The sequence below is a fragment of the Silurus meridionalis genome, chromosome 1 (genome assembly GCF_014805685.1).
Source record: "Silurus meridionalis isolate SWU-2019-XX chromosome 1, ASM1480568v1, whole genome shotgun sequence".
NCBI classification, from domain to species: domain Eukaryota; kingdom Metazoa; phylum Chordata; class Actinopteri; order Siluriformes; family Siluridae; genus Silurus; species Silurus meridionalis.
In genome coordinates, this window is record NC_060884.1 from 17,678,934 (window position 1) to 17,784,647 (window position 105,714).

Here is a 105,714-nt window from a genome sequence, read left to right on the forward strand (position 1 = left end):
GGCAAATCATACAACACACACACACACACACACACACACACACACACACACACACACACACACACACACACACACACACACACACATATATATATATATATATATATATATATATATATATATATATATATATATATATATACACACACACACACACACACACACACACACACACACACACAGTGGTACCTTGACCTACGAGTGCAATTAATGTACGAGTTTTCCGAGGTACGATCGGTCACTCAGACGATTTTTTTGCTTAGTTACACGAGCAACAAATTGAGGTAAAATTGAGACGCCTCTGCTAGATGGCGAAATGAAGCCAGAAAGCGAAGATTGTGACAAAAATTAAGATAAGCAAAGAAGAAAAAGTACAAAATGTTAAAGTTTAGGGATACGTAGTGTACAGGAGTGATAGTAAAAAACTATCCGCCTCCGCTTTTCGCCTTTACCCCCTCTCCACACACACACACACACACACACACCACGTTTTCGTTAGCTCAAGTCGTCTCATCTCCAAGGAAGATACACTGAATAAAACCTTATTATATATTTACATACTCTTTTTATTGTTTTTTATACAAGATTTGTAATTTAGAAATGTATTTTCCAATTTAATAACATGAAACATAAAAACGGGGTGTCATTTTGAGGGTTGGAACGGATTAATGCCATTTTAAGTATTTTCAATATGGAAAACTGATTTGATGTGCGAGCAAATTGAGATACGAGCTCGTCCACGGAACGAAATTAACTCGTAGGTCAAGGTACCACTGTATATATTGGAGGAAATCCAACTAAAATGAAGTTCAAATCAAATAACACCAAACATAGTAAATAATTTAAAGTTTATTTATTTAATTTTAACAATAACAAAGTTTGCTTAATGATAATAAACAATTGCTATTAGGCAAATAAACTATTTCTTGTAGGTTTCATGTTTCCATTACTTCTGATGAACAGTGAACAGCAGTTTTGTTTCTAAATATAATTGGTGGCATTTTGCTTAGTAATTTGTACAGTATTATATTTTACATGAAATTATAAATGAAGATACAGGAATGTCAGTGAGTGTGTGAGCTTAATAAAAAGAGAGACTGCAACTTTAAAATGACGTTCAGTGGCACTCTAAATGGCTGCTGCTGTCGCCCCCTGTGGAAAAAGAATGCAGTCAAGATGGTGCTAGAATGTACCGCAGACAAGTAAGGACAAGAAAATAATAATGGGGTTTAGACTTTAGTTTGCCCAGACATGAACGCTATCAGGTCTGAGCAAAGAGGAGCTTCGCCTCGACTTCTCCGGAATGACATAAACGCGGAATGCTGCGAGAAACTCCTATGATTCAGTTGCAGGTCACGGGCTTCAAGGCACGTGCTAAATAGAGTTGGGAAACGAAATTCCATCATTGTCTGTCACTGATTGGTGGACTGGTCTCCATAACAACAAAACCCCGCCCTCTTAATTTTGTGACAGAACTCTGTTACTTTGTGACAGAACTCTGTTACTCTAAGAATGACAAGTGACAGAAAATGTATTATATCTATGTATTTATTCATACAGGGATGTATGGGGATAAGCAGTATTTATGATATATGTATTTCAAATGCATATTTAAAATATAAAATAGGAGTTTGTCATTTATATTTGACAGGTCAATGAAAATGGCTTTATATTTTGTATCAAAATAATTTAGTGTTTAGTATTTTTGTAGTTTTAAAATACTGTGTAAGAAGGCTATATGATGACATCATAAAAATTATGCCATGATGATTGGTGTTTGGCCAGACTGGAAAAAATTGAAAAATTGAAAATTGATCCATATGAAAAAATGTGGTCAAGGTAATAAATGTGCAGGCTGTCAGCTTTCATATTGATTATTTAATAATTGTTCAAATGCTAAATTGTTTGTTTTCAACTTCCAAATAGGTATCCAGTGATTATAATTTTTTTTTTTCTGTCAAATTTTTTTCCTTGAACATTACACTTATGGTAACTTACACCTATGGTAATTGTCCGTTTGTTAATTGAATTACATCTGTTAATCAGATAAATTCACATTGTGTGACCTTATAATATAGTGCTGACAAATTTTCTAAAAAAATTCATGGTAGCACATATGAGGAAAAAATTAGACTGACTGTCATTCAAGATTTTTATGTTTGCTATAAAATTTACTGTTACATAACCAACACTGTCTCCCTTCTAGAAATATTGTTCATAATATGCATTTAATATTTTACTCATCGTTTTGGCATCTCCAAGAATATGACTGGAGTCACTGTAGGCCCTGTGTCTAATGGTCATTGGCATTTCTGCCACATTCCTGATGGCCAGGCGTAACACAATACTGGATTGTCAGCTGACATAGATTTACATATGATGGCTGAAGACTAAAAGACTGACAAATTCATTCATTTAGTGTAAAAATAATTTATTGATTTTTAAATTGGATTATAAAGTAGTATTACACAAAGCACTTTAGGCAGGAACTGCTTGGTAATTTACTTTATAGGCTTGCATCTAGGATAATAAGAGGTGCCAATAGCAAGTAAAAGTGCAAAAAAGGCATACAATTTCACATTAACTGTAATTTAAACACATACTAAATGTCTGTCTTACAGTGGTATAAAAAATGAACTACTATAAGACTGTTATAAGACCTTTTTATATAAGACTTTTATTAGAGCTGCTAGAATGTTCTAGCTGTGTACATAACATTGTGACTATGATGAAGGTGCTATTTCTGGATGTCTGGTGCTGCAGATCATTACTTGACTAGAACTATGACTCTTTTACAGTTAGAGATTTGGTTAATAAGGGTATTTTGTGTGTGTGTGTGTGTGTGTGTGTGTGTGTGTGTGTGTGTGTGTGTAAAGCATGTTTTATTTTGAGTTGTGTATAAAAGGTAAATCAAGCTTGTAATATTTTCTCCCTTTTCCAGACATAGGACCGCGCCCAACTTTGACAATATAGGTAGATTTTCCAGAATACTATAATACAAGACTTCTACAAAAAACATGATACGGTGCTACTATAAATTTTTGCGGTTTTAAATGCCAATCATTAATACATCACCGATATTAAAATAAACATCCTTTTTAAAAGAATAAATTAATTAAATGTGTAATTTGACACCACACATGAGCTCAGGCGGTCAGCCCTGTGACGCAGAGTGAAGGAGATGATTCTGATTGGTTAGGAAATGATCACGAGGCACGTTGACACCGCCTACTATAAAAGCCAGTGGAATTTTCCAGCAACTCATTCATTCAAATTCCGTTTTGAGGACCGGTACAGAAGCGCGCCTTTTAGTATTTCCCAATCATTTTTGGTGTTTTCGAATCGATTAAAGTGGTAAGTGTTGCTCGTAAAGGTGGCAAATTTTAGTAGACGATTTTCCTGATCACTTTTTGTTAAAATTGTGTTTGGTTTAAAATCGGATAACTTAGTTACCACGTTAAACGAGAGTCGTTTATATTGATCATTTCATGCATATTAAAAAATATTTTGCAACGTTAATTTAATTCAATGTTCATTTGGCCAATTTTAAGTGATTTTTAGTATCTTTTAGTCATAAATGACTTGACCTAGACAGCTAGTAGTAGCATTCCGGCAATGTGTCCTGCTAGCATGCTAACGCCCATGGGACTGTGAGGTTAGTCGGTCGGCCAGGCCAGTCTTCCGGGGTCATGGGCTCTTGTGTAGTACAGATATTTTGTTAAACAAATAGACTGCGCCTTTTTTCCCCCCGAGTTTTTTCGTACAGCTTTCAGGACCGTGATTGTATTCAGGCCCATATCTTAATGTCGCGTTCTTTTATTTCTAGCTTACTGCCACAATGTATTACACAATAAATGTTATAGAAATAGAACCGAAGCTCGCGGACCGGCACGTTAGATATATATATATATATATATATATATATATATATAGATATATATATATATATATATATATATATATATATATAAATAAAAATAAATGGTGTTAATAGCTTAACCTTTTTCTTGAATTCGATTGTAGTTTGAAAAATTGGTTGACTTGTAACTCTTATGCTTAAAATACTTATGGTCAGTTGATGAATATGAAGATGGCGGTGTACATTTGCACGGGGAGTGTGTGTGTGTGTGTGTGTGTGTGTGTGTGTGTATTTATAATACTGCTTTAATGCTCAATTGTCCTATTTCTGTCGACTTTCAGATCCGCAACGTATCTATCGTCCATCATATTACATTTCAATAACACTTCCATTAATTATCCACATTTCCGAAGCTTCAACATGTCTGAGCAGCAAATCAAGTATGTATAAAACATATATTTTAATTTGGCTTGAAATTTAATCATTTATTTTTAGCTTTTCATGTCTTTTGACATGACTTTCAAGCACCACTATGTCTGGTGTTACTGTTATGAATTCATTTGCTTTTATTTTTCTTGATCAGCCTCCCAGCCAAGCTCATCAATGGTGGTATTGCTGGTCTTGTTGGTGTCACTTGTGTGTTCCCCATTGACCTGGCTAAAACAAGACTCCAGAACCAGAGACAAGGTCAACAGGTCTACAGGAACATGTAAGCAACCCTGTTTCTTTGTCATTCCTGTTATTCCAGTATCTGTGCTATTCAGGGAGCCCTTCATCTGAGTTGACTTTGACTCTAGTTTAGCTTGAGGTGGCCTTTCTCACCAGTATCAGTGGTTAATTTCATTTTGGTATGTGTAACATATAGGTATACTCCATGCTTTTTTGTCTATAGCTTCTAAGGTGTGGAAGGTTTTTGAATAGGGTTTAAAACCCTAGGGCCATGTTACCATTTGCGTATAAGTAAGCATGACCATATTTTGACATGGTCTTGGAATGCTGACTACATTTGTCTAACTTGGTTTTCTGTTTTAGGATGGATTGTCTAGCAAAAACTGTACGATCAGAGGGGTACTTTGGCATGTACAGAGGTAAGGTTCATTTTATATTAAGTGTTTCAAGTGGTTCATGCTAACAACAAATCATTGGACTTTGAGCAATAGTAGCTTATAACGTCTTCTAATTTGACATTGTCTATGCTTATATGCTATGCGAGTGGATACTTGTCTCTGGTCCCTGATGACAGAACCAGTTAACTGGTTTTATGTTATTCAATAGCAAGGAAACTCTTACACATAGTTGGTAATTTCTATATAGAAAAGTATACCTGTGTCTATGTGATGTATGAAGCACAATTGAGTACCAAGATCATTTTGCTGCACTTAATTGCCATCTGCTAGACACACAAAGCCTATTGGAAGAGTTTACTTGGTAGTTCTGGAATGAGGTAGCAGAACTTTGAGCATAACAGCCCATCTTTGTATTGGGTTGCCGCTTGATGTGAGGAATGCTGTTTGTTTGCATCTGTGTTTTTTCATGTTACAGACATGGGTCCCCGCTGGGATAGTGAAGGCTAGCCGATTAAGGCGCAGCCACGCTGGAGGCAAATCATTTATCATGGTTCTGTCCACTCTGCTCTATTACAATTAGGCACAATGTGTTTTTGTTGAATATTTTTTTCCTCTGTGTTTTCTCCATAGATTACATTTCTGTTGAATTTTATTTTGCTACTATTACTAACTCCCTTGACCATGTATTGTAGAACTACATTCCTTACCATTTGCTTTCCTAACTGTTCCATATGTATTACTATACGTTAACTGCCAGCCACTGTCTCTCTTAAGGCTCTTTAAGTCAGAGGGACTTTTACTTAACTCTTCTTTCTCCTTCATTTACATGCCTGCTTTTTTTGTTTTCTAATTTCACCATTATTATAGTTTCCCCCACCTTGTAAAATAATCAGTTTTTGTTCTAAGTTATATTATCTGAAATCCCTCTTTATGATCATTCCATAGTCTTTTGAACTTTGCTCATGTCCTATTGGCCATTTACTAATATTTATATATATATATTTTTTTTTTAATACATGTTTTTGTTTGTGGTTTGATGGTGGTGGGGAATAGGTGCTTTTGAAAAATTGTTGCTGTTCTATAGACTTAAATTGCTGTTTTTGTCTTCTAGGTGCTGCAGTAAATCTTGCTCTTGTCACACCTGAAAAGGCCATCAAGCTGGCAGCCAATGACTTCTTTCGTCACCATCTTTCCAAGAATGGGTATGCAGTGCTTTATGAAATTTGTGGGAACAGTGAATACATACTGCATATCTTGAACATTGTATTGACAAACATTTGCTGTGTTGCAGGAAGGGGCTGTCAGTGTTTAAAGAGATGCTAGCAGGTTGTGCTGCAGGCATGTCCCAAGTAATCATTACTACTCCTATGGAGATGCTTAAAATTCAGCTACAAGACGCTGGAAGATTAGGCAAGTTTATTCCCTTTGCTTATGCCATTTAAGACTGCAAGCTGATTTGTCAGCTCTGTGGAACCTTTTAATTGCTGTATTTTTAGTGTATAGAAAATATTTGCGTATCAAAATGTAACTGTATATTTGACGTTCTTGTAATCCTTGCAGCTGCTCAGCAGAGAATGCCGTATATCCTGAATTCCAATAAGCTTATTCAAACAAACACTTTGCTGAGCCGCTCTTATAACGTAGTGCCAAGCTCTGCTGCCCAAACCATCTCTGCAACACAGATTGCCAAAGAGCTTCTACATAAAGAGGGCATTCAAGGTCTATACAAAGGCTTAGGGGCAACACTGATGAGGTAAGCGTAGCATATGTGTGTACCAGATGTGGAATTTACCTGGTTTCCAGAATCTGTCTAATTCTCAGCACTTCATGGAACATTGGTGTGAATTAGATGTTCTCTTTGCTTCCAGAGATGTGCCCTTCTCCATCGTCTACTTCCCTCTTTTTGCTAACCTTAATCGTTTGGGTAAGCGTTCTGAAGATGGTGTGGTGCCATTCTACTGGTCGTTCATGGCTGGCTGTGCAGCTGGTTCAACTGCTGCAGTGGCTGTTAACCCATGTGATGGTGAGTGAGGTTTATTTTTGTGTTCCTCCCCCATTGTTTCCTGTTTCTACACACACTCATTTCCTGCTCATGTTTCAGTGATAAAAACAAGGCTTCAGTCTTTGAACAAAGGTGCTAATGAGGAGACGTACAACGGAATTCTCGACTGTGTGAGGTAATTATTTAAACCACCGATAGTTAAATGTTTGCCAAGAAATTCTTATTTAATTAAGATGTTACTGGTTTGGTATTGGGTCAAAATCAGCAGACAATTCTCAGATTAATTCAGAAAGTAGAACTTTTCACATCCATTATACTGAGACTTAAATTAAATTAATTGCAGTACAATAGTTTTCATTTCAGATATAATAGAAAATTGAGACTTTATTTGAAAAAGGTTTTAGCATGGGGTTGTTTTAACCAGTTTGCCCAATATGTACAAGCTGTCCAGTTAAAATGTAAAGCTAAGTAGTCTCAAAGTTTTTGATAACAGAAAAGGAATGGTGTTTGTCATATCTAATTAGTGCTTGTTTTTGCATCTGCTTTTTTTTCCCCCCTCTCTAATTTTCTTAGCAAAATCATGAAAAAAGAAGGACCATCTGCTTTCCTAAAGGGGGCGAGCTGCAGGGCGCTCGTCATTGCACCTCTTTTTGGCATTGCTCAAGTTATGTATTTCGTTGGAGCTGGTGAATTTATTCTTGGCCAAAGGCCATTTAACCTCCTGTCTCCCTAAATCTCCAGAACAGCCTCCATTGAATCTATGCTGGGGACCTGATACACACACAAGCATAAATATACTCAGATCTGGAGTCAGATCAGCAGTTTTTGTCATAGTTTGTTTCCTGATCTGGTTTCCGGCCTTACTGCACTTCCTGTCTGGTTTGCACACAGTTTGTGTTTCTGTGACAAACGTCTTTGCACTTTTTGGAAAGAGCTTTTGCAAGAGGTGTGAATGCATGATGGTGCTCTACATCCTTCTAGAAGGATCTATAGGTGTTTCCCCTCAATGAGGGAGGACTGTGTCACTATGGAGGCACGTATCAAAATGACTACTTCCTTTTTGTGCCGTGTCTCTAGTCAGTCATCTATTTGTGTTTTCCTGGATTACTTACTGTGTCATTGTATTAATGTAGTCCACTATTTAACATATTGTTTTAAATAGTAGTTACAGCAGTTTGGGTTTTTTTCCATTCCTAAGTTTTCACTCTTAGATTGTGGGCAAAAGGATTTTGTGGCACTAACCATTGACACCCCTAAGTGGATGTCTAGTTGTGTGGACCAGTTAAATCTAAACGTGCCGTTGAAAACCCATTGTCTATAAACAAGGCACATACCATTATTGAGATTTTTAACTGTTTCTGATACAGTGAATAACTGTACCTAAAGCAAAACATTCTCTTTCCATTATTCCTTTAGTGTGATTTTTTTTTTCCCTCTACAAGACTGGTGGTTTCCTTATTAATATGCACCAGACAATTTCAAATGGTAATAATCTACCATAATGTGGTGTAAAAGAAACCACTTCCATTTGGTTCCTAGAGGAGAATATCCATAGTTTGGTTTCATTCCAGTAATGTGGAAGTGCTGCTTCTGAGTAAAACAATTACTGAATGAATGGAATATGTAACTGCATTATTAAGTAAACATTTTATTTGTTTATCATGTCAGAACTGTGAAGGTCCTAGATAAAGTTTTATGCATAATACTTCAATGGCCCTTATGGCTAGGTATGTTGATGTAAACTGCAGTCAGCTTAAACAAGGCTATGAATCATCATGAGTCAGTGTTTAACTGTTTTTGAAGACTATCATAAGGTGTTACAATATCATTTTGTACTGTTATTTGCAAAAAACGAAATAAACCTGAACATGTAGCTACAAAATTGCCTTTTAGATCATTTCTACAAAATGCATGCTATGGAAATCATTGACTATTTGTTGGGATTGGCATCAGGCTAAAGCCCTACCATCATGGTAGAAGTATGAAGCGGTACCTAAGCAGATAATAGAAATAAATGTATGATATAAAGAAAGTATATAGTTTATCATCACAAAAATGTGCCATGCTAAATGTAAGTATAATTAAAAGCACAGGTGATGTGCAAATGATGTGCACATTACTGTATGTGTGTGTGTGTGTGTGTGTGTGTGTGTGTGTGTATATATATATATAATTTTATTATTATTTTTTATATATATTACTACAATGCTGAATCAGTGGATACTTGATGCATAGAAAAAAAAAAAACACAATTGCTGTAAATTGGCATAGGTGGAAATTGTCATATTAAAAAAATATTAGTCAAATAAATTGATTTTTTTTTTCTTCTGCTTGGCCTGGTACCAACTGATGGGTGTTTGGGGACCCTGTTTATAAGAGACATTTAAAGGACACAAATAAGTTGGGTGTTTAATGTCAGTGTAAATGGTACATGTTCATGCCACACCACACAATACTGTGCTGCTGTTGAAATCTTCATATCAGGATTTAGCAATTTATCTTCATTTGGAAATAATTGCTTTCAAAACCACTAAAACATTTCCAGAGCATTACTTATATTCTTAAACTAAACAATACAGTACTACAGTAAAGATGGACATTTGCACACTTAAAAAAAATCCATGGCATCAACAGAAAGCAAGTAGTATCTGTTCTTTACATACACTATTTACACTTAGTCCTCTTCTGTAATGCACAGTAGGAGGAAGAGTAGAGAATGCTGTCCAGGCATTCTTTCTTTGCATGATAATATTTAAACTGGTCGTAAAATTCAGGTTGCGATCGTGACTGGTCCCCAAAATAATACAATTGTTAATTCAGTTACACTCAGAATCAATGCAGTGGCAATGCAGCACAAACACAAGAAACAAAAAAAATGAGAAAACTGCAACAATATCTTTACACTACTCTATGCAAAGCCTGTAAATGTGTTGGCTCAGTGAGGTCAGGACAGGAAATTATGGCAGTGGCCTGTGAGCAGCTATATGACTTCTCTGTTTTTCCGAATACCGCAGCATAGAATCATACTGAAGATCATTCCAATGATCTGTACACAAAACAAAAATACATTAGAATGAGAACACGCATAATATACCAGACTATACATGCAGACAGTCCATATACTGAACATACCATGATCCCTGCAATGCCAACACCCACATATCCAATGATGCTGAGTTTCTCATTGAAAAAATCCTCTATTGCTTTGATGCAATCCTGGGGAACAAAAAAAAATATTTTATAAAATTTTGGATTACATTTGTTCTACTTTGTAAGGCCCTAAATATGGTGCAACAACACTATTATGAACATAAGACTTAAAAAGAGCAGCCAAGTGACAGGTCTTTCCAGCTAATACACATAAAACTGAGGCTTTTGTGCCCTCCCCTGGCTTTAAAGGATCAAGTGACACATGAAACATCTCACCATCTGTTCCTGCTCCTTTTAACCTCCCTACGTGTTTCTCCTGTCCTCAGTGCTTTTCAGCGCTCATCACCTGTCTAAACATAGCAACTACTGCCATCTGCTGGACGTATCAAGAGTTAAGGACAGCTAATATAATTAAAGCAACACTTTATCTAAATGTCTTTTCGTGTTCATAAACACTCCTGTAAGTGGTAATAGGATCCTAACTAACGTTGTTTTAGGTACTGTGTGTTACAGCACATGTGAATGTATAAGAGGAAGACAAGAATGGAAGCAAAAGAAAAAAAGGAAATGAACACATTAAACCACTAAACACAAGAACAATACAATAGTAAAAATGAATTCTATGGGTGGAGCAGGGCCGTTTCTATGTAGAAGTACAGCTCAGCTCAGATGCAGTTTTTTCACGTTATCATCACTGTGCCTGTTATTTTCTACAGTTATTTGGTCAGTGTTGACAGAGTCTGTACTTCGTTAGTGTAGTTCTGTGTTCTATCACTTACTGTGCTCAGGCAATTGGTCATGATGTATTGTCTGTTTAAACCTATTTGACATTTAGCTTTTAGAATTTTCCGTTTCGCAATAGGTGATGATGTTGCAACTGTGCTATAATTGGGTTGATTCTGTTGCTTTAGTCTAGTATTGAGTCCTTGGGAATTTTGCATTATATGCTATTTATTTCTATGAGGAATGGATATCTGCATAATTTTAGTCTTGTATGCTGAGTTTGTTGAGTTTGTATGTACCTTTAGGAAATTATTACATAAATCTGTTTACAGGATCTCAATGAAATGTTGGTCCCATTTTCCTAAAGCATTCCACTCGGTCATAAAAGGCAATCAGTCCTAACACTCGCTCACAAATGTTCAGTAACTGAGTCATCCTGATAAGATTCACGGTGGACCTGGAGCCTGTCCCAAAGCCCTGGGTGTGAGGTGGAGACCATGAACAAGCTGCTAGTTTAAATGGGCCAATTTGTCTTTTGTCAGGTCACGTTCTTACGTGGTTTAGAAAGGTAGAAGGAAACCAAATAACCTACAGAAAACACTTTGTACCTTAGTATTACCATCAGAACACAAGGTCTTTTCAGAACTTTCCTCTGAGCCTCCACAGCATAGCTAAAAAAGATAAAAACAGTGACTGTGAGTCATCCTGAAGTAAAGCAGCTATGATAGAAGTTTAGGAATAAAATGGGAGACATACAATTTGACGGTACAAGCTGGTGACTGTGTCATTGCCTTTTTCATTGTAAAAGTTTTTAACCTCCTCAACGATCTGAAAAATATTTAAGACAGAGCATCCATGTTTGTTGTTAGATACCATCAGCATTTATATTCAACTGCCCTGCAGAATGGAACGGAGATTGAATTACCTTATCTTTGTTCAAGAGGCCAAAAACTCCTGCAGCCAATTGTGCACCAAAAATGATCAGTAAACAGGAAAAAAACTAGAAAACAGACAAGAGAATCACATTTAGCTTTGGTTTAGTTACCCAATTTGACCAGTTACCAGTTCTCACCCACTAGCTAACTCTTTTTAATTACACAACAGCAACCAACTACTAAGTAGTATGAAAGACACATAAAGCCAGCCATCACATATATTTAAAAAAGTTGTTCATTCTATACCACAGGTCCACGTAACACATTAAGAGAAAACTACCAACTGCCTAAGGACACATAATTGTACTTCTTGGCCTCTATTTACATAAATAAATAAAAAAAACACATTTATAAAGCAACTCTAGACTGCGTGAGGCTTGTGGAGCGATGTATGGCTCTACCCACCAATCCCAGAAGACACTGTGACTCCCTCACTGCTCCACAGCACCCGAAGAAACCCACAAGCATAATGATTCCTCCTGCTCCAACTAAAATATATACAGCTGGAAACAAAAAAGCAAAACAAGGGAGGCTTAGAAATGTGCAAATTATCCAAATTCACTTCCATGCATGCATCTGTGCAATTCAAAATCTCACCACAAGTTGGCAGCAAAGGGACAGCTAATAGGACATCTTAATACTAGAAAAAGTGTCTATTTTATCTGGGGGTGGGTGGAATGGCAAAAAATATTATTTAGTGATTCGTCTCACGGCACACAGTATTGTATGATACTTAGGTCTGTCCACAGACTGCTTAAAAGCAAAACAAACACATTTGAAAAACATAAGTACATTTATCAATGGGAAACACAAGATGTACTTTATTGTGTGAAGGTCATATCACCTAGCTCTAATTTTAGTAACAGTGTATCGATATTTTGTGATTTGGAACCATTCCTCCATAAAATACACTCTACATTTTTTCCATGGTTAGTCCTTATTGTAAAAAACCCAGTCTGATTTAGAACAACTCAAAAAGAGGAACAAATGCCACCTGTCTACCTTTTCCGATAACACGTTACATCATATAAAGCTGTAATTCTACTAGTGTTTGCGGTGCGGTCAGTAAAAATGGAAAGAAGCTTTTTTAAACCATTTGCGTGGCAGACCAAAATGCAGATTAAGTTTCAGTTTGAATATCAGGTACTTTCCCTCTGAACAAATAAAAGTGTTGCACCAAGGACCATAAAGTGCAGAAGTATAGCAGCAGCAGTGAGTCTGCTGGTTTAAACTGAGTTATAAGCTTCTGGTGTATGTAAAACAGGGCTGTTCTCAGTAAAGCATCCACAAAACAAAAGAAAAAAATTAAAGGCAATCAGTGATAGAGCAGCTTAAACCAGCCTTTATGTACAAAACACATTCACCTAAGTCAACACAAGCTTCCCTGTAGTGTGCTTAAACACAAACCCCTATGACTTAGCTTCCTAACCAATTCATCAGGTGCTGTTTTCTCCTCTAACAGCTCCCAACATACCTAAAGCAACTTTTTATAACACAATTAGATTGGTCAAAACGTATCACTTTCTAATTGAAATTGATCATTTCAGACAAACTTAATTGATGAAAAATTACATTTAGCATTTTAATCAATTTGCCTTTCAGTTCCATGTATCTGATGAGCTTTCTTGGTGTCTTTATTTTGCTACTGGATTTTAAACTACGAATCAAATTTTGTCTTGTTCCAAACCATATGCAGTATGACACAGTGAAACCTTTTTTTTTATGAATGCGCCATTGCAAAAAAAACCAAAACAAAAATAGCAAACACACTCATACACAGTATTTATATCAGCATTTGAGATGTAGGAAGATAATGTTAAAAAACGGAATGCCAAATAAAGTGCAGCTGTACAAAATTTGAAGTGTTTGTGCGTGCAAAGAGGCAGTATGAGGTAGTGATGATGTGCGTGTTTAACTCTAGTCTCTAGTCATTGGTGTTCTCCTGGGTGAAGGCCTAAACCGCCTGCAGAAAGAAGAGTCTCCTCACCCTCTCTCATTGTTGGCCTTAAGAAAGTAAAAAAAAGAAATTCTGTCAAGAACAGAGCGAACAGTGCACTGTTGGAATGGCTGAGGTCATCTCGGCTGATGGCACCACCATCTACAGGGCTCGTTTGTCATGCCCTGAGCTGTTTCCATACCAGGCCGTGATGTTTCCCATCTGTATGCTCTCAGTGGTGCAGGTGTAAAAGTTCCTGATCACCTTGGAAGGTCTCTTAAGTGTAAGGTTAAACAGATGCTGACTAGCCTTTACACAGGACTAGTCAAATCCTGTGTGATGGTTACACCAAGGTTTCCACCATTGGTAAATTAGTTAATTGATGTTCCACCACTTGCTAATTAACCCCACATACTGCACCATATCCCATTTGCCTTTAGTGATCATATCCTGCTTCATAACAACAATGTTCCCTTACTAGCACAGGTTATAAGAAGGTGTGTGGTGTTGGTGGAAGTTCCTTTGAGGACACTTAAAGACATTGTTGCTAGGATGGCATTGATTCTATAATTACAGCCCCTTGCTACAATGTTCATTTCAAAGAAATAAGCATAATTATAAGCACGATCTAAAAGTAAAAGTGATCACTTTAAAGCAGTATGAAAACACACAGTAGTAGTAGACAGTAACTGCCTTAATAAAAACAAGCTTTTTTAATGGTGCTCTCACAGTAAGTCAGATAAATCTGGACAATCGTAAAGCATCACTGCTTTAGGTTTTCCAGCAAATCAAGACAGAAAAACCCCAGCTAGAAGTATATAAAAAAGACAGTTTTTTCCGCACTTTACTTCATTGTTAAAGTAAAATTTAGGGAGGCACAGAGCTGTTGTTTCCTTTTTAACACAATGAAGGGAGTACAATTAGTCCACTGTGAATGTAGGAGTTGAAAACATCAGGCCTCAGTTCCTCCCTTTACTTCCTGACTGAAACAGGGACAGAAGCAGGCACCATTTTAGTCTATAAGAAAACGTCTGTGGATTTCAAATGAACAGATTTGCACTGCACACAGCGAGAGCTCTTTCATAATGATGTTTAAAAATTTAATATTGTAGGAATTACCTTTTGAGACTTCTTAAGAAACGATTTAAATCAGTGGGTCTCAGTAATGTAGGAATTACACCTCTGTATGTTTCGATAACATGATGAGTTGCATAGAAAACAAAGGTGATATAATGGAAATACAACCACCTGGGAGGAATGTTGCATCATCAAGAGCTTGCTACAGGTCTCAGCAGAATACAACTACTGACTTGTACACCTTCTAATAATATTTATAAAGTTTCCACAGTCGGTATGCCAAAGCGCAGCTACTATTATCCGATTTAAAAGGAATTAAATTGCAGGAATTTGCACAGTAAACCTAAAAAACTCTTATTAATCATATAACACTTAGCAAACATGTCTTAGCTATGCACTAGCACAGCTATATATGAAATATATATAGCATTTAATGATATTTTAGTTTGCGTCATGGAAAATTTGTTTTTTGACAAAATCATTATTTTTAAGAAATAAACTTGAACAACAGAAATAATGATCGAAAAGATGTTTCTGTGGTCGGCATTTCCAAAATATTTAAATATAAAGTGTTCTGTTTGCTTTTAAATAAATAATAATGTTTCAAAAATGACACCAAGTTGTAGCACTTTTCATTTATTATTTTCAGTAGCTTGTTATACTGCATCTGGGGCTGTTCCTGTGAAGACTTGGCTTTGAAGAGGGAATAAACCCAGCACGGGATACAGCACACATTTATAAAGCCAAAGCAATAAATCGGCAAAATTAAAAATAGCAAATCCATTCACTAGCATGTTTTGGGAGGAGGACGAAATAATACCACCAATCTCTATATTACCTACTGTGCCACTGTCACACTTTTAGCACACAGGAAACAGGGTGTTTTTATAGTTACTGAAACAAATATCTCTCACTCTCTCACTCACACACTCACACACACACACACACACACACACACACACACACACACACACACACACTACTGACTATTCCTCTTCTTTTTCTGTATAATATAACAGCAACTATTAAAACTACAATAATAATAATAATAATAATAATAATAATAACGAATATAATGAGTGTTAACACAAAAATCCCATAGGCCAAACCAAAACGAACCTAAAAACCTCTAAACATGTAAACCTCTACCTACAGATACACATCTGTGCCTTTCCATTTTGATATTTCAGCCTTATTTCTACAGAATTCAAAAGGGCATTTGCCTCTCTCAGCCAGTACACACAAGCCCCTCTCCGTTTTTAAGGTCATAAAGTGCCAGAGGTCTAGTTGGAGAACTAGTTCTAGTTCAAATGCACTTATACAACCTGAACAGTTATTTAAACTAAAACCTTAACCATTTTCTTGAGAAATACCAGATATCTTAAGTGTCTCATTCATCATGACTAAGCCCAATATTGCCCCCCCCCACCACCACCACCACCACCCTTTAAAGCACTGTAGCAGTTCTGCAATAACGTAACGGTTTATTAGTCGTTTCGAGGTATACTGTATCTAATCTTTCGTTTGATAGCAGGAAAAAAAAACAGTGGAAAAACACAAATATATCAATAGATATTATTATACCCGAGTCCTGTTGACAATACATTTTCTTTGAAAGGTATCTTATTTCAGGGTGTTGACCTTACTGGGGCTTGTGATCTTCTCTATGGGAGTTTCCCTGTGTCAGCTTGGGTTTCCAAAACATACCAGTAGGCAGACTCTCTACACTATAACTTTCAGCCTTGTGTGAAATTGTTTAAACAAGTGAACTATGTTTAGTGAACATAGTTTAGTGATTATTAAACAGGGAAAACACCCTGGATGGAAGTTTTCCCTGTTTGATAATTAATGAACTATCAGACAACATCCTCATACTCATTTAGCTTTTCAGAAACTTGTGTCCAAAGAAGTGGAAACCAATGGAAGTTAAACTACATGACCATGATTTTGTATTTATTAAACAGTTTCATGCATATCTTTTTATAATTTTTTCCTTACAGATGAAAACGCCTTTAACTTTGGCTGAAAGGGCAGATATGGTGTTTCTTTGTACTCTCATTGGCTTCTGACTTTTTCTGAACACTCTGTGGATTGTATAGACAATCTATAGATAGTATACATAGCTTGTCAATTGTAATGGAAAAACCCCAAACCGAACTGTAATTATCATATAGCTAGACCACAACCATTCATAAATGTATAAAAATTGCACACAACATTGGCATCAATGACATCTTCAGGTGATACACACAGTAGTTCTGTCCCAGTTAATAACAGTCTGCAATGAAACATATTTTAATGCTCTGTCATTTAGATGTTCCTCAGAGGATAAAAGTGGCTGAAAAGGAGAGGAGAAGAGCTTCTTGTTCTTCCATAACAATGCTGGCACCCACATGATGGCTCTTATAGCCATTTGAGACAAACAAGGTTATTAACTGACAACTCGAAAGTGAAATCTGACTGCTTTTGGCTTGTCTCAGAGATATATATATTTATATTAAAGAATGTTTTAATGTAAAAGTTTTATGCTACTCACCAAAAAAGAACGTTTCGGGAGCTCCATTTTCCAGTAAAGAAGTTGTACTAGGATCAAACCTAAGCCACAGTCCCACAGCTAACACCACTGAACCGGAGAGCTAGACACAAAATGAGAAAATAATTATGACTATCGGTTTGTAGACTGTATCATCATATTCCTTTTGACAGATTTATCTATGGGACATATGCATAATTAAAATAAAGTAAGTAAAAATCTAAACTTAAAACTTAAAGTAAACTTCCAACATGATGCCTCTATTAGTGACAAACTAAAGATCCTAAAATATCTTGCTCTGAATCCAAATATCAGGATCAGTTTTCCAACAAACTAACTCTACATTAATTTCACGTGAGAACCATGTACCATTGATGGCAGCGTCACGGCAGACATTTGTTAACACAATGAGCCATATCTAAATCTATTTAGCAAACATAAACTCACTTACACAATGTTGTCTTGTATCAGCAAATTACAGTAATAATAACCAGGAGATGTCTTATCGTCACATAAATGACATTACACGTTGTACCTAGACATTTTCTTGACTATCTTGTGGTTCCAAGCTGATGGGATCTTTTAAAGCAAGCAATGTTTTTTTTTTTTCCCCTTTATTCATTTCACTGTTCATTTGACTTGTTTCACAATTTTGCTAAACATTTAGGCTCTAAATGATGGCTGTTCTATCAAGTTTTCAGACATGCTACATCCAGGGTAAATGTGAATGGCTTTTTAAAGTTATTTTCATTTATCCCTGAACTCTGTAATAGAGAAGGTTAGCCATATTTTATGTAAACAAAATCAATGCCATTTCTTCTGTATTAATACTGCATAACAAGCAGTTATTTTTATTTCATTTTCTTATTTTATTTCAAACAAAGCACAATATAAAACAAAATATACAAAACACAACAAATGTGTTACAACACCAAAGAAAATAACACCATAAAACGTTATATATAAGAAAATGTCAGAAAAGGAGCCGGATGAAGCAAAAGCTTGTCAGGTAAAATTCAGATTCAAACCTTTTACTTCTCTCACAGTTGTTTTTGTCCTAAGTACTACTACGTAGGAACTGCAAAGGATGGCATTGTTTTATAATGTTGGCTGGCTCCAGTATCATATTTGTTTTTCTGGATTTTGTGAAATGGATCAGGCTTTAGACTTTGGTTCGACACAAAATTATTCTGGTTTATTAAAAGCCTGAAACTTTTAGGAGCACAGGATATACCAAAAATACCTTTTCGACCCTTCCTTACTAAATACAAAGGGAATCAATGTTTCTTCAACTGAGGATTAGCATTCTGAGTGAATGGGAAACCTCTCATTTAAGGTCACCCTGCCACTGTAATCATCAACAGGCAGCCCGTGCCAGTCTCACAGGCCTCTGTCGTCACTCCTGTTCGAACTCTCCAGCCCTGGCACTAATCCCACCATGCCATTATGCCAAGGGGCCAAGACAACAGTTCACTTCTCTAGCGTACAAATTTCGAGACAAAGCTAATTCTGTCTATTGTTTGAACATCAATAAAGAGATAAGCAACCACTCTTACAAAACCCCTCATTCCAGCATTTGTACACTGACCACTTGAGCAAATATAATGTGACTACTTTATTGGTTTGATGATAAAATCATCATGCCAGAGACAGCAGGAGAAAACTTTACAAGGTTTGTTTAGATCAGAATCAGAATCAGAATTCACATATAATGTATTGCACACAACAGCAAAGATAACCTTTAATCTAGTCGACATTCAAACCCTGGCAATAAAGGCAATAACTTTACAAAGAACAGATGTAGATAAACATGTTGGCCATTTATCTTAAATGATAAAAGTTCCAAAAGACCGCTATGATACATTTAAATGGAAATGCATTAATGCAAAGTTTCCAGTAAAACCGCTCTGAAGCCAAGCATGAAGTTTCCATCAGCCATAGGCAAAATAAAAGCTATTTTTTACTTGACTACATGTGACTTGCTGCATCATGATGTTATTGGGTAAATCACCTACTCTTATACAATGCGTCATACAGATACTAGATTTGTTTGTTAGCTAATAATTAAAAAGTTTTCATTTACACCACAAGATGGTTTACAATTGTTTTTGAATCCAAAACCAGAAGAAATATTAAGAACACTGGCCTGAATGGTTTTATCTTTTTACTTCAAAAAGGCAGACCTGAAGGTTTCTAATCTTGAGATATTTATAACAAATAAGAAAGAACACAGAAAATGTTGCCAATATCAAATTAGTGCAAATGTATCTGTTTATGAAGAATAACAAAGCATGATTATTATCGAATTCATTAATTTTATTTAATATCTAATTTATGTCCAATGATGCACAGTTATGGTTGAACTCTTTTTGGTGACATGTTAAGCTACAATCACTATTGCAAAAGCGTTGTTATTCACAATAGAACATATCAAATGTTTAAACTGAGGAAAATACCATTTTAAGGAAAATTTTTGTTGTTACGTTTCAATTTGATGGTTGCAACATGTCTCAAATAAAAAAGTTGGAGGAACATTTTTGCAACTAATTGGGTTAAGTTTGATAACAAGTAGGTAACATGACTAGATATAACAAAATATTTCTTATAGAGACAGAATCTCTCAAATGTAACTATGGGCAGGGCTTCACCAGTGAAAAACTACATCTACAAATTAATAATTTTCCTCAATGCAAAATCGCAACAGGAAATAATATCAAACACTTCTAGGAACTTGGAGAAATCTTTCTGTGAGAGGGACAAGGGCAAGAATCAGTACTGGATGGCCCTAAACTTCAGGCCTTCAGCACTGCATTTAAAACAGGCATGATTCTAAATGGACTCGGAAACAAATCCAGAAATCATTGTGAACCGTGCCATTTACAAATGCAGGTGAAAAGTTCATCATGCAAAGGAGAAGCCATATGTGAACATGATCCAAAAATGTCTTCTTTTGGGCCAAAGTTCATATAAAATAAACTGAAACAAAGTGGAAAGCTGTTCTTTGGTCAGATGAATCAAAATGTTAAATTCCTTTTGAAAACTATGGACATTTGGTGCTTCAAGAAACAAAAAATACAACAAAGAATCCTGTATCAGACACAAATGGGACAACGTTCCTCTCCCAAAACTCCAGCATCCGGTCTCCTCGGCTCCCAGACTACTATACTGTTGTTAAAAGATGATGTGAGGCGACACGGTGGTAAACATGGCCCTCTCCCATTTACAATTTTTGGACCTGGTGTTGTAGTTATAATTTCCCGTGTGAATGTTCTCCGTGTCACAGCCATGTACAGTCATCTTTTTAAAAAGATGGGAAATGGTTAACTGTGATGGACTACACTTTAGTTAAAGAGGAAATGTCACAATAAATTGAAAGTCACATTAAATTCAGGAAATGGTTGTGCAAATACATAGAAACATGGTTTGTTCATCATTATTGTTCAGTTGTTTCTGTGAAATGGTGAAACAGTAATGTGAGGAAGCTGTGATGACTGCAGCAGGACTTCAGCAGCTATACAGTGCTGGACTATAGTCAGAAACACATCGAACACCCCAGTAGTGAAATAACACCATAAGGTGTGTGTTTGTGCTTTTACTTTTTATTTTTCCAGTAAAAGGAAGAGAAATTAGTCAAATGCTGAAAATAATTTACTGCCAGTGTAATTCACACAGCTACTGAAGTAATAAAACAGTCCTGTCTGAAACTGCTATACATATAAACAAAAAATAGACTGTATAATGGCCTACCTGTCACAAAACAACGGTTTGTATGTAATAAATAAACAACGCTAGACATGAATACTGTCCCTGATATTTATATTAATACTGAGAGTGGAAAATAAACAGAAATGTATTTAATATCTAATATGAGCTACACTGTGAAGCGCACACAGAGTCCCGGGGCAGGTGATGGCACATGCACCTGTCATGCCTAAGCTTTCATTTCCCCTTAATACCGATCCAAGGGCTTAAGGACCGAAATGCTTACCCAGAAAATAAAGTTGAAGAAGAAAAGCAGGTATTTCACGCATTTCGTGGCTCCTTGCACTCTGCCCATGCTGACGGCGCCTCGTGTGTGTCCTCCGTTCGGGTAAAAATCGCAGGGATTAAAGTCCAACTCGAGCAGGAATCTCACTCACCCACACCGAGCACTTCTCTCCTCCTCGACCAGCTTTCCTTAAGCCCCGCCCCTTTCTTTCAAACACACACACACACACACACACACACACACAAACTCTCTCTCTCTCTCTCAGTCTCTCTCTCTCTCTCTCTCTCTCTCTCTCTCACTCACACACACACACACACACACACACACACCCATTAGCTTTAGAGTTATACATTTTATATACATATACATTCATCGTTGATTTCCGCTTTTTGACACATTACACACTTTTGGGTCATTTTATTAATGCAGTCTAGACCCCACCAAAGCACCTTGCTGGGTAAAAATGATCGCGTCATTCCTACAATGGTGATTTGTTACTCTTTATAGATGAGCACAAACTGTGCATACTGGCATGTGAACTCCAGTTGGAAACTGGGGGGATTTCCCATCCATCTACCCTCTATACCACATGTCCTACACGGGGAAAACTGGGAATCCCAAGAAAGACAGGGCACAAGGCAGGGCACACCCATGACAGGGTGCCAATCGCGCGCACGCGCACGAACGCATCCACACACACAATTTTGATATGCTCTTTAGCCAAGTGTGTTTTGACTAGAAAAAATTACCCAGAGGACAGAGGAAACTCCCTAATCTTCACACACAGGGAAGAGGGAGATTCATATACACAGCCCCAGAGGTAAGAAACAAACATACAAACCGCTAAGCCCGCTTGCTCACCCTGCAGGTTACATATATAAGTAAAATATATTATTTGGAGTAAATCTGACCTCCTGGCAAACCATTTTTTTACATTTTTGAATTTCTTTATTTTGTTTGTTTATTAGCCATTGAGCATTGTTTGAATGCTACCAATTAAAGTATCGTTGCTGGTCACATGGAAATATGTATTATATTTTCACACTGAACATTGCTCTTTCGCAGCATGACAAAGTTGGTCAGGCAAAAATGTATTTTGTTTTATTTTAAATGGTTTCATAGTGTTATTTAATGTTCTTTTTGTTTTTTCAGGGTAATGAACTTAAGTCGCCCCCTAGTGGATTATCATAATACATATTCTTTACACATCTCAAAATCCCTGATTTCTTTTTATAGAGAGTAAATTTGGCTTTAAATACCTACAAATACATGCCAATATTAGCTACTTATATTTCGACTTTAAAAACTATTTTTCGAAAACTTTTTCAATGCATCTAATAAAATGTCAGACAGATTTTAATGTTTCTAATCAAATATTCATTACATTCAGTCTGGGATGTTTATTAAAAATGTACAGTTAGAACAGCTTTTGTGAATGGCTTCAGGCGTACTATACTGATATTGGCTTTTAATACGTTCAGAATGCATAAACAAATAAAATACAATGAACATTTAAAGCTTTATTTTAACCCACAGTATATCAGGTTTTTGTGTAACAGGCAAATGTGCTGCATTAGGGGGCGGTGCTGTGCCTTTCATAAACTTACCCTGGCTTTCCATTTCTAGAGTTTCATTCGGGGAACCTTGCTCTGCTGGTGTGTTCTTATATACTGTGTGAACTTTTTTTACTCTTACTCCATACTCACTTGATTGCAATTGATTACTCAAATCATATCAATCTTATTACTGTTTCATGGAGACTGACTTCATCTTTTCCGTTGGGAGCAGTTCTATAAACAATTACATCTGAGATGTTTATTCCGTTTATCTTATTTAAAAATATAAGATAGTTATACACACACACACACACACACACACACACACGCACACATATATATATATATATATATACACATACAGTACAGACCAAAAGTTTGGACACACCTTCTCATTCAAAGAGTTTTCTTTATTTTCATGACTATGAAAATTGTAGATTCACACTGAAGGCATCAAAACTATGAATTAACACATGTGGAATTATATATGGAATTATATACATAAGTATATAAGTATATACATATAAGTGTGAAACAACTGAAAAATGTCATATTCTAGGTTCTTCAAAGTAGCCACCTTTTGCTTTGATTACTGCTTTGCACACTCTTGGCATTCTCTTGATGAGCTTTAAGAGGTAGTCACCTGAAATGGTCTTCCAACAGTCTTGAAGGAGTTCCCCGAGAGATGCTTGGCACTTGTTGGCCCTTTTGCCTTCACTCTGTGGTCCAGCTCACCCCTAAACCATCTCGATTGGGTTCGGGTCTGGTGACTGTGGAGGCCAGGTCATCTGGCGCAGCACCCCATCACTCTCCTTCTTGGTCAAATAGCCCTTGATGCCTTCAGTGTGACTCTACAATTTTCATAGTCATGAAAATAAAGTAAACTCTTTGAATGAGAAGGTGTGTCCAAACATTTGGTCTGTACTGTATATATATATATATATATATATATATATATATATATATATATATATATATATATATATATATATATAATTTGTGTGTATAATTAGTATTTTTTAAAGAAAGCACTTTTCTAATCAAGTCACTGTAGGCTCTTGTGTAGTTTCACAACCTTCTCATCCCCCAGCGAGTCTGTGATTAGATACGTTTTGATCTACAATGCATGGGGACAAAAGAACAGGAAATCCAGTGCCTACTGCTCATTCATCAAAGAATATTATTCATGGTGCCATCAAAGAGAATGAGATATAGGGTTGAAACTGCATGCGTACCCGATCTCTTTAGGCTGATTATTGGCTGATTTAACATGTTCTATGTGTGTGTGTTTATGTGAATGTGGAGGTCTGGGTGTGCATGGTGGAAGACTTTGTTTAAAATGTCATGGTAACCCTGGCCCATAGCATGACCCTGCCAATCACACAAGACCAACAAGAGTTAAAAAAAATACATCATTAGTAATCTGTAAACCTAACACTTGTCTCTCTGAGTAAAAATGATCTGTGATCTTTGACATCAGATATCTAAGTAGTAGGTTTCCAGGTCCTCAGGCATGACCTCATTATTAGGCCATGACTTTTTACACCCTGTCTTCTCGAGTTCTTCCTCATGGCAGAGGACATTACAAACTAAAAAAAATACCTGATTGGAACAATTCTGTTTGTGATGTCTGTAATTGTATTAGATTTGAAAAAATAATTTCCCAAACAGTTTGATCTGGAAGGTCAACTCATTCCTGAGTGTCTTTGTTACTGTAGCTCTACTGAGCCATGGAACATTTTTTACATTTCAGTAAATCCCCTTGTGTTTATTTCTCGTGCATGAAAGAAACATACCATCTGGAGCGGGTTGTGAGGCAGAGCTGACCATATTGATTCCCTCAAACCTAGTTTCATTTTGTCTCCTGGAGAGTCGCTCAACATGTGTTGGTCATATTTTGAGGCAGCATAAACCACACACCAGACTTTTTTTGGAATGTGCCCCACATATGGTACCATGGACTGTTCCTCAGGTCAGAGGCTTTCCCTTAACCTTATCCAATAAATCAGGAAAATAGTTGAAAATAATCCTTAAGTGTTCCTGTGCTGTAGTACAGGGTGGGCCTTAGAAAAGTAGCCCGCCTCCATTGCCAGACAGACGGATAGTCTGCAGACAGGGAGCAAGAGACTCCTCAAAAGAGTTATAACATCCTCATGTTTTTTCACCTAATAAACATAGAGAATTAACATAATCTCACATTTTATAAATCACACCACTAAGCCCACAGAACACAGAAAAATAATAATGCTTCAGATTTAATAAATAACAATAGCAATAACAATAACAAAATAATGCATAACACATGCAGTCATCATAAACAAGCATTTTTGATCTGTTATCTCTGTAGTCCGCATAGTAAACTACGCATGTCCATCTTGAAATATAATAGGATACTATGTTCTGCTACAGATTTTTCCACATGGCTCTCGAATAGACTCTCATAAAGCCAAAGAAATAATAATAGTATTAAGGCATATCAAATGATCGCCTTGTTCATAATCTTTTTATTGATGGTACCGATAACATCAATATACGACATCAATAAGTCAACCTTTATATGACATACTGTCATTGTCTCCATGACTTGCGGCTGAGCACACACACACAGGCTACGTTGATCCTAATAAGTCTCCAAGCCACCAGGTTTTTAAAAGAAGTCAGTGCTCTCACAAATGTATGAGAGTTGGTGCAGTATGAGTTCCAGTGGCGCACATCAATCCCAAGACATCCAGAGCCCCCGGTTCTGGACTCGCTGCACACCGTTTCAAAGAAGTACTGCTTTTTCTTAACATCATTGATGTTGACGTCAGGCAGCACAGTTACCTCATTGCCTGAGATGTCCGTTGCTTTTGTCTTATTACCCACCCAGAAGCTGACGCTCTCACACACTGAGTACACGCCACGGTTCTGCGGCTGTCCTGCCCGCCTCTTTGTCCTGTCCTTTGAGCCCTGGTGTTCTGAAGGCTCTGAATCGGGGGGGTGTTCACTGAAAAGCACGCGAGGTGACCGGTACCGCCTCTTGTTGAAGAGTTTGGGGTCCACGGTGGGAGTGGTATCAGATGTCTGCTCATGCTTGCTGTCCTGTGGGCAGATATCGCCCGCTCGCAATGCCAAATTGTGGCCGCAGAACAGGAGCAGCAGAGCTAACATGGACCACCGCATGGGCAAAGCAGGACCTAGAGGAAAATATGACCGAATGAAAAATAAAAGTGTGATAGAAACATTGTAATATTATCACAGAATATTGGTTAATTTACCAGTATAAAGATTTGTCAATGACTAATTACAAATTATTTTATCAGGTTTTATGTAATACAGAAATAGTTAGAGAATGTGCAGCACAGTATTATACCTGTACTTATGACAAATGTTAGTGCCAGATTTGTGGTTATCATGTATTTAATGAAAATACCTTAAATTGGACTACATGTATCAGTTTATTCAAACAAGTGAAAATAACACAGTAATTATCTAAGAATTACAAATAAAATGTAAAATGATTTATCATCTATAAAAATCACAAAAGCACAATGTATTTTGTTTGTTTGATTACTTTAATTGGCAGAGTATTTAATTATTGGTATTAGTGATTGATTAAAAAAAAGATACTACAGAAGGTAACAGATAATCCTTTATAACTGAAAGGATTTCAATTATATTTTATAGATTTTTTGATATCCTAGATTTTATTTATATTGTAGGCTTGTTTACAGCCTAAGCAGTGGTAAGTTCTCATGTCTTTACACACATACTGTGGAAAATATGAGCGATTTAGTGTGTATGGTTTTGATTTTGCTAGCAGAAAGATAAAAGAAACAATATGTAGAAAGAATCATATGGCTTGCATTTACAGCACACCCTTTAGTCAGTCTACCCTGCTGTTCAAGAAAATGTCACAAAAGGTTATAACCAGGTGTGATGCAGCCTTAAAATTCTAAGCAAAATAAGGCTATCCACGCAATGTATTTTTAACTTAATTATTTTACGTTATTAAAAAATATTCTGAATATTTCTATACACAGGTTTTGACATTATGTTGGATGGTAAATATTCTGTATTTACTTATAGGTTTTGTGAAAAAAATTACAGTTTGAATCCTTATTCTTCTTTATATCTATGACTAAAAGAGGGGTACATTTCAAAAATGCTATCTATAAAAATCACTCTTTACTTCCCCTTAGTGAACACTTAACTTTCTGTACAAATACACCAGAAATAAAAGCTACATCAGAGACTGTAAAGGCGAGTAAATGCATTTTAAAACAATTGCTATATTTGACCAATACTGTGGACTGTGCATACCTGTGAGACGTGTCCAAATGAACTCGTCTTTCCTGTCTGGCCTCAGGGGGAGTACTGGGGTTTCATAATGGTATGAGCAGCCAGTGTCAAGTCATTAGCTTCTACAAGCTCTCTGATTCTGAAAGACAATGAACCCAATTAGTAAAATATCTGAGGAATTTTACAAAACAAAATTCTATCTTCAGTGACAATATTATCAAGGTTGTTGTGCCTTCAGAGTCAGTCCCAGGCATGCTGGGCACATTTTATAAATAGACACATGAATATTTCTGAAATATGTATTATTTTACACACAAGTGAATGAAGTTAGGAAATTCTATACATTTTCAAATGAAAAGTTATTTACCTGGTGATAAGTCACAATAAAAGAATTATTACTTATATAACATAAAAATTGCTGTAGTAATTTGAAACACACCTCATACCTCTCACACTCATGAAACACTCGAGTGACACACAAGCAAACGTAAACTAGTACAAATATACTCCATCACCACACACAGCCTTATCGGTCTAATGCCACGTATGCCAGCTATGAACTGTGTTTTTTTTCATTGCATTGTTATTATAAGGTAGCTTATTTGTGTGTCTGTCTGCGTTTGTGGTTTCGCTGAGCGGATCTAGAAAAACCTTAGGTGCTGACCGAGCACTCATTAGTTGGAATGGAATGTAGTTAAATACAGTAAAAGCATTATTTCTTGCAGGGCCACCAATGGTCCTGGCGACATGAAGAACCTAGAGGATTCACTAATCTCTCACTAAAACCACAGCCCATATTCATATGGTAACAGTTCCATAGTTTCCCACTGGCCCACCTTTCTAAAGGGAAATGTGAACCCTTCAGTCGCAACCACACACACACACACACACACACACACACACACACACACACACATTCTTATCTGCAATCATAGGCCTGTGAAAGCCACCGCCTGAAGGAAAACCCTCCATGAACATTCTTGTGTGAAAAACACATGGATAAATTGTGGCTTTGTGTTGGCTCCAACCCGGCAGCCTACAGCACACAGCACCAGATTTCACAAAACGCATTAAGTAATATTAACTAAAACATTTATTCAAACTTTCACACACTATATGTCACCACTTCTTGAAGTCTTGCAATATGCTAGCTTCTTTTTATGCAGGTGGCAATTCAATGTCCCACTGAATAATGAACATTATGCCTAAAAGGAAGCATCTCATAAAGTTAACATAATGGTTTCTAAAATTATTTGTGTGAGACACAATTATATCACTACAAAGTGCTAGTTTGAATTCCTTTTATAAATCAAACGTGTACACCAGGTGCATCACAAATAATCACAAGGCTTCGCTAGCTTTGGGCAAATCACTTCAGCACTTGAGGACTTTTGTGAAGCTGACAAATGAATGAGCTTCCTCCTTATAGCATCCATTAATTATTTCTGTTGTAAATCAATTACACATACATGTACATTCACATATGTGAGGTGCTTCTACAATTATTCATGTGGAAAGCATTTAATAAGAAGAGGTGACCTAGAGTTGAATGTCAGTCTGCCCTTTCCTGTCTATTCAAGTTCTTAGGAAGAGATAAGAATAATCGTATAAATAAACTCAGAGCACTTTAGGGCACAGAATCAACTAAAAGACTGAATAGCAAATACTTAGTTTCAGTTCAATAGTAATAAAACCCTAACATGTAGTTCTCCTCCCTGATGATGTAGCTTCTTGCTGCTCCTTGCTGTGATATATGAAGAATGTCTGAATCACATTAACACAGTGACACATGAAAACAAGTCTACGCATTATACCAAGTATGATACTGTTTCAACTGGAGCCAGTAGTCTTTTTTCAAAGCAGTATGCGATTTTTCACTACACACCTGTGCCACATCTCGTTTTGTGGACAAGCTGTAAACTACCATCACCTCTGCCATGGCAAGGCTTGTCATTCTGGAATGTGCAGGATAACTTCCCCTGTTAGACAGACAGGTCAGAGGTGTTGTGCGGCTGTCTGCATGTCTGTGTGTGGTCCGCATTGCTACAGGTTCAGTAACAGTCAAAACTGTTTAGACACTGATTCAGTGTGGTGAGAAGAGAATATGGGTAAATGAATATCCAAATGTTTTAAACTGAAAATGTTCCGCCATCTTCAATTACATTTTTATATAATAGTAAGATAGCAGAATTAGTGCACTTATATACTGCTAATTCATTGGACTGAATACATTTTAAAAAGGATCAATTGTATGTTGGCAGCAAGCATATTTCTCCACTCAACATGAAAAAGGATAAATGATCATTTTAAAATTCGTTGCAGATTTCAATTAGATTTCTGCAGATTTCTTCAACAGCCTTTAATTAAATACATATTAAAAATAATTTCCAACTTGGGGATCAGGAATTGTGCATTTCTAAACCATTAGCTGCATTTCCAGTAACAATAAAACGAGACTCTCAAATTTTTGGCCTGTTGATTAGTTCACCTCAGAGACTTTACCTCAGCAGAATTTAACAATTATATAATGCTTCACTGCCTCAACTGTTAAGTGTAGCCCCAAACAACCAGCTGCTTCAGATCATCCCTAAGTTTCCACTGAGACCATAAGCTGTGCTGTTCACTTAGATACAGCTATAATAGCAAGACAGGGGGCTATGAGAAAGTTCATCTAGAAGTTTTCTTATAATATATGTACAGTACCTTTCAGTTAAAATTATAAAACAAGTAGGGGATTCTTTTGGCGTTCAATCATCTGCTGTATTGATATTGTCTTTTGCCTCCGACTTTGTGGATACTTTGTGGAAGAATCACATATGCCTGTAAAAGTCAGGTGTCCCATCACTTTTGCGTATATAGCATTATATTATAAAGTGCAGTTTACATAGATAATACAGTACAGTAGAACACAAAACAATTAATGAGCATGTATTTCACGATTTCTAAACATACATTATCTATTTCTTAATAAGGTAGAACAGAACTGTATTCTCTACATGATGTAACCTGATTCTAACAATATATTAAATGGATATTATGTAGGAGTGCAAGAGAGTTGTGGAAAATGAATACTTGTTCTCAGACAGGTAAGCCTGTAATAATTAGGTCTAAATTCATAAAGAAGCATTTCAAGGCAAAAAGGCATTCCAAATGGATTGGTGCTTCAGGCCATGTGCTTTAAAGAAAATTTTGCTTGGTCTGCCAGCTAGCTACAGCTTGCTAGGAATCTGGGAACTAAGAGAACCATTTTGCCCTTTGGCCATTGTTTAGCGTTAGCAGTCTACAGAGGATAATCGCATGCAATTGAGACCGACTGTCAGCTTTTCTATCTCAATGACAGCCTTTCTCTTTGTAATACTTAAAAGGTCTAATATGACTAAAAGCTCTTTTGCAATAAGGGATTCTATTCGGAAACGGTAGCTATAAATATGAGGACTCCTGAAAACAGGATGCCTATCTGTCAGGGCATGAAGGCTCAAACCAGATGTGTTGGACCCGATCACCAAAATCAGAATACAGGTAGAATTAAAAAATTAATAGAATGTAGCATTACTGTTCATCCATAATCACATCTTGACTGATCAAACATTCTCTCTGTATTAACAAGTTGCTTAGGTCATATAAGTTTTGTCCAAGAAGAGTTTTCTCACATAACCGAACCCTGTTATGCTAGCACCACTTAAAGCAACTGTGGACGTGTCATATTATTTAATGTGAAAAGAGACATGGTATCAACAGACACACTTTCTCATGCATTGCAGGTCAGTACAGGTGTTAATAACATAGTGTTGTAAAACTGCTTTATGTTTTTAATTGTCAAATACAGACATGCCTGTCTATAATTATTCTTGTTATGGTGCTTTATGTCCCTTGCTTATATTGTGTATAATCTCACATCAGGTCAGGTTGTAGGTGGTCAACCTTCAGAATGGGAATATGGAATCAAAAACATTGAGATGCCATGGTTTGTATCTGCCTTCTTTCCCAGAGCATCAAGCAATCTGGGAAAGTGAAGAAAAGAACATTCTTCCTCAGAGACACATGAAGCTAAACATCATATCAAACTTCTCTTAACATATCCTGAGGCAGACAAACACACTCGAAAAGATGCCTGACTGAACAATCCTGTGTGTATGAGCTGGCATATATCCAGAAATAACCACTACTACTGTAGATTACTAAAGATGAGATGGTAAATGAAACACTATTCCCACCCAGAAAGTAATATCTTGGACCTCTGGCCATGAAAGTCAAGATTTAAACAGTTATCCCAGTGATAGGCCTCCTACAAAAGAAATCAGAGCTTTCAAATGTTTTCTGCCAACTTAGAAAAATGTTTTCTCAGTAATATTGAAAAGTTGCGTCAGTGTCTTTTAACCCGTCAGATTTACAATGTCACATTTGAGCCAAAACCTTTTAACCTAAATTGTATTTGTATGTTTGAAAGAGAAGAGTTACATGCACATCGTCACGAATCGTGAGAATCATTACTGTAGACAGTACACAGCTTAGAAAATGAATTCAGCTGTTACTTTCCAGGCATGAGGCCATGGCATTGGTTAATTTTATTTTAAGAATCCTCCTCTAAAAGCTGCAACCTTGGACAAAATCCTCCAGCAAAACAAAAGACATTTGCATTGTTTCAGAATATCTGAAAAGAGTAATGTGACATTAAAAGACAGCTTAAAAAGACGGATGGATGGCATTTTAGGAACAAACAGGAATTCAGGTAAGTACAAATTCCTTAGGAATATAATTGTTTCTCAATCTCTGAGGTTTAAAAACATTCTCCATGCTGATTAGAACATGCAAAACCTTGTCAGACAAAGGTTATAAATTATGTCTGCTGCATTCAATATCAGCATAGTTTAGCTCAATTCTTTCAGTATGTGTTTAGGATTCAGCGCATGTTTTAGATGTTACTATTAGAGCATACACTTGATTTAGTGTATCTAACAAAAAAATTGACTAACTTTAGTCAACTTTACTCTGATCTACTCTGAAGTCTAATTTAAGAATATAATATAAAGGTCATAAAACCGCTAAAGAAAACACCTACAATTACTGCAAAATTCTGTCATTTTCTGAGTGTAAATGGATTATCCAATTAGCTGCAGCAATTAGAAAAACTAAATAAATCACTTTCAATTTACTTGAATATGGCAGATCTCACCATAAGCATGTTAAGAAGTGCTTTACTTCACAGTGCTAGAATGCATCCTCAGCTTTGCTCAATTTCAGCTTAAGCCATCATGGGGTACAGAAAGAGGCACTGCGTTTTAGGGCTTAGCTGCCTACAAAACAAGTCGTCATACTACACCATTAACAAACACTTGTACTTTGGCACTTCTTCACCCTGGTCTTTTCCAGATACTACGTCCCAGATGTTCAGATTTACATTATACTTCATAGCAGCTGTATACAATTGTCTTCGCTTCCTCAAAACATTTAAATTAGTTGTAAAGTTTAAATCACACACATAAATCATTTCTTGCACACAGCAGAGAAGATGGTTCACCACAGCTCAAATATACACAACTTCAAATAAGTTGTATACATTTCAATGGTGTGCACTGTTTTATGTTGATAGGTAAAGACAGTTCTAATTAGGGGTGTAAGCAATAAAATATACTGTAGAATACAAAATACCATTCAACACAAATGCCCCATAAAGTGACGTCAAATTGTTTGGGATATTGAAGTCAAGTTTATAAATGAAACAAAGTAATCCATTGTCTTCACTATATATTCAACTTTTTTACCTTGTACCAAAAATTATTTTCAAGTTTAGTCACGTTTACAAATAGGCAATCATTTATTTCTCTTGATGTCATATGGTGTATAAATCTGGTGTCTGTTAAATACTGATAATGCTTTCATATTATATATGCTCATGTAAACTAATAAAAACTATTGATTATGAATTAATCTGATACTGATTAATACAAGTTACATGCTATTTATGACATCTGTTGAATATAACTATTAATAATAATAAACTTTTGATATGATGCGTGTAAAATATTATTCATATGAAAGGGATTAATGACAAGGTAGGAATTGCAAGGAACAGCAAGCTTTTTTATGCCTTGACCATTATGTTAAGAAATTCCTGTTGGGTCGTGAAATGAGGGAATACATCCCAGCACAGCAGAAAAAGAAGAAATGAGAGACTTTTGGCTTTATCCCAAATCTTAGATAAAGGCCTCTAACTTATTCTAACAGTTTACAGAACAGTGGAAAAAGGATGTGTGAGAGAGGTTCTTATGGGGAAACACCTGCATCTCTTGAACCTATTTCAGAGGGGGAAAAGGTAAATATTCCAGACAGTTTATATCAAATTCATGATTTACTGCTGCACAGGGACAGGTTGCATACAGTCATGGCCATATTTATTGGATAGCTTTGAAATTGAAGCCATGTGTTGGCACAATATTCTGCTCAGTGGATGCTGTTTTTAAACAGAACATGATACAGAATTTACTCTAATATGTTATACAACAGTGCATCAATAACTTGGCACCGGTGTGCTTGTATCTAATTTTGTCCCCCCTAAACTAAACAAGGGTTTCATCCCCTCTTCATTTTAGTGACAACAATTATATCTCTTGCATTTTTGGAAAACATTAGTACACCGCTTAATCTGAAACTCGGTAATTGACTCTCAGTTCTTGGGCAAAGTGTTTCTTTTCTTAGCTTGGCTCTGGGGCCACACATTTCTTTTCTCCAGTTTCTCTTCTTATCCTTTGAGTAATCCCCAGCTCTGTAGTGGGAAGCCCTGAGGTCAGCACAGCAAACTCTCTCAGGTCTGCCGTCGTAACTTTGCGAATTAGCAATACTGAAGGATTTTTTTGTTTATGAGTCACTAAATGATGATCTAGGTGTGCCATGGTGTGTGTGTGGGCTTTGGTACCTTAACCGATGTAAAATTAGAAGCTCAAGGGCAACTGCACTGTTTTAGTTTTATTTCATGATTTATTTAGACAAGAACATGTTTAAATATGTCAGTTTAATTAACTTTAAATCGAGTGTAAAAGTCTATTAAATGCCCTGCTGTGCATAGATGAGTCAGTGGGAATTTACTAAATGTCTGGAAAATATCAGTGTTTGACCTGTGTGCCAGTGAGATAAGCAGAGACATCACCTTAACTAAACACCGGGTCAAACCTTGAGATATGTTTACATTAGCAAAAGAACCTGCTATTGTGTCTCCCTTGCGTTAGCTTACGTTAATTCACAAATAGCAAACAATCATAGAAATACAGTTGTACATTTTTTTTTGTACTTCATGACAGAATCCAGAAAACTTAGCATTCAAAACCTGTGCAAATGGTCTTGGTTAACATGCCACCATGTATACATATCAAAGCTCCACTCCATTGCTTGCATGTGTGCACTAGGGATGTAATGAGATGTAATGGCTCGTATTCATAAATAGATAATGATTGATTGAGGCATGGCCGAGGCGTAACTGAGACGATGCTCTTTGTGTTATAAAGGATGGTGATGATGACTAGCGACGTGATGACAGTCTGCCTGGAGTATGATCATATAGAAGACAAGAGCAACAGATTTCTCCTGCTGCCAATCTCACATCCTTTCTACTATATGACTCGAGGTAATATGAGTCATGTGCATAGAATGTGTGTGTGTGTGTGTGTGTGTGTGTGTGTGTGTGTGTGTGTGTGTGTGTGTGTGTGTGTGTGTTTGAGCCAAATTTTTCAAGGCAAGAAAAGTATTTTACACCCCCTACAACCAAATAAAAATCAGAGAATCTGAGAAGGAAGATTCATGTAGAATACTGCTGTAAGTAATGTCAAGGATGAACACAATGAAAATAAATTAAAAAATGTTGGTATTTAAAAAACAAATCTGGAATATCCCACAACATATATAGTATACAGTATATAAATGTGGAAAGGAAGCTGATTGTCAAGATTGTATTAAAGAATTGTTTGCAAGAATTATTAAAGAATTGTTAACTTGAGTCAATTCCTTGAAAATAAATAAATAAATAAATAAAGCTAATGAAATATATCACAGCAAATAAACTCTTACAAATCCATAAGAAGGAAAGCTTGATTAAAGCAACAACTGGATAACGTGTTCTGTACAGAGGGAAAACAGTGGCTCAAACCTCAGATGTCTTTCTCCCTGTATTCAGCACTTCTTGTCATTCCTCTTCTGACACTTTCCAAAGTGTTGTATGTAAACTGCTGACATTCCAGAGTTTTGAAGTAAAAAAAATTCCAAACTTTATTCTTCCATTTAATCCCAAATTCCAGATCAGGAAAACCAAATCCTTCTGTCATCCAGTGCCACACTGCTCTGTAGTGGCTGAGAAACAGATTGCTGTGAAAAGTTAGAGTAAGAAGTCTGTCTGAGTGCCTCCACAGGAAAGGGCATGCCCCTGGTCCTAGTGCCTGACAAATTATTATTATTGTACTCAATATCCAACTCAGGCTAATACACAATTCATTCGAACAAGGGATATTTAGCTTAAACAGCTCGTTTAAAACGTTGCATCTGTTGATGAAAAAAAAAACATAAACGATGCAGATGTTAGCTTCTTGAAAGAATAAGTCCAAAGACCTAAATTATATAGACAAACAGATAATTGCAATTACAAGCATTCTATTCATGACTCCAGCTAATTTTGTTGCCGTACTGCAGGTAATATCAGTTTAGTAGGGTGTTGGATAATCATAACATTCCAAAACAACCTCAGTGTATTTTGGCATAGATTCTACTCTGGAACTGCACACAATTCTTCCATCAGTTTGTGATTTTTCTAACACATCTTCCCCAAAATCATCCATAGGTGTGTAATTAAAAGACTTGATTACTATAATGGCATATCATTATCATACTGGTCAATCATACTGGCCATTCAGTGATATATTACACCCTATAAATGGGGTCATTTTCATCCTGAAAGAAATGCGATTTCTTTATTTCACTATTTTTACAGATAGATTACTTAAGGATAAAGTATTTTTGTTTTTTGTATATTTGTAGAATACGTTTTAATATAATCTAATAATGCTTGCATAGAAAGACACATTGAGATTTACAGGTTTCCGGCTAGTAAACCCTTGTTCACCAGCTTGACTGTCATTCAATATTTCTTGATTCTCACAAAGATACCATGTACAGACAGTATTTGAACTCAATTTCAAATGCTTCCAAAAGCCGTGCACTATTGAAAGCATATGTGCAGTGCTGCACAGATTACCAAAGAATGTGAAATTCTGAAAATAAACCAATATAATCTCTGTAGAGACTACCTCAAAATTCTAGATCAGAATCCATGGTAGTTCGTTCATCTAAAACATTGCTTTTAGATTGCAGAGGTGAACTCTCGTTCAGAGATGTGAGTTGTTCCAGAGCTTTTTTGGATTATACATGGCATGTGTCCAAAAGGAATACACTATCTGGACACCAGTTTGGTGGAAATGAAGTACTGATATGAACATAGAAACTTTCATACACTTAGTCTTGTTCTTAAGTTTGTCCTTCTATTGTGCTATTTAAGCTCTAATAAATACAGATGGTTTCTTGCTGTGGCTTACATAATATTGTGGTTGATAGTCAAGAGAGCTATATTTTAATACATTATCCCTCGAAAAGCTAGCACTCTCACTCATTTCTGTTCTGAGCTTTTTCACTCATGACAGATAATTTACATTGGCCAATTTGCATTCCTGAGGTATGAAAACATATTTATTCTGGTATGCAACCAACAGATATTTCCTGAATAGAAACATTATTTAAGCAAGTGCTTGCCAGTGGTAAATATCAATGTGTCAAGAGACATTTTTTATTTTTCTATCTCAAATAACAGGCCTCTGTGATGAAACATGGTCACAACCGTAGCTGATAAAGTTCATTAGTGCACATTTCAAACTGATCGTGTTCTGTTGTTAACGCCAATATCCACTTGTGAAGAATATACAAATTGAACTGTGCTAGATATTAGCCAATAGGACTGTTTATAGTGTGTGTTGAAACAAAGCTAAAGCCATTAACTTGCATCTCATAGATTGTGTAACATTATAACTTATAGAGACAGTTAAAATTTTAATCGATAGACCGAAGTATTGATAAAAAAATGAGAAATTTGTTTCCAGCATAAATAAATGAACATGAAGGCACAGCAAGCAGTATGAAAAAGGAGACCTGGTTCAGTACTTTTCTATATGGTATTCCTGTGGCTGTTCTTGTTCCTCCAGGCTTGCAAGTTTCCTCTTATCTCCCAAAAACATGCTAGTAATTGGATTGGCTAAGGTAAATTGGTCCTAGATGTTGCTGTGTGCGTGCACGGGTGGGGGTGGGGGGGGCACTTTGTAAGTGAACATCTCACACTGATAATGTGATAGACTCCAGAACCACTGCACCCTTTAACAGGATAAAGTTATTACTAAAGATAAATGATTGATAAAAAAGCACAGCACACTTTTAACTGCTGAGATGTATTTAAAACATCTTCTTACCTTCCTAGGGGCAGGATTAGTCTGGAACTGTTGCATTTCCATTTCAAAGCTGGTGGTTTGAAATGTTTTTAAAAGAAGCGTTATCATTACTTCCCTGAGTCTATTTTAAAAGTTTTTCTTAAGTCTGCCCTTCATGTTCTCTGATGCTAAAGGCTTCGACAGATCTGATGTCGCATTTGTGTTGCCAAACTGTACTGAAAGAGATATTGTATACCCTTTTCTAAGTCTGGTCATTTAGTTCAAGGTCATGATACATGACATATTTATAAAGATGAAAGACAGTTACTTGCTGGAAATGAAATAAATAACATAAACTTGTTTCTTTAAATTTCCTGACATTGTTCATAATTGTTTATGCAAAGGTTTCAGAGATACACTCAATTTGTCTTGAATTACTGAATAAATGTGTTGAATGAATGTCTTGCAGACCATCAAATTCCAAGTTCTGTTGTTTTGACTCTTGCTGATTTTGGCATGAACTCATCTGTTTTTTGTATGTTACTGTTGTAAGAAAAAACGATTTTACTTTTATTTTTATTGATCATGTGAAACAACTAAATGCATTATTTTTGATAATAGAAAATATTATAAGATACATTGATAAATGAAACTTTGTAATAGAGAACAGTTGTTTTACTTTTGTCTGCTCTTTGTACCTGCGCTGCTCCGATGTAAATATTGTTAAACTGTTTAAATGTTCTTCTGAATTATAGTTGCGTAAATCATATATTGTCTCCACAATGACTTTTGTTTAATCCTGCTTAAGACCCCTTTGTTCAGTTTATTCAGGGTAGGCCTTAATTTCTCTTGCTATTAAACCCAAATCCTGCAAACACATGCCTATATGCTGTAACTTTATTTAAGCTTGTTGCATATAAGGAATTTATAAACTGGTGTATACATATTTAGGTGCAGCAGTCTGTGTTAAACTTATTCATCAAGAGGATAAATGAAAATGGGAACATCTTTGTCACAGAACCATGGCTAAAACCTTTATGGCTGCTCAGATTCTGGGATTTGATCCTTACGTCCCATTGCCTGTAAAACACATTTCAAGGACTGAAGAATTGCTTCAGTGCCCCATGGCCTCCCATCTATCATGACTGACAGGTACCTATGGACATGCCACAGGGTAACAGGTAACTGGAGAAGGAACATAACTCAAGCAAAGACAAAACATTTTTCAACACAAACAGTGAGGTCAGATGGATGTGCATGGCTCAGATGAGGTCTGTGGTGGCCACTTTGAGTGTTCATCTGACATAATGCTCATTTCAATTTTAAACTAATATTGCGATGGAAATGTTTTTAATTATTCAAAAAAATAATATATTGCATTCCGGCCCTGATCTGTAACAAAATGACATGTGCATTAGCACAAATCTTATATTAGTATTAGTGTAACAGTGCATTAGCGCTGACATAGTCAGGACCCTTAAACAGACTGATATGCCCTTTCCCTTGTGTTTGCTCTGGTTAATGTGATCAAGAGAAAACTGGTCTGCCTTCCACAAACCTTACCTGATTGCAGACACACTGCTATAAGTACAACCAGATCCTAGAAATGACACAGTCTGTTTGTGCTTATATGCCTCAGATGAAAAGAATTATGTGATCATTTCCAGGTATCTTTTCCTCATAAACAAGCAGATCCTGTGCTTGAATAGTTTTTCTGTTATTAAAAAAAAACTGCTTCTGTTATTGGTGTTGTTCATAATGATCAAATTAATGTAACTGAAATTTGGTTAAATTAAAGAAATATTATAAGTCAGTCTATATAAATATTGTAGCTTATTGCAAAGCAGAAAAAAGAGCCACAGGCTTCTGACCTTAACATTCAGAAAACATTATAAACCAATAGCATACCTATTAAAACATTCTTTTAACTTTCACTTTTAGTCTTTTTCTATTTCTGCATAGCAAAACTATTTCATTTAGAATGGAAGTGTGCCCAAATACCGTGTTTAAAATCTAAGCTTAAGTACCCCACTTAGTTACTACAGCATTCTGACAAGTGTCTTACACAGAAAATTCTTAAATTACAATGTGAGTGGGTGTAGATTTGTTCAGAGTGATCATGAAAACTGAGTGAACTTCCTCTGTGACTTTCTCCATGCTATATAGTTTGAGTCACTCTTTCACCCTTGTCCTTCTCCTAGACAATATCTGCGTTGTGTTAAATGTAAAGGCCATTTTTCACACTCGGTTAAAAAGAATAGTAAAAAAATAATGTATTCCGGATGCTCTGTGTTCTTTTGGAGGCAGATAACTTCCTCTTTTATGTCATAAAATCTTGGTCAGTATTTATCCATTTTACAGATTTAGATACCGTACTTATATTTTACCTATAACCCCATAGCCTATGGAATTCATGCTTTTGGTAAATCAGAGACATACTGAGGAATCCAATAATGGGGCTTGATTTTTCATGCTAATAGCTATCTATGCAAATATTCTGTATAAAACAAATGCTTGTAATTAATAATGGAATGAGTTTAGCAGAAGTGTGTGAGTGATTTCAATGCCCTTTTAATAATTTTAAATGAATCGGAAGCTACTGTTTAATGAATTACCAGTTCAGCCAGGATGTCTTTACTAAAATTTGGACCTTGTTGGTAGTTTTGTTGAGGTTGTTGAAATTGTATTACTATTAGTAATGTAATTTTATTATTAGTAATGTAATATAGAATTACTGATGATGATCATGTTTTTATCATGCCATGATATGTTTTTGTAGGCACAGCTTTATAATTTATTTCATTTTTTTGTAAACAACAATTTATTTTTATTTGAATACAATTTTTAGGTAATAGTATTCTTGAGGAAGCTATTTTTAATAGCAGTTTTGTGAAACCAGGTTAATGTGTTTTATCAAAGACTTATGTACATACATTGTTTTGAAGATTTGTAAATGGAATCTGTGTTGGCACACAGTGAAGAGCACACCACATGGACTGTAACACTCATATGCTGACAGACACCTGTGTAGACCTGCCTGAATGGAAATTAGTTTAGTACACACAAACATGCGCAGGTGCTATGACATATCGGTGACACAGGTGCACATACACATACACACACACACACACACACACACACGCACGCACAGACAAATGCACGCATACATGCTCTCTCTCTCTCTCTCTCTCTCTCTCTCTCTCTCTCTCTCTCTCTATCTATTTTTTCTCTCTCACACACACACACACACATACACACACACACACACACACACCTGCATGTATTGTCATGTATCATTTACATAAGCTTTTCATTCAGAGGGGCAGTATTTCAGTTCAGCTTGATATTATTATCCAATACCTTTTTATCTCTCTTGTCAGTAGAAGAGAAAGAGGGAGATGATTCTTACAGGAAAAAGAATTACAGAAGACAGATGAACAGAAAGGAAGGCAGAAGGAATGAAAAACATAGTAGCACCCACCTGTTTTATCAGTTGTACTCTTTGAGCTGTCAGTTAATTTATTTTTTCCAGATGTTCCATAGGTTTTCCAGTGACCTCCATGACACAGGCAGGCAATGAACATCTGCCAACACGTGTTATCAGCTTTTACAGTGAGGCCTAGTAGTCCAAATCAACACCTTTTAGAGGCATGTGCTTCGACCTGTTGACACCTGATAAATGGGTTAAAGAATCATATCAAATATGATATGAATAGTACAAAGAAAATATTATTTGTTTTGTCTAATGGTTTATTATGCTTTTTAATGGCTGGGATTAAGAAACCCTCTCTCCAAGCATAACTCTCATTTTAGAAATATGGAGAATATATACACTAAATCCTTAAATTCCTGACATTTGTCAAATAATATATAATGAGAAACTACTACTTATTACTAGTTGTTGAGAAGTAACAGCATTCAAATTTTAGAAATGTGAAGGCAATACAGAGCTCACCCAGCCATTACAATAAAAGCTTTTTTCAATTTTCAGTGGCAAATTACATTAGAATTTAAATAAAGTGTAAAACCTGACTTCTGATTTTGGCAAAAAGATAAAGAAGCTTCTGTGATTATGAACTGAATGCAAGTCAGAAAGTCAATCTGGCTTGCAAATGGGTTGGCCTCTTTTGGCCTCTTCGATTGCAGGGGTGGTAGGACACACAGAAACACACAGACACTCACACAGACACATACACTATTATACTGGACACTGACTGCTGTGTGGCCAATCCTTTACACCCTCCCCAAAACAGCCTCAGCAGATCAAGTGACCCCTTTCACCTCTGAAACCTAAGAAGTGATCAAAAGATCTGCCATCTCTTAAGACATACAAAGGCCTTCCCTATAATGCAGAACATGAACCCTTGGAGAGTACAATGAGTGTCATATACTACACTGTTATCTAATTTCATTCAACAGAGTAGCAAAGTATTGATTAAATTGTCCAATGACATGTCTCTTCTGTTATGATGGTCATCATCTTTTGGGTCAAACTGAATGGTAAAGCGAAGTGGTAGCTCAATAGTTGGACTGAGAGGTCATGATTTTAAATCCCAGCATCACCAAGCTGCTGCTCCTGGGTCCTTTAACTGCTCAGCTGTATAAATACAATATTTTTAACTCACTTTTTGATAAAGGCATCAGCCAAATGGCAAAAATGTTAAATATAACAATATTATGAAAAATGCTTTAATTTCATAATGGTGTGGGTGTATTGTTTGACATTAAGTAGCAGAGAAGGTTGTTCAGAAATAAATTACAGGAAATATAATAGTAGTTTTCCTGAAAGGCAGTTAATGTCAAATAAATCACTCACACATGGGACACATTCATCACTGAATTATCTTAATCATTGTGTGTGCTTTCGTTTCTGACATATATTTATATGTCAACAGAAATTCCTGCAGGTTCCTACGGGCCATCTGCAGATGTGTTGATACTGGGTCGTGCTTTGCCTCCTACACTTTTCTCTTGTCCTTCCCAAATCTGTCCATCTGTCCGGTGCTGAGGGAACAGAAGTTGAGAACAGGCCTCTTGTTGAAGAGCTTGGTCAGGTTCAGAAAAGCAAACCCCCAAAATTCCACCCTGTAAAAACACCAAGACTCTCCCTGACAGCACATCATATAGGCCGATGTGCTTGATTAAGCATTAGAGTATTAAAACATGTCACGGCATTTGCCTCCTATGCCTACATTCCTTAAACGGTGTCCTTTTCGTGTACAGAAAGAGGAGGATCACGGAGTAATTTAACTGATTCTGAACTGTCCTATGGTATGTAGCAAAAGAGAAGCGGCAGGATTAGCTTTCTGAAAATGTGGCAGCTGAGCCACTAATCTATGTACTGCAGGTAAACATGTCTAGGCAAACTAAAACAGATCAGTCATGCTTTGCCGTGTATCTCTCTTCAGCTGTGAGAGAACTAGGTGTTATTTACCCATAAAACCATTATCGTCTTATTTCAAAATACCGTTTAATTATTATTTATATTATTATTATTGCTGCTTCTTTTTTGTGTAATATTTACAGTTATCTGAAGCCTGTAATGAAATTTTGAGAAAAGTCCTGCAAACTTTGTGACGTGATAGATGTAGTCAAATTCACTGTCTCCTGTTGGTATCATACAGTCAACATGTAGTATGAAAGTAAGGAGTAATAATATTTTGTGATACAGAAAGCTGCCCGGGCAAAAGAAAGACTCTGGATTTAGTCTGTGTATCCTCTTATAAAACATACACTGTGCATGTTTTACGTGAATAAGGCCTTAATTATAAGCTACATCGCTTCTTTTTCATTGACCCTTAGGATTGTTCCAGTAGAGGAAATGTGTCCATGTACGTGTACTTCTGGGCTTTAACAAAGGGTTTATATTTCAATGAATACTTTCAGTGATTATGTAATCTAAGCATTAAACTAAAAAGAAGATCCTTTGGTTTTCAGAGAATTGAGATTTCATCTTGAAAGCAGACACACGTGTCCTTTGGGGCAAATAAAGCGTGATATTCAAATTAGAAATGTTGGTGACATTTTTGTGTTTCTGAAAGGTATTCGACCACAAGAGGGCATTAGGTTTCCTATGTCTGAAACTCTGTTTTCCGACTTTCTCAGTAGACTTCAGTGTTGTGGTACTAAATCAACCTGCTGCAGCAGTCAGCTACAGCCAGCAAGCTGTTCCAGCTAGCATAAAGGCCAACCTTCGCTGATTAACACATAAGCTTTTAACATAAAAAGCATGCTTAATTGTGCATGCATGATTGCATGCACAAAGACAAACTGTGATTCACAGATGCAACGATGCAGGCATTTTTTCATTTATTTTTTCCCTTTTCTCACTTTGTATACTTATATATTATATATTATTATATACATTGGATACTATAACTTGCATGCCCATGTTAGTAAAAGCATAAAGATGTTAGATGTTTTGGAAGGTGAACAGATGCCTGAGGAATGGAGAAGGAGTGTGCTGGTACCAATTTCTAAGAATAAGGAAGATGTGCAGACCTGCAGTTACTACAGAGAAATAAAGTTGATCAGTCACACCATGAAGTTATGGGAAAGAGTAGTGGAAGCCAGGCTGAGGGAAGAGGAACCATCTGTGAGCAGCAGAATAGTTTCATCCCGAGGAAGAGCACCAGAGATGCTTTATTTGCTTTGAGAATGTTTATGCAGAAGTATAGAGAAGGTCAGAAGTAGTTGCTTTGTTTGTTTGTGGATTTAGAGAAAGTGTAGAACAGGGTGCTGTATGAGGAAGTCTGGTGTGGTGGAAAAGAATGTGAGGGTGGTGCCGGACATGTATGAGGACAGTGTGACAGCAGTGAAGTGTGCAGTAGGAACGACAGACTGGTTCAAGGTGGAGGTTGGACTGCATCAAGGATCGGCTCTAAGCCCTTTCCTGTTTGCAGTGGTGAAAGACATTATATTTTGTATATATTTGTAGCGAGAGTTGGAAGCAGGTTGAGAAGAGCCTGAAGAGGTGGAGGTATGTGCTGGAGAGAAGGGGAATGAAAGCCAGTAGGAGTAAGACAGAGTACATGTGTGTGAATGAGAGGGAGGGCAGTGGAGTGGTGCAGTTGCAGGGAGAAGATGCGGTGAAGGTGGATGAGTTTAAGTACCTGTGGTCAACAGTGCAATGTAATGAAGAGTGTATTAGAGAAGTGAAGAAAAGAGTGCAGGCAGGGTGGAGTGGGTGGAGAAGAGTAGCAGGAGTAATTTGTGATTAAAGTGTATCTGCAAAGGTGAAAAGGGAAGTTTATAAGAATGTTGTATGAGCTGAAGATGCATCACGCTAGAGATTTTCATTGGGAGCGATGGACGGGATTAGAAATAAGTTTATTAGAGAGACAGCGCATGTAGGACGTTTTGGGAACAAAGTGAGAGAGGCCTGATTGAGATGGTTTGGACATGTGCAGAGGAGGAACATGGGATATATAGGAATAAGAATGTTGAGAATGGAGCTGCTAGGAAGGAGGAAAAGAGGGAGGCCAAGGGCGAGATTTATAGATTTGTTGAGGGAAGACATGCAGGTAGATTGAACAAGGCTTATGTAGTGGAGAGTAGGATAAAAAACGGATGATCCGCTGTGGCGACCCCTAATGGAAGCAATTTAAGCAATACGTTCAAGGGTTTTATTTATAAAAAATAAACCATTAACATTTATTAATTTGGTTAAGAAATATCACTTAGTTGGTTCATATAGCCTTTCTTAGGTGTGCTCGACTATATAAACCTTTTTTCCCGTGTGCTGCAGTTGTAACGAGAGCGCGCGACCATCTCTCTGACCTTCTCTTTCACTTCTGCGCGCGCCAAATCCAGGCTTTGCGCACGTGCACCAAAAAAAAGCGGCCAGGCATGCGTCCTAAGTGTGATCGATTGGATGTTTGTGGAATCGTAATTCCGTCGTGGATTTACAAGTGCCTGATGGACCCCATAAGCATTACTTTGTCTGTTGTGCAAATGACTTTTTGCTCTCCTCCCCTCCCATTTTCGTAGAAATACCGCACGTGTTCTGTTTAACAGCAGAGAGGAAATGGGACGTGAACTCCGCCTATAAATGTTGCTATGGCACCACTGGCTAACAGAAACAACAGTAGACGCAGGTGTTACTGTGCTCAATTTGCTTTATATCCAAAATCTCATTCTATCACATGTCTGTATAATAAACTGGCGCGTTCAGCTTTCCAATCTATTCTGCTTGGACAGGGTCGTGAAAAATTCTCATCTTCTGTTAACATGCCGCGTGCGTAGCCGGTGAAAGGTCCCACGCGCCCTCGGGGGAAACACCGTACGTCATCGCGATAGCTTGGGCGCACCACGGGATCGGGATATTTTACACCTTCTCCTTTCCGTAAATCACCGGGATAAGAAAATTGCCACCTGCGCAGCGGAATTACTTTATTTTCATCTTGTTAGGCTTTGTGTGTGTGTGTGTGTGTGTGTGTGTGTGTGTGTGTGTGTGTGTGTGTGTGTGTGTGTGTGTGTGTTTGAGGAGCTTGTTATAAACAAAGGCATTTCTCCCGTTAGATGACTGAAATAAAACAACACATTAATCAGCAAAACCCTGTATACAAAAAGCTGGCAGGTGTTATACTAATTAAGACATTTTTCATACTTCAGCTCTGGGAAGTCCCAGAGAAGAGGTCATTGGAAAGGCAGTAATATCAAACCCTGAAATGACACTACACACTCATCAGGATCAGTCATCAGAATTCCCTGCCCACCATGAGTGAGAACTCTCCTCCTCCTCACTACTATCACCTGCTCTTCACTATGGTACTATAGGCTGTAATCCAAACAAATGCAGCCTATTCCGTTACATTCTAGATGTATAACTTTTCACAATTTCCTACAATCTTGTTTATGCATAACATCATGTTTAAAAAATAAGTCATGGAAGAAATGCTTGGAAAGCTGAATAAAAAAAAAATCAAAAAGTGGTACTGTTTTGGACGTCTGTCTGTCTGTCTGTCTGTCTGTCTGTCTGTCTGTCTGTCTGTCTGTCTGTCTGTCTGTCTATCTATCTATCTATCTATCTATCTATCTATCTATCTATCTATCTATCTATCTATCTCTTAGTGGTGTCATTTTGATTAGAATTACATTTAATTTAACTTCTCACACAGGCTAAAACAGCATATGATGAATTTCAGCTCTGATTCTTGCCAGATTTTTAAAATGTGGGTTTGTATTCTGCTTAAGATAGCTCTCTTGTGTAAGCTTCAACGTGATCACTGTATTTGGAACACTGCCTGAAAATTAGGTCCTCCTCATCAAACTGGTCTCCAAGCGAGCATGTTTAATTCCCTCCTGCTCCTCCTGTCACTCAAAGGCACCCAGAAAGGAGATGATTGCAATAATTAGTGTGTAGCACTAGCACTTGCTTCCATGGTTTGCTGTGGGAGATGGTGTGAGAGGAACAGCTGTAATCTAGTGGCTGCTTTGTGTTTTGAGCCCATTGCATTGGCTGAGCATTCCCCCAAGAGCACTAAATCATCTGATAGGGAGTGGTGAGGTCGTGGTGACTGCCTGTGTTCAAGGCTTGTTCTGACAAATTTTTGTCTTTTTTTTTCTTTCTGGCAGCATCACTGATTGGCTCACATTCTGAGAACAGAATGTAAGGTTTGTGTAAGCTTAATAAAGATGATTTATATTTAATATGATTCTACTTATATTTGGTCTTATATATTTGGTCAGTTTAAGGTTTGGAATGTGTAGTTTCAATCTGTATACTTGTGTGTGTGTATATTGCTTTCTCTACTTTTTATATGATTCATGGAGAAGGCCCTGATGCCTGCAGAAGATGGAAGTGACTCATGAGAACTGACCCACTTTTCAAAGAGAGCAAATCTGTGATATCTAGATCATGAGCATTAAGAATGAGTATCAGTGATACTATTGTAGGCGTGTCTTGCAGAACTGGGTTTTACTAGTGGTGTGAGTAAGCCAATTATGTATTAAATCTATTTATTTTCATTAAAGCTGCTATGTGACACTGTCCATTGTTAAAAGTGCTATAAAAATAAAACTAAATAATTGTAAGCACACATCCATATTGTACACAGGGCTTGTTATGGTTTTAAATTATTATTTTTTTCTATATCATGTTATTTGCACAACCTGTCTCTAGGAAATTATCTCCATAAGATACATTATAAACATGTGTAATCGCAATACATTTCCCGGCGGTGTGCTCTCAGTGTGTGTGATTTAGGTTTGGGTTTCTGTAATTAACATGTGCTTTAGTAAATCATTGAACATTAAGGACAAACACATTTAATATATGTTGTGTAATATGGTAATTAATTATTATTAAAGCCTGATTTTTAATTATGTATTGATGTGAAAACAACAGGACTCAAAGAATCTAAATGTTCAAAATGAAATTTTATTAAAACAATTATCATTATTACATTTAGCACTAATATTAATCTTTTAAATACATTGTTATATAATATGCCAAGAAGTAGAGTATATGTGCTGCCAATTTATAAAAAAAAAAATCAAGTTTCATAAACTTACTTTATACATGTTTGTGGCTTACCACTGAGCATCCTGTAGTATTTATGGATACAGGATACAGTTGGACACACCGCTTGTGCCTGTCACATTTCTGTTTGTTGTTGCTGTAACACCCACGTCTTTGGTGTCATGCTTGCATTCTGCTTCATTTTGCCAACTGACACCTGGTTTTGAGGATTTTCTTAGTGGTCATTATTATCTATGAGTATTTTTTTTTTTTTTATTAGTGTTTTTGTTTCTTGTGCTTTGCATTGTTGTCAGTTGGTGTCCCATGCATATCTAATTCCTCTCAGTGCCTCATTCACTCATCACAATTGCAGGTATGTACAATCATGGTCTACTTTATTAAGACCACCTGTACATGTATACACCTGTACATTCATGCTGTTATCCAATTAGCAACACTGCATACAATTGTTTAGACACTGGTCAGGTAATGTGCACAAGAAACATCAGAATGGAGAAAAATATATATTACACATAACTTAAAGTTTACTGAGTTTACACATCATGGTGCAAAAAAACACCAAAAAAACAACCTTTGCACTGAGGGTTTGCAGATGCTCAAACCAGTCTATCTGGCATACTAACCTCCATGCATATGCAGGTGTACAGGTTTCTATTAAAGTGGATGGTGAATGAATATTTTAAAATGCTAAAGATTTTCTGGATATGTAGAGACGTTCTGGAGATGTTCTGGCATGTCTTACTGTCATTCATGAATTATTAACCTGTTCTCTGCATATATTAAAATTCTATAGAAGTCTCCCAGCGTTCCTCACATTTTGTTGCATATATTTTAGTATTTGGGGCCCTATTTCTAACTTAATTTATACAACTTAAATCCTATCTAATGCTTAAAGCTGTATAGCTGTGCGCTATATACAAGTGTATAAATACTGTTCTTTATTTAAAATGTGTGTGTTTAATCAAAATGCACATTTAATACATCTGCTTAAATTATAATACAAAACAAAATCTATAAATAAGAAAAAATGTGCCAACTTGTACATTTTTGTAATATTTAGTATTATATTTAGTACAATATTTAGTATTTTAAAATTAGTTTTAGCCACTTTGTGACTTTCAGTTACTTGTGGTGCACAATGCTCAGGAAGTGTTTTTTTTGTGTTAAAGCATGCCAGTATAGTCTCTAGGGCTGCATCCAGAGAAGAGCTCATAATCAAAGCCTAGTCTGACCTGAGCCATCTCCTATAGCAACTGAGTAACTGATGCTTTTACAAAAGGATTCTGACAGACCACAATATCAAACGCACTGCTGGGCACACTCCTGAATACATCTAAATAGAGTCTGAAGGAGAGACTCTGAAATACGATAATAAACCTGATCATATTCTATTTAATCACCACTTTATATAAAAGAAAAATGCACTTTGAAATGAAATTACTAATTACCTGGCATGCAACATTTGTCATTTGTGCTGCTTTTGCCAGAGTAGCTTTGTTTATAAAGAAATATCAGAAAATGTTTTCTACATCACCATTGTTCATTTACATTTGACACAACGCAGATATTGTCCAAGAGAAGGACAAGGGTGAAAGAGTGGCTCAGACTATATAGCATGGAGAAAGTCACAGAGAAAGTTCACTCAGTTCATTAGCTGTGTTGTTTTTTTTTTGCATCAGGTATAAAATAATTTTTAAAAGACCAATGTTTCTGAGATGAAAACCACAATGCTGGCAATAGCTTCGAACAGGAGATGAAGGGCAATCACTAAACTGAAAACCAAGGTCTCTCACTGCTGTCCATGATGTAATTGATTACATCGTGCTTCTTACTTGCTTATTGTGAAATCAATGAAAGAAATGAAGTCTGATAGATTGGGGTAAAGGATTTTAGACATTTTACTGAAGAGGTTCTATTTGTCTCCTGCAGACAGTATCTAGTTTGTTTTATATCTCTAGTTTAGTTATGGATTAGAGACAATGGCATTGAGTAAAATCTCAGGAGGCGGAGCTGGAGGTAGCAGAGCTGAAGATGTTGAGGTTTTTATTGGCAGTGATGAGGATGGACAGGATTAGAAATGAGTTTATTAGAGGGACAGCGCATGTAGGACGTTTTGGAGACAAGGTGAGGGAGGCGCGATTGAGATGGTTTGGACATGTGAAGAGGAGGGACATGGGTTATATCAGTAGGAGAATGCTGAGAATGGAGCCACCAGGGAGGAGGAAAAGAGGAAGGATAAGGAGGAGGTTTATGGATGTGGTGAGGGAAGACATGCAGGTATTTGGTTTGAAAGAGGCAGATGTAGAGGACGGGAATATGGAGACGGATGATCCGCTGTGGTGACCCCTAATGGAAGAAGCCGAAAGAAGAAGAAGAAATCAGCAAGTTTGAAAGACTATCACTTAGTTTGATATTGTCTAACATATCTTAAATTGCATGTTGTTCAATATCCCAGGGTGGCAGCTTTTCTCCACTTTTTTTTATTCAAACAAACACTGATTCTATCTAATGCCTATTACTTCATCAGGTGGAATCAGAAGATAAACTAACTGAAGTCATGTTGTCCCAGATACAGTAAAAGTTTTTTTACGAGAAATTTAGGTATTAATGTGTTTACTATAATAAGTGGATCATGTTATATTGTAATGAACCCTATTCAAGTCTAAAATAGACACAAGTCTTGTTATCGTGAATATCACAGAAAATTTGAGGATGGATTTGGACTGTACTTAATGTCAACAGTCTGCTACAATGACTCAGGACTGCAGTTTGCATTTGATCACCATCACTGCACACCTCAACATCGTTTAGCAGTAATAATTGGACATTCTGTGCCACCAAGATGAGGATGGGTTCCCTCTTGAGTCTGGTTCCTCTCAAGGTTTCTTCCTTATGCCATCTCAGGAAGTTTTTCCTTGCCATAGTCGCCACCGGCACGCTCATTAGGGACAAACACTTATAAAGAACTATCTTAATTATTCTTTATTGCTATATTATCTGTATTTAACTGCTTTTGTCTTGGGCATTGAATAGAATTTAATTGATTGAATATTGAATAATGGTTGCTTTTTCACTAAAGTTTAAGTTTGCAAATTCATGTAGAATGTTTTTAAAGGATTTTTTAAGGATTAGTATTATTTAAAAACATGATTTTCTCTTGACAAGACAAGATGACGAACATATGTACTGAGGTTTATCTTTCTTTTTTTTTTTTTTTACTTTTTTAAGCTCACAATCTGAATAAAGTTAAACTCTGGGTGAATCAGCTAGTCACTTTAGACTCTTTGTCTGATACATTAAGTTATTGTTTAACTTGGCCTTTTGTAGGACTATGAGCTTTGTTTCAAAAAGTAAGTGCAGCACCTTACTGTGTAGAATGGATATCATTCCAAAAGGGCCAATAGCTGCATTTTTGTTAGATGGATTTGTTGAGCACCACCTAGTCTTGCAGCAGTTTAGTGGCCAATGCTTGTTGTGAGATACATCCTATTTTGGGGCAGGGCTAGTGCATCCTGCAAAATATGACACTTTTGTAATTGTCACATCTCAGCAATGTTATTCATGACAAAGGTTAGTAGCAAAAAAAATCACTTAATTGCTCATATTATATAATTATTGCCAGATATATCTACCGTACAGACCAAAAGTTTGGACACACCTTCTCATTCAAAGAGTTTTCTTTATTTTCATGACTATGAAAATTGTAGATTCACACTGAAGGCATCAAAACTATGAATTAACACATGTGGAATTATATACATAACAAAAAAGTGTGAAACAATATATTATTATATAATAATATATATAAACTTTTGGTCTGTACTGTATATATAATATATATACAGTACAGACCAAAAGTTTGACACACAAGGTGTGTCCAAACTTTTGGTCTGTACTGTATATTCTCAAGTATGCCTCAGTAATATCTTCTTAATTCCAAAATGTAGAAGATGTATATATTCGAGGAAGTAGTGGCTGCATTCAGTGGAAGTTAAGATCTAGGAAATATCTGGTGATGTAGATTGCTGTACTAAAACATTGCTGGTTGTGGTTCTTGATTGACTAAAGTTTTCGAGAGTTTAAGGAGTAAAATTATAAACATGTAAACTTTATAATATAAAGTCTATATAAACATAAACTTTATCTTTTTTTTTTCTTTTTTTTCTTTTTTTTTATAAAATTAGCGTCTGCTTTTTTGATATCACCACTACCAGGAATATATATATTTTATATATAACTTTTCAAAATATGAGCTAGTATGGTACACATATGTAGATTCTGTTTAATTATTGATGTCATATGGTGTCACTGTTTAAGGCACAGAATTATCTGCATGTACTGTGAGCATTTGCTCTTAATGATGTGCATTTGTGTGCGCAAGTGTGTTTATGTGTGTGTGTGTCTGAGTATGTAGTTCTTAGTAGAGTGCTTGATTTGATAAATGAGACACATGGGGGGTATATTGTAGTCTTAATGTATCTCTGTGCTTGCCTAAATTAAATATCTCATTCAAAACCTTTGGGTAGGAGGATGGGATTTCGAAAGTAAATCTCTCACAGGTCCTCCCTGACCCAGATTCTCTCAATTATTATTGAAAAATGAATTCTGCTGTTTATCAGACATATAGGCATAGGTTTTTAGGCATAAATGTTACAATTCAGAACTACTTATTTTCTACAGCATCTTGCCAATCTACCTACCAAGATGGTTTAAGAAAATCTACAGAGACATTAACAAGGGTTCATGATTGACCTGTCGACCTTGAAGATTGAACTGCTGCACTATGCTGGCCATTAATGCATACTGTTCATTAAATTGCTTTAGTCTGTGTATATAAATAAAATATTTCTGCTTTTAAATGCTAGTAATAGAACAGGATAATTAATTGTATGTTTTTACTTAAATACATATGTTAATAATTTACAAAGGTTTATAGCTTTAAGGAATCACTTATTAAATTATTCATTGATTTTCTGTTTATTATCCCAGTCCATCTGGTGCATTTTGGCAACACGCAGAAGGTCAGGGCATTAGAATCCCCCAGATGGAGCTCCTTTACATCTCAATGCATTGTGAACATTCACAATCAGACAAGCATTCAGACCTAGGGCCAGTTTAAAATAGCCAGGTGCAAGCATTTGGACATTGGGAGAAAATCTGAGAACCATACAAATCCCATTCAGCATGAAGAGTTAAAAAATAAGAATTATTTCAAATAATTATTTCCTGAAGCCTCAAACAGTAAATAAAATACATAAAATATGTATTGAAATTTTTGATATTTTTCAGTCATTGTTACACTTTACTGCACTGTCCACACACTGTCCTATCTTTAATCTACCCCTATACTTATTTAGTCATTTGTCTATTTCCTATTTCACTTGTGCAACATTTCCTTAGCTCTTTGACATTTATGTAATCACTTCACATCTGGGTGTCTCAAAGCAACCACTGTTATATATGTTTTTATAACAGTACACTCTTTTATGTAGATCTTAATAAAATGTGAATAAAAAAATCATTAAAAGATGTCAGGTTCATTCTTCCTTTTCATGTACATGATGATAAAACGTGTCTTAATTAGTAAAGAGGTCTAAAAAGGTCTCTTCGAACCAGCTATATTCTTGCTAATATTTGAAAGGAATGGTACTACAATAATAGAGCATTCAAGAATCTTTTTATTGTTATTACTTAGCAATGATGCATCAGCTACTGCTTGGACAAAAAAACACACTGCCTGGGTAAATAAAACAGGATATTAATAAATGTACTATGAGTAAATTTGGAGTAAACATGAGTAATGTTGAGTAAACCTGCTTGACTCATTAAACTAGGAAAGGTTTGATGACCTTTGAAGCTGAAAACTGGCATAGAAAATGATAAATATAAAAGGAATATAAAGTACTATTTATTGAGGAAATAAATAATCTTTCAAAAATAATAAAAATAAATGTTTCCTGTTTACCTCAATTTCAGAAGCACTCAATATTACTCAATTCACCCACTTACCCATATTCAGTAACCGTATCGGGTTTGTGGTGAAACCTGTTTAAAAATTCACCCCCAGACTTGATGCCAGTCCACTGCAGGGCTTCATTCACACACTCACTCACACACTCACTCACACACTGTAGCATCTGTATATCGGCATGCTTCTGGACAATGGGAGGAATGTGACAATAATTTAAGTTCAGTATTGATAATCAGAGGAATGCTCTCGAATGCACCACTGTATTACTCAATTGGCATATTGAAATAAAAAAATACAATGATTCATTTGATTTTGCTGTCAGCCTCCTTACAATATCAATAAACACTGTTTGGACAAATACAAAAGAGAAAATGAATCTTTTTTTGGGCTGGTGGTTGACAGGGAAAGTCTTCTTGCTATTTATTTATCACAGTGACAGCTGCAGATTGCTGTTTTTGCTTCTCTCTATTACAGTGATTCATGCCTGTTTCCAAAGATGTATATACTCTAGCTATCTGTCTGTTTCAATTTTGTGAAACATACAAAAATGCAAAAATGTAAGAATAGATTAATATCAAAGAGATTGTAGTTATTTTGGTTAAAATGCTTTCTGATATATTGTTTGATTTTCCTTATATACACATGACATAACATTTGAATGTCTTTTAAAACTCACAGTAAAGGAACTTTATGAAGATAATTAATAGATAGTTTAATCTAGTTTTTGCTGCCAGCGTTGGAAACCAGCCCAGGCCTTGAACCTTCCGTTTTATCGCCTCTCATCCTCAGATACATAACACCACTATATAACACTGGAATTGAGAGGGAGCTGGTCTATTATACTGACAGAGAGCGACAGATTAATCTATAGGACTGGGATCCCTTAACCATAACTCCAGCATGACCTTCACATTTCATCTTAGAGCCACATGCGATTTTAAGATGCAGACACACCCCCAATATTCATACAGTATACTCTGCATGCACTACTGCATTCCCAATTAGTTTTTCTCCATTTTCCATATTTGTTGGGATATGGCCTGTCCTGACAAGCTAACATTTGTAAATATATCATTAATTAGCTATTTAAGAAGGTCTTCATAATGACAAAGTAAGACGTGTGTGTGTGTGTGTGTGTGAAAGAGATCTTACAGTTAGTGTCTGTTGACAAACTGTCACCTCTAATTCTCGTGTCAATTGATCCGTGTCATGTTTGTTTTGTTGGATGCTGTTGCAGCACCTTGTGGATGTTCCTATCATTAGTTTACAGTCAGCTGCCACGATAGATCATAGTCTGGTAGGGTCAGAAAGAAAGCATTTTGCAATTTCTGCCTTTTATTTTAAAGGCTTAAAGTGCTTAAAGTCCCAAAATATAAGCACAAGAATACCAGCTATGTTCTGTTTTGAGTAGCTAAATCAAAGAGCGAGTAGCCAATCACTGAATCAATCAATAAATCAAAAGCTGCAAGCTGGAATGAATAAATGGAACTTCCAAAAAAGCACACATAATGCTGCATTGTCTGTGATTAAATAAACATACCACCGTACTTTGTTGCTATTGTTGGTGACCAAATCACTTTGCTTCTCATTACATTGCACTTATGTGACACAGTAGCAGGAAGTCCTTCATTTTTGATGAGAGATGGCTATTTCCAGAGACTGTAGGCGAAACAAGCATTCTCAATGCAAAATGGACACATTGAACAACTTGGCAAAGTTGGACAAAATTAACTCTGAATTAACTCAAAATTAAATTGAAAAAGAATTCATGGCATTCCAAACATATCCTCTTTGTAATGCTTATTTGTTGGATTGTCTCCTTCAGATCTTCATTCTGATTCTCCAACTCTTACTTCAACCAGACATGCCTTAGAGCCAAGGTCAGAAGTAGTCTACAGGATATGACTTTTCCTTGCAAGCCAAAACAATGACATTCCTCTGTCCCAAGAGGCCCTCTTTAAGGTACAAGATACAAACAAACAGAGATTTAAAATAATAATAATGATAAATGTATTCTACAAATTGATGCACTGCATGTATATATTGTTCACACATTTATTTTCTTGCAGAATGTTATTTTTAGTTAATGGAATCTTTACTTTGAGCATTTAGACATCACTTAAAAGGAAAAGAATGCAACAAAAAGTAGAGTGTCCAGAAAAGGTCATGATTGAACATGTGTCTTTAACACTAAAGTAAACAGCTGGATAGGTTTATACATTATACAGTCTGCTTTCTAAAACATTTGGCAAGTTTATCCAAAGGGTCTTTTCAGAATATATTTCACAATACATTTGAGGTTTAAAAGCCATGCTCAAGGACCAAACAAAGGCTATGAGGTGGCCCATGATTTTGAAATCACCAAATCCATCATATATAATAGCATTGCATTGTTCATGTATCTGCACACAGCAAACAGAAATTATTTTCTTTTTTCTTCATATCTGAGCCTGACATTATATTGCACTTCTGAAGCAGATAGGGCTAAGAAACAGATAACCTGGAATCTTAACTGTTGAGCCAAGACTTTTCTATGTTTATTTTGTGCCACAGCACCGTAATGAACTTTTGGTCTTTTATGATCCACCACTCTCAAACAGCATAATCATTTGTTGGTAAGGTCCAGCCGAAGGCAGAGCTTTATCTTATATAGCCCGACATAATACTCTTCAAATTACTGTAGTGTTTGGGACTCAGATCCCATCTCAGTCTTTCTGTCTAGGCTGAAATCCTCTTTGTTTAGTCAAAGCTTTTGTCAAGTTTTTAAGTATATGCACAGATCTGGAGGTTGTTCATGGGCATACAGTGTTCTGGCAAACTGGGATGTTTGTATTATGAACAAAACCCTGCCCCACGCCAACACATGATCACACTCTCACAAAGGTTGATGTGTGAGTGTCTGGCTGCCTTCTGGCTCCCCTTTTTAGTTATTCTGTCAAAGCTTATTTTTCACAATTACCTGATTGCATTCTGTACACAATGTACTTGATGTTCTTGAGCCATTACAGTACAAGAATATAGCTTACAACCTGTGTTATCCTCCCATCTCCCACCTTTCTCACTCTCTCTGAGCTATACATGTTACTTCTGAGACGAAAATGGCCCTGACTTTCTCTGCTCTCCAGACCTGCCTCATCCATTCTGATGCCCCACTTCTGCTTGGAGCCAAGCCTCACTCACCTGAAAATCATTCACTGCTGCTAAAGGTGACCCTATATGCATAGCCTACAGATCACCATAGTTTTACTGTATTATAGAATTTACAGTAGTTATATAAGTTTATTATTTTCTTTTGTCACCCAGCTAAGACACCGTCTCACTTTCGAGTTTGACTCCCTGAAATCTCAAGGTTTCTTTGCCCTGTTGCCTCAGGGTGTTTTACTGTCTCACTATTGCCCCTGGCTTCCACATTAGGCACACATTTAAATTCCAATTTTATATGCAGGTTTCGGTAAAGCTGCTTTATGAATAATGTACAATAAAAGCTGAATTGAATTGAATACTCTTGTGGTGAAAATATGCCAATGATTAGATTTTCAGTGGCAAAAATATCTATTCAAATAATATGCTTTAAAAATGTACTCAGAAAACAGCTTGTTTTATTTTAAATTCAACTACTATATAAATCAAACTGTAGGGGAGCTAATGGTTCAGGGGAAGGAAGAACAGTGGGGCGGCGACCAGTTTGACAGAACCAGATTCTTTATTTGATCTCTGCGTTTTCTCTCTCACACACACACGCTCTTCTGTCACTCTTCTTATGCTTTTACCCCACTCACTGCAACAGAGAACACAGATTAGACTAATTCACAACAAGTGTGTGATTCTTACCGGTTGTCTCTCCGGCCTTGCTCTTCATTTACAAACCGGTGCTCGGTCACGCCCCCTCGCTGCCACACCAACCTTTTCTCAGATTTCCATAGATTGTACACATTTCACCAAAGTCAGAAATGTGGCAATCTATAATCACTTTCAACCTATTTACATTTTTGGACTACTGATTTTTTTCCATGCCGTCTTATCCACTGCTTAGATTTATTTTCATGTTCCTAGCTTAAAGGCAGCTGTGATTGCTGATACTGTATCTGACTTACTAGCTGGTGTGACCTTGAAATATGTGAGGGTGTAATGATATCCCCTGTCTGTCACCCAGCTGCTGATGCAATGATCCCAACCCTATTGATTTCTCGCTGTGTTAACTAGTGATTAGCCACAATTGCAAATGAGAAAGTGTTCAGGTTTATATTATCCAGACAGAACGGGTGTAAATGTGCCATTCAGCTATTTTATCAGCTGCTAACTCGTGAAATCTTCCATTTTTTATTTTGAATCTTAGTATGAATGTTATTTAAAAAATGTGTTGAAACCAATTATTCTGTCTTAATGTGTGTAACATTGTGCACATTCTTTAATTTATTGGATTCTGGTGTGCACTTTTTCTATACTATGTGTCTGTCCATTTACAGGTGATAGCTCCACTTACATTAAAACCTCATTAAATAAGTATGGCCATGCAATATTGAGCAGGAGGCATGGGCAGAAAGCCCTCTTAATAACCAATCTCTGTGATGTCTTCCTGCAAAGGCATTTAAATCACTTCTATTGGTTTCTAGTAAATGCTGATGATCACTTAACCAGTTGAGGTGTCACTTGTTCAGATGTGTGGATCTGTATGCACTGGTAAAATGTATGTTAATTGGTTTTTATATCTAATCTATTAATATTAATATAAGCTTAGATATGATTAGATGAGGATGGCATACACAATCATCTTACTGAGGCATGCATACATTCATATCTCTTACAGGCAAAACTGAATGTAGTTTAATACTGTATAGCTGCATATATTCCAAATATACATTAAAATAATGTTCAGGTCTAAATAAAAAGTGACATGGTGATGCAGTGTGTTGCTGACTCACTCCACCAGGGTCCCTGGTTTGAACATAGCTCAGATTAGCTACATTATGTTGTTGTCCCCATGCCTGAATAGGTTTTCTTCCAGGTTCTACAGCTTCCTCCCACCTCCCTGCTAAATTTCTTCTAGGTGTGAATGAGTGTGGGCATAATGCCATGCAATGGACTGACATCCCATTTGGGGTAAATTCTCTCAATTTGTGCCCAGTGCTCTCAGTATATTGGCAAGTATCTATTCCAGGGCCTTTGTGATCCTTCAAGAATAAAATGGTTACTAAAAATAAATTAATGTAACTAAATAGGAAATGTAGTGCAGAGACTTTTCATTAAAGTATTGCATATGGTACTGAATAACTTGTAACAATAAGAAGAATAAAATTACCTTTTTATACCCCTAAAGATTTTGAGAGTTAATCTTGTTTGCTGTGTTAAATAAGCTGATGAATGTAAGAACAAGTTAGCTAACAATGATCTTTAGGTGTATATAGCTATTCATTACTCTCTCTCTCTCTCCTACAATTAGGTTCAAAGCACAAACCTTTTTAATGCAATCCTGGCCATCCCTGACCGCACACTTTATCTATTGTGTGCATGTATTTATTCTGAAAGATTACTTTAAATTACTGTTTACACAGGTGACATACAGTACCAGTAAAAAGTTTGGACGAACCTTTTCCTTCTGTGCTTTTTTCAACATTGTACATTAATACTGAAGACATACAAACTAAAGTAAACAAATGAAATTATGTAGTAAACAAAAATGTGTTAAATAAACCCAAAATATATTTTATATTTTTATTACAGTAGCCCACTTTTGCTATAATGGCATATTTTTACATTCTTGGAATTCTCTACATCAGCCTCATAAGGTAGTCACTTGGAATGGTTTCCAGAGGTGTTAAGTGCTTGTTGGCGGGTTTTCCTTTACTCTCCGTACCAACTCATTCATTTCAACTGGATTTAGATCTGGTGATTATGCAGACCAGGTCATTTAATGCAGCACTCCATCATTCTCTTTGTTGAAGAAATAGCTTTGACATAACTTAGAGCTGTGTTTTGGGTCATTGTCCTGTTGGAAAACACATTATGGTCCCACTGAAGTGCAAAAATGATGAGATGTCATGTGCTTGCAAAATGCTGTGGTATCCAATATATATATAATTATTATTATTATTATTATTATTATTATTATTATTATTATTATTTCGGCTTCTCCCATTAGGGGTTGCCACAGCAGATCATCCATCTCCATATCCCCTGTCCTCTACATCTGCCTCTTTCAAACCAACTACCTGCATGTCTTCCCTCACCACATCCATAAACCTCCTCCTTGGTCTTCCTCTTTTCCTTCTTCCTGGTGGCTCCATCCTCAGCATTTTCCTACCGATATACCCCATGTCCCTCCTCTGCACATGTCCAAACCATCTCAATCTCACCACCCTCACCTTGTCTTCATGCGCTGTCCATCTAACTCTTTTCTTATCCTGTCCATCCTCATCTTCAGCTCTGCTACCTCCAGCTCCACCTCCTGTCTTTTAGTCAGTGCCACTGTCTCTAAACCATACAACATACCAGGTCTCACCACAGTCCTATAAACTTTCCCTTTCATTATTGCAGATACCCTTTTATCACTATATATATAAAGTTGTTCAAATTTTCCATATTCAAGTTTTAAACTTTTAAGTGTGAAAAAAGATACATGATACAATAATTACAGGGGACACCCTGGATATGGTGGCAACCGTTTACAGGGCAAGTGCACACAGGCACGAGATTTTTTGCAATGCCAATAGTGCAGGTGTTTGGATTAATAGAGGAAACGGGAATACCCTGAGGAATCGCCCGGAAACAAACACAGAACATGCAATAGGTGCACAGACTAAAGGTGGTTTTCAAACACCCAACCACAAAGATGTAAGATAAACATCCTAACCACTAAGCCACAGTGACTCACCCCACACCTAGTATGTCATTTATTTATGTATTTCCAACCACATTTCTCTTTTGGGTTTGGGGCTTTGTCAGTGAAACTGTATTAAATAACATTACTCATACCAAACTCAGAAAAGGAGACACTCAATATTTTTAATTGTGCATTGCATGACAGATTAAAATAAATGGAACATTCTTTGAATTATTATCATATGTTTTAATTATGATCAAATTGCTAAAATGCAGTTCATGAAATAAATAAATAAATAAAAGTGTAGTTAATAGATGGCCATTGGCTATATGGCTATGGTCGCCTTATTATCGCCTTATTCTGTGATACTGGGCTGGACTATGGGGCTATTACAGCAGTCTGTGTGTGGACTACAGAATGCACGAGTCTAAAATGCAACTGATTTTCATAAACAACGTGTTGATAGCACACCACGATTGTGCTATTTTCCTGATAAAAAAAACAGAAAGAACGATAGATTGAATTTTTTCGTCACTTCTTACTTATTGTGCGCTATTATCTTTATTTTTGCATAGAACATAACATTCTGACTGATAAATTAGTCACCTTTTTGGCTTTCGGTTTACGCTTTTCTGAAATGTTTTTTCGCGTTTAGCGTCTTTGGACTGTAGTTATCAAATCTTTAAACAACGTCCAGTCATATTAGTAAGCTGTGTGTGTGTGTGTGTGTATGTGTGCTCGACTATAAACCACGACTTCGGTCTCCATATTGTACAAACACACCGCGTTCTTCAGCTCGCGCGCTTTACGCCTTTGGGAGTCGCGTCACCATGGAGAGCGCCATCCGGCTGCAAAGCGTTCCCGCGCGCGCGCTGCGTCTCGCCACTCGACCGCTTTCCTCTAAGGGAAATGCTACAGTCAGCTCTGCGCGCTCAGAGAAAAAAAAGCTTCATGTTTTCATTTCGTTATTGTTTTGAAGGTATAATCCGATCACGCCATGTTCATCTAAACCACTGTGACGCGCGCTCTGGGTTGGAGGCTGTCTGCCTGCTCAGTGTTGCGCGCTCGACACGAATGTGACACGACTTGTCTGCTCTTTCAGCACGTGCACCACTGTTTTTTTTTCACGGCAAAACCGCCACCACTGTCATTGAGAAAATGTCTAGTCCGGTGACTGGAACGATTTGTTTTTGCAAACAGTGGTGGCTTTTTCTTGAGACATTTCTAACGACGCATACCTTTATTCACATTGTATAAACGGGTGTATTTTCATAAAAAAAAAAAAAACGAGACCGTGCATATCGATGTTTATGCCAACTTGGGCTCTGATTTGGTGAGGGTGCGTGTAGCGCACGCGCGCTGTGGGCGGGAGGAGACGTGCGTTTATAAAGGGCGCCGCGCGCGCCGTGGGGCGGCGACACCGTTCGGAAACGGCCGTCGGGATCGCGGAGGACCGAGAGAGAAGGCTAGGGAAGGGATTTTTTTTCCGTAATTCATCTCAACCTGGGTGGGAGAGGCGCGCCTCTCTCGGGCTCCTTGTCGCCTCTCCCAGCCCCCGGTATGGATGAACACTTCAACCTCATAGACTCACCATCGACGCGCCACAGGGGCAACAACGCCGAGAATCACGGCTACGCGGAGACCGAGAAGGGCAGCATGACGGTGATGGCGACGGAGTTGCTGGAGGAATCGGCCGTGCTGCCCGGCCACCTGTCGCTGGACCGGTATGAGGCTGAGCACGAGTGCTGCGAGAGAGTGGTTATCAACATCTCGGGTCTGCGCTTCGAGACACAGCTCAAAACTTTCAACCAATTTCCAGACACCTTGCTCGGCGATCCGAAAAAGAGGATGCGCTACTTCGATCCGCTCAGGAACGAGTACTTTTTCGACCGGAATCGTCCAAGCTTCGACGCTATCCTCTACTACTACCAGTCGGGTGGGCGCATCCGGAGACCTGTCAACGTGCCCATAGATATTTTCTCGGAAGAGATCCGGTTTTATCAGCTGGGCGAGGAGGCGATGGAGAAATTTCGTGAGGACGAGGGTTTTATCAAAGAAGAGGAGCGCCCCTTGCCCAACCATGAGTTCCAGAGGCAGGTCTGGCTTTTATTTGAGTACCCGGAGAGCTCAGGCCCCGCCAGGGGCATCGCCATTGTGTCTGTGCTGGTCATTCTGATCTCCATCGTCATTTTCTGTCTGGAAACTTTGCCCGAGTTTAGGGACGATAAGGATCCTGTCACTGTAGCGCCCGTAATAAACGGCACGGGTCCGTACGGACCGAGTTCCTTTACTGACCCTTTTTTTATAATCGAGACGCTTTGCATAATTTGGTTCTCATTCGAGCTTCTTGTGCGCTTCTTCGCCTGCCCCAGCAAAGCCACTTTCTCCAAAAACATCATGAACATAATCGACATCGTGGCCATCATCCCGTACTTCATCACACTGGGGACAGAGTTGGCTGAAAGACAGGGGAACGGGCAGCAGGCCATGTCCCTGGCCATCCTGCGCGTGATCCGCCTAGTGCGCGTGTTCCGCATCTTCAAGCTGTCGCGCCACTCCAAGGGCCTCCAGATTCTTGGACAGACCCTGAAAGCCAGCATGCGAGAACTTGGCTTGCTTATCTTCTTCCTTTTCATCGGCGTTATTTTGTTCTCCAGTGCGGTGTACTTCGCAGAGGCGGACGACCCAGCCTCAAGCTTCAGCAGCATCCCGGACGCGTTCTGGTGGGCCGTGGTTACCATGACTACGGTGGGATACGGAGACATGCACCCGGTGACCATTGGCGGTAAGATCGTCGGCTCGCTATGTGCAATCGCTGGTGTGTTGACGATCGCGCTGCCGGTGCCGGTCATCGTCTCCAACTTCAACTACTTCTACCACCGCGAGACAGACGGCGAGGAGCACGCGCAGTACCTGCACACGGGCAGCTGCGAGCACCTCGACTCCACCGAGGAGATGAAACGGACGCGGAGCACCTCGTCCCTCAGCAAGTCGGAATACATGGTGATCGAGGAGGGAATAAACAGCGGCTTTAAGCAGGCGAACTACACAAACCAAAATAATCAGAACTGCGTGAACATCAAGAAGATTTTCACCGATGTGTAAATCCAACACAGGGACCAGTCTGAGATGTTCCTCAGATCAGCTATACTTTACTTTTGGATTTTCTTCATGCACAACCTGTACGCGGACTAAAACCTGTTGGCCTGCAAATGATCATGCATTCTCTAAAAGTGGTTCAAAGTGGACGAAGGGCGGATCAGGGACGTTAAATATCCTGAAAAAATAACCAATAACGGATCGTTTGTGATCGTCAGTCTGCATTTGTTCTCAGTGTTATCTATCTATCTATCTATATATATATTTACTGTACATATATATATATATATATATATATATATATATATATATATATATATATATATATATATATATATATATATATATATATATAGTCGTCATCATACGTTTTGGCAATATATTACATTCTTACAGATGCCTGTGAATGTGATGAAACGAGGTCACGTGTTAGTGTCACATGCATTTTGTTAGTATCTCTATAAGTGCAGATTCCATTCTAACAAACTGGAACGTGTTGATCAAATCATCAGTCAAATATATATATAATCAGCTGTATGTATTTATTAACCAAACCGCCTTCGACCTATGCCAAATAACAACGTGTTATACAAAATGAAAGGGTGGACTGTTATAGCTCGAAATGCTTTATTTTGTTTAGAAAAAAAAAAGAAAAAGTGTGTAAAAGCAATGATCACCAAATCAACGTTTAGTGCTGCACCCGGCCATATAAAAAGCTATACCCCAAATTCTATGTATCATTTCCCTTTAGAATTTCCCCCACGATTATCCCTGGGGGAAAAGGACGCAGTAAATGAAATGGCATCAAAATAAGAAGAAACACTGTCGATTCTTGTATGAGGGAAAAAAAAACACAAGACTGAGTTAAGCATTCGCGGATTCGCCTCCCCGTCGAGACCCCTGGCTCCGCCCTATGATGCAGTCTCCATAGCGACCACAGTTTCCTGGGTAACCCCAGTTAACGTTACCCTCGCTCTCATCACCGTTGCTCCAGCAACGCTCCAGATGGTTCAGAAAGCTCTGCTGGCGCAAACAGCTCAAGACAGACAAATAGAGCCCACACATAGGGCTAACTTGAACTCTTTAAGGAGGTCATATTATATATTATTATTATTATTATTATTATTATTATTATTATTATTATTATTAACATTATATTTTCCAAAAATTATTTAAACTGCTATAAACCTTTAATTCATTCTTAAAGCTCCATTCTTTGTAGATTTCTTTTGAGATAAAAGATAACTGCAAGACTGGTTACAGTAACCAAACTTTAATAAAGCAAATGTAGCAGGAGCAGGTGATCAGGTTGGATTGGAGACACGAAACACAAAGAGCATCATGCTTTCACAATCTCTTGCCTTTACTCAGTGCTGGAGATGTCAGGCTGAGGAAGATGGGCACTGCGTGACTGAGCACCCTCATTACTGAGATTCGCAGGCCGCCTCTATTATTGATCGGAGTCAAAGGGCATTCACTGAATCTCTGTAACATTCAATCAAAACCTGAAGCATAAATCAGAGCTTTGTGAACTGTCTGTTCGTGATGGGTGTGTGTGTGTGTGTGTGTGTGTGTGTGTGTGTGTGTGTGTGTGTGTGTGTGTGTGTGTTTGTGTGTGTGTATGTGTGTGTCTTCCTCAATTTTGGATCTCACATGAGAATTCTATATAAAAACCTTATTACAGATGTCACTATTTATTTATTAAGCCTAGAATCATAGGCATTCTGTTTATTTTCAAAATAATTCGATTTAATATGACCAAAAAAAAAAGGTTTCTACTACTTTTTCTTTATAAATGGCAAGCCAAGAAAGCAAATTTCGCTCAGTGCTGCCATCAAGTGATGTGTTTTCGCCCATGCAAGATTCACCAGATATAGTGTTATTAAAGGCTGGACATATTGTAATTTCTAATCATTCCAGAAATTTCTACTTGATATTTAACGTAAATGAGTTTTAATTTGCATGAATTTCAGGCAAGCTGTAACATTACAGTTATATTCTGGTGATTTCATATATGCTCTTAGATATGTATACATTTTTTTTTGTTTAGTTTTGTTTCATTGCTCAGATTTCTGGATGGGGAAGAAATAATTTGCATGCATAATCACATTGCACAGCTGCTGCATGATGTTTTAATGGCAGAAAGCTAAAATATCAGAGGTGTGAAATGAGCTGTCTGACGTCTCTGGAAATTCAAGCTGTCAGCTGAAACGTGCGATATAAGCTGTCGCTTCTGTTCAGCCTGAGATGCACGAGTTACTTTTAACTCATAATTAAGAAGGTTTTTGCTTGGCCTTTGTCAACAAGCACACCAAATATTAACATTCTTCTTTATTTCTGTTTCACAGGAGGTAAAGATCAGGACCTACTATTAAAGATTTCTGCTGATGGGCATTTATATCACACAGTCAAGCTGAACCATGGCTCTATTCCAAACTGGGAAAAGAAGTTTTAAAGGTAAACTATGGTTATTTTGCTCGGCGTTTGATGCTTTGTATGTGAAAAAAGCTTGCATGTGAAGGAAAAAACAAAACCTCAATCTAAATCATTCACTTCCTTGCACTAAACCTAAAACTAGAAAAAAATTATATATTTTTTGTGGTGTGTTCAAACATTAATGCATTAATTTTTGGTAACCACATCAACTAGAGCCAAGGCTGATATAGAGCCTATACCAGGAACACCTTGTCAAAGCAAGAATAGAGCAGGACACCAAACTATGGAAAAGCAGCATCGATACATATATTCACATACTCATTTACATCTAAGAGCAATTTATTGTAGCTCTTTCGCCTACTGACATGTGTTTAGGGGGTACGATACAACTTGAAAACCTAAAGGAAACCTGTACAGCATGCAAAATTGTAGCAGACAATAACCTGTGCTCAGGATGAAACCCTACAGCTGCAAGGTGGCAAAAAAAACTTTCTATGTTGTCCATTTTTTTTAAATATGCACAAGAAAAGTTAGTCTATTCAATTATTATTTATTTATATACTAACATATAGGTGCAAATGACCTTACATCCAAATACATTTCTGTCAATTGAAGGAGTGGCTGTAGCTTCTGTTTGGGAAATTAGTTATAATATTTCACCTAAAATAAACCAATGCTATTAATGGTTTTAGTTCTTGATAGTTTCAAAGTCCACTGCTTTACGTTTCTTGCCAAAAACACAAAAGTTATAGCAGAAATAATGAATACAGCAACAATAGCTGAGAATGTTGCATTAATTAAATGTATTATTTGGCAGTGTCTATTGAAATCATTTGGTATTGATTTGGTATACGCTTCTTTTCTTCTTATGCAAGATTTTATATAAATGAATAATTCGATTTTATTCTATACTAACCAGCAGCATCAGGTAGTCTGAAAGTAGATAATTACATAAAATGTACAGCTGTTATTTGGGGCACTACAGGATTTGTGTTTACTCTGAAGCATATTTTGTTTAACTGAAGCATATTACATAGCCTATTTAACACATTACTAAGTTATCACCACTATCTTGGTAGTCTGAAAGGGTGTGTTTGCACATGAGCCTTACTTGTTTGTGTGTGCTTTTGATTTTGTGCATACCACCACTTATAAAAGGGTCTTGGTGTTTATTGATAGACGTGTGTATTCGTTTCACGCTTATTCTGGGTGTTATCACACTTCATCTTTGTCACTGAAGGCTCTCACATCATTAATTACACAGAGAGAATTGACTCCCGTCCAGCTATGGCTGCTGTTCTGGCAATCGCTTGATTGAGTGGCGCTGATGTGATTTTCACAGAGTAGTGATTTACAGTACGACCCACATTAACACTGCATTAAATAATACCGATAGGCTTCATGACATCACTGTTATTATCAGTAAATTAATAAATGTTTATTTGTATTTAAAATTGAATTATAGAAAATCTTCAGAGATGTTTTAAATATTATATTTTAATGGTGTTAAATTGTGTTAATTTAATGCTGCTAGTTCTGAGCAAGACAGATATTATCTGCAAGGTTGGGCCAGTCCTCTCTTCTAATGAAAAGACAATATTGGCAATATTTATAGCTACGAATGAACCTGATCACTGATTGACTTAAAAAACATTTAGATATTTAGTTATAAGAAAGGAAGCATGGGCTTTTTCCAGTAATATATTGTAATACATTTAAAAAGACTAGAGGATGTACTTAATCTACTGAACTAATTTGAAAACAAACATGGTTGCAAAGCAGTTTTTCAGAAATTAGATCCCTTAAGACCAAATAGATCCCTATAGAACAAGCCAAAGATGACAGTGGTAAGAAAAGACTGCTTATAGGAGTAACGATTGAGACTCAAAACGGGAACGTCTATTACTGAGTAAACTGGATAGTAATTTAAGTTACAAAATAAATCAATTAAATTATCAATAATCTACATATTTGCAATGCATTTGGTGTGTCTAGCAATATCATACTCTACATAGCCACACATTTGTGAACACCCAATTATCATACTGATATGTAATTCTTTTTTAATTTCACATTACTTTACAGTCCCCCTTTAGTCCCCCGTTGGTGTGAATATAGACTTTTCATTTTGGAATGTGGGTGTCGAGATTTGAGCTCATTCGAACACAAGTAAGGTCAGATATTGATGTTGGGGAAGGGGGACTAAAGTGCAGTCACTATTTCAGATCAAAATTGTTTTTGGGGTCAGGTGTCTGTGCAGGTCATTTGAGATCTTTACTACAATCTTGTCAAAGCATGTGTTAATGGAGCTCACTTTGTGCACAGGGCCATTGTCATATAGGAACATGTTTGATTGCTTCAGTTCAGTTCCAGCAAATTGAAATTCTTCAATTCCAGTAAAGAAAAATTGTAATGTAACAGCATACAAAGAAATTCTACACAATTGTGTGGTTGCATCTGCATGGAAGAGTTTGATAATGAGGTGTTAAAAGACTCTTTGTAAAATATACTTAACAACTGCATGGCTGGTAAGCTGTTTTTCCTCTCCCACTGACAGTAAAAATTGACTCCTCACCAATCCTATTTCAATTGCAACTACAATTTTAATTACAATTCAATTTTGTGTGTTTTGTTTCAGCAGAGACAGATCCAGACCTATCAATAACTACTAGGCAAAGTACAAAGCACAGTACAAAGCACACAAACTCATCTAGGTGATGATTGTTGTCCGCATTGTTGTATATCACCTTCTCATCATATGAAGACTCCTTGTCTTGAAGTGGCCTTGTTCATTGGACACACTGCCAGACTGAATGTATATAACCTATTAGATGGACACTCAAGGGACTGAAGCTGATTAACGTTAACATAACTGCCAGTACTGTAGTAAGACATATATAATTAAAGATGTTATTTGTATGTTCTTCATGTATTAACTGTTTGTGGTGTTCAAACCAGATGTCTGTGTATATGTGTGTTGTTATCGAAGGCAGTGTTTATGTATTAACTATATTAGACATTCCAAGCACTGAAGCACCAAAATTCTAAATGTTTTTTTGATGAGATTAACTAATAAAATGGGTTACACACATCTCCAGTAGTAACTCCTTTCTCTGTCTCTTTCACTATCTTTGTCTCTTCCTTTATGTCTATTGGTCTTTACAAGGCTGTTAGGATGCAGTTATTAAGTAACTGAGTAAAGTAACCAGTCCATGCCGTGTTGAGTCCCAGGCACATATTGACATGTGGAGAACAAAAGTAACAACAGCTGAGGATAACACCACACACCTGTAAACCAACAGAACTACCGGCTGCATCACTATGCTGCTCTTTCTCATTTTCTAAGCCACTGTGCAAGCAATGTTGATAAAGACAAATGACCTGCTTTATGCATTTTCCATGTTCCATATTTCATGGAAAATATTATAAAACAGTAGGCTATTAAATACATTTTGTACATTTTATATATCAAATTATTGCTAATGGTACATATATAGAAATAAATCGTTTGCCCAGAAACCACCTGCACTTGGATGCACCTGTATTGCCTGCATTTTGAATAGCATTAAAGTATGAAAATCATTTTGCACTTTTTTCCATGATTACATCAAGCCATCTTTATTTTATCCTAAAGGAGGCCAAGCAGGTGTTAAAAGAAATGCTTAGTCACCCAGTTCCTGTTGAGTGTCTGAACAAAGTACAGCACTTCCTGCACACAGACGATTGTAGAATATATCCCAGCATGCTATGTTTAGCTTTGCTAAAAAGAATAGCTGAATTTAGAATGACACAAGCAATGCATCACATTATGCTGAGCAAAGTAGCTGCTTCTTGTAATATGCCACAGACCCATAGAGGAGTCATTTTGGGTGAATGTGCACACCCTGTTCTGTATTTGACACTGTTTAATACCAAAACTTAATTTGTTCAATTTTGCTACAAATTGAACCCAATAGAGTAACACCATACATGCCTTCAAACTGTGTTAATGAAGCCCATGATAATGAAGTGAAGACTCACAACATGCACACATTCATGTTTGGAAAGTAGTTCAAGGCATACTGTAGAACAGACTTGAACCTGTATTTGTTTAATAGTTTTCTGATATGACTTAATATCTTATTCAATAGTGCTTTTGAAAGTGGTGTAATACAAGCCATTATGGCAGTGTATATTTGGCCTTTTCCCAGGAGACACTCTGGCACGGCAGAGACAGGGGACCTCTAGCTGTGTGTGTGTGTGTGTGTGTGTGTGTGTGTGTGTGTGTGTGTGTGTGTGTGTGTGTGTGTGTGTGCGCATGTGATAATGAGGAAGCTCTCTGCTGCTTTTTTAAAGCAGCTGAGCCCCTGCACAGTTCACTGGAAATGAATGTTAGGCTTCTTTTTTCTTACTTGTTACTTTTATAGCCCCTTAATATTAGGTTCTACCAGTAACACACTAAATCCCAAACTCACCCCAGGACAGAATGTCTATGCAACTTCTGTAGAAATGCCACGGGCATATTATCAAAGCTATGTCTGAGATCTAAACCTTCCATTACACTATACATTAGCAATCATTTTTTTGCTCTCAGCAGTTTTATCAAGGTAAAAGTTCATCCTTGCATCTTTACTGCATGCAAACATGAAGTACAGGATTTTTCTTATACACTTAGAGGCAAGAATATAGCAAGACAAATAACTAAGAAGCCAGACTCAAAATGTAATTCATATTATTTTTGGTAATACCTGATAATGGTTTTTGAATAACATTAGAGTACACAGTTGAAGAAGAGTAAAGACTCTTTGTACTAAGTTGTATGATACTAAGAGTGCTATGGTGCATTGTAAGGATGATATGATCAGTATAAACATATCTTGAATGAAATCTCTTGGATGAGCACAGGACACTTTATGATTACAGCAGCAGTTCTTGGGTATACACAGAGTCTACATTCTAGGGCATAAACTGTTTTCTGTGAAGTGCAAATCTTTAGGGCATCCATGTAGTACATCATTGGATTGAGATTTACCTGTGCAGAAAGCTCCAAAGGAAAGAAGAAAATGAAGGTGAACTACAGCAGCGTACCTGTTTAATGCACTGACTGCAAAGGCAGCACAACAGAGAGAAAAAGCTAACACATAATTAGGTATAGATATGCACTTGTCCTACAAGTAATTAGAGGGCAAATGTCAACTCCAGTAGGTCTAGCTTTGACTACGTGACTAAAAGGACCATAATGTAACACTGACATCAGGAAAGACTTGGATATAAGTGTCATGAAGTGTCCTGCTACTCTACCACCAAGAAACCAAGACTAACAAAACAGCTTACCATAATTCTATTAAGAATCACTCTAGATTTACTACTTTATGTGAGAAAAAGTCTATTGAAAAAAAAAAAAATGTCAGGATAAACAGCCTGACATAAAACCTAGACACAAAAATATTGACAATGTGTCTCAAACACAACCTGAAATGTTATTCCACATCACTGGGAATTTATAAAAATAAAAAAAATGCTTTGCCCCTTGCTGTAATTCTCATTCTAGGTACTGATCAAATGCCTTCTGCAGTTTAAAGCTGGAGGACATCAGCTTCCACTGGGTCGTGGCATTTAATATGGCATTTCACAAGCCAAATTCTTTCCTCAAGGTGAAGAAACATAAAACGCTGACTTAACTAATGGATCCGTCAGGAAAGCTGCAAGCATGACACAGCGTATTGGGCTTAGTGCCATAATTTCCTTGGCCTGTGAGATGTCATCACAGTACTCTCGCCTCACACTGTCTAGATAAGGGTTCCTGGTGCCTGTCACCATAGTAACAAGGGGAGCACAATCCAATGACAGCAGTGACTGAATCAGTGTACCTGAGTTCTGTTTAAGCGTTTAGAGGATATAAGGCTTCCACTGAGACAAGAAAATAAAAATCTTTTGATTAATGTGTATTGAAACAGTAAAGTGTATAATTGCTTGTTTTCTGTTAAGTAGAAATTGGTAAATAACAGGATTTTAGCAATGTCCGTGGTGAATCCAATCTTTCACATGCAAAAGATGGAGGCACTATGAATAGGAAACTGTGCTACTTATTAGCATAGCCAAGCCACCTATAATTTAATGTTTTGGAACAGTGAAAGGAAACCAGGAAACCTGGTGTAAATCTACACAAAACATTAAGAACATGTTACACTCCATACAGACTGCAGCCCAAGCTCAGAATCAAACCAGGGGCCCTGTACTGTAGCAGTAAGGTGGCCAAGCTACCAAATGTATTCACCCAAAAATGATCAAGCATTAATTAGTTGCATGAATAAGACTTTTTTTTTTCATTTCAAAATGTTACAAATTAAAATTGACTTTTCAAAATAAATGCCTTTTTGTTGTAAAAAATAAATAAATCAAATTCTGCTTCACATTACACGAGTATAAATCCATATTGAAATCAACACATCCATAACCACAAACATTATACAATATATTGTTTGCACGTATTTTTTGGATTGGGTATAAGATGATGGTGAGCAAAGGACACTGCTTCGCTTCAGTGCACTTGCTACAGGTTGTGATATTGCAAGTGCTGCAGCAGTGGGTGGATAAGTGACCTTGAATATCTACTGGCTCCTGGCTGTGTGCCACTGTCTGCTCTAGTCTGCAAAGTCACTCAGACAAATCAATTTCATACTATTCTAGTTGGTCATTAGAAAATGCAACTAAATAAAAGCAAAAAAAAGATACCAGTACCCGCCAGGTGGTGGTACTTTGTTGATATAGATGTAGCAAGAATTTGCTTTATATTCAATAGTTTAATAAATAGTACACAAAAAGTAGGTGGGATGTAATCAAATGGGTGTTAAAAGGTGACAAATCCGAACTAAGCAAGTGTTAAGGACATTTCGATCTAATTAGCACATTTGTTTACGATCCTGCCAAAGTACATGCATTCCCCACATATTCAGAAATACTGTATAAATACAAGGCACTTTGTTCAAACTTAGATGCTAAATAATGGATCATCTGCTGAATGGAACTGAGGAATCTGGGCTTTATGTTAGTTATGTATGTGTGCGATGATAGATTGTGTTACAGATGATGTGTTCTCGCATTAAGACACATTTTTAAAAAACTCTGTTTAGTTGAGCTTCGGAACACACCACATTGTTAAACAGCTTCAGGATCCACCTGTACAATTCTTAGGTTGTGTGCATTTACAAATGTTCTCCAACTTGGGTTTTCTCCAGGTTTACTGTTGGGTTATTTTCAACTGTTGGAACTTTGGTGAGAAACATTAACTGTAATAAAAATTTAATGTGTTCATTTAATTTGATAAGATTTGATAAGAACTTTTAGAAGGACAGCTTTTGGGTGGGTTTTTGTTCATCTGGCAAATGTTTGTTCAATTTTCAACTTTAATGGCAAATGTGACTAAGCTCTAACACACTGCCACTTGTTCTGAGTTTGAAGCACATTGGCCTAGAAAGCATGCTCTTTTGCTAGGAGTTTCACTCGGTTTTTTTTAATGGGTTTAGTGAAGGGAGACGTTTCCCCTCACCTGGCAGGAGTGCAGTATCTCAGCATGTAAAACGCGTTCCCTTTAAAGCGGCCACTCTGCGCCAAACTGAGGAGTGGTACTGAGGCTCGTCCATCCGCGGTGCCGTAGTCTTTTTGGTATGCAGGGCATCACTCCTCTGCAGCTGCCGTTTAACGCTTTAACTAACTGACTAATTGGGATAACACCGAGTCGTCCTCTTGCAACGGAGACTAACAAATACATGCATATATACAGTACATACATACACACATATATACACACATATAAACCGCTGCGTTTCACCTGCAAGGCGACAGACACAAACAGGTAGGAAGCAGTGACTGATGTCTAAACCTCGTTACCTGTTTTTTTCTGACTTGTTCAGTTTTAAGCATTGTGTTGTGTGGATTTGTAGAGAATGTGTGAGCACTTAACCTGTTAGACCGCCAGATGGATCTTTTCTGCTTTGGATGAACAAACACATAAGGCACACTAATGAGTTTGCTCAGACAACTTAAGAATAGCCTGAAGTCTGACATCGTGTAACCTTCTGACTCTCAAGCTGCACCGTTTATAGCGATTCGGGATCTGTTGTTTCTCCACATGACCCGAGAGGAGACGCGATGCTCGCACGAGGCTGCTGGTGTTTAATGATGCTGCTGTCACTGTTGCAGGTCTCCGCTCTGTTGTGAGACCGCCGCGTGCACGCGTCGTTTCCAAGGATACTACGGGAAGCGCTTGTGGCTTGTTTGCCCCCCTCTTTTCTTTTCTGCGGTCCTTCGTTTTAAACAACCTGCCGGGAAGCTCAGGGGGCTCCAGAGGAGGCGAGGACACACCCAAGGTCTCTAGCTCCTCTTCTCCTTGTCTTCTTTCACGCCAGAAGAAAAAAGGATACAGCTAGCTTTACAGAAGATATTTGGCATCTCCATCGCACCGGTGCTCTCCTCACCGCGGGGACTCCCGGACACTTCCTGGCATCGAAGAGCGGTTTTCGGCGGGGGAAGTTTATTCCTAGAGGTAGAGTAAATCTGGACAGGATCCTGATTGGTATCGACTGGTCTTTAGAAAAATAGCACACAGCAAAACCCCACAGTGTAGACTGAATACTTGTAGTGCTTCAAGGAACAATGGTTACAAATAAACCATGTCAAAGATATTTCAGCTACAGTCAGTACTACATTGGGGGTTTTGCTATGAAGATTGCACAAGTCTTTGTCAAGGAAACAGGTCACATAGTGGGTTATAATAATGTTCTTTTCTCATTAGCATTATTTCGAGTTCAAGAAGGACGCAAGCCTTTATTTGTCACATGCAGCTCAGTGAAATTATTTTCTTTGCATATCCAGTGTTAGAAAGATGGGGTCTGATATGATACTGTACAGAACCCCTGGAGCAGAGAGGGTTAAGGGCCTTGCTTAAGGTAGTGATGGGGTTTAAATCCCCAACCTTCTAAGCATGAACCCAGAGCCTTATCCGTTGAGCTACCACTGCAAAACAGCATGATATAATTTTGTGCCTGAAGGGAGGGCGACATGGACTTCATGCAGAAAGATAAATAGGTAAAGCTTGCTCAAAACCAGACTGTGTATACTGCTTGTGTGGAGGTGAGAATGGTGGTCGGTCTGTCAAAGACATTGGCATATTTGCAATAATGCTATATTGAGATACAAAGTTTATGGTAGGACAGTGCACAGAGAATTAACCTGGGTAATAGACCATATCCATCATACGATTCTTGTTACATTACTTAACTCTTTCTTATGGATTTGACCAGGTGTAAATACTATATGTCATAGAGACAGGATGTAAATGTTTTCAGAATGCTATGTAGGTCGTAATATGTTCTCTCTTCATCATGAAGGTGATAATCTCACTGCTGAAAATGTATGCATTAACAGAGAATTGAAATTGAAAAAATTGCACAATGCACTCTAAAATGTAGTGACACCAGTGATGCAAAGTCAGGTTTAACCACCCTAGTCCTGGAGTTTCCCCCTGTCCTGCATTTTGTGCCTCAGTCTTTTGTATACATATTTCCCGCCAGTTTTTTTGCCCAACACAGCTGACTCAGCTAAGACTGTGATTTATTTTTTGCATGGTTGTCAGTGTGACTCACAGCAACTTATAATCATTATATTATAAAGTAATTTTTTCTACCCAGACTCATTAATCATGTTTTTTTTTTAAATAATGCTCACTGTGTAAACTGAAATCATTGTTATAGCAGTTTGGTAGACATGTTTCTTGCAACTAATTTTGTAGGAAAACACTGGGGAGATGAATCATGAAGCACATGTTTTCGTGTGGGAATGTAAATTCAGGAGAGATTCTTGTTGAATGTGATTTCAGAGTCCTCTTTGTATCTTATTTACTGAGTAAACATGAATGTGATGTATATATATATATATATATATATATATATATATATATATATATATATATATATATATATATATATATACATATATATGAGGCGAGAGTACTGTGATGACATGCAGTGTACAATTGAAGTATTCATATGCATCTCTGTCTGCTGTGTTTCAGTGAATCCATTGGGAACACACTGTGGTATTAAACCCCTCTTCTTGTTAGACATCACCCTCCATTTTCCTCGCACTGTGCTATCTATCTCAGGTGAAAAGTGCAGGCCTCACCCTCCTGCATAATGACAGTGGCAACAGGAGATCCCTCAGATGAGGCAGCAGCACACCCAGGCCACCCTCAGGACTATGACACTGAGGGAGAACAGGATTGCTGCGAAAGAGTTGTCATCAACATTTCAGGTCTCCGCTTTGAAACACAGTTAAAGACGCTTTCACAATTTCCTGAGACATTGCTTGGTGATCCAAAAAAGCGAATTCGATACTTTGACCCTTTAAGGAATGAATATTTCTTTGATAGAAACCGGCCAAGCTTTGATGCCATCCTTTACTACTACCAGTCCGGTGGAAGGTTACGGCGCCCTGTAAATGTGACTCTGGACATATTTTCAGAAGAAATTCGGTTTTATGAGCTTGGAGAGGAGGCTATTGAGATGTTCAGGGAGGATGAAGGGTTCATAAAGGAAGAGGAGAGGCCTTTGCCTGACAATGAATTTCAGAAGCAGGTCTGGTTGCTATTTGAGTATCCAGAAAGTTCAGGACCAGCAAGGATTATAGCCATTATATCTGTCATGGTGATTCTTATTTCAATAGTCAGCTTCTGTCTAGAGACTCTGCCTATATTCCGAACTGATGACGAGGATATGCATAAAGTCCAAACATATAATACTAACTCTACCACAAAATATGTGTCCACCTCCTTCACTGACCCGTTCTTCATCCTGGAGACACTTTGCATAATCTGGTTCTCCTTTGAGTTCCTGGTGCGGTTCTTTGCCTGCCCAAGTAAAGCTAGCTTCTTTGTGAATATAATGAATATGATTGATGTGGTGGCTATTATCCCCTACTTTATTACACTAGGAACAGAACTGGCAGAGAAAGCAGAAGATGGGCAGCAAGGGCAACAGGCAATGTCATTAGCTATTTTGCGAGTCATCAGACTAGTAAGGGTCTTTAGAATCTTTAAGCTTTCACGCCATTCAAAGGGACTCCAGATTCTTGGGCAAACTCTGAAGGCCAGTATGAGAGAACTTGGGTTGCTCATCTTCTTTCTCTTTATTGGAGTCATCCTCTTCTCCAGTGCTGTCTACTTTGCTGAAGCAGATGAACCTGAGTCCCAGTTCTACAGTATCCCAGATGCCTTCTGGTGGGCTGTGGTTTCTATGACGACTGTTGGCTATGGAGATATGGTACCCACTACTATAGGTGGAAAGATTGTTGGTTCTCTTTGTGCCATTGCTGGAGTGTTGACAATTGCCTTGCCAGTGCCTGTCATTGTATCAAATTTCAACTACTTCTACCACCGTGAAACAGAGGGTGAGGAGCAAGCCCAATATCTGCAAGTTAACACCCCCAAAGCCGATTCCCAAGAAGAACTGAAAGGAAGTCAAAGTGGTTCTACCCTTAGCAAATCTGAATATATGGAGATTCAAGAAGCAGTGAACAACAGCAATGAGGACTTCCAGGGGGAGGATCACAAAAAAGGCAATTGCACTTTGGCCAACACAAACTATGTGAATATCAAAAAAATGCTGACTGATGTATAATCAACTGATGTTGCATTATTGGATAATTACAAATGACTGTGAAAGAGATGGCAGCCTTAGTCTGCAAGATTTCTGAGGCTTTAAAGTTTTAAAGGATTATAGAGGATCACGATAAGGCAAAACCTCTGCTACTGATATGAAATTTTCTGTTTTGCTCAGAAATTTCAGGATCAGCCCAGCCCTCTATGTAAGGTTGTCTACATATTCAAACGTTCATCTGTGCATGCAATTACCTTTCATCTTCATGACTCTCACTAAAAAAATCTAACTTTCTGTAGCAGAAGAAACTGTACAACCTAGAGGAGGATGAAGAAACAACCTAAGTAAATGGGTTATCGTCTACAACGTGTATACGCTATCAACATGTATCAAGTCCTCAAAGTTCAGCTACATCTTTTTGCTTCTCCAAAGAAAATATTCTTGTGCTTCTCCTGCTGTAAGGAAAGCAAGGCCTCATGGGGAGTGTAATAATAATGATATAAGCTTATGAGAAGAAAACCTTCCTCCATTGTTGCTGCTGCTTATAATAGATGTCTAATAGGAGTAATACTTAAACATGATAAACACGATAAACTCAGATTCAATTAGCTCAAAGCATTTAAAACAGTTTTTAAGACCATCGTCTCCCCAGTAGCCTATATATGTATGGACAACACTAACATCTATACTCTCATGAAAGCATTTACTGCAAAGACTTTCAAGACAGACTGAAAGTTTCTGTGCCATATTTTATGTCCACATCAATGCAATTAATCACATTTGTGCAGCATGTATGTTTATCATCTTTTTAATATCATACAGACCAGATTATGCTGTTGTTTGCTGACCAATTTTGGGTTAAGGCCAGCTACATGATTTGGTACAGAAAACAGTGACACTGACCAAAACTCACACCAATTAGAAGAATTATTTTATTCAAACAGATCCCAAAATCTCTGAATATCCTTAGAACACAAGTTGCCTGTACCAATGATATTGTAGCAACATTTAATGTGACAGTGATGTGATTATGGAACATGTTACATATGTACCACAGAAACAAGCAGCTCAAGTTGTGTTGTAGTTCAGCATTTTGATCATTTCCTTACTTTTCTAAGATAATGATTGATATTCAATTTACTTGGGAAGTAAACAAGCCATATCTAACTAACACTGTAATAAAACACAACATATATTTAGCCAGTGAATATAGCAAATTGCTAGCATTAACAACATATAAAAAATATTTTATTATAATCACAATATGAATTATTTTATGCAGTGAATTTAATTGTTCCATTTATATGGAGAGGCTCTAGAAAGAACTTTAGATATACAGTTGGGTTCAAAATTCTGAAACTGTATTAAAAAAATCAAATGATATTGAATTCTATATCTTATATTTACTTTTCAGGATTTTGCAATATTTCCATTTAAATGTAGGTCATTTTGCGATAGTAACACCAATGGGACTGTAATAGTTCTGAAATGTATCATCAGGTTTTATGCAAACTGGACTCTATGCCAGTAAAAGTGCACACTGGTATTAAAAGAAAATTGGGACAAATCAAATACTAAACTGAATCTGATATTCGTGTAGTCTCAGAATGTTTTATTCCACTGTATGTCTAAAGTCTATTGTGTATATGGTAGCTAATATAAAATAATGGGCATGAACACAGTGCAGCTTTTAGGTTTTGTTTTATTTTTGTTTTTGTTTTGTTATGTTTTATTTGTCTTTGGATTCAAAGGCAATGGGATGCACATAGTGACCTTTAGGTAGTTGGCAGAGCCACAGAACATGACTAGAATGACTTAACAGTACATTGCAGTAGCTGCATCGTCACGTTCCTGATAGCATCAGTTGACCTTCCTAAAGAATCAGGTTTACTTCTCTCATGACAAGGAAAGGACTATAAATCAATACATTATATTATAGCGTAATGGATATCAATGATATTGAGAGCACCACAAAGCTGTATAACTTTCAAATCGGTCATACTGAGGTCATACTGCAGTAGCCTGAGCTTTTTTTTCCTGAGGCCAGTAGCTCTTTTACTTTCTTCTATGGGTCTTACAATGGTAGCTAGTGCAGTATGTATTAGAAGTGTAGAAGCATTTTTGGTCATTCAAACTTCCAAATTGGCATTTAAGATTGTTTAACCAAAGCATTGAACTTCAATTAGTTTTTGTTTTTTTAACTCTTTTGCTTTTATCTTCTATTGTTTGGCAGGAAATAATGAAAGTGAAATGTTTTATTGTGTAGCAATCATCATGCACAGTGCATGTTTTTTTTAGTTTTTAATTTTTTATTTCTGAAACAGACTGTATTTGCTGACACTTGTGTAGAGAAGGAAGAATTCCTCACAGCTATTAGCTTTCAGCTTTGTTCTAGCTGAGGCTTGAAGTGCATTCCTTGAAAGTTCATATTTTGGTCATTTTGGTCATTTGCATTTAAGACCTTATGTGGCTGTTTAAAAAAAACAGAAAAAAAAACAAAATAACAGGTGTATGCACATTGTACATGGCCAGTCAGATTAATATATAATAACTTAAATGCAACAGACAGTGAGCTTTATTCTATGCATAGAAAAGTACACAGAAAGAATGTATCGTCCCATTTCCTGCACACTTGCACTGTTTTTTTTTGTGTTTATTTTATTTCATTTTCACTGGCAAGCATCATATGTGTGACCTGAAAATGAAAGAGAATGTATGCCTGTGAATAATTTGTTTCTCATTGTATATTTAGCACTTTTAAAAGGCAGATTTACAAACCACTGCCATCATATTGATTGCAGGTATTGTGTTTGTTTGTTTGTTTGTTTTTTATATTGGAGCACCAAATGTCTTAATTTTTCTTTTATATATATCTTATTATCATTCCATTGCCTAAGACTGGAAGGATGCAAACGGTCATGTCTTATTCTATTCTATTCTATCTTTACTGAGATATGTAAGTGCAATATATTAGCTCAACTCGGTTCCTTAACTACTGTAGCCAATGAGATTTGCTTCATCATGTAACATTTGCTTCATCAGCAGACCAAACAAAAAATCGGTATAAAAATGATTATGAATATTTAAGATTTTGACCGAAGATCAATTAAGAATTGTCTTTGATTGAAAACACACTCCCCATTCATATATCTTTCTGATGAAGCTCATTGTATTTCAGCTGCTTTCATTAAGATCATGTTTTATTAGAGCCTGATGGAACTGGCAACGTTAAAAAATGGATCTCATTACTCAATTATGCAAACCTGTTTTTGTGTGTTGAGCATGAATCGTGTCTCTGTGTATCAATGCGCTACTGCTTGGGGAGTTACAATCATCTTAGAGCTTTACAACTGCAGTCCAGGTTTAAATAAAGCAGATTTGGGGCAGATTGCTATTGCACGCACACACACACACACACACACACACACACACACACACACACATATATATATATATATATATATATATATATATATATATATATATATATATATAGTCTGCAGAGTTCTGTGCAAAATCTGTTATATGTTATCCAGCCATTTTCAGTTTACCTGATGATGCTAAAGATAAGTGCTTTCAAGGACTTAAGTGACATGTAACTTACACCTTTCATCCTTCATATCAATGAAGCCTAGCAACTACAGTATGCTGTAGATTGTATACATTTGTTTTTTTCAATTTAAAAAACATTTACAACAAAACAAATATGGAAAATAACATAAGGAGCATGGAGGGAAGTTCAGCACATTGTTTGGTTCCGAATGAGATGCACTTTAATAGTACAATAAGGAGACAATCTAATGATTGAGACTAAGCATAGAACCGTTCCAAATGTCAACTCATGTCTTAATGCTACAATAATAATGAAAATGAAGAAGCAATCTTAAACCTGTGTTTGGATTTTACTTCTCTATGTTTTCTGTGTTCTGTGTTCTCTCTCTCTCTGTGTGTGTGTGTGTGTGTGTGTGTGTGTGTGTGTGTGTGTGTGTGTGTGTGTGTGTGTGTGTGTGTGTTATTAGGCGAAGAAGCATTTCATGACTTCACCACTTCATAGAACAGCGAAACAATCAGGACAGCTTTTGCTTATGTTAATTATCATTAGTCAGTTTAATTGCATGCTTTGTAGCAGTTCTACAGTAGAAAAACAAATTAGAAGCTATTTCTTTTTGCACCATTTTTCTCTTGTGTTCAGCATCCTGTATGTTCCTGTGTAAGTCTATTAGGCAGAAAACAGCATGAGCTATAAATAGACAATGATGAAGGAAAAAAGAAAAAGATAGAAAAATAAGGAATCTATTTTTCTCTTTTGAGCATGAAAGAACTAGAGGGTGGTTTTGGAAGATACGTTTTGAGCAAGTGTTGGGGGGTTGACAGAATATTCACAGGAGACAGAAATAGATTAAACAGTGAGACAGGAGGAGGGAGGTGAAGAATAGAAGATGACACCTTCATCATCAGGAAGTGTGTGCACAGTATTCATTTTGTTCACCAGTTAATGTTCTCGTCTTCATGGAATTTTTAGAATTTGTTTAGATCCATTAGTATAAGCAGACATTTGGTTTCTTTTTTATTGATTATTTTTAACATGGCTTATGAGATGAGGTCATGAAATGATAGAGGATCTAAGCAAGTGGTAGGGTTTTAATCCTACCTTTTAATCCTTTTTACCATCCATAAAAGCTCTTCTTTTTATACTACATACAAATGTACTGAGATATGTACATGGCTGGATTAATTTCCACTATATTCTCCCAGACGTCTCTTAGAAGATGCAGGTGAAACGCTGATACTTAAGAAAAGTAACACCGATTAGTTCATCTTTATTGCCCCCTAGAGGTGTTCTACAGTATCACGTACTCTATATACCAACACAAGCGCGCTCCATGCAGCAATGCACCTGAACCAACTGACTAAACAGCACTAAATGCCTGGTACGAATGCACTGGGAAACCGAATAGCAAAAGTCGCATTGCACTTAAGTCTGGATTGGGAAATACTGCAGCACTGGGAGGATTTCATTAAAAATGCACTTCTATTTTTAGAAAATAGTATGTCTAATAGCGGAGACTGATGCATACATTCAATTAAGCCTAATGAGAATGTTCTCTACTAGCAGAATACATATTATAGAGCTTAATAGGCATCACGTGCGCCCTGTACTATAAATAAAGTAATACAGTATAGATGTACTGCGCCGTAGCAGAGATGCATGACAGGAAAAGCTGCAGAGAGTCTTAAAATAGCCCTCGTTAATAAATCTTTCAGCACTGTCCATAAAACCAGCTCTGGCATCTTACTTAGCACAATCATGAAGATGGTATTACACTGAAAGGAATACAGTGGCTAGAAATAACAGGTTTTTATTGCCTGAGAGCTCATGTGTAAAAGTATACACATTAAAGTATAACCTGGCCAACCCTGGCTGGACAGGAGAGATACAGATGGGGAGTTTCACAGAGGTGTAAATTGGTGTTAAATTAGAATGGATAGATAAAAAGGATTGCTGCTGACAGATTGATGTATTGAGAGAGAGAGAGAGAGAGAGAGAGAGAGAGAGAGATTGTGAATTGGTGTGATTAACATTAACATTGGTGTGATTAACAAAACAAATCTGCAAAATGTTGCCATCGCTTACTTATCACAAAAGTTCATACTTTAATATACATTATAAATCATTGCAACAAAATAAATTGCTATAACTTTTTTTTTTTTTTAAAAAAGCAATGAAATAGCTTTCATCAAAATACATTTTACCTGCTGAACTGAAGGTGTACAACCTCTTTTCTCCACCAGGTGTGCTAATTTTGCAGCTGTTCTGCATCTCAGTTTGGCTTTCTGTACAGTGCACTTTACATGTGCAGCTGTAAGAATGCTCATCGGGGCTGGAGTGAGTAATGAGATCAAATGTATTACCAAGCAGATGTCATAAGGATTAAGGATTTGAAGGACAAAAGATTTACCACTACGCAAATGTGTAATACTATATAGCTTTAATTTACGTACGTTTACACTGGAACTCTATTCGTAATGTATTTATAAACCACTGAATACAGTATAATGTTCATAAACAGTAAGTTATTATTGATATAAAGTAACACGCAAACTATCACATACCTGCCACCTCCTATAAACCTCAGCCTATGACCTCATCACATGAACTCCATTTATACTCTCTTCCCACACACAGTCACCAGACTACATAACACTTTTGTTTACAGTCACACTAATATATTTTAATAACCTGGGATGATCAATCTATCAATCTATCTGCCTGCTTCACACTGATCTAGTCTTGTCCATGCCTGTTTTGTTGATCATCTCTCAGTATTTTCCAGCCATTTTGTTTGTGAAGTACAGATTTAAAAAGTATGATGTGTAGTTATATGATTTATATACAGTCTGCTTCTTGGTATGTAGACTCAAATAGTAGTCAAATAGACTACTAGCATTCAGTGCTATGACCATTATAAATGTAGTGAAAGGACCAGCAGTAATACAAAGAAATTCTGTCAACAACACCATTGCGTGCAACCTGGCTATACATATTTAGACTTTTGACTCTGAATTAACATGTATTTGCATCATGACTCAGAAAGAGAAAGAGAATGCGTAAGCATGACACACAGAGACTATAAAAGACAATATTGCCTGCCTCCAAATCATGTATGACCAATAAGCAAGCAAAAGCTAGCTCAATGCTTAAAAGCATTGTTTTGATGTTGTATAAATAATTAATAAATTAGTTATTCAAATTATATAAAACATCTATTTGTTTCTCTAACTGTAGACAATATAACCTTCATGTAACAATGCACAACACACAAAGTAAAACAAATAATGATAAAGTGCTTGTGTAAGTAAATTGAGCTGCATAAAAATCAATACTTCATTTTATTACCTCCTCGGCTATTCAGCTTTATCGATCTTGAGGCAGACAGCTTAGGTTAAGTCCATTTAGCTAAGGGGATAGGCAGATTACTGTCTAAAAACTTCAGAAACAGTAAAGTTTAAAAGACTACAAGCAAATTAAGTGAAAGATTAGTTACACAACATAGCCATAGACTTCCTGTGTTAAACAATTTAAACTAAAAACTTTAACATTAAAATATCTAAATATTTTGATTTGTTAAAAATTATTACAGCTTTTTTTTTGTTATCTTTTGTAAATGAAATATCTGTGCATGCATAAAAAGTGTTAGTAACAAAAGATATTTTACTGGTGCTTCTAGCAGCAACAGTTGCTGTGAAAAATTGTGCCTAAGATTATTAGCCCATTTTTACGGGCTGGAAATAGCACATCAGCACGAAGAATAAATAGGATCTCTGAACCATCTTTCATACTTGACTTTGTTTGTCCAATAGGCACAGCATGGGTGTCCACAGCCTGTGGTGTTTTGTTGGATCGTAGGTTAGGCAGATGGTCTCACAGTGGGAGACGGGGATGGAGGTGGAGAGGTTGAAGGGTGAGTGCCTGTGAGAGGTGCTGTGGGATAGGCTGTGCAGCCTGGAACACTAATGAAGAACTGCAGGGGAGGGGTGGTGCCACCAGGCTTTAAAGAGGTCTAGAGTCTAGAGGGTGTGTTTGTGTTGGCTGCACTATGGCAGCATTTGCACATTATTTTGAACAGAACACCTCAAATAAAGGTGAAACATAAAGGAAAACATTTCACAACAATATCTTTTTCATTTGACAGATGCAATGACCTGCAATTTATAACCATAAAACTATTCAAACTTATAGTTTTATATTACACAAAGTATAAATATATAAACATTTAGTCTCATACTTACATATTAAAATTCACAGATGTTTGATTGGGTTAAGATCTGAAAACTACAAAAGTCACAGCAAATGGCTTTTATACTAAATCTTATACTGAATCCTTGTTCCTTGTGGATGGGGAACTCCCATCAGGATAAAATGCTCCTTCATAGGACAAAAGTGATCAGTCAGAAGAACTGTGTATTGATTTGTAGTGGTGACTCTTCCCACTTAGGGGACAAACTCAAACCATGCCGACAATGCAGCCAATGCAGTTACATTTGAAACCTTGTTTTCACATTGATTCCTTTGTTAGGAACACTAGCACATTCATGCAATTGTCCAATCAGCCAATCATGAGCTTGCAGTGTATTTCAGAACACCATGCGGTCAAGTTAATGTTCACATTCAACATCAGCATGTGATCTTTGTGACTCTGACCTTGGCATGTTTATTGGTGTCATGAGGTGGGTTGAGTATTTCAGAACTTCTGGGATTTATACACACAACAAATTATTCATTACACAGTGGTGTGAGTTGGCTGGATGGTAGGGTTTTTGTGGGGTCATGACACCCAGTGAGTGGTGATTTAAAAAGCAGAAATGACTTGTTAATGAGAAAAATCAGAAAAAAACTGGTTTGAGCCAACATAAAGTCTAACTCAAAAAACTTAAATAAATTCCTTGCAACCACGGAGAGCACAAAAGCATCTTGAAACAAATAGTACATGGGGTGCCACTACTGTCAGCCATAAATAGACATATGAGGCTAAGCAGGCACAATCTCACCAAAACTGGACTGCAAACAGAGGAGGTGATTACATAAAGGTTTTGCTTTTGCATGGTTTTTATCCATTGCACTGCTGTCACCTGATTAGTTGTGTGGATGATTGTAAGAATGTATAAGGATGCAGGTACTTCTATTAAAATCGCCAGTGAGTGTATATACTGAAGGCAGGATGCCAGTTTACCACATAAACATACCACTTTTACACATTCATTCACACCTAGATAATTTATATTTCAAATTGGGCACTAGGGGGTTCTAAGGCTACAATGATTTTCACTTTTTGTCACCTTGTTGTCCCTTATATATTTTTTTTATTTGTTTAAACTTATTGTAGATTTATTTGCCAGGTTAATACTTATTTAAGGATGCAAAAATGGCAGTTTGGTGGTGCTGGGACCTCAACACATTATAAAAACCCTTATATAAATAAATAAATAAATAAATAAATACCCTTCTATACTGTAACACAATGCCTTAATCTCTGACCCACCACAACTAGTTCAAGCAGCTTGTACTGATTCAACCACTTCTACCTCTGAGCTGACTCTAGACTGCACAGATTGGATGTGAGCTAGTTGTGATGGCTCAGTGAATAAGGCATTGAGCTGAAGCAGAACATGTGTTCAAATCCAAATACTGCCAAAATACCTTCACTTGGTCCATGAACACCATCCTGAACCATCAGCCAAATGAGAAAACAGTTGTTTACAGTAAATTGTACAATGTACACTCCTTTACTATTAACCCAAAATGGCAGGGAAATGAGAGTATATTTTTTAAGCATTATTTTACAGTGAAGCTCATCTATGTTGGATTATTCATGTTTTCCATCCAAAAACATGCAGGTATGTAAATTGGCTATGCTACATTGCCCCTCCACATGAATGAGCATGTGAATGTGTACCTCTCTCACACCCAGAAATTACCAGATTCATGATGACTCTGACAAGAATACAGCAATTATACACAGTGATGAACATACCGACAGATTTACATCGAGATATACTACATATAGACATATCTGTATGAATATTTACACATATACACACATTATAATGGCATGAGACTTTATATATCAACAGAATCCTACATCAACAAATCAATAGGGCTATCTTTATTGTAATAAGTTGATACTCTTGGTCTTTGAAGGGAGTGGACCATTAAAAGCCTGCAAAGCAATCTTATTAATTGAAGTGATGCTGCAGTGTGTCTGTAGCCAGCTTCTCTTTGCTTAATGAAGAACAAGTTTGGCTGTTCATCAAAGCCTCACCACAAACTGTCCCTCTAGTCTGGCTATATTTCATTCAGTGTGTAATGAGTGTTCATCTAGAAGTGGACAAACCCAACTTTGTTCTTTGTTCTGTTTACATTCATTTTATGGTTCATTTACAGATCTGTAATGAAACACACACACACACACACACACACACACACACACACACACACACACACACACACACACACACACACACACACACACACACACACACACACACACACACACACACACACACACACACTCTCTCACACACACACACACACACACACACACACACACACACACACTCTCACACACACACACACACACACACACACACACACACACACACACACACACACACACACACACACATCCTCCTTTTAAATTCAATTGTGCTTAATAATTGTACATTCGTTTTAATACAATATAATAAGCCTAAACAATACTTGGCATACTGGAGATGTCACAAGCTGCTATTAAATTAAAACTAAAAACACATCTCTTCAGTAAACAAGTAAACTAGTGTGATATTAGATATTCTTAGCCCATGGCCTATTTTTGCCAGCATGAGGCTATACTTTATAATAAATACTTCACTTCCACTTCTGTGAGTAAGAGCTTCTAAATGTGGTAAATGTTTAAGGAATTTAATAGTGACATGGTTTTCAATAAGAAAGCATGTTTCCAGAAGTATGTTTACACAGCTGCCCTGACTAACAGAAAAAAACTTTCATAATCACTATAATTATTAAATAAAAATGAATTCACTCTACTTACTTTAAAAATTAAAATATATTTTTTTGAATAAGCATCCTGTATTTATTATATTATTTTTATACAGCAGGTGCAATTCCAAAGAAAAGTTAGGTGCAGCTATGATGTAGCTTGTTATTAATGGCCTTACATTTTTTTTCTTTTATGCAACACTTTTGTAAGTGGCTCTTTGGATGAACTCCAGAAGTAATGTCACGATGCTAGTTATGAGAGCACACATGAGAAAAGCCAAGCTGGATCTTAGATCAGAGTTCCTAGATCAGTGGTGAAATCAGCAGTTATTATTTTCCATGACAGTGTATCTCCAGATATCTGTTGCATGCTACTATTTGGGGTACTATAGGGTTTATGACAAATGTTACTTTAAAAAAAAGTACTCACCATAACATTTAAGGGAAGTACATTGTTTTACACGGTGGCCACAAAAAAATACTAGCTGCCAGATGTAAATTTTTGTCCTATAATGGCATAAAGCAACAAATGTATTTAAATATTGATTAAAAGTTCATATTTAATAAAAAAGCAAGAAAGAGGGAAGTGTGATTATGCTTTCCAGAATAACAACAATGATATAATTATAGATCATTAGCAAGGATGAAATGCAGAAGATTAAATACATAAAATGTTAAAAATCCAGTTTTTTTATATATGCAATTAGCCTATGAGCCAAAGACTGCCAACATCGGAAAAGTGACAGGGTGATTTACTTATTTCTTCTGTTTGGAACAATTTGTTAGTTGTGATTTTTATATCTTTTATATTTATATCACATGATATAAAGTGTTGTTCTATTCAATAAAGACAGCATGTTATTACTAATAAATGACAAGCACTTTCTTATTAACTATTAATTTAATATGAGTTATCTCCTGACAACTCACTTTCTATGATAAATAAAATTATGTCTCAAATTGCACTTTCATGAGTTAATACAGCCTATCACTGTCCTGATATTTACATCAGGTTTTATAAAATACATATTATTAACATAAGCTGCCATTACAGTTTTTCTCAATTGCTAAAACACTAAACCCTATTGTCTGAACCAAATGCTCAGTTGCCTGAACCCACTGATTGAATCAATCTCTCTTTTGGCAAAACCATAAGCACTTTTCACCTGTTTAGACACAACTTGCCAACACATTTTCATTGTGATGCACCCGTGCTGCATAATGGTGAGCACAGGTGACAAAAGTCAAACACAATTAAAGCACAAGTGTCACCACTTAAACACAACAATTCAAAATGGATCACACTTGTGGCTAATGATTTGAGGGAACATATACAGTAAGCCAGTTCAGGGAGCACTGGTTTGTGAGACCCTACAATGGATAGAAATCTGAGAGGAAAAGTTTGTGTGAGAAGAGGTCGAGGTGGTCAGCGAAGACAAAGAACAGTAATATCTGATGAAATCAAAGCTACTGTGATTGACCATGTTCTTGTCCATGGTATGAACATGAGGGAGGCTGGACAAAGGGTACAACCAAACATCAGTAGATTTACTGTTTCCACCATAATCTGAAGATTTTGAGAAGAGAACAGGTAATTACCTATTTTTGACATTATAGTACAGTATGTAAATGTTGACAGCAATTACTGTATGACATACTATATACTGTACCACAGTATACTGTAAGTAAATATATGTTTCATTACATCACTGTACCAATGTACTGTAGTATTGTCATGGAGGGTTGATCTAACTGTTTGTAGGCCTAGTATTCAATGTACATTTTTTGTAACTCCATGTTCTCTTTTTGTAGAATTGAAAGACTGCCACATGGGGGTGGGAGGACAGGTATGTTCTCCCCACACTAAGAGATATGGTCCATGAGAACAATGCCATTAAACTGAGTGAAATTCAGCAGAAGATCATTGAGGACCATGTACATTTTGAGGGTATCAACAGTGTCAGCCTCTCTACTGTTGATCGTGTCTTCAGGCGCAACAGACTGCGCATGAAACAGCTATACTAAGTGCCCTTTGATCACAACTAAGACTCAGAGTAAAGGAGCAAAGATTCCAGTATGTACAGGTTGGCATATATCCAGACACATTCAATGTTGATTACTCTAAGTAGTGATTTACTGTAGTGGCCTAAATCACTTTTTCCGTATTACTTACAAACGTTCTTCAACTGGATGTAATGGAAAGACCCCATGAATACGTGTACATGAATGAGGCTGGGTTTAATCTCACCAAAAGGAGAAGGAGAGGCCGTAATGTGATTGGCCATCGGGCCATTGTTGGTGTTCCTGGGCAGTGTGGTGGCACATTATGTGCTGCCATCAGCAATCATGGGGTTGTCCACCATCATGCCAACCTGGGGCCCTACAACACTCACCAGCTCCTCATTTTCCTCAATCACACGTGAGATGCTCTGTTAGGGCAGCAGGATGAGCATCCCATCTATGTTGTTGTTTGGGACAATGTGAGTTTTCACAGAGCCCTCCAGGTTAGAGAGTGGTTCAATATAAACCAAGGTTTTATCAATCTTTGCCTTCCACCGTACTCCCCTTTCCTAAACACCATTGAGGAATTCTTCTCCTCATGGCGGTGGAAGGTATATGAAGGCCAACCTTACACCAGGGTACATCTCCTGCAAGCCATGGGATTTGCCTGTGGTGACATAGGTGTGGAGGCATGCCAAGCCTGGATACGGCATGCCAGGGGTTTTTTCCCCCGTTGCCTGGCCAGACAAAATGTGGCCTGTGATGTGGATGAAGTCCTGTGGCCTGACCCAGTACGGAGACATGATGCTGTGGCTGAGTAATGCACTTATTTGTATATTTTTGTACTTTATTTTTAAATGGGCTAACTGTACACAAGTGGCAAACGCATAAGATTTCTGTTTGTGTTTACAAGTGCTACGTGTAAATGCACAATATTTCTGTTTTGTCTTTTTGTACAAGTGCTAAATGCACAGGTTTTTTTGTTTTGCAACATGCATTTAGCCTACAGTGAACAATAAACATTTATTTAGCATTGTGTTTACTATTTTCCTACGTAGTGTTTAGTGACTGTTCCGTAGTTATTTTAAATTTGATTGACTCGGGGCACAATTTGACAACATAGTTCAGTTTTGAGCACAGATTGAACTGTTTTGAGGTGAAAGTTTGGTTTTGCAAGAAGAGTCTGAGGTTTTGTGAATGTAGCTTGAAAATTGGGTTTTGTGTTCACAGTTTAGAGAAAAGGAGATCAGCTTTTAAGAAATGTAAATCACACAATATATATTAAATAGCATGATTATGTTTATCTTGGCACAACATCGCTACACAACTTCATTTAACTAAAAGGACAAACTATGACAATGTTTGACATCTACCGTGTTTATAACATAGTAAAAGCAAGTCTTTACAAAACTTTGAATATAGTTTCTATTCTCTCTCCAGATGTTTCATAAAGCATTAATAACAAATATCCATCTGATACATTTTGCTATTTGAGCAGACCCTCTCATCCGTTTAATTTCATCCATTACTAATCAATACTTGGGTGACTTTCAGGTCCTGTTCACTTTATTAGAGATTTGCTGTGTACAGCTCAGCATTTCTGTGAACTAAACAAAACACACACAAAAAAAACAAGCATACACAAAATATTTACTAGGTGAAGAATTTAACAGTAAAACAAATGCTTATTGGCAATATCTGAAAATGTATTTTTCCTTTAGGTTTGCTGATTTCTGGGCAAGCAGCTGAGAGAAGCAGTGGCTAATGACTCCTTCTGGACTTAAACTCACTTAAAATGAATGGCACTGCACAGACTAAGCAATTTAAAGCCCTGGGCTGTATTCTAGTAGCTGCTGAGCACTGCTGCAGATGTGTGTGTATGTGTGTGTGTGTGTGTGTGTGTGTGTGTGTGTGTGTGTGTGTGTGTGTGTGTGTGTGTGTGTGTGTGTGTGTGTGTGTGTGTGTGTGTGTGTGTGTGTGTGTGTGCATCCGACAGTGATGTTGGGTGCAGAGTCAGATCCCCTGGGTTGAGAATGGAGGTGGGGTTTGAAGCGAATATGGGGTGGCGTGGCTTAGATGAATGTGTGTATGTGTGTGTGCACCCCGGAGATGTTACATTGCTTGCTTACTCTGCAGGAGCTCAGGTCTCTCAGTCCTCTCTGTCCTCCCTCTCAGTCTAAGAAACAAGCTGGTTCCTGTGCTGAGGACTTCTTTTCTTGTTTACCAGTAGCCTTTTGGCCTGGCCAAAGCAGAGACAAAAGAAATGGAAAGGGGTGCCATGTGATCTCCTCACATACCAACTTTCAAACAAAGTATGTTTAAGAAGGTAAGACTATGCACTCCGTATGTGTGTGTGTGCGCGCGCTGTGTGTGTGTGTGTGTGTGTGTGTGTGTGTGGAAGATGAGGTGGGTGGGTCCGAGTGTGTCTGTTTGATGACTGATGGAAGCCCTGTATCTCAAGTTACTTCAGAGCTCTAAGATTACTGCAGGAGAGGTTTAACTGATCCTGTGGCTGCAGGGACATGACTGTAAGTCAGCCGAAAGGAAGAATAGGGGAAAGAGCGATATAGATACACAGAGGCAGAGAGAAAAGAGTGAGAGAGAGAGAGAGAGAGAGAGAGAGAGAGAGAGAGAGAGAGAGAGAGAGAGAGAGAGAGATAAAGAGAGTAACAGAAAGAGAGAGAGAGAGAGAGAGAGAGAGAGAGAGAGAGAGAGAGAGAGAGAAAGACCCCCATGAAACACAGAGCTACAAACTCATATAGAGAAACATATAAGATCAGACAGCCTGGTGAGTACCTCTATGACTCCATCCTAGGGGAATGTATGAAAGCTTTTGTGTGTTGGCAAAGTTTTGGAGCCGTTTAAAGTGATGACTTGTGAGTTAGTGTTTGCTCTATTTGGTCTTAGTGGATTCTCTTTGTTTGTATGTGCACATTTAACAGTTTACAAAGATAATACATTTATGCAATTAAGCTTGAACTTTTTATTTATTGTATATTTGGTGCATTATCATATAAAGTAAGAGGTCTCTTTCCAGGCACAGCGACAATAGAAGACATGTAAATGACATTTTTATTATGTAATACATTACAATGAAATGATATCATGTAGGCACTGCATGGAAACTTTCTTTTGGTTAGTGTGTAAAACTGTTTTGAATGATTTTGGAATCACTTAATGATTAGATTTCATGCCAGCAGATTCTTAAGTTCAAATTAAAGACATGTAAAATAACAAGCTAATATATTGAGTATATATTCACAGAAAATAGACATCTAAAAGACAACAATCAAAACAAAAGCAGATACAGAGACAAAAACTGCTCTTTTAAAAAAAATCTTTTTTTAGGTAGTTTTTTTCTGAACAACAACGCAATCTTTTTGTGGAACTTTTAAAATGTTATCAAATAAGGTCTTTCAGGGTGGAATGTGTTCAAGAGATGACCAAATACCATACAAAGCACTTTTTGTCCTCTACAGTGCTGCAATGAGTGTGGAGTCAGCAAATAATCCAGATGTGCCCAGTGTAAAACAATGGGTTTATCCTTGTGGCGTATCCAGGGAAACTTTCCTAGCGCTTTATGATTGATGTTCCCCAAACTATACACACACCCTCTGCAGTGAGTTACATATCATCCCTCTGTGCATTTATCCAGACAAAATGCTGCAGAACAAGGACAGATGCTCTTGTCAACTTCATCTCTGTCTTATTCATGTTAGGTTAGTCCCTAATAGTAAACTCTATGTCACATCTGGAAATGAAATGTTTGTGTATAATGTACTAAAGCACATTGAAAACTATTCTTTAAACACTGTTCTATAAAACAGTAATTGACCTTTTGTTGACCTTGAAATAAGATTTATACTATTATAGTATAACAATTCTTTGAACAGAATGTATCAAGACTGCAGTTGTTCAGTTGAAAGGAGGTTGAAACAAAGAAAGGTGCAAAATGCAAGAATATTCAGTATATTGAGAAAATATTTTCAATTTATGTGAAGTATTGGTTTATAATCAAATATTTTTGACCACTGCATTACTATTTCAGTTTAAATGTTGCATGATTAATGTTCAGCAAGTTTTTCATTATTGCAGCACACAAACATAATGCCAGAAGTAGACAGGAAATCTGCAGTATGGCATGAAAAAAAATACTGCAAAAATTTACTGGCCGGACAGGCTGAATGTGCGAAATTGAATACACTCTAACCATAGAAGAAGAGTGAAAAACAATCACTATCACACAGACAAATCTTTCAGTAAATATAGATACATATTTGGAGGTGGGACATAAAAATTTAGTGCACATAAAATTACATCACACAACTCTTCACATTCTTCATAATTGCCAATAATATAAAAGGCAATGCTTAATTCCAAATGTCAGCAGTAGCTGTTATTAATGTTTTCTGATTTTAATGTGATAGTCCAAGTGATGCTTATTTACATCTTCCTACAAAAAGGATATTTCCTTGACTTTCAAATTAGAAATAAACAAGAAATAAAATATCTTTAAATTGTACCAACTACGTAAATATAAAGAGACTGCACACACTAACCATACAAGATAGATGAAAACAAGCAGTGTCAAAAACAGACAAAATATAAATATAAATATATTTTATATTATTTATATTTATATATATATATATATATATATATATATATATATATATATATATATATATATATAAAGAGAGAGAGAGAGAGAGAGAGAGAGAGAGAGAGAGATAGAGAGAGAGAGAGAGAGAGGTGGGACATTAATGGAATTTTCGTGCACATAAATTTTCTTTATTTTAAGTTTTTTAGTTATGCACTAATTACTTGATAATTGCTATTAATATAAAAGGCAACACTTAATTCCAAATCTTATTGATTTTACTGTATTTGTCCTAATGATGGCACAGCAATAAGCAAAATATTGTTTTTTATTTTGCTTAAAGAATTGTTTATATGGTGCATGTATAAGAAACTTTGCACTATCAGAATTTAACCTAATAATGTGTCATGCAATAAAACTCACCTGTAAATCATCATTTGCACATTTTGACTGTTGTTATCACTGGTAAATTTTAGTATTATTTACTATTAGTTTATTTCCCTGGATCCCTATTTTAATTAGGGGCCATTACCTGTAATATAATTTCTTTTTTTTTAAAGCTGAATGATTGCTTAAAAATATTTAACTTTATTGTTTTATGTCTGGAAGTAAAAAGCTAAGTGGTTGCATTTTACAACTTTTACCTCAGTGAAATTCATTTTCTGTAGGTGTCACAATTTACAATAAGACTAATTACAGCTATTACATTAGCTATTAATTTAAAACAATTGCAATATCTCTTATTATTTGCAACACCTGAAGTACGCCAGGAGCAGTGTATTTTGGTTAAGGAAAGAAATATAAGCACATGGTAGCTGGATTCATAAAAACACTCCAATTTGTTTACTTTGCTGTTATACATGTTTGTTGTCCTGAATGCTGTATCTGCGAAATGCTTAGACCAGCAACGAATGGACTAAGTGATATTTTGCTGATATTAAAAGAGAAATAAACGGCCACACAAAGCTCCAGTGTCAGTGTAACTCAGTCCTATAGTGGAAAGGACAGTCCCTACAGTATACTAATAGGGTCAGTGGAATATCACACGGAGCGAAGGTGAGAGGTGTCAGATGTATTACTGTCCAGTGTTGCCACTTGAGTTGTCATGGTGCCAATGGCTTTTCTCTCTTTAGCTGCTGCTGGTTTCACGGTTTCAAGTTTTAAGGAGGATAGCTGTTTAAATCCTTTGTTTAGGCTTTGGTTACCCGTCTCCAGTAAACTCCCTGGACAATAGTTGATTGATAATAAGGAAGCTGACATAGTTCTCCAACGTGTATGTCTTTATTAGACATATGATTGCCGTTCTATCCTACTGTTAATAAATAGTACTGTAATACTGTACTATTGATAATTATGAGCTAAAAGTTAATGTTATTAAATTATGTTGATTAACTGTTGTATCAGCTGCTATGCTCTTACATAGTAAATAATAGATGTGTATATGCTTTAGCAAGGATAATAATAAATGTTCCTTTTACTTTCTTCTCTTTCTCACCTTGTTAAATGCCTCATTACCCATCTCCAAAATCAATCATACCATGTAATCCTGGCAAGGGTTCCGCTGTACCACAGTCCTTTCCACTATACTCTAAAAGTTTAGTGGACACAGAGTGAGAGGTATCAAATGTGTTAATGTTGCCATTCGAACCTTTCTTGGGCTCCGAGCTGTTACTTTTTTGAGTTGTTGCTGATTTCATTATGTCGGTCTTAGAGAGTCCTTCATCAGAGAATCGACTGTGTCACCATGAGATACTGATAATAAAAGTGACTGATTTATACTGTATACATGTGTGTTATATAAGTGTGTTATTGTGTTTGTGTTGCAAATAGGTTTTTAATGTTTCTTGTTTGGTTGTTTGATAAAAATATATTTGTACAAAAATTGTTTTATTGGCTAAATCTTAAGTGTAATCATTTAAATATGAATTACACAGTAATGTCTTAAATTAAGACTTCATTTTGAAGACCGTTTTATGTAATAGATTACTAAAGTAATAGCAGTAGTTTTTGTTTTTTGACTTACAGTCACTTTAGAGACCTTTCCAAAAATACTGCATTAGTACATCATGTATTTGATAATCTGACATAAAGAGACCAAAATATGACAAAAAGACCAAAATATAATATAATAGATAAATAAATAAATGCAATAATGATGTCATTTCTAATTGAATACAGTTAGACCCCACACCTGAAAAACATTAACATGGCAACGTTACAGCTGAGAAGCTTGATTTATGTCACGTCTCTTTTTTTTTCTTCCTTTTCTTGCCCTGGTATCTGTAAAGCTCCGTTTGTTGCTGCTTTTTAACGATGACTTCAATAAGAATTGCCAAGTTTGGTATGCTGAAAAAAATGATTCAGCACCCTGATATAATTTAATTTAAGAAAGTTTTTACACAATTTTATTTATTTAATGTGAATAAATATAGTCCTATGTGTTAGTGATGATTGGTGGGTTCTGTTGATATAAGATATCGTAAGAGATACATTTGAGTGAAATCGGATTATTAAATTTGATCTTCATTTTGAAGTGAACACAGACAAAGCAAATACACCTAAGGTTTTTGTGATTGCATTATTTATGAATGTTAAAATTTTTCAAGGAGAGGGCAAACTGAATAAGCTAAACCGTACAAAATAGAGTCCAGCCAAAATCAATCTGAAGCATAGAAAAGGAGTTGAAGGAAATAGCTGAAAGGAAATTCTATCTTATAGAAATTCTATATTTTCTCAGTATGCAGAATCAGGTTAATCTGACTAAGCATGCTCTGTTGAATTCCACTATAAAGTTAAATTATGGGCAATGACACAGCTGTTCATTATTCTTTGTCTTTTTCTACAGATCAGGTGACGTTGTCTTGGGATTTGTCTCCCTGCAACAAATCGATTTAGGAAGTCTGGATCCTCATCTAGCTTGCTGCACTGTGCAGTATACATATAACAGTGGTTTCCACACAGCAGTTCATCCTGGGTTAAGCAGCTCAAGTGTGCCCCAGGGAGGGCAGGGAGGCCATGGAGGTTCCTCTGGTAAACTTTGAGAACCTGGACGACATTGGAATTAACCTAGGAGACCCAAGTGACTCAGGATATCCAGCTTCACCCTCTTCAGAGACACCAGAGCATAACCAGCTGACCCGTGGTCTGGATTCACCAGCGCATTCACCACAAAGATATAGGAGGCCTGGAAACACAACAACCTCTCCTACAACACTCACTAAGAAAGGAACCTCAAGTTGCAACAGTCTCATCTCTAACTGGAAGGTACTTATGAACAGTGAAGGCAGCCCCTGTGAGGCTCTCCTAGGGAAGGTGGCTAAAGACTGCTGTGATGACTTGTTTGCAGAAAAGCAGAACCTTGACGAAGGAGACCAAAGAGTAGTCATCAATGTCTCAGGAATGATGTATGAGACAACTCTTAAAACCCTGAACCAGTTTCCTGACACTCTGCTTGGGGATCCTAAAAGGAGGATTGACTATTTTGACCCCATGAAAAATGAGTATTTTTTTGATCGCAATCGCCCAAGTTTTGATGGAATTCTATACTTCTATCAGTCCGGTGGTAAGATCCGCAGACCAGCAAATGTACCATTAGATGTATTTGCTGATGAGATTGTCTTCTATAGGCTGGGCCATGAAGTGATGGAACAATTCAGGGAAGATGAAGGTTTCATCAAAGACCCCGAACCTCAGTTGCCGACAAGTGAACTTTACCGTCAGTTCTGGCTCTTATTTGAATACCCAGAGAGCTCTAGTGCCGCCAGATCTGTTGCCGTAGTGTCTGTTCTTGTCATCACTATCTCCATTTGTATCTTCTGTCTAGAGACTCTTCCTGAGTTCCGTGATGATCATGAATTCCCCCAGAAAGTTGTTAACTTAACCCGTGATGTCAATGGAACACTTTTGTCCCCAAGTCCACCTCCCAAATCCCTGGAATCTACCTTTACAGATCCTTTCTTTGTAGTAGAAACTATATGTATAATATGGTTCTGCTTTGAGCTAGGAGTGCGCTTTGTTGTGTGCCCCAGCAAAAGTGAGTTTTTCAGCAACATCATGAATGTGATTGATATTGTTTCCATCATGCCGTACTTCATCACAGTAATCACAGAGCTCATGGCCACTCATGACTCAGCGGCAAATCAGAACATGTCTTTTGCCACATTACGTGTCATCAGACTGGTAAGGGTGTTCAGGATCTTCAAACTCTCTCGTCATTCCAAGGGGCTACAAATTTTGGGGCAAACCCTAAAGGCCAGTATGAGGGAGCTTGGCTTGCTCATCTTCTTCCTTTTCATTGGAGTCATCCTTTTCTCCAGTGCCATTTATTTTGCTGAGGTTGATGAACCTGAAACACAATTTGTGAGCATCCCAGAGGGGTTTTGGTGGGCTGTGGTCACCATGACAACAGTTGGCTATGGTGACATGTGCCCAATTACCTTGGGGGGAAAGATGGTGGGAATCCTCTGTGCCATCGCTGGAGTGCTGACAATTGCTCTGCCTGTTCCTGTCATTGTTTCTAACTTCAACTATTTCTACCATCGTGAAACAGAGCAGGCAGAGAAGCAAGTGATGGATGCAGCTGCAGAGGCTGCTGCAAATCAGAAGACTGATGATAAACATGACAGTAACTATTCTCTAGACAAGAGCAATGGGAACTGGCCGACTGAAAAAAATGGCATTCCTTGAAACATGTAGTGCTGCTAAAACCAGCATTACTAGCAATACAAAAAAAAGACAGAACAAAGATGCACTTAGAAAACATAATTTTGGATGAACACTAACTTAATGTAATGCATAAATCAACAGTACTTTTGCTGTAAAGTCATATCAGGAAACTTAGATAGTGATGCTGAGCAGGCCAAAGGCTGCTAAAAACACGGATTTACCTTAAAAAAACATTTTAGTCAATCTGCCTTTTGAAGAACCAGAGTGGGGCAATTACGAAGGCCGATTAAGTATCTTACCCCTTTAATGCATTCTAAGCAGCTTATCAGCAGTAGAGATTTATTGGCACTGAACAAAATGTAACAGCAAAAATGTAAAGATGCTTACTATTTTTTTAAAGAATCTACCTGCACTGAGGCTTCTAAATGGTTAGAAATTAGGTGCCTGTTTTCTTTTTTTTCCAGAGCCCATTACTTGATGATTTTGCACACCTCACCTGCTCTCACAGCTGCACTTTGCTGAACATGTTTTTCCTTGACACTCATGCTGACATAACCTTTGACACTGCTGCTTGAGAAGAAAAAAAAAGCTTACTCCAAACTGTCATCCATCCTTCAATATCTCTAAAGATGTCCCTTTAGATTTATGAGTCTTATTGGTTCGAGTTCTTACAACAGATTGAGATACTGTACTATATTTAGATGACCCATGCTGTCATTATAGCATCCACTATTTGTCCCACATTATTCAGGAGTTGCTATTTATACCAAGACAGTTGTAAAATTGGGAGTGTGGCCTGTAACCTGGAATGCAAAATTCACAGCATTACTGTGAAGCATCATATCATTTTGATCACATAGTTTAAACTGGGCATGAATCAATGTGAAAGATGTGTACATTTTCTTATGGTTGGTTTGCAAAAGCTACATAGCAATATGTAGTATATAGTGTAAATTCAAGCAATATAATTGAATCTGCTGTATACATGTAGAATTTGATATTAATCGAAGATCTGATGTTGCAGTACACAGCAAATAGCTAATGGCTTCACTCGTTCCCAAAATATGCACTCAGGAGTGTTATGGCCATATAGTGCACACCATGCATGAGGTGATCTCTGTTACTGACTTATAGAACTACCTCTTAGTTTGAATGCAGGAAGAAAGTCTATCTAACGTGTTTTTAGAAGGCTATTAGGTGAAAGTGTAGCATATGTTAACTGTAACCTTGGGACTTGTAGTTTAGCTAAGTTAGTCAGTGCTAAGACAGAGAGCATGACAGTACTCTGCATGATAGCATACATACTGTTAAAAAAAAAAAACTCAACCAAAGCAACAAAAAGGAACTGTAATTTATCTCATATGTTTTAACCTAAATGATTACTTTAAATTTTTTATAACATTTCATAATGCATTACTAAAATTAAATTATGATTATATCTAACAAATTAGCACACCAGTTAATGTCATGAATATACTTAAATATTGGTTCCTTGACTTGCAAACTCACAAACTTTCAGTAACTGCTTTATCCTGATTAGGTTAAGGAATGTATCCTGGGCCAGTTCATCTCTGGACACCACACACACACACACTTCAATGCTCTTAAAATCGAAATATTATCTTTATTTATTACCTACAATTACAAAGTACTTGCACTGTACTCTGACATACAACTATGCAGTAACCATATGTTACAAATGCTTTTTAGGAAATTACACTTATTTTTGATTAATAATAAATTGTATAAATGTCGCACAGCTGCTCATTTTAAATAGCATTTTCAAAACCATATAGTACCATTTACATTCATTCATTATAGCAATAAAATTCTGCACTTTTTAAATTAATTTTCCACTTATAATTGGTAATTAACTCAAACAACTATAGCAGATAAATGCCATGCATAAAAACTAATGGTAAACTTTGTTTAATTGTTTTCAAAACCATTATTTAAAAATACAATGCCAAAACCAGACTTATTTAGTATTATTTAAACTGCAATCTGACTTGATGTCTTGTTTGGCATTTAATAATCCATTGTGTCAATGGTAAATGTTATGGGAAGAAAAAAACACCAATAAAAACATTGCATGCATAGCATATGTTAGAATGTACCGATGTTACATGTTCATAAAAGCCCTAAGACCCTAAAAGGACACTTGGAATGCTTACAGACCATTGACATTGCTAGCAGTAGTTTAAAGCCTTGAAATTATAATAGATTTAAGCATTACATGAAAGGGTGCATGGAAAAAAAAATGACCATAGAAGCATTATATTTTAATCGTGATATTCTGAGTGCCTTTAATTAAACACAAATGTTATAAAATGAAAAATATATTATTTTCTTTATCCTTTTTCAAACTGTCTATGCATTGTCCTGGTGCAGGGTTTGTGCAGTATGCATAATGGTATATGCATTATGGTGTAATAAAATTGTAAATTACTTCATATCAAAACTCATGTACAAAGAGGTTTCCCTTTAATCAATGATTCATAAACAAGCAATGTGTAATGGAACAGCAGTGTTTTTTATGTTGTTGTAAGCATTTATTAGTACTAATTTCCAAAATATATGACGTTAACCACAAACATTAAATTTATGATTCTGTTGGTTGAGAGATTTTTGTTTTGACCAGGTGTGTGAAGTCTGAGAAAATATTAATCTTTAAGTACACATAGTATCTCTGCCCTGTATGTAAAGTAATCTCAAAAAGTTAAATGTCAATGTTAGTCATAGCTTGTCCACAGTAATATTAAACTAAAAGCTCCTCTGTGGATAGAATATTTGAACCAACATAAAAGACACCATCAGTCTTGTTAAGATTAAGTCAGACTTTTCTCATTTCTAGAGAGTTCAGCTAAATTCTTTCATCTAACTGGCTTGAATTATCACAGAGGGAGTGAAATAGAAAACCTACATCCAAACTTAGCCAGCAGCTGACACTGCAGTTTTTCCTTCCTGAACCCAGTTTTAATTTGGGTGCATTGTTTGCCTCTATCATACCAAACGTCTCCAGCCACTGAGACTGAGTGACTTTGCTGAGTCAAAATATTTGATCCAAGTTTTGTGTTACATTTATGGAAGCCCTAATGACCTTCAGATGTGACTTTGAAACAATAGAAAAAACCTATAATACTATAATTAGCTCAAATTTACCAATGAGGTTTGATGTGGTCACAGAATTAAGACAGCCATGGTTGTTATAAAAAATTGAGCATTTTATTACATTACATTAAGAGAAAATGATCACTATATGCAATATGAGTCAGCTTGACATTTAGGCATGAGGAATGTGTTACCTGGAGGTGAAAGTGCAGCACTGGTAATAAAATATTAAGCAGTTCAGACAGCAATGCAACCTAATAGCATGCATATGTTATGTAAGAGAATGCTGTTGGAGAATTCTGGTTATGTTAGATGACTGCTAAGGATTGAGTGACAGACATCTGAGTAGTGTTATTTCTGCAGAATAACATATTTGTTGAGTGTCTGTAAAAATGAACAGGGAAGAAATAGCTCAAAAGCCACATTTTTTCAATGTACTACGTTTTGAAAATGATGTCAAATGAATTCAGAGTGTAGATGGATATTGTTTCCGTATAACAATAAATTATTTGAAAATGAGTGTATGTGACTGTATGAGCTCAAATAGCCCTGTGGTAGCCCCTGAGTTGATCCTTTGGCTGTCTGCCTACTGAAAACTGTGTGCTGAGTTTTATCTCTAAACCTGACACTGAGCTGATAGCCCCTGTTAAGACTAATTAGGAAAGTGGAGAAAAGAGGGGGGAAAAAAAAGAAACAAGTGCACGTCGTCAGCTTAATACACTAAAGCCATGGTCTGTCTCATATACTTAACTGGTCAGGTGTGCCATGAGGTCAGGCACAGAATGAAGACAGACACGACCATGAACAATTAATGGCCAGCCATTTTGTTCTAGTCTTGCAGTGTGTAGAATGGCCAGATCTTTCTAGTTCTGTTGCTGGAACACATTACTCTCCTGCTAGGGCTGGGGAAAGACTGATTACATCTACAAGAGCCAGAAAGTGAAAGATACTGACCCTTATAACCTGAGCGTGCCGCAATTTGTCCCTTCACGCAATCCTGATTACTAAGGTAACTGAAGTGGGCATATTCACTATCCACTAATTAAACGACCGCTCTTATAATAAATAACAATTACTGACACAAAACCAAAGGTTTCTCCTAGAGACATAGAAACTGTGAGATGAAACTAGCGTAACAGTATGTTTTGTTTCGTGACTGCCTGTGTGACATAGCAGGTCAGTGTAATGATTTACATATGACATTTACCTGAACTCTACCGTCAGTGTGTGCATGTAGATGTTTGAAGGGTAGTCTTTTATCGGTTTTGTTATATACAAATATTTTGAGCGAATAGCTCGCCTCTCCCTAACTCTCTTTATTAATGTTTGTGCTAGACTTTTTATCTGAAAAAAAGTTTTCTCAACTCCACACATTTCAGTAGGTTTTCTAGAAGCATTATAAACATTACCATATGGAAAGTGTTGCTCTATCAAGCATTGCTGGACTTTTTTTTTTTTTTTTTTTGCACAAAAATTGCATAAATGATAAACAGGAAGAAAGATTCCTAAAAATGTTGCTTCATAAATGTTGCTTCACTTAGTAGTTTCCCCTTTCTCTCTCACCTCTCTCTCCCACACCTAGCTTTGTTACACCCAGTTTGTTAATTATTTAGCTGACGTTTTGGTCTTGCTCAATAATTCAAAATAGTCCCAGACTAATCTGGTGACTTAGTTTCTATTACTAGTCATTATACCTTAGAAGGAAACGTTGTGATATATGTTTTGGAAAATATATTAAAATGTTTTGGGGAAAAACCATTAGCCCTGAAATAGCCCTGGTGATAAAAAACTACGAGTTACAAACCAAGGCCAAGAATTTATACATCATTCAAGAAGATAACAGAAATTACAAGGCTTGTTAAACAACTGTGACCAGTTATTATATGGATGATATGACACCAGCTATGCTGTGGCCTTTTCCCTGCTGGATTATATCACTCATTCACTATTCCAGGAAAACTAGTCATAAAGGAGGAATTCACTATTGATGGGATCCAACAAAAAGCACCTTTCACACACCATCATGAACTCATTCGCACATACAAGCAATTTAGTGTAGCCAATCCACCAACTGGGTTGTTTATGGGGAGGCGTGAGCATACCTGAGCACTCAGAGGAAGCCCATGTGGACATTGTGAAACCTTGCACATAAAGTTGCTTGAGCGGGATAGACCCTGGAGCTGTGAATTGGTACCACTGTGCTGCCCCATGCGTGTATTTGCATAGAGAACCTGGGTTATTTCAGTTGGAACGTTTTGATTTTTTTATGTAATTAGTACACCTACAGCAAGTGAAGCCATACAGCCATAATATATCACAATTTACATTGCTCTATCTGCAACTAGATTCAGTGTGATATATATTTACTGATCCATGGACCCATCTGACAAAGTGATATTAAAGACAAATGACATTTTGGTCTTTCCCTGCACCATGTATTTCCTGAACTCAGAAGTCGCTTTTGAGTTTCGGTCATCAATCTAGTACACGTCTACTTCGCAGGATCAGTGAAATGGTGCTACACAGACACAAGTGCTGGTGGAAATGTTGAGTAAACGCAATGACTCAGGCTTCTTTCAATTCTGACAATTGATGTCCTGTCAGTGACCTCTAGTGGTCATTGTAAGAAACAGCAATAATTGTCAAATCTAGGATCTAACGTATGCAGTGTATAGTGTATACACACTATTCATCTAATATAGATGCAAGCAATGTTTTTAAATCAAAATATTTCTTTCAAAAAGTTAAGTTGCAAGTAAAATTGTAATGACATTTGGTAACATAGAGCAACAGATCCACA

At 36.9% G+C, this 105,714-nt stretch overlaps 6 protein-coding genes across 12 annotated transcripts; 4 read left to right on the top strand and 2 right to left on the bottom strand.

The window, feature by feature from the left end:
- The first annotated feature begins 3,237 nt into the window (after window positions 1–3,237).
- slc25a55a (solute carrier family 25 member 55a) lies at window positions 3,238–8,810 on the top strand. Its single transcript, XM_046847517.1, has 10 exons — window positions 3,238–3,354; window positions 4,201–4,299; window positions 4,443–4,568; window positions 4,892–4,947; window positions 6,038–6,128; window positions 6,218–6,336; window positions 6,487–6,679; window positions 6,795–6,949; window positions 7,028–7,103; window positions 7,502–8,810. Exons 2-10 carry the CDS (start codon window positions 4,280–4,282, stop codon window positions 7,659–7,661), a joined length of 996 nt encoding a protein of 331 aa, XP_046703473.1. The 5' UTR covers window positions 3,238–3,354; window positions 4,201–4,279; the 3' UTR covers window positions 7,662–8,810.
- Window positions 8,811–9,310: 500 nt separating this feature from the next.
- tspan2a (tetraspanin 2a) lies at window positions 9,311–21,457 on the bottom strand. Its single transcript, XM_046847529.1, has 8 exons — window positions 21,271–21,457; window positions 17,286–17,385; window positions 12,142–12,239; window positions 11,727–11,801; window positions 11,558–11,629; window positions 11,410–11,472; window positions 10,061–10,144; window positions 9,311–9,974 (listed from the first exon to the last, which is right to left on the bottom strand). The coding sequence occupies exons 1-8, from the start codon at window positions 21,337–21,339 to the stop codon at window positions 9,909–9,911; spliced, it is 627 nt and encodes a 208-aa protein (XP_046703485.1). The 5' UTR covers window positions 21,340–21,457; the 3' UTR covers window positions 9,311–9,908.
- Window positions 21,458–25,065: 3,608 nt separating this feature from the next.
- Window positions 25,066–36,032, bottom strand: ngfb (nerve growth factor b (beta polypeptide)). The gene is made up of 3 exons (XM_046853754.1): window positions 35,245–36,032; window positions 27,129–27,246; window positions 25,066–26,002 (listed from the first exon to the last, which is right to left on the bottom strand). Exon 3 carries the CDS (start codon window positions 25,986–25,988, stop codon window positions 25,395–25,397), a length of 594 nt encoding a protein of 197 aa, XP_046709710.1. The 5' UTR covers window positions 25,989–26,002; window positions 27,129–27,246; window positions 35,245–36,032; the 3' UTR covers window positions 25,066–25,394.
- A 26,040-nt stretch (window positions 36,033–62,072) lies between these two features.
- Window positions 62,073–69,458, top strand: kcna3a (potassium voltage-gated channel, shaker-related subfamily, member 3a). 5 transcript variants are annotated; one of them, XM_046853733.1, is made up of 3 exons: window positions 62,073–63,617; window positions 66,280–66,388; window positions 69,009–69,458. In XM_046853733.1, exons 1-2 carry the CDS (start codon window positions 62,393–62,395, stop codon window positions 66,384–66,386), a joined length of 1,332 nt encoding a protein of 443 aa, XP_046709689.1. In that variant the 5' UTR covers window positions 62,073–62,392; the 3' UTR covers window positions 66,387–66,388; window positions 69,009–69,458. The 5 variants fall into 5 exon arrangements, 3 of the variants coding, with proteins under 3 accessions (XP_046709689.1, XP_046709682.1, XP_046709673.1); XM_046853726.1 differs by having other exon boundaries at window positions 62,076–63,617; window positions 69,006–69,458; XM_046853717.1 differs by having other exon boundaries at window positions 62,133–64,144; window positions 69,006–69,458.
- Window positions 69,459–74,003: 4,545 nt separating this feature from the next.
- LOC124388401 (potassium voltage-gated channel subfamily A member 2) lies at window positions 74,004–81,394 on the top strand. The gene is made up of 3 exons (XM_046853391.1): window positions 74,004–74,201; window positions 74,549–74,891; window positions 76,419–81,394. Exon 3 carries the CDS (start codon window positions 76,540–76,542, stop codon window positions 78,019–78,021), a length of 1,482 nt encoding a protein of 493 aa, XP_046709347.1. The 5' UTR covers window positions 74,004–74,201; window positions 74,549–74,891; window positions 76,419–76,539; the 3' UTR covers window positions 78,022–81,394.
- An 11,283-nt stretch (window positions 81,395–92,677) lies between these two features.
- LOC124392882 (potassium voltage-gated channel subfamily A member 10) lies at window positions 92,678–103,385 on the top strand. Of its 3 annotated transcripts, none has more exons than XM_046860145.1 (2): window positions 92,678–92,864; window positions 97,984–103,385. In XM_046860145.1, exon 2 carries the CDS (start codon window positions 98,154–98,156, stop codon window positions 99,822–99,824), a length of 1,671 nt encoding a protein of 556 aa, XP_046716101.1. In that variant the 5' UTR covers window positions 92,678–92,864; window positions 97,984–98,153; the 3' UTR covers window positions 99,825–103,385. The 3 variants fall into 3 exon arrangements, with proteins under 3 accessions (XP_046716101.1, XP_046716115.1, XP_046716107.1); XM_046860159.1 differs by having other exon boundaries at window positions 92,678–92,850; XM_046860151.1 differs by lacking the exon at window positions 92,678–92,864 and adding an exon at window positions 93,211–93,326.
- The last annotated feature ends 2,329 nt before the right edge of the window (window positions 103,386–105,714 follow it).

Bases quoted from the DNA above. Each gene is read 5' to 3' on its own strand.
- slc25a55a (XM_046847517.1), top strand. From the start codon at position 4,280: ATGTCTGAGCAGCAAATCAA. The intron at 6,129-6,217 runs GTATGCAGTGCT...GCTGTGTTGCAG, and splicing joins CACCATCTTTCCAAGAATGG to GAAGGGGCTGTCAGTGTTTA. The intron at 6,950-7,027 runs GTGAGTGAGGTT...CTCATGTTTCAG, and splicing joins GGCTGTTAACCCATGTGATG to TGATAAAAACAAGGCTTCAG.
- tspan2a (XM_046847529.1), bottom strand. From the start codon at position 21,339: ATGGGCAGAGTGCAAGGAGCCACGAAATGCGTGAAATACCTGCTTTTC. The intron at 17,386-21,270 runs GTAAGCATTTCG...TTTTGTGTCTAG, and splicing joins TCTTCAACTTTATTTTCTGG to CTCTCCGGTTCAGTGGTGTT. The intron at 11,630-11,726 runs GTAATTCAATCT...AATATTTTTCAG, and splicing joins GCCTCTTGAACAAAGATAAG to ATCGTTGAGGAGGTTAAAAA.
- ngfb (XM_046853754.1), bottom strand. From the start codon at position 25,988: ATGCGGTGGTCCATGTTAGCTCTGCTGCTCCTGTTCTGCGGCCACAAT.
- kcna3a (XM_046853717.1), top strand. From the start codon at position 62,393: ATGGATGAACACTTCAACCTCATAGACTCACCATCGACGCGCCACAGG.
- LOC124388401 (XM_046853391.1), top strand. From the start codon at position 76,540: ATGACAGTGGCAACAGGAGATCCCTCAGATGAGGCAGCAGCACACCCA.
- LOC124392882 (XM_046860145.1), top strand. From the start codon at position 98,154: ATGGAGGTTCCTCTGGTAAACTTTGAGAACCTGGACGACATTGGAATT.